This window comes from Choloepus didactylus, chromosome 2, assembly GCF_015220235.1.
Source record: "Choloepus didactylus isolate mChoDid1 chromosome 2, mChoDid1.pri, whole genome shotgun sequence".
NCBI lineage: Eukaryota > Metazoa > Chordata > Mammalia > Pilosa > Megalonychidae > Choloepus > Choloepus didactylus.
In genome coordinates this window covers 211,905,202-212,047,180 of record NC_051308.1, presented here as the reverse complement: position 1 = coordinate 212,047,180, position 141,979 = coordinate 211,905,202, and the positions used below count along the sequence as shown (strand labels likewise).

Sequence of the window (141,979 nt, the reverse complement as noted above, 5' to 3'; positions counted from 1 at the left end):
TTCCACTTTGAGCCTTTATTCAAATGTATCACAAGTTAAACCATTGTAGACTTTGCTTACCACTTCTACTTTAAAGATATTAAATCTTCTGTCATTCATACTGTTTTTACTTAGTTCGTTGTTGAAATGAATCCCTTAAATAACTGAGGGATTCAGGTGACCGCCTTGCAGACCTCCACACTCATTGATTCCTTTGTGATCACCTTTGTTAAGCACAGAATTGCAAAGGGCCAGAATCCTGAGGCCCACTTCGCATTTGACCAACACTGAATTTGTCTGCATTTTTCTTTGGAGCTATCAAGCACGCTACAAGAGAAAGCACGGCTCGCTCGGGGATCTGATAGTCACTCAGCATGGCTGGAGTGTGGAGTGAGCAGCCAGAGATGAAGCTGGAGAAGGGAGCAGGGCCAGGCGAGGAAGGGTCTTGAACCTGTACAAGGGAGTTTCAGACATTATCCTGAAGGCAATGAGGAATCTCAGGGGGGATGGGGGTTAAAATAGGAGACATGGTCAGGATTCCATTTGAGAAAGATCACCCTGTAGCATGGAGAATGGATCATAGGGAGGCAAAAACAGAAGCAGGGAGACCCTTTAGGGTTGAAGTGATGAAGCTGCATCAAGAAGTAGCCAAGAAAATGGAAGGATCCAGACAGTAGAATCAATAAGACTAGGAACTGGGCCATTGGGTGAGGGAGAGGAAGGACAACAAGTCAGGGATGGCATGCGGTATCAGGGAAGGGGTCCCTTTACCAAGAGAGGGACCATGGGAGGAGGAGCAGGTTTGGGGCAGGGAGAATGGGTAGTTGGGTGTTAGGCACGTTGAGTTTGTGGTTCCTGTGGGACATGCAGGGAAGAGTGTCTGTCAGGCCTTTGAACACAGGTTTGGTCTGGAGGGCAATAGAAATATTTTGGCTAGAGACTGAAGCAGAGAATCCTCAATATGACAAAAGTCATTGCAGCCATGGGGTTCATGAGATGGCCAGGAAGGTGGACAGAGAGAGTGAGAGAAGAGGAACTAGACACTTAGGAGATGAACAAACAAGAAGGGGCAGCGAAGAGGCCAGGAAGGTGCGGCCAGCCAGGTAGGGGACACACAAGGGCAGATTGCATCCTGGAAGCCAAGAGAAGAGAACATTCCACGGGGGAGGGAGGCATCAACATGCCAAATGCTGCCGAGCATCACATAAAGAATTCGCAACAAACAGGTTGGTGGCAATCACTGGGGTGGTGGGGTGGAGGGCAGATGGCAGTGGTTGACTAAAGGAAGGTGAGGGAGCAGAAAGAGGACGTACAGTGAGCTCACTCATTCAAGTTGGCTGGGAAGGGGAGGGGCGGACTTGGGGATCAGTCAGAGGGAGCTGCCAGTGGTAGTTCAATCTGCGGGAGTGGGTGGGCATCCCCGGGAGAAGCTGCACAGCATGAGGACAGGGCAGAGGGCAATGCCTACATTTAACAGTAAAGCAGAGAGAGAGGGGTTCAAGAAAGAAGCGGAGATGGAATCATCAAAGAGGTGGGAGGTAACCGAGAGAGAAAGAGAGGACAGTAAGCAAATCAAAAGGGAAGGGATCTGCTGTGCCAAGGGCTGGGTGAGCCCTGAGGCAAATCTATGAGACCTGGCCATTGGGAGATGCTAGGGGAGCCTTGCAAAGGGCAGTTTTGGTAGAATGCTGGGGATGGAAACCAAACTCTGTGGGCTGAGAAGAGAGTGGAAGGGAAGGAGGTGGGGATAACCCCAGGGGAGGGGCAGAGAGTCAGAGAACAGACAGAGAGGAGAGGAGCTGAGAGTGGGGAATGTGACCAGACTCAAAGGCTGAGTACATCGATGGAGTGAAGACCCCGAGGGGACAGGAGGGTCCAGATACAGAGCTCAGCTGGTGGGACTGGCCTTGGTTAGGGGAGAGACCAAAGCCTGAGATCAGGGGCAGGGGACTGAGGGGTGCTGAGTCCATGAGGGATTTGGGGATTCAGGAAGGGAAAAGAGGGCTCAGCAAGGAAGAGCAGGCAGTTACAGGCTGGAGTAAGTTTAACAAGGAAAGGGACACTTGTACATGGAGATAGGAACCCAAGGGTGTGCTCAGTTTAGCAAGGCAAATGATGGGTAGTTAGGGATGAGGAAACAGCTCAGGGTGGGAGCTTGCCATGGAAGATGGGGGTTCAACAATGGGAATGCAGCCTTGAATGGAGTATCCCAAGAGGATAGTGTGTTTCGAGGGACAGGGGCTGCATAATAATTCAAAGGAAAAAAACCAGAGGTTCATTTATTCCCTAGATATTTGTCGTACAACTAACATGTGCCCAGAACTGCTAGGAGTGGGGGATGTGGCGGTAGAGCAGCAAAGACCCACCAGGGTTCATGGAGCAAGGGAAGGCACCCCCAGAGCCAGGAGGCTAGGTGAAGAGGGTGCTCCAGGCAGGCGTAGCAGCAGCAGCCTGTGCAAGGCTCCGAGGTACTGGGTGTCCTAGAGAATCCACAGAATAGAAAATAGGGCTTTATTCTATTGGCAAGAAAGGGGACCACAGAGTGGCTCCAAGAAGGGTAGTAACATGGTCAGATTTACAGTTTTTTAGAAAGTTTCCTCCAGCTTCTGTGCTTGTGGCAGGAGGAGGGGTGCAGGATGGGCAGACTTGGCAGGCTGTGGGCCTGCCTGAGGAGGATGGGTGGGCTCGGTGTGTGTGTATGTGAGGGGGGGGTCACAGGGGATGGGGCCACCTTCCCAACTTCTTCACCTGGCTCTGTCTCCGCCCCCCCCCCCACCTCCACCCCACTGCTCCCAAGCACGCTCTGCTTCCCCTCCATCCCAGCCCACTCCACGGAGCCAGGAAGGTGAGACTGTGCCCTCCGTGACTCCCCTGCCACTTCTATGTCTCCTTCACCCTTGTGTAAAACCCTTTCACCTTGATGTTACAGTGATGGAGAATATGGAGAATGGCTTCTGGCTCACAGTCCACCCCACCCCACCCTCAGCCCCAATTCTGCCTTCACCCCCAGTGCCCTCACTTTTCCCAGATCCCCAACTTCCTCCAGGGATCTTTCTATAAAAAAAGATCAGATGGTGTCACACCCCTGCCTAAAATCCATCAAAGGCCCCCTATCGCCTAGAGATTTAAGACCTACCTCCCTCATCCGGCCTGAAAAGCTGTCATGAGCAGATCCCATCCATTCCTCTTGCACTGAATGATTTTTATTTCTCTGGATACACCACAACACACCTCTGTGCCTTTGCTCAAGCTGGTCCTTCTGCCTGGAACACTCCTTCTGAGTCTGACTAAGTCCTTCAAGCCTCAGACTCAAAATCACCTCCTCCAGGAAGTCTTCCCTGATCTCACCTCCCTAAAAGTCTGGATGGCATGTTGTTGAACTGCCCCCAGTACTTGAATCCACCGTGGTAGACATGATGGATTCATTGTGTGTTATTGTTGGTTACTGCATCTTTTTCTTCCATTAAAGAGAGCTTTGGAGGGCAGCGCCTGTCATTTCTGAACGGGAGCCCAGCAGAGTGGTGAGGCTCCAGAGGGTCACAGGGCTCCCCCGGCATGTAGCATTGAGGATGTGGTGAGTGAGGCAGAGGCTCACTCAGGGTGGTGCTCAACAAGTATCCACTCGTGTGCAGAGTGGGATTGGACAGGCACGGGGGCTCAGACAGGGCTGCACTGGGGTCAGTGCGGGGTGGAGAGGAACCTGCCATGAGCCAGGGAGTGATGACCCTGTTTGGGAGGTGGTGTCTAGCCTCAGAGGCTCTGGATTCAGTAAGAGAGACCTGACTTTAGTTAGCGGGAGCTGGGGGTGGGAGCTGGGGCCTCCAGGATGAGACTGAGGCAGCGGGGTAGGCAGGGCCCTGAGGCCTCACACCCCTCCCAGGAGATGGTCTGTTCCCACAGCTTCCTGGTGCCCAAGCTTGTCTGCTGCACATTCAACAAGCCCCAGGCACAGCCCCGGGGGAAGATCCACGGTTCTCTAACTCCACCACGAGAGCTTAGTTCAGACCTTGAGTGTTTTCTCATCGGGGCCAAAATAAGTCTTTAAACTGGCCTGTTTGCCTTCTGCCTCCAGCCCCCCTCCCCCTCCACCGCCCGCAGCTGGACCATGCCACTCCCCTAATTAAACCGCTCCGAGGCTCCTCCTCACCCACAGATCACGTCAGGTCAGGACCAAACTCCTCGGCCTGGCAAAAGCCAAGGGCTTCACCATCCGGGCTCTGCCCACTACTGTGGCATCATCTCCTTCCCCCTCCCGAGACCATTCTCACAGCCCCGGGCAGCTTTTGCTATTCTATCCTGATGGTTGTAAGGCTTTTTGGTTTTAGCCGCAGAACACTTCTTTTTAATAGAAAAGGCCCCCAATGTATAAAACATAGATGAGCACAGCTGCTCCAGTTAAAACCCCAGGGCTACCCTTAGTTGTACCCCCTTTCATGAACAAACACCCCCACGCCTCCTCCCCACTGCCTGCCTTTGAACCGCACTGCTGCTTTTGCCTGGAATGACTTTTCCCCTCCCCACCCCCTTGTGCCTTGCCTGGAGACCATCTTAAGGAGATCATCCTTAAAAATACAACTCAGCAGTCAGCCCCTCTGGGCTCTCCCAGCCCCCCAGGTTTCCTCCCGTCACAGCATTCACTGCATCGGATGGAAACTGTCCCTTTCCCACACTTGACCGTGGGCTTCTCGAGATTCATGTCTGGAAACCAGGGACAGGGTCTGTACTTTCTCCATGGTCATTTGTTGAATGACCCAAGGAATGAATGAAGATTCGGGAAGGGAAGAGGGATTCTAACGTTGGTCAGTGCAGGGGTGACTGGAGGCTCCTGATGGAGGGTGGGGGCAGAAAGAAGGGACTAAAAGAGGATCCAAGTTTCTGGAGGAGCCGTGCTCAGTGAAGGAATGGGGGCTTCATGGAGGATAGGACTGAGTGAGGGAGCCCAGGAATCTGATAGGAGAAGGGTCTCAGAAGGGGATGGGGGTACTCAGTGCAAGGGATGGTAAGGGAATGAGGGCTCAGTGAGGGGCAGGGAATCCAGACAGGGAAAGGTGTTCACGAGGGGGTGAAGGCTTAGTGAGAAGGGAAGGGGCTTAGCAAGTGGGGAGGGGGCTCAGGGAGGGGATGGATCCTCCATGAGTGGAGAAGGCAGAGGATGCCTTACCAGGGCTCGTCACTTACAGCTAATGCAAAGTTCTTTGCCCAACTTCTTTGAGCAAAGACCTCCATGCAGTAAGACCAGCACTCAGACCCCAAGCTCAGCCATTTTGGGGTTAAAACCTGTCTACAGCTCAGTGTCAGAGCTAAACTGGGTGGCTTCTGGTGGCCCTGCAGACATGCAGTCGCCGGAAGGCTGGACAGAGTCTACAGACCTGAGGTTCACACACACAGCAAGCCCACCTCTGCCCCTAGCCCACCCAGTGCCCTGCTGCACGGTCAGGAGGAGGCCAGAACAGCTACATACAAACGTCTCGGTCCTCCTCCTCCCTGCCCCCACTGTCCCGTAAGCTCTAGGGCACAATGGGTCACATGTTGTTTATTTATAGAGCAATGAGAAGCATCCCGAGATCTATACAGAGCTTGATATTTTACAAAGATTTTAAAACATATCTATCTGTTATCTCATCATATGTCTTAACATAGACCTATACAATTACACTTTCAACTATACAATTATGATTATTGTGCTTATTATTTAGTAAGTATCACCTAACCACATATACTCTGTTCCCTCTCTGAGCTTCATTGCATTTTGGACCTTTACTGTACCCCTGAGTCTCACTATCAACAATGTTTGATGCTCGTATCACTTGATTATAAAAACAGTGGTTTAAAAGTTTTGGTAATGGATGGTGGTAATAGTAACACAATACTGTGGAGATAATTCATGTCACTGAATTGTACACATGACAGTGGTTAAAATGAGAAATTTTGTGTTGTATATGTCACCACAATAAAAATTTAAAAACAAACAAACTGGTTTACAAGCTGCAGAGGCTTTTGGATGTGGCTGTATCCAAAGTGGCCCCATCAAAATTGCTGCACTGGATTGGAAGAAGTGGTGGCCTTGCTGGGACAGGCCCTTTCTGTCATCCAGGCCAGTACTTTTTTTATTCTGCAGCAGCAGCAGCAGTGACCCCAGATATTCTGACCCCCGGTTCAGATGAGTGCAAGGCTCTGCATTTGTGAGTGTAAGTGTGACCACAGGTATGTGTTGCATGAGTGTGATTGGGTCCTCTCAGTTTCTTGCTCTCTCATCTCCGAAATGGAGGCAACTGATTCCAAACCATTAAACTGCATCTGGCTCATGGAGCCCAAAATACTGGCCGCAGCAGAAGAGAACAGAGAAAATCAGGGCCTTGTTGCTGATTAAACCTAACCATCTCTAATTGTTAAGCCAGGGATTTTCAGCTTCGCCAATCCTCTGAGCATCTCTCCCCAGGCTGCGTTCTGGCCTTGGCAGCTCCAGTGGAGACCCAACAAGACCCCACTGCCTCTCCACTGTCACCAGCAGACCTCCGCCTGAAGGGAAAGACCACCAAAGAGAAGCAAGAGGTATTTCAGTTAGACTTGAGGAAGAACTTCCTGCCTGTGCGTGTGAGATCTCTTTACAGCAAGATGAGGTCTTGGGAATCTTGAGCTTCATGTCTGTAGTGCAGGCTCCCACCCCACTCCCCAGCATGGTCCTCTTGCACACACTGGCCAGCCTACAACATAATGGGCAGGTTGGGGAGGTTCTGAATTGCCACCACTGGAGACATTAAGCAGAGGCTAAAGGTCCCCTATTGGGAGAGCCTAGGTCAGGATTCTGTGAGGGTCAGAGAAGGGGGTGGGGACAGATTAATCTTGAACTCTATTAAGCTCGGTTTTCAAGGAAACTGGGCTCAAAGGATTTAGGACACCTGGGTTCCAATACTGACTGTGGGTCCTTGGCCTGTTTCTTCACCTTTCTTAGCTTCAACTTCCCCAACTATATGAGGATAGGATTTAATTTTGTTTAAAGCCGTGAGACTCTTTCTTCCAATGACATCTCACATGGAAGCTCATTGCCAAGAACAAGTAAAAGTGAAGCTGCTCCAGTTTGATGGGGGGTAGGGCCAGACCCTGGCCCATTTGCCTTTGACCTCCCCTGTAGCTCTTGGAGTCTCAGTGGGCCTAGTTTTAAAACCACAGAGTGGACAGCCGCAAGGCCCTCCCTTCTGTGCTGTTGCTGCCCCATGATCTGAGTAAGGGAAGTCCTGTTGCCCTCGGCCAAACTGTGCAGAATCCCAGGCCCAAAGGGCTTGACGGCTGCAGTTCAGCCATCACCAAAAGAATAGGGCCCTGCACCCCATCGCCAGTGAGGAGGGGACGGACCAGGCCAGGGCAGGAGCCAGGGTAGGGAACATCTCCACGGATACCACACAAAGCTGGTGTTACGTCAAAGGTGGTAATCCACAAACTGGAGCCTCACAGGAGAGGGGTTAATCCACAGAGTGGGTAATCTCAACAAATTAACCCACGAACTGGAGAATCCACTGACAGGATAATCCACTGAGTAATCCACAAAACCATAAAAGCTGAAGTAGAAACCTACAACAGTCACCACTGAGAATAAAACGACCCAAGGCCCTCAGGTACCCAGGCAGCCCCCTCCCCCTCCCAAGGCTGGCGCCATTCAGCCCCAGCCATTACTCACTCCGCCGCTGCCTCTTCCCCTTCAGCCCCCGGCTGCCTGCGGCAAGATGCATCCAGCTCAGAACCAGGGCCACCACACACAACCCAAGCCGCATAGTCACTCGCCAGCTCCGGGCCCCTGGGAGGAGGGGTGGTCTCTAGGGGTGGTCAGTGCAGGGCTCTGGCAAACGCCTCCGGGGCTGGGTCAGCAGCAGGAGGCCCAGGCCTGGGATGTGTCCCAGATCCACCATAATCTCAGCTGGGGACAGAAGGGAGGACGTGGGGAGCCCAGTTCTCCATCAGCCATAAGGAGGTCCAGAGAGCTTTCTTCAAAGGCACCTTGGGGTGTCACATGGGAGGACTCTTCATCACTTCAGTGAGGACTACTCCAAAAACCAACCTGTTGGGGGAGGAGAGACAGGAGTTAATGCTATGGTACCATGGGGTCTGCCTCCCCAACATATCTATGCCTCCTACCCTTCCACTGTGGTCCTCTCCCCAGGAGAGTGTGAGAACTGAATGCCTGGATAATACAATACAAGTTACACAACTGGCACCCCTGCAGAGAGAAATCTGCAACCTTTCCTAGTCTGTAGAATCCTCTAACCTGGGACTAGAGCTGCCTACCTGAGCAGTTGAAACATGGTGTATATTCAAACCAAACTTGAGAATTACTGGTAAATTCTTAATGATAGGAACCAGTGGACCCCACCCCTACACAATATGGGCCATCTCTAATTGGAAGACCTTCTTTAAGTCTACCTGACAGACCTCAGGCTGCAGTAAAATGCTGTGTCTTCAGCAAGAGTGCTCTCTGTCCTGTCCAGAGTGACCCCTCAGCTTCCTCTTCCCAGTGCTAAGACACCCCTGCACCTTTCACCTGTCCTGGAGCTAGAGCAGTGGCCCCCAGCAAGCTGGCAGACTGCATGGCCCTGTGGACTTGGTGGGAGAAAAGGAAGTAAGGCTTCCCCGGCCACAGAAACTCTGACACAGCAGGCCTGGCAGGCCGGGCCTTTGTGAGAGGATAAAAGAGGTAGCGAAACCCGCCCAGGCCAGAGAGACAGAGAATGCGGATAATCCCCCAGCCCAGTGAGAGCCAGGTCTCTCTCTGGACCTGCAGGCCGGGGTGACAGGGGCAACGGGAGATGGTCCCCCCACCCCCAACACCCGATGAGAAGTGTCTGGGAAGTTGGATATCTGATCCTCAGAGCCAAAACCCCAGTTCGCACTTAACTGAGTTCACTCTCTGATGCTCCCGATGTACTTTCACAAGCGGCCTGTCCACCCATCGCCCCACGCACTTTCACACCCGCCCACCCGCACCACGCAGGGAGAATGGTGAGACTTCAGGTCTGTAACACAGGATATTTGTAGGTGCCAGGGATGCATTGCCCTCCCATCCACTGGCTATGTGATTTTGGACAAGTCTCTTAACCTCTCTGAACCGCAGTGTCCTAATCTATACAATGGGGATAAATATGCCTATTTCACAGAATTGCTCTGAGGATAGGATGAGTTTGGGCTCCTAACGGGAAATCTGAAATGCTGGAGTAGGGGCATGCCTCCCCCAACCCCTGTCCCAATCCTTTCCCCTCTAGGCTCCCCAGGGCCTGATCCACCCCCTCACCTCCCTGGCAGGCCCCATTAGAGCCCACCTGCATGGGAGATAAATCATTATCCCACAGGGGAGTTCAGCACCTCCTCCTCGGCTGCTCCCACCAGCTTTGAAGGCCAGACACACTCAAGTGGTTAAGCTGCCTGTGAGAAGTGTTTACACGAGGCTGATGGATCCCACCTGGTGCTGCAGTCGGAGCCAGGAGAGATGCCCCCAGCCACCCCCAAATGCCCTGCCAGCTGCCAGCCCCTCCATTCCCCTCCAGTACTCCCTGCCTGACCTGCCATAGCTTTCCCATCCTCCCCACCCCCATCACACACTTGCTTCATCCACAAAGTGTGGAGGTCTGGCTCAGTTTCTCAAACGGGGGTTTTTGGCCCCAGTGATATAGTCTCAGAGGTCTGCTGTATAACATGATGTTTAAGGGCATAAACGTCAGAGTCAGACTGCTTGGCTTCAAATGTTGGGCTCTACTACTTACTAGCTGTGTTGCCTTGGGTTAGGTGCTTCGCTGCTCTGAGCCTGAGTTCCCTTATCTGCAAGAGGGTTGTTGTTTTTGTATAGCATAAATGAGTTAATGCACAAAACTGCTTAGAACAGCCTGGCATATGCTAAGGACTTAATAATATTTACTGTATTTCCCATAAGCAAGACTTCATCTTGTGCCTACTTTCCAATGGTCATCTAAAAAACAATCTAAATGTTTTCTGCATCTTCTAGAGACTAACCTTAATATGGAGAAGTGCTATGCAATTTCCATGTTTGCATTTATCTGCTTGGTTGATTGCCTTGATATCAAAGTAATCACTTAAAATGAAAGGGTTTACCTTTAAATACAGCATTTATCAAAGTGAGATCTGATGACCCCTGGCAGATACATTATCAGGGTTCCTTGAGTCCTGACAGTTGACAAATCACTGGAGGAGAAGACCACGCCAGACAAACCTGGTGTCCAATTCCAGGTCTGTGAGACTTGTGTCTCACTGTGAGATCATTTACCCTGGGGCATTTGGGGAAGAAAAGTTTTCCTGTTCCTCTCTGCATCCCTCGGGCTTGTCTGGCATGGCATCTGGTACATTGGGCTTAGTGCTCAGAAGATGTGAGCTCCCTTCCTTTCCCTCCATTTCCTCTTAAATTCCACCCTCACTTCCCCCAGTTCTCGGCTTTAAGCACTACCCTGGCCACACTCACCCAGCCCTTGCCAGCAAAGACCTTCTGTCCCACTCCCATCTGAATCCCCAGGGAAGCAACAATCTCAGCCGGGAAATGGGGAGGAGGACCTAGATCTGAGGTTCAAGAGAGCAACTGACTTTGGCCTTCCTCACCTCTGTGATGGGAAGAGTATCAAATGCTTTTTAAAGATATATATGTACACAGAATCAACCCTGAAAAGGGGCTAAGGGTTAATTTATACCAGCAGGTACAAGCAACATCTGCAAAGCTGGATGCAGAAGGGGCAAACTGGAGGGCAAATGCCCCAGCTAAAAGGGGGCATGTGTGAGTCAACTTCAGCCTGATTGTTGACAGGCAGAAATCATGGCCTGATGTTGTCAGACAGTCTGATGTTTTTAAAAGAAGAGTTGAAAATTCAGAATTTTATGTGAAATCTGATTTTAAGTGCTGCACAGGTCTAGCACCAAGCCCCAGAGGGCCACAGTTCCCTGCCTTAGAGCCTCCACACATACACTTGGGCTAGGGCTGACAGGGGAGAGGACCTGATGGCTTGTTTCTAAGTGGCCTGCCTCACTTCTATTAGTTACTGTTTTCCTGTGGGCCTCCAGCTCTATGGCACAGGCAGCTCCTCTATTGTGGTCCATCACGCTGCACAGCCAGAGCCAGGAATGGAGGGTGCTGGCTGTGTTCAGGGCCTTGGGCTTCGGTTGGAGTAAGGAAGGGCATCTGTCCACCTTTCCAGCAGTTGGGGGAGAGGGATTCACTTTCATTAGGTGCCTGGCACCATCTGCCATGTGCTCGCTCCTCATTTATCCTCCCTAAAACTCCAGAAGCAAGGCAGAACTATTCCCTTTTTACATAGTGGGAAACCTGGCACTGAGAGGTTAAGGGTCTCCAGATACAGACTTGATCAGTGACCAATGGTTTTACTAAGCAGGACTGGGTGACTGGGAGGGGGGGAGGGGAAGGGGAAGGATGTTGGAGGATGTGGGGCACCACCCGGGTTCGGGAAGCGACCAAGGGAAGTGGGGAAGGGGTTGGGGACCGAAGCAGAGCAGGGGCAGGAGACCAAGGAGAGAAGCCACAGGTGGTAGGTGGTCTGTGCAGGGGGATGCAGCTGGGGGAGGAGCCGAGGGTGGGAATTCAGTCCTAGGACAGAGGTGGAATAACTTTCACCTTCTTGCCTGCAACACTGTCAGGATAAATTGGTACTCTGTCCCGGCCGGATACAGACCCCAAATGTAAACCATCCCGATCATTTCTCATTATCCGTCTCCAGGATCGGCTACAGGCTGGAGAGATTTGGCTGCCAAGCCCGTGCGCAGACAGAAGAATTGCTGGGTGAGGGGCGGGACCAAGTATGTGCCCGCGATCTGTCGGGATTAGCACGTCCGCCAGAGCCAAGCCAGGTGCTGGGGCCGCTATCCCCCCCCCCACTCCCCAATCCGCAGCCCCCCGCCCCAACAACAAGGGCAGCGGAGAAAGGCTCTTTCAACTCCCGCCCCTGACCTCCCCAAAGGCGCAGATTCTTTTCCCCTTATTCCGGAGAGGTCCAGCAGGTTCCAGGGGAGGTTAGGCGGACTTGAAGCCTCTCTAGGTGCCCCCCACCCCCCAAGATCCAGGAGACCCTCCCAGTTCCGAGAGGCCGGTTTTACCGGAGGATCTCTGCCCCCACGCGCCCGCATCCAGAATCCGCCCTTGCCCTCCCACGAGACTAGGCTGGGAGCGAACGCAGCTCCCACCTCTCCCAAACCAAGCAATACCACTATTTCTGCAGCGCCCGAACCCGTGGGCCGGGGAGCCGCGCCACCTCGCCGCGCACCCCGGCCGCAGCGCACGCCGCCTGCCACGTCGGACCCGGGCCGGGCCGGGGCTGCGGGACTGGGGTCGTAGAGTGCCCGGGGCCGTGGGACTGGGAGAAATCCGAGGTTGAGAAACCAGGAATCAAGAGCTTCTAACCGGGAGTTCAGTGGACTTGGGGAATTCAGAGTTGCGAGGAGGGACGGTCACCGGGGGTTGCGGGGTTGGGGAGATCCACGGGAGCAACGGGGAGGGGGCTGTCAGCTGGCTTCAGGGATGACGGAGGAGGCAGAACTAGCAGGAGGGGTCTGTGGTCCGTTTTCCGCCCCCGCTCACCCGAGCGCAGTCGGGACATCTCATATCGCTACCTCACCCCACCCCACCCCACCCCCGCACCCAGCTAGCTCAAACCCTGATGGGAGGGCCCGCGGCGCCCCAGCTCCCGGGTAAGGGGGTTCTAGGGAGAAGGATGGAGGCAATTAAGAGGGGACTCACCTCCGCGCTGCCAGTCGCGGCGGGGGCAGGCCCGGGAGGGGCGAGGACGCGGCCAGCTCAGTCGCCTGCCGCAGGACTGTCCTGGGCGCCCGGCTCGCCTGCGCTCCGCCCGCCCGTTCCCAAGTTGCTCAATCTGCGGGAGGCTCACGCCCTCCGGGGCCGGCGCCCCACCCGGCGCATCGGTCCTTTGGGGCGGCTCTGTCCGGCCCTCGCTCTCAGCCCCACACGAGTCTCAATGCCCTTCTCTGGCTGTCGGGCCCGGGCTCTCCGCCCCACTCTCGTGCTCTCCGTCGCGCCTCGGCTCCGCCAGAGTTCCCAGCCCGGAGAGGGGCTAGTCCTCAGCTCGCACGAGGGAGGGAATTCCCCCCTTCCCAGTCCCACCCCGGAGCCAGCCCCCCTTCCCGGGATCCGCAGCAAAAAACGGACTGGAGCGCCGGGCCCGGGAGTCCGCAGCCCCCTCCCGCACTCCCTTGACCATAGCTGGGGCACTGCGCTTTGGGCGCGTGGCTGGCAGCACAAGTCCTCTGGACACTGGCGCAGGCCCGCTGCCTTAACCCTGCACGCAGCCAGATCAAGGGCTGCAGCTGTGCGCATCTTGGGGTCAGGAAGCACCGGGAACCATCCCGAAACCTCGCTTGCCCCATCAGGAATCTGGAAGGTGACAAGCAAGAGACTCAGCTAGGCCTGGTGGCAATGGCCACGCCCTTCTCCCCTTCATGGTCAAGTCTTCAGCGCGTCTTTCCAGTTCAGGGTAAATACCAAGTATCTAAGATCTGGGCCCCCAGGGAAGGACACCTCTGGTAGCGGCTGGTGCCAGAGAGTAAGGGAGGTTTTGGAATAAAACCTGGATTGGTAATCCCTGCTCCATCACTCACCAGCTGTGTGGGCATGCCTAAGTTACTTAACCTCTCTGAGCCTTAGGATTTCTATCTGTTTTGAGGGTTCAGTGAGATTAAAGGTGCAGATGCCTGTTAAATGGTAGAGGCTCTATGAATGCTCTGAAATGAATCTTGAAGGGTGCAGACACCTGCAGTGACCCAGATGATGTCGAAGTCAAGCCTGAAGAAGGGAGGGAGGGAGTCTCACTTCGTAGGGGGCCAAACAGCTGTTGTGCAGCTTCACTTCAGATTGGATAAAGGAAAACTGTAGTGAGGGGGAGCTAAGTTAGAGCAGGAAAGATGTACTGGTTGTCTTGAGGGGAGCAAATAATCAAGACAGGCTGTGGAATTTCCTTCTCAGGAGAGGAGGGGAGAGCCCTGACTACTGAGACGAGGGCACAGGGTCTTTTCCAGTGACAGAGGAATGGATTAAATGATCCCTGGAGTGTCCTGATGACCAGGGGACAGGGGTGGTGGATGGTCAGAGAAAATGGAACAGTTGGGCCCTAAATAACCAGCGTCTGGGCTCATTCAGCCAGAGGATTGCCAAGTTTGCAGGAGGCAGTCATTTCCGAGTTGGTCCTGGGCCCCCTTCAACCCCCTCCAAAGCCCTCCCCTCTCCCCTCTGCCCCGAGCCTTCCCTGTGTCTCATTGGCCCTTGGCTCTGCTCCATGCCTAATCAAACAGCCTGAAATGCCGAAAACGCAATGTTTATTTTATTTTATTTTTTTACACACTTGCATAACTCCCTGACAAGCCACGCCAGGCATTGGGCTTTTTGTTTGGTTTTGTTTTGTTGCATTTAGGGAAAAAGAGAGAGAGAGAAAAAAAAGAAGGAATAACACAAACCACCCAGCCCTAGAAGCTGTCTTAGGTCAGGCAGTGAGCTCGGGTTTCCAGCCTGAGGAAAAGTCTGTGGGAGTTGGGGGGCCTTGCTACCAGGTTCAGGAATGAGTGAGAGAGAGAAGAAAGCCACCTGGGTCAGAGAGATAATGAATTAGAACCATGTGACAATAAGCATGAATAATAACGCGCATTACTTGTGCACATAAGAGATGCCAAGCACTATGCTACGTGCTTTGTATACATTGTTACTTAGTTTCACAATCATTTTATTCGTTTCTTTATTGCTTTCTTCGTTTTCTTTGTTTTTTTTCCTTTCTGTATAAATGTGAATTCTGAGCCTCAGAGACTGCCAAGTAAATTGCTCAGAGCCTAGCTCTGATTATGCCAAAGTATAACCAGGGAGCCATGTTGCCCTGAGTTTTGCATATTCTGTTCATTCTACCTAGAAATACCTTTTCTCTGCCCTTCTACTAGCCTTCAAATGCCTGCATGAAGCTTTTCCCGGCCACCTCACAGGTCAGCTTTTGGACCTGGTGCCTGCCATCATCTCTCCCACAGTACTGTGAAATTCTTAAGGGCAGGGACTGTGTCCGATTCGTCATTCTGACCCACCACCCAGCGTGCCCTATCCCCAAGAACCCCGGGGGGCCAGCATTGTACCTTTTGTAGGTATAATCAGCTTCCTTAGATGATGTCCCAGCTCACTGTCACTGCTCACCCAGGACCATCATTCTCTTAGAAGCCCAAAGATCAGTGCACCCAGGCCAGGGCAATAACTCAGAGATTAGCAAACTTCTTCATACTTCATGTCACCCTTTACCAGGCAAGAACTATTTACCACCATTGTCACTTTTTCAGGATACTTTCAGCTACAAGTAATGAAAGTCCAACTCAAAATAGCTTAGACAATGAAATGATTTATTATTTCATGTATCAAGAAGGGCTGAGGTAGGAATGAGCTAACAGTTCAACAACCCTGTCAGGAACTAGGTTCTTTTCTATCTTCTCATTCTACCCTCTTCTGTATGTTAGGTACTAACCTCATGAACATGAGGTCGTTGCAGCAGCTCCAGGCACTACATCCTCACCCACAAAGTCCAGCAGCAAGTCCACTTGTCTTTTTTAAAGTGCTAACTAGATCACATGCCCACTAGTGAACCAATCACAGACAAGAGGGATGGTGCCAGTAAGATTAGTTTAGACCAGTCAGGATTGATGTGACTGAATTACCTGGGAGAGGATATTCATGGACAAAAGCAGAACTCTGTCATCACCGAAGAAGGGGAAATGGGCTGTTGGGCTGACAACCAACAGTGTCTCTGATCATCACTGTTATTCTGGGAAAAGGTGATTTTACCAACTAACCAAAGACTTCACTGGAAACCCTAGTCTCCATGACCCTGCTGTCCCCTGGAATCCTGTCATTCTTTTATGGAGGCAAAATAGGTTAATGACAAAGTGCATGGATCCTGGATTAAACTGGCCTGGTTTCAAAGCCCATCCCTACCACCAATTAGCTTAGTGTCCTTGGGCAATTCACTTACTTTTCTGAGCCTCAGTTTCCTCATCTGTAAAATGGGGATAGTAATAATGCCTATCCCACCAAGGTTCTTATGGGGATAATGTAAGATAATGCATTTAAAGAGTTTAGCACAGTGCTAGGAATTAATAGTAAATGCTCAGTACATATTGGCTCATATTATTAGCTATAATTTTGTCCTTCCATTCATTAGATATTAACCAAATGCTACTGTATTCCTGGAATACAGTGCTACTATATCGCAGGAGAAATGAATAACATACTGTCTTCCTAAAGAGCTAGTAGAGGAGACAGGCTCATAAAAGTCTGGTGAGAAGAGGTAGGTGAGTAGAGGGATGGCACGAAGGAAGGAGTGATCTTAGCTCCTTGAGGAAGACAGAGAAGACTTCCCCAAGGAGCAGACGCTTGAGAGATTTATTGGGGTTTTCTAAACACATGAGATGAAAGAGACATTCCAGGCAGAGGGAATGGCACAAGCAAAGGCCCAGAGACCTGAAGGAACATGGTGCCCTTAGAGTTGTCAGCAGCTCTGCTCTGTGGGGATTTAGGATGGGAGAGGTGGGGAGGAGGGCACAGGTGAGGTGGAAAGGCCTTCCGGGGGGATCTCATGGGCCAGGCTAAAGAGCATTACCTTAAAGGCGATGGACAACCCCCGAAGGGCTTACAAGGCAGGTGAGAGGCAGGATTGAGTTGTGCTTTAGAAGGAGCCTCTGGCAGCTCTTAGGAAGGTTGCATTGGAAGGGCAGAGACTGAGAGGGAGAGGAGCCCAGGGAGAGATGATGAGGTGGGTGATTCCCTATGGCAGTGCTCGGCATGGCCCTTGCCGTGTCCCTCAGCCTTCCGTTGTGTCCTCTGGAAGTCAGTGTCACTGCAAGCACACGTGCCTGAATTCCCATCTTGTTGTAAATGAGCTCAGGCTCTGTAAACACACCCGGGACACTGGACCCCTCCAGGCAGACTTGCAAGAACCCTCGTTCTCCTACATGAGCGGGTAGGTCAGCCTTCTTCTCGCCACTCCCCCCACCCCCACCCTGTGACCGCTCCTTCACCATCCTGCAAATGCCCCTGCTCCTTTGTCATTCATGCTAGCCTAAGGGCTTTTCCCCCATTGTGCCTTCTCTGCTCACACGGGACTTGGACATCTGTTTCAAGGTGTCCTCCTTGGCAGGTTCAAGCATCTTCTTTGGGGACCTCTTTCTCCATGTTGATGCCACACCTAACACCTCCTTGACCACCTAGGCGGTGTCAGTATTCTTGTCCACTCCACTTCTGCCTTCCACTCACGCGGCCACCCCCTCTTGGCCATACCCAAACTGCAGTCATAGGCTCTAGGACCTGCAGGCGCCAACCGCCACCTCCTTCTGCTCCGGATCTCCCACCCCCTTCCTCCTCATTCAGTTCTTAGACATTTTGACCTGGATAATGCTTTTTGTAGTGGCCTTGCCTCAACATCTCAATGGCCCTGCAAACCCTCTGCCTTTTCCTGCTGCAAATCCTCAGTCAGCCTCAACTGGGCCTCAGCCACCCATGTGGATGGCCCCTCAAGCTTCCCCTGCCCAACTCTTCAAGGCACCCAGGCCCCACTCTCTGCACCTCATCCCTCATCATCAAGACAGCTGAGACAGCCCAGAGTGCCCTCCTACGATTTCCAGCCCCTGAAACTAGAATTTTGATCCCCACTCCTCAACCCTGCTGGAATCTTTCTCCTTGGTAAACAGTAATGCACCCAAGAAATCAGGAAACAGATCACTTGTCATTCCTCTCTCTTCCTCTCTCTCTCCACACACCTTCCACATCCACTCTATTGGCAATTTCTATTGAATCTGCCTCCAGAACATTTTCCAAATCCAACCCTTGCTCACTTCAGTGCTACCACTTTAAGCCACCTTTCCTGCTTACCTGGACTACTGTAGGAGTGGCCTGACTGACTCCCCTGCTTCGTTCTAGCCCCTACCACACACTTCACACAGTAGCCAGAGTAAACTTTCAAAATTGCAAAGCAGATCCCATCACTCACTCCCCTGCTCAAACCTTCCAGTGATTTTCCACCGCACTTAGCATCAAATCCAAACACCATCCCTTATAAGGCCACATCCCGCCAGCTTCATATATCGCCTCTCTCTCTCAGCTTCAGCCTTCCTGGGATTCTTGCAATTCTTTGATCCCTTCAAACTCTTTCCCATCTCAGGGCCTTTGCACAGGCCCTTTGCTGGCTTGCCCTTCCCTTTGATCTTCACAAGGGCAGCTTCTTTTCTCCCTCCCATTCTCGGTTTAAACATCATTTTGTTAGAATGGCCTTTCCTGACTTCTCCACCTATTCACTATCACAGCTTCTTTTCCGTTTGAGGTGTATGATGTATTTTGTAATGATTTCCTTGCTTGTTGCCTTGTTTGTTGCCAGCTCCCTCACTAGACCCAGCTTCCCAGTGCCCTCATGTACAAGAGCCCTTCTTTCTTCCCACATCCTGCACGATCCACTGCCAAGGTCACCATGAACCTCCTAGTCTCTGTATTCTGTAGTCTCTTTGTCTTCCTTCTTCTCTATCCTCTGCAATTCTCAACATCCCCCTCCTTAGGATTCTTCTCTCCACTCTCCTGGTTCCTGTTCCTTGTCCTTCTGTTACCTTTCCTCCCAGTCCTTACCTGTGGACAATCTCAAAGTTATTCTTGGACCTCTGCCCTACTCTTCAACCATGAGCTAATACAGGACAATCTCAACTAAAAAAAAAAACTCCAAAACTCTTTCCCTAGTAAGATCATTTCTCAAGATCCAAACATGTTGGACCTAAGAATCAGTACAACCAGGTTCAAGTCCCAGGCCTGCCACTTGCTGGCTGAATGACCTTACACAAACCCCTCAGTTTCTCTAAACCTTCTTCTCTCCCAGTCTTTCCCATCTCAATAAACGGCAACTCCATGCAGCTGCTCAAGCTAAAACCCTGAGAGTTATCTGTGGTTGCTGTCTTTCCTCTACTCCCCATGCCCGATCCATCAGCGAGTTGTTTCAGTTCTACCCCCGGAGCATATCCTGGATCCATGCGTCAGGGTCCCCCTCCTCTGGCATTGCCCTCAACCACGCCCCACATCACCTGCCGGGTGACGACTCAGCTTCCTTGATGGTCTCCCAGCTTTCCCTTCTGCCATTGCAATCCTACAATCCACAGCAACAGAGTGATTTTTTAAAAATGTAAACCAGGTCCTGGCCATTTGTATTAGTGTCTATTGTGGCTGTAACAAATGACCACAAACTTAGTAGCTTTAAACAACACAAGCTTATTATTTCACAGTTGTGGAGGTCAGAAATCCAAAATGGGTCATCAGGCCTGTATTCCTTCAGGAGGCTCCAGAGGAAAATCCATCTCCTTGCCTTTTCTAGCTTCTAAAGGCTGCCTTCATTCCTTGGCTTTTGGCCCCTTCCTCCATCCTCAAAGCCAGTGGTGTAGCATTTTTAAAACTCTCTCTGACTCTGACCCTCTGCTTCTGTTGTCACATCTCCTGGCCCCTTCCTACAAAGATCCTTGTTATTACACTGGACCTACCTGGGTAATCTAGGATAGCCTTCTCAGCTAAAGATCCTTAACTTAATTGAATGCCCAAAGTCCCTTTTGCTATGTAAAGTAATGTATTCTTAGGTTCTAGGGATTTGGTTTGGACCTCTTCGGAGAATCGTCATTCTATCTATCACACCACACTTAAAACCTTCCAAGCTTCCAATCCAGCTTGGTTATCTTATCTTTGCACAAGTCAATACTTCAAACTACCTGCAGTATATTTCCAAAATGTATATCCTACCATTTCTTCAAATTTAACTTACATAAACTTAGAAGAAAAGCCAAACATCTCACCTGGCCCCAGTGACCTGCCCCTGCTGGTCCTCTCAACCCATGTGGCCTTGACACTCTTCCTTGAGTGCACCAAAACCAATCCTGCCTTAAAGCCTTTCACTTGCTTTTCCTTCTCCCTCAAATGTTCTTTTCCAATATCTGCATGTACGTGGCCAACTCAGCTCAAATGTCACCTCCTTAGAGAGGACTTCTCTTGTCTAAAGTAGCTCTAAAGTAATTAATTTTGTATTAAACCTGTATAATTAAATTTTGTAATTTTTTGATACAAAAGTGTTTTGTATGAAACTTCGTACAATTTTCCTGTTTAATTATTTATTTGTTTCTTGTCTGTCTCTCCCATATGAGTGTAAGGCACCTCTGAAGCCAGGACTGGAACTCAACTAGTATTTGTTGAATGAGTCAGTGAGTCTCAGTTTCCCCATTTTTCCAATGGGTATAATGATACTTCTTGTCTCATCAGTTTGCTTTCAGGATCAAAGGAGGTAATAGCTATAATTTTTAGTTGCTAATAATAGGCCAGGCGCTGCATTAGGAACTTTATATTCAAGATATGATGTTTGTGTTTTAGTTCAAGAAACCCTCTCAAACTAGCTCTAGGAAAAGGAGGTTCATTGTAAGGATACAATAGAAAATCTAGTAAGCACCTAAGGAGAGGAAACAAAGTACAGGAGGAATGGGCTGCTCCCTGGGGACCAGAAGGGTTCCAGGTCATTGCTCTCCATCTCTCGCTTTCTGGAGTCTGATGGTCCCTTATCACTGCTGTTCTCTGTACAGCTGTGCCTTCTCTACTCTCTGAAGACTGTCTTCTGCTCATACCTTGCCCCTCTTAGCCCAACATGGCCACTGGCCTCAACTCTCTGGGACCTTATGGAATGGTACTCAGTTATCTACTTCAGTCTCCCAGAGTCCCAAGCCCCATTTCAGTGTCAGAGAATCCAGCTGGTCCAGACTGAGTCTGGTGCTGATCCATGGGCAGTCACCTGTGAGGCAGGATGATGAAGTTATGGGGCAGGTGTGGCTGCAGGTATATGGCTTTGGGAGGGCTTGTGGATAGGGGAACAATTCCAAAGATAGGAGTTTGACTGGTCTGGCACCCCAAAGCATGTCTGCTATAATGCAAAGTGTCTAGCACAATCCCTGGCACACGACTTTCTTCTCCATTTCCCAACCACCCTTCCATTCTACAAGTCCATCATTCTCTGGCTCCAAACATGTATATCCAGCTTGGTTCTCTTATCTTCAAACAAGTCAATACTTCCAACTACCTGCGGTATATTTCCAACATGTACATCCCACCATTTCTTCACATTCAACTTATAAAAAGCCACATGACTCTTCCTTCAGGAATGAGCTCATCTCCCTTGTTCTCCTGCCTCAGACACAAGCCCGACCTCTTCCAGGCATCTCCGCTCAGAACCCCTGGATCTTCCATCACCCATCTTGGAGGCCTTAGAAGAGACTCATGCCTCCCTCTTCTCTTCCCCTAAGTGTAGTCTTCTCACTACCTCTTGTATTGATCAACAAAGAGTCACCGAGCATGCTAACCCACAGTGCAGGCCAGCAAAGTGGTTAAGCCCAGAACTTGGGAGTCAGACTAACCTAGGTTCAACTCCCAGCCCTGCCGTTTAATTTTTTGATCTTGGCATGTCTCCTAAACTTGCTAAACCTCAGTTTCCTCATGTGTAAAAATGGTGCTAATTATGATCCCTGCCTTACAAGGTAGTTTTGAGGACTGACATAATGTACATAAAATATGCATACACATAATTTCTCATCTATTTGATTGATTGATGTATTGGTTGGTTGGTTGGTTGATTTAGGTGCCAGCAATGTGCAAGAAAAACAAAAGCTGATAAGACATGGCCCCTGGCTTCAAGAAACCTGAAATTTCTGGACCAATCTGTGTTATTCACTGCAATAGCCTTCTGATGCCCTGCTTCACAAGGTCCCTCTGGCAATACATTAACAATTATATTATACAATATTAATTATCTAACTAGTGCCTAGTTATAAGAGAAATTTACAATTATTTAGAAAACTTTAGTGGGGATAAGAGTCACCCTTAATTCAGTCCTTCTATGTATCTGTATGGGATCACTCATCACATACAGTCTATGTCAATCGTCATTTTGCAAGTGTTTGTCTCTGTCATTAAAGATCCTTTGAAGTACCATTTTGAATGACTTCTATTGGTGATGCAGTGAATATAACAACATATATTTATCCCTTCCTCCATTTTTAGGGACTTGGGTGGTCATTTTTGGACTTCCCCCCATGCTAAATAATGCACAATAAACATCTTTATTCAATAAGCTCTGCCACTGACTGGACACTCACTTTAGACCTGGCTTTTTATACCTGTTGTTTCACTTAGTGCTCACGACAACGCCATGATCTGGATATTATCTCCCTTGCACCAAAAAGGAAATGGATGGCCGGTTCAGCAGCTCACCTGAAGTGGCACAGCCATTAATGTCATACCATTTGGAGCTATTCTGGGTGACCCACTTCCCTGCTCAGCCACATCAGTGCCAGCAACTTTTTTGCATTGCTGCAGCAAATCCTTTAAAGGCCCTTTGTTCATATTGCCAACGAGCTTTCCGGCACCCAGAACAGTGCCCAGCACAAAGTATGTGCCCGACAAATAGTGAATTGATGAATTAAAAAAGGTAGCAGGGTATGAAGTTGCCTTTTTCACTGTGCTATCATCTACATTGAAGCTATCATTGCTTTAATTTTCATTTCTTTGATTATCAATAAGAGGGAATATGTCATACAAATTTCTACTACTAGACATTTATAATTTCTCTTCTATGAATTCTGCATTTCTAGAATTTGCCTTTTAGTCTCCGAGGTCTTTGGGTGTATGTGTATATGTTTTTCTCCTCATGTTGTATAAGCTTGTTAGTTGCTTGCTTGGCATATTCATTTTGCTCATCATCTTCATTGCAATGGCTTCCCCGTTACCTCAGAGTACTTCATTTTGTCCTACAGTGCTCCTAATGCACCCATTCTCCTAGTTAGACCATAAAGCTCAAAAGAGCAGGTAGCAAATGGACCTCAGAATTTTCCTGTTTCTCAGACCCTTGTCAGGGGCCTGAGCACCAGGTAGATTTGTAATAAAGTATTCTTCATGCTCACATGACATTTAGTGTGTTTTGTGGACACCCTCACTTCCGTTTTATCAAAGGCCAGCCCACAGGGAAGGTATTGCCATCTCTATTTTGCTGACAAGGGAACCTAAGCTCAGAAAGGTTAAATGAATTGCCCACAAGCACACCAGTCATAAGTGGCCAAGCCTGGATTTGAAGCCAAATTGACTCTCCATCATGCTGAGTTGTTAGGGAGAAAGCCCAGTGTGCTGGTTTGAATGTATTATGACCCCCAGAAAAAGCCATATTCTTTGATGTACTCTTGCGGGGCAGATATGTTAGTGGGGATTAAGTTGGAATGTTTGGATTAGGTTATTTGCATGGAGATGTGCCCCACCCAGCTGTGGGTGATGACTCTGATTGGATAATTTCCATGGAGGTGTTACCCCACCCATTCAAGGTGGGTCTAAATTAAATCATTGGAGCCATATAAATGAGCTGACAAACAGAAGGAACTCAGTGAAGCTGAGAGTGACATTTTGAAGAGGCTCAACAGCCAAGAGGGACACTTTGAAGAACGCACAGGAGCTGAGAGAGGAGCTGCAGTTTACAGAGACATTTTGGAGATGGCCTTTGAAAGCAGACTTTTGTTCTGGAGAAACTAAGAGAGGGCAAACGCCCCAAGAGCAACTGAGAGTGACATTTTGGAGAGAAGCTGCCGCCTAGAGAGGAACATCCTAGGAGAAAGCCATTTTGAAACCAGAACTCCGGAGCAGATGCCAGCCACGTGCATTCCCAGCTAACAGAGGTTTTCTGGATGCCATTGGCCATCCTCCAGTGAAGGTACCCAATTGTTGATGACTTACAGCCTCAAGACTGTAACTTTGTAACCAAATAAACCCCCTTTATAAAAGCTGATCCATTTCTGTCGTTTTGCATTCCGGCAGCATTAACAAACTAGAACACCCAGCTCAGCAACTGGCAGCTGATATAGGCTCCAGACCCCTTTTCTTGCTGGGCTGGACTCACAGCTTCTGCTGAGCTGTTTCATCCAGTGAGTGTGTGTGTCCGTGTTGCATGTGATGAGTGAATCATTATATGAAGTCAATTAATATTTATTAAAGCACTTGCTATACACCAAGTTCTAAACTAAAACAAAACAAAACTAGAAAACCATGATAAACAAGATAGACTTGCCCCTGCCCTTGAGGGGCAGACGATGAAGGAGAGGAGTGAGGAATGAGGCAATCACAAACACAACCTCCCTTGGGATGTACTAGAGGCAGTGGACGCCCTGAGCTGAGGTGGATGAGCCGTGAAGCTTCTTGGAGACAGTGCTTCTCAGCTGGGACCAGAAGAGTGCAAGTTGGCTGTGCCAATAGTGGGAGGGAAAGGCCTCATGCAGAAGGTAAGAGCATGTGGGAAGTCCTGGAGGTGAAAGATCCATCAGCTTCAGAGACCCAAAGAAAGAAGAGGAGGCGGAGTGTGCACTGCGTGGTGGGAGTCATGGGAAAGGATGCTGGAAAAGCCGGCCTTGAAAGCTGCTTTAAGAAGTTGGTTCTTTATCCTGAGGGCGATTGGGCACTCTCTTTTTTTCATTAGGGGTGTTGCATGGTCAGATGTCTGTGAGAGACAGGTCACCCTCACCACGATGTGGAAGACAGATTAGAGGGGGACACCATGCATGCAGCAGGGAGGAGGCATGTGGTCCTGGGGTCCCCTGAAGGCCAAGCTGGAGTGATGGCCTGGCCTGGCCTGGCCTGGTGTGGGGTTGGCTGGTTCACGTGTATGGCAGCCTCTCCCTCTGTCACCTGCCCCAGACAGGAGTTACACTGAGCTGGCTAAACAGCTAACTGGGTTCTGAGTTTCTGGCCTGCAGACTCTGCGGGGAGGGGGTGGGCCGTGAAGAGCCCCTTCCCTCTACCCCCCCCCCCCCCCAGATTTAGCCCTCTGTTCAGCTTAGTTCAGCCCTATAGCTGACTTCAGGGTCGAGTCCCCTCAACAGCTTGGGTTGGGGAAAGGGGCGCATTGGTGGGGGTGCAGGGTGGATGGGGGAGGGGGAAGAGTGGGACAGGAGCTCTCATGCTGAGGCTGAATCTGTTTTTGTGATGTGTGTCTGTGGATCTGTGTGTGTTTGTCAGTTGTGTGTGTGCCCACCTGCTGTCACTAATATGAGTCTATCCCATGTGGATAGAGCCAATGGTTATGGGTGTATGCGCACATCAGTGCGTGTTCACGTGCCTGTGTATATCTTAGTGTGTCTGTGATGTCATTTAGCTGCTGGGGCTGATGCTTGAGGATTCCCTTCTGGAAGGGGAAGAGGAGGACTGGGATGTGCTAACCAGGAGCTCAAGCATTATTCTCACCCCCACCCCAGGGATCACCAAACTTATCCCCACTCCCAGCAGCCCCCTTTATGATGTACTCCCACCCAGGTGCACGAGGCTGAAAGCCCACCCCTTCTGGCTTCTTTGTCCAGCCTTCCCAAGACCCTGTTTTGTCTGCAAACAGTCAGGCCCTGAGGTGGAGCAGGCCTGGGTCCCTGAGGGAAAAGCAACTCATGCTCACATGCATACACACGCTCCAGCCCACATGCACATGTACAAACACATGTGCACACACACGCACACCCCACAGAGTGCAAATATGTAAACACACATTCAAGTCCTCTGGGCATTGGCCCCAGAGAGACAGAAAACACCAACTAGGGCACAGTGCTCCCCAGACAGGCCTGGGGGCCCTGCCCCATATCCTACATCCTGCATCCCATGTTCTGGCCATATGCAGTGTGTGTCCAGAAAGGCAGGTTTCTGTATGCAGAGTGTACAGGGGTGCTCTCCTTGGTGCATTGGGTCAAAGAACACATGAGAACTTCTCTGTGTGCTCATGTGACTATTGGGGTAATGCACCCCATAATATGACTCTCCCATGTCAGGCACCTCCCAGCATACCCAGAGCAGCTGTGGTCATCCAGGTCTGTTCAAGAGTGCAGTGGACAGAGCAAGGGCTTTACAACCAGGCAGGCCCAGCTCTGCCACTTACTTGGCTGTGCAACCTTGAGGAAGTCACTTAACCTCTCTGAGCCAGGTGAAGATCATGTAACAGGAAGATAATGATAGTACTTATCTCATGGAATTATGATAAGAACTGGGAGTTCAACAATAAACCAAACAGAAAAATCTCTGGCCTCACATAGGTTACATTCTGGCACATAAATACTAACGTGTTGTCCTGATGCAATGCTTGGCACACAATAGGTGCTTAATAAATGGCAACTTCTTACACTCTCCCACCTGCTATTATTTCCTGGGGGAAGGGCATAGTAGGGAGCCCCTCTCTTCTCCCCATCTCCTCCCTTTACAGGTCAGGACTCCAGCCCAAACAACTTGCAGAGAAGCCTCCAGGTCTTCCTTCAATGGTAAGAAAGGGACGGATGCCTAACTACAAAAATTGCACATGTGCAGTAACTAAATGCATAGCAATAGAAAGTGCTGTCCTTGGCCTTGGGGTGGGGAGAGGAAGAAGGGCATATGTCCTGATTGCCCCCCTTGTGGCTTGGAGGAGATCCCCATACAGGGGCACTGGGTGGCTCCAAGCATCACCACCATCACCACTCAGTGGTGCCTGCCCCTCCCCACCAAGGGCCCTGTGGTCAAGGTTGCACAGCCACGTAAGTGGCAGAGCTGGGCCTGCCTGGCTGTAAAGCCCTTGCTCTGTCCACTGCAATCCTGAGCAGACCTGGATGACCAGAGCTGCTCTTCCATCCTGGCTCTTTCAGACCAATCTGGGACCTCTCCTGCCTGGGGCACTCCAGGTGGGCTCAGCTGATCCCTCCACCAGGCCCCTGAGCCCCCAGGTGGATGGGAATAGTGGGGGACCATTGGAGGAGCTGAAAAGCTCCTGATAACCAAAGAGCATCTCTCTCTGCTTCCCCCAAGCACTAGGGACGACTGACCCTTTCGCTTCAGAGCCCCACTCCCTCTGCCCTGGGCTCCCCAAAGCAGTGGGTGAAGGGTTTCTCCTTGTGTTAAATCTGCCCAGAGATAAGCTGCAGATCAGCTGGGGGACCCCCTTCCTTGCTGGACAGCTCAGTGTATATATATATATGGGGGGGGCCTAAGTCAGAGCCCCACGTCCTGGAGCCTCCCCAGTTCCCCAACTCCCCAACCTTCTTCTGCTTGTGCTTTTAGCTTTTAGGAAACCGAGGTCCCCTCTTTCCTCTCTTTTCTGTTCTTGGAGTCAGACAGAATACACGTGAGTTCAGATCTTCTCAGCCGTTTGATTTGCTGTGTGACTCAGGGCAAAATATTTAACCTCTCTGAACTTTGGCTTCCTCCCCTGCAAAATGGGCAGGATATAGGCTTTGTGGTGAGGACCCACTGAAGCAGTGGCCACCAAAGTTCCTGACAGATGGTAGGTGAAACTTTGTTGACTCAGTCCTGGAGCGAGATGGCCTGTCCCCACTCTGGGGTAGACCACAGCCCTTGGGAATTCCCCTTTGGGCCTCTGCTTCAGTGGGAGGGGTCCTAACTGGGTGAGGAGGGGCAGCATCTCTCCCCAAGATCAGGCTCCATCTTCTTGCCTTCCTCAGCTCCTTCAGTTTTCCCATCAAACCCCCTGCCTCCTAAAGACCACAGGTGCCACCAAGGTGCTTCATGCACAAGATTTAGCCAGCACAATAGCCTTGGGGGGCAAGGAAGGTGATTACCCCTTGTTCCGGTTTGCTAATGCTGCCAGAATGCAAAACACCAGAAATGGATTGGCTTTTATAAAAGGGAGTTTATTTGGTTACACAGTTACAGTCTTAAGGCCATAAAGTGTCCAAGGTAACACATCAGCAATCGGGTACCTTCAGTGGAGGATGGCCAATGGTGTCTGGAAAACCTCTGTTAGCTGGGAAGGCACGTGGTTGGCATCTGCTCCAGAGTTCTGGTTTCAAAATGGCTTTCTCCCAAGACGTTCCTCTCTAGGCTGCAGTTCCTCAAAAATGTCACTCTTAGATGCCCTTGGGGCGTTTTTCCTCTCTTAGCTTCTCCGGAGCAAAGTCTGCTTTCAATGGCCATCTTCAAACTGTCTCTCATCTACAGCTCCTCTCTCAGCTATTGTGCGTTCTTCAAAGTGTCTGTCTTGGCTGTAGCAAGCTCACTCCTTCTGTCTGAGCTTAGATAGTGCTCCAGTGAACTCATCAAGGCCCCATGCTGAATGGGTGGGTCCACACCTCCATGGAAACTATCCAATCAGAGTCATCACCCACAGTTGGATGGTTGGCATCTTCATGGAAACACTCAAAGAATTACAATCCAATCAACACCAATACGTCCACCCACACAAGATTGCATCAAAGATAATGGTGTTTTGGGGGACATAATACATTCAAACAGGCACACCTATTTTATAAACAAGGGAACTGAGCTCAGAGAACTCATGCAAGAACAAGTGACTCAGAAGGCTCAGTCTGGACAGGAATCCAGGCCTTGGTCCCAGGCCACCCCCAGCCCTGGGACGCTCACCTGTGGGCCTTCCTCTGCGAGGCTGTTAGGAGGGTGGAGGGGGTGTCAGGTCCTGTGAGGGGCCGGCATCAGGGGACTCCTAGAGGTGGGGGTGTGCACATCAGGTAGAGTGTGCAGATTGGGTGTTTCAGGGGTTTGAGCCCATAGGTAGAGCCATGGTAAGTGAGTGCCCCAGCGCAGGTGTATGCGGACTGAAGGTGAGAGAGGGTGCGAGTGTGGGTGAGGAGACGGAGTGGGTTTTGAGGGTCCGGGGTGCAAGACAGAGAGACAGGAAGTGGACATGTGGGTCAGTGTGCATCTGAGGGAGGGTGTGTGAAATGCATCGAGTTTTCCTTTATTCTTCTCTTCTCTGACTTCAACCAGGAACAGATGTCTGAGCAGGCTGATGAATTGGAAACATCTGAAATGACTGTCCGAGCTGAAGTATAATAAATAGACCTTTCATCACGTTCCCTGGAAGGGGGTCACTGGGGACAGGCTCCAAGGAGTATTTAGAGGGGCTGGGGTTAAGTGTGGCCCAAGGATGGATGGATGGAAGGACAGATAGACTGGCACCCCTGTCTCTCAAGAAAGACAGATTGCTCTGGGAGGATGGGAAAACAGACCTGCTCCAACCCCTCCTACCATCCATGGGCCTCAGTTTTCCTAAATCCATATAGTGGGCTTGGTGTTCACACTGGGCTGTGTGATCAGGCACCCTCAGAAAGATGCATTTTTAGCTTGACAACCGCGGTCGCAGCTAGGGGCGGGCACCCACGGAACCCTCTGCGGTCGGCGTTGCTTGAGGGGTACCGGCGGCGGCTCTTCCCGGAGGCGAGGGCGAGGCGGGGGACTTGGCCGAGTCCCCGGCGGAGGCGCGCAAGGTGTGGAGGGCGGCGAGAAAGAAACGCAAGACACGTTTCCTTTAAGGTGATAAAGCCAAGAGCGTTTATTAGGGGAGAGTACACGTTTATATAGGGCGGTTTAGAGGGCGGGCTAGCTGTAGGGGTTAAAGGCTTGGATTGGTTCTGAGAGGGCGCGGAGGTCGATTGAAAAGGGCGGGAGTTGCTCCGGCAACGGGGAGGGCGGGAGTTGCTCTGGTAACGGGGTGTGGGCGGGCAAGTAAAGGGGGCGGTTTTCTCCGGCAAGCTTCTCCTGACAGTTGTACTTTGGGGTGAGGAAATGGGGCCTGCATCCGGCTCCACTTTCTCAGGCCCGGGGGGCCGTGGAGGATAGTACTGTCCGTGCCCACTATCTTTCCTAGGGGCTGATCAGTTCCCCTGGCCCAGGCCTGCCAAGTCGGAACTCGTTAACAGTGTCCCACATTTCCCCCTTCTTTTCTAATTAGAGGAAGAAGCTTACCGGAGAGATCCGCTAAGGGATGAGGGAAAGGGGAGGTGGGGGAAGGGATAGGGGTAGATGGTAGTTAGAGAGGCTGGAGCTCGACGTTGGTGTGGCGTCCGAGCGCTCGAGAGGGGCCTCGCTGCTTGTGGGATGGACGAGGGCGGTGACGCTGCGGAGGGTTAGTTTCTTTAGTAGAGGCGAGTTGTTGATACTGGACTTGCACAAATGATGAAAAGACAGCATTGGCTTGGTTCTTAGCAAGCTGGACAATTCTGCGGATAATGCAGGGCCCTAGGGTGAGAGCTAGAATAATCATTAGTAGGGGGCCGATGAGAGGGAGGAGGTATGGGAGGAGGGGGGTAAAGATGTGGGACCAATAGTTTGGTGGCTTCACGGTCTCTTTTGCGTTGTTCTAGTCCCTCTCGGACCTTCTTTAGGCTGTCTTCGGCGAGACCTGTGGAATTGGCATATACACAGCACTCTTCTCCTAGGGCGGCGCAAAGGCCTCCTTCTTTGAGGAGAAGAAGGTCGAGACCTCGGCGGTTTTGGAGCACGACCTCAGAGAGGGAGTTAACAGAATTTTTAAGATGGGAAATAGCGTTTTGTAGGTGACGAATGTCCTCGTCGACAGCCGCCCGGAGGTGAGTTAGGGCGGAGCCTTGACTGGCTAGTGCAGCGATTTAGGTGCCAGCGCCTGCAAGACCTAGGAGGGTGGCGACCGTGAGGGCGGTGATGGGCTCTCGCTTTTGCAGAGGGGCAGGAGCTGCAGTTTTTTCTAGGCGGAGGAAGAAGTCTTCCTCGCTGTGGTATAGGACCCTAGGGATAAGGACAATTAGGAGGCAAGTTTCATGAGTTGTATTGAGGGTCTGCACGTTAAGGCAGGGGGTAAGTCCTGTAGAGGAGCAGAGCCATTGGGAGGAGTTGTGAGGAATAAGAAATTTGGCAGAGCTGCTGGGAGATGAGTAGTTGGCACAAGCTGTGAGGTTGGGAGAGTTACTTGAGCGAGGGCGGATGCACTTTCCTGTAAAGGAGACCGAATGAAAGGTTAGGGGGACGGCAGAGGTATTCCAATTGCATTCCGAGGGGCTGTTTTCTGTATTTTCTGAAAAGGAGAGGTTGGAGGCGACGGGCTCGTACAGGGAGGAGGAGGTGGAGAGGCAAAGCCAACAGGAGGAGGTAAGATTGGGGTGGGAGGAATTCACTGAGGTGAAGGCCGCTTGGATAAGGCCAAGGAGGGGAGAGGAGTAATGAGAGGGGGGCAGAAAAGGTTGGGATGGTGGAGTTGGTGATGCGCTGCTTGTAGTTGAGGTGCGGCTGGAGGGCTGTGGATTAAGGGGGTTAAGGACTTGGTTGGGACCGATGCCAGAGGGTGTTCGTTGTGTAGTTCCTTGGCATGGTTGATGTGCTGCCTCTTTTTTTATTAGGATAAGACTCCCTGGGTCCTCTCCGCTCTTATAGATTCTGAATCCCCAGGTTCGACCGAGCAACCAGGAGGGATCAGTGGGAAGCTGCACGGTGAGATTTAAATGCGTGCAGCTTCCCTCCGTGTCCCTGCCGAGCCAATCAACAGTATGGGGTTTGCAGCCAAAAGGGGCCTGTTTTAGTTAGGTAATGATCAGGGGCGTAAGGCTTCCAATTAGTGGCTAATGTTTCACACCCCCAGTATGCACAGTAGTATTGGTTGGGAGCATTGCAATATGGTTTCCCAGGGTTTGAGGATGGGCACATGTAATATTGAGCCTGATTATTGTTTTGGCGTACTCCAGCTCGGCCTCCTCTTCTAGAACTGCCAGAGTCGCTATTGGCGGTGGGAAGGGAGCCTGGGAGGAACAGATCAGTGGCGTTAATACTAAATGAGGGACGCTCTGCAGTGACAAAGCAAAGAATTATTTTGGAATCCTCCCAACGTGCAAGGGTCCATTTCCAAGGCTGGTGGGGGGAGTAGGGCTGGTAGATAGCCTGGGTGGAAGCAGAAAGGGTAAGCATGATTATTAGAAGGGAAGTAATGCTTGGGTGGGGGTTATGGAGGTGGGCTTTTGCCTGTCTGTAAAGGCGCATAATTTGCACGATTTCTTGTCTTTCCTCTTGCGAGTTTTCATGCCTCTCCGGGGGTGCTCTCGGACGGCCTTCCTGGTCCAGGTGCAAGGTTGTCATCTGGTACGTCAGGTTGCGGAGACGGCGGCGTTCTCGTCTTGTCGGCCGTCTGGCTGCTGGTGGCGGGTCGGATTGCTCTCCCCGGGATCCAGATTGGTTGTGATGCATTCTCTGGGAAAACACAAGCAAACCCGCGCCCCTGGGCGAGGAGTGGGGAGGGACCCTTCCAGGCATTACTCTCTGGGTCCTTCCAGTAGACCATCGGGGCCTGGGTGGGCCTATACGAGGGCCCCCAATGTTTATGTAGGGGCGAAAGCCCTTCCTTATTGAATGTGAATAGGTTAAGGTGAATAAGGGCTGCTGTGATAAGGTCCCCTGGAGTTGCCTGGGGGAGCATGGCCCTTTCCTTTTCAATTTGTGTTTTTAAGCGGCGGTGGATTGCTTCTACAATGGCTTGCCCCTGAGGATTATAAGGGATGCCGAAATGATGGGTGATGTTATATAACTGAAGAAAGGCCGTAAAGGAGGCACTGCGATAGGCAGGCCCATTGTCTGTTTTTATGTCCCAGGGGACTCCCATGAAGAGAATTCCTTGTCTCAGGGCCTTGATACAGTGTTTGGCCGTTTCCCCGGCGAGGGGGACTGCATAACACATGGCCGAGAAGGTGTCCATCATTACATGTACATACTTGAGGCGCCCAAAGGACGGAACGTGAGTTACGTCCATTTGCCATCTAGAATTTGGTTTTAGGCCTCGTGGGTTGACTCCCTGAGGTTGCAGGGGGCCAAGCGGCGCGAAGGGCACACAAGTTGCGCAATTGCGGACAAGATGTTTACAGGTGTCTAGGGGGAGGCCACATAGATGATGCAACGATGCAGCTGAAAAGTGAAACCTAGAATGCAATAACTTGGCCTGGTTAACAGCGTCCCCCAGAGGGGCCGCTGTGTGAGTTAGCATCGCTTGGGTATCTTGAGCTGAGACTGCTTGGTCTACTATACTGTTGCCATTAGCCAAGGGCCCCGGAAGGCCTGAGTGACTACGAATGTGGCTAATGAACCAAGAATCCTGTCTATGCTCTAAGATGCTCCTGAGGTCAGAAAGTGCTTTATCGATGGCCGAGTTCCCGGGGAAAAAGGTGGAAAACGCGAGGACTCGGCAGACCTGATAAGTGTAGAGGCTGTCGGTGAAAATGTTTACTGGGTGGTTCCAGTGGGTGTTCAGCGCGTATGACACCACTAGGATTTCCCCCACTTGGACTGAATGAAGGTTGACATAGCTGAATAGGCAGGGTTCTGAGTGGTCCGGGGGATAAGAGAGGAAGGCGAAACGGGTTTTGGAGGCGTCAGTGAAGACGGTAGTGGCACCCGGGATGGGTGCAGAGGAGGGGAAAGGGTGGAAGGGGCTGCGGAAGGGAAGCTTGGTGAGCCCCTGTAACAGTCGATGGCTAGGATAGTGGCAGCTGAATTCCCCATGAAATCCTTCTAAAAGGATTTGCATGTCCGGGTTATCACGTATAAGCAGGCGGGTTTGGCCTGCGTCCAGGGGCCAAACAATTTTTTCCGGCGGCACTCCAAATACATGAACAGCCAGGGTGACTAGATCTGAAGCTAGGCTGATCCAGAGCCGCACCGCGGGGCAGATTTTTCTAAGCCGGCTTTTAGCGGGGTGCGCCCAAAGTAGAGGGCCATTTTGCCACAGGCAGCCCATGGGTGTTTCGGGCATAGGAAGGATGAGTGCCATAAGATTGCCCTCTCTAGTGCTGAACCTGTTGAGACAGCAGGCGGCGAGCGCCTTGTTAATGGCGGCAATGGCCTCCTTTGCCTCCTGGGTGAGCTTAATGCGCCGGGAGACTGCTAGCGGCGGGGCTTCTGGGACATTCAGCAGCATAAAGAGTGGTTGGAGCTGCGCGGTGGTGATTGGCAACGCAGAGCGGAGCCAATTGATTTGACCGCAGAGCTGTTGGAGCTCAGTGATGGTGACCCGATCTGGTATGTCCAGCTGGGGAGCAGATGGGGCAATGGTTTTATCAATGCTAAACCCTAAGAAGGCCAATGGCGGCACAATCTGAACCTTTTCGGGCTGAACCGTAAGGCCGAGGTCAGCTAAATTAGTGGTGAGGTCTCTGAGGATTAGAGGAAGCGCCTCGGCGTCCTCAGAGGCCACCAAGATGTCATCCATGTAATGGATGAGCATGGCCCGCTTTCGCAGGGGGGCCACTGCGTGATTAACATACATTTGGCAGATGGCTGGACTGTTACGCATCCCTTGAGGGAGGACTTTCCATTGGTACCTGCTAGCCGCGCCCGCGTGATTGGGGACGGGGACTGTAAAGGCAAAGCGCGGGCGGTCTCGCTTATGTAGCGGGATGGAAAAGAAACAGTCTTTGATGTCAATGGTGGCTACGTGATAGTGAGCCGGGATGGCCACCGGATGGGGGAGGCCAGGCTGCGGGGAACCCATGGGAAGAATATGCTTATTGATCTCCCGCAGATCATGGAGGAGCCTAAATTTTCCTGTGGCTTTTTTATGAATGACAAACACTGGTGAGTTATAGGGACTAGTAGAAGGTTCTATGTGGCTTGCGTCCAATTGTTCTTGGACAAGGGCTAGGAGAGCAACTAATTTGTGCGTGGGAAGGGGCCACTGCTCCACCCATATAGGTTCCTCAGTATCCCACTGCAGAGGAATGGGCGCTGGAGGTGTTAAACGAGCAGTGGCGCACATTATTGGGGGGGCTGCGTGGTAAGCACTGCCCCAGAGGCGGCGAGGATATCACGGCCCCATAAAATTTGGTCTATGGTGTGGAGGAACAACGGGCGGAAGGTGCCCGAGTGGCCTTCTTCATCCTCCCACTTAATGGGTCCCAAGGCCTGAAGAGAAGTGGAGGTACCGGTGGCTCCCACTACCGAGGGACCATCGAGAACCATGCACATGGTGGCATACTGAGCGGGCATGCAAGAGACTTCTGCCCCTGAATCGAGCGTGCCCGTGTACCATTGTCCCCCTATTTTTAATTTACGGGTAGGCTTTTCCGGAGTGATAGGGACTGTCCAGAGAAGCATTTTATTGCCGGTGAGGTGATTAGTTTTATTAGAACCGGCCGGCACGCTGCCTCTTAGGGGCGGGGCTGAGGCTTGCCCCGCTTGGAGTTTAAAGCTTGCTCAGCGCCTTGGTGCTGATTAACACCGGGGCAGAGGCAGAGGGTTTTGGGGTTGTTTTTGCAATCGCGCGCCCAGTGATAGCCACGCTGACAGCGTGGGCAAGGAGTGGGAGGGGGGCGCCCATTGCGCGGCATGAAAGGTGGGCGGTTGACCTCTGTATTGGGGCACTCCCGGGCAAAATGGCCGCTTTGCCCGCACTTGAAGCAACCGGAGGTGGCGGCTAAGGCGGCCGTGACAGCGCCAGTGACAGCCTGGGCTAGGGACGCGGCAGCTGGGTCAAAGGCGCTGCAGGCAAGCACCCAATCGTGTATGCTCTTTTCCCGCAAGGGAAGGATAGCCTGCTTGCAAGGGGGACTGGCTCCCTCGAGAATGAGTTCTCGAGCGAGGGCTAGTTGGGCCTGGGGATCACTAACCTTTCGCGCACAGGTTTCTTCGACCCTGGAGACAAAGGTGGCGAAAGGCTCACTCGGCTCCTGGAGGAGCTTGGTGAATTTATTAGGTCGACAGGCGGAGCAGTTGGCAAACGCTCGGAAGGCGATTCCCCGAAGGATAGGCCAAAAGGTAGCGGGTGCATTGATATAGGCGGATGCGTGAATAAACGCTCCTGTGCCCACGTAAGCCTCGGGGGGATGAATGGCCCCAGTGGCTGCGTCTTGCTCGCTCTGCCTAGCTGCTTCTGCCTGGAAGTGGGCACACCAATCAACGAACTGGCCGGGGCCAAGGATGGTACGGGCAAGCGAGGCCCAGTCCTGGGGGAGGCAAAGGTTCATGGCGATATCCTGCAGTATTTGGGAAGCGTATGGGCTACCTAATCCGTCCTCCTTGACGGCCCTGCGAAGTTGCTTGATAGTGTCTGCGTTAATGGGATACCAGTCCTACGGTTTTTGCGGTGTGAGGGTAACATTAAGGGGAAAGCAGCGAAAAGCACGAGGGAAAGGAGGACGCGCTTGCAGAGGGCCTGGCACGGGAGTGGGGGCAGGGGCAGTGTTGCCCCAAGGGTTGCCTTGAGGTGTAGAAGGCAGCCAGGGGTTGTTTACTGACGGGACGGGAGGGGCAGCGGCAGCCGCCGGCAGCGGCTCTAAGGGGGAGAGGAAGGCAGGTCGTGAGAGGGGGGTGGGTGTGGGTTGCGGCGGCGCAACCCAAGAGTCCACCGATGAATGCGGAAGCGGGAGGCCCCAAGTGTCGCAAGATGGCGGTGCGGTGGGCGTAGCCAAGGCGTAAGATGGCGGGTTAGCTCCGCCCTGTGGAGGGGCGGGGTAAAGCGCATGCGGTTCCCGGCCTGGCTCAGGGCTGACGTCATCGCTGGAGCACTTCCTCCCTTCGGTGGAAGAAGAAGGAGGAAGTTCGCCATCTTGGCGAGACTCGGTATTGTTTTGTTTTTGGGGGGTGACTTTGAGCGCGTTGTTAATTTGCTCGACTAAGGACTCTGTGTCCGAATCATGGTTCGCATCGGTTTCACTGTCCGAATTTGTCGACTGAGTCGACAGGGCCTCCTTGGATTTAATGGGGCCTCGATCAGGGGGGAGGGAGCCTTGAAGGCAGGAGCGGACGGTTATTAAGGTGGGGATTAAGCCGGGAGGGAAGCGCTTGCTCTCATGTTCCATGGCGTTGGTGACCCGATCAATAAGGCGATCATAAGTGACGGGGTCCCAAAGATGGCAAGTGGTGAGCCATGGGTTAAAGGGCAGCAGGAGGTCCCAGTATATTTGCAGCTGCCGGACAGACACCTTGCAACGATGCGTGTCCAGAAGAACCGCCAGAGCGCGAACTTGAGGCGCTTGGCGTGCGGATAGACGATTACCCATAGCGGAGGGGAAAGAAGGGGGGGGTTGTCTACCGAGCAAGAAGAATGAGGTAAACCGTGGCCGTGAGGCCAAAGGAGACGACGAGAACAGAAAGCAGGACTCTCTGGTAACGGGAACAGTCTGGGGGGGCGGTCACGGCGAGGCACACTGCGCCGAACAAGGAAACGAAGACACAGCGGACTACGCCAAAGTAATGAAGGGGTAGAGAGAGAATGTTAGGAGGGATGGGGGTCATAGAAAGAGAATGTAGCCGGGATAATTTGGCAAGGGAGAGGCGGCTCCGGGCGCAGGGCGGCGAGGGAGAGGCGGCTCCGGGCGCGGGGCGGCGAGGGAGAGGTGGCCCTTACCTTGCACGCAAGGGGAAGGGGAGATGGAGAGGCGTCCGGGCGAGCGGGCGACCTGCTAAACCGTCGTGTGGAGATTGCCTCACACGGGGCACCAGTCGCGGTCGCAGGTAGGGGCGGGCACCCACGGAACCCTCTGCGGTCGGCGTTGCTTGAGGGGTACCGGCGGCGGCTCTTCCCGGAGGCGAGGGCGAGGCGGGGGACTTGGCCGAGTCCCCGGCGGAGGCGCGCAAGGTGTGGAGGGCGGCGAGAAAGAAACGCAAGACACGTTTCCTTCAAGGTGATAAAGCCAAGAGCGTTTATTAGGGGAGAGTACACGTTTATATAGGGCGGTTTAGAGGGCGGGCTAGCTGTAGGGGTTAAAGGCTTGGATTGGTTCTGAGAGGGGCGGAGGTCGATTGAAAAGGGCGGGAGTTGCTCCGGCAACGGGGAGGGCGGGAGTTGCTCTGGTAACGGGGAGTGGGCGGGCAAGGTAAAGGGGGCGGTTTTCTCCGGCAAGCTTCTCCTGACAGTTGTACTTTGGGGTGAGGAAATGGGGCCTGCATCCGGCTCCACTTTCTCAGGCCCGGGGGGCCGTGGAGGATAGTACTGTCCGTGCCCACTACCTTTCCTAGGGGCTGATCAGTTCCCCTGGCCCAGGCCCGCCAAGTCGGAACTCCTTAACAGTGTCCCGCAGACAACAGGCTGACAGTGGGTCTAAGGGCCACGGGTCAGCCCTGAGCAACCCAGCACAGATTCTAGTGCCCTCACCCACTGCCCCTGCCTCTCCTGGGGCCTGGCCTCTGTACTCTCACTCCCCACCCCCAGTAGACACTCGTGAAGCCTTCTTGGCCCCCAGAAGCTCACTTGACTTAAACTTTCCAAAGAAGATGCCTTGAATGCCTTCCTGCCCCCAGATGTGTTGGTTCAAAGGGTCTGGTAAGACAATTGCAGCTGGGGCTGGTGGGAGCAGGTGGGGGCCTGGAGATGGGAGCTCAGCTAGGTGTTGGACATGGGGTGTCCTGGCAGGCCTCACTCCCACCCCTCATCATGGCCTCACCCCAGGTCCCCATCTGCCACAGCTGCAGATGTGCTTTCCTGAGAACAACCGGGGAATAGGGGTTCCCGGAGGGAGAGAAGGGCAGAGGTGGGCCCAGCAAGCCCAGGTCTCCGCTGCAGGCACTCAGGGGGCTGGGTGGGAGGAGGTCAGGCAGCTGAACCACAAGGGTCAGCAAGGGCAAGGGCCTGCCAGAAATTGGGCTCCAGGGATTTTTGAGCTCCGAGACCACAGGGCCTGCAGTTCACAGGGGAGGACCTCAGGGGCTTGGCCCCAGCCTGCCAGGCTACCCCTCACTCTTCGTTCAGGGATCCTTTACAGAAGCAGCAAAGAAACATTCCCTGGAGCCTCCAAAGCCAGATGAAAGAGAAGGCACAGAGTCCTAACTCCACCACTGGCCCACCAGCTGTGTGATCTCAGCCACCTTACGTCAGCAGCTGGGCCTCAGTGTCCCTCTCTGTGCAATGGGGATGTGTTTGCCCCAATCTCACAAGGTTGCTGCAAAGATTCCATGGGATGCAATGTGAGTGCCTGCTGCAGGAGGTTGTAAATGGTCAACATCACACTCAGCAAACATCGACTGAGGGTTTACTCTGTCTCAGGCCCTGGGCTAGACCCTGGGGTTCACCACGATGACCCCGACATCCTGCCTGCCAGGCCTTCACACATGCTGTTCCCTCTGCCGAGAACTTTGTTCCTCCTCCTTTGCACCTGGCCACCCCTACTCACCCCTCAGGTCTCACCTTGAATGTCCCTGCCTCAGGAGGCCATGCTTCTTGACCAGGGGGCATCCTGAACTTTGGACCAGGAGCTGGGTCTCTTGCTGGATGATGTCATAGCAGCTGGGGAGAGCTGGGTGAGATCCTGCCCGGGAAGAAACTGAACAATTAATTGCACTTTCAATGTCCCTTCCAGTGCTGGAACCCTAGAGTTATTTGCATGTAACCCTGCCTGCCTAAGTGTGTCTGCAACAGCATGTCAAGTCATGAGGGCATGTGTCAGTGTGTCTGTGAGTGTGCATATCGACATGTGCATGCCTGAGTGTGTGCCCACAGAAGTGTGTTTTAGTGTGTAAGTGATTCCAAGTGCCTACCTAGGGTGGTTGTCTCTCTGTGTGCCCTTGTGTGTTAGGATATGGTGTTTGTGTGTGTGGCTGGAAGTAGACATCTGTGTGTCTTTGGTGTCTGGGAGAGAGTGCATCTGTGAATGTGTGAGTGTGTGTGTGTACGCGTGCATGTCAGTACTGGAGTGAGGGTCCCACGTGGGTCTCCGTGTGCCTACGTGGCTGAGAAGGGAGTGTTTGTGTGTAGTGGGACATGTCGGAGAGCTCCGGCAGCTTGACATATTCACACCCTGCCTGTCTCTGGCGGCCCCTGCCTCGCCCGGGGCCTGGCTCGGACTCGCAGAGAGGATTTTGGAACGTTCGAGAAGGCAGCATCCCAGCCCCTCGCAGTCACCCAGACAGACCCGTTGGGTGGGGAGGAAACTGGATCCTTCAGAGGCTCCTGTGGGCCTAACTCAGTTACACGCTCATTACACGGCTTCTCCACTGTGAACCCAACACCGCTGGGCCCAAGGTGGGGTGCAGCGTCTCCCCACAACCCCCACCACCCCCCTAGCTCTGCAGCCCATGCTGCCCTGCTGCTGGGAGTGGGGAAAGGCTGAGGGGCTTGGGGGGAGACCTGGTTCTGGAAGTCTGGTCTGAGGGACCCCAGCCCTAGGGGCGCCCAGGGTAGGGGAGAGGCCCCAGCCCTCGGGAGCCCTTGTCAGATGGAAGGTAACTAAACCAGGTTATAGAGCTGGAAGCAGATAAAGGCGCCGTGGCCAGACTGAGCCCTGGCTTCCCCTTCCTCTATAGGATTCCTCTGAGGCTGCCTGCACCTTGCGCCCTCTGGGGTGTCACTTGGTGAGGGCTGGGGGCAGAGCTGTCTCCAGATGGGCTGGGAGTCCGCCTGGGAAGTGAAAGCGGCCCGACTGATCTCCCTCTCACACGAGACGCTCGGTTACTCACACCCCCCGAGCCTTCACAATTACACGTGTGGTTTGCAAAACCCAACGCCAGCCTAATGAGAAGCACATTGTCCCCCAGAAGGAGCTGGGGGGAGAGGAAAGGGCAGCCCAGCCATCGGGCAGCTCCAGGCAGCCTGCCTCCCTAGAGAGGGCCTCCAAGCTCACAGGGTAGGAGGCTGGCCATCCCTCTGCCCTCCCCTCGGTGCCCCACTCTCTCTTCCCCTATGGCAGAGTCCCCAGGCCTTCTCCTTCCCTCCTGGCGGGGGGTGGGGGTGGTCATTTGGGAGCCAGATGTGGAGCTCCAGCCTGCAAAGGAGGGGAGCAGGGGAGAGAGAGGGAAACTGGCCTTTGGAGTCAAACAGATGTAGACATTGGGATTTGGGTTCCACCACTTACACACGAACCGTGTGAGCTTGGGCAAGTTTCCGCACCTTTCTGAGTTTCCTGCCAACAGCTCCAGGACCACGGGTTGCTCCAAGGATTAAAGTAGATCACTGATATGATAGCCGTGGAGCAGTGCCTGACACGTAGTAGGTGCTCCACCCATGGGTGGAAGGAAGAGACAACAGTCAAATTTCTTAGGGCAGAGGAGGAAGAGCCGTGAAGAAGCCCTGAGCGCGGATGGGGAGCCCGCTGCTGGGATCGGAAGCTGGGGGAGTCCCAGCTCTTCCTCTGAGGCGCCCCTGGGATGGTGGGCAGGTCCTGGCCCCCAGGTAGACCACAGAATTAGGCCCTTTCCTCCCGCTCTGCTGGTGGAGAGTGCAGGAGACGCTGCAGGGCTGTCACAAGCTGCCCGGGCTCAGCTCCCAGCTCCACACTTACCGGGTGTGACCTCGGACAAGCCAGCCATGGTTTCCTCCTTTGTAGAATGGAGAGAATATTTGTTCTGCCTACCCCATGTGTGTCTGTGTGCGCGTGCATGTGTGTGTGTGTGTGTGTGTGTGTGTGTGTGTGAGAGAGAGAGAGAGAGAGAGAGAGAGAGAGAGAGAGAGAGATTTAAATGACCTGCAAAGTGCTTTGGACTTTGCCCAGCACATAGAAAGCCTCCAAAGAAATCTCTCTCTCTCTTTGTCTCTCCTTAAGCTATTTAAGATTATTTGATCTTTACTGATCCAATCACTTTATATAAAATATCATTTTAACTCTTAAGAAACCCTGTGAACAGCCCAAATTTCCAAAGACTAGTGAATGGATAAACAACCTGTGGTACATCCATACAATGGAATACTGCTTAGGAAGGAAAAGGACCCAACTTCTGATATATGCCATGACATGGATGAATCCCAAATATGCTGAGTGGGAGAAGCTGGATGCAAAAGACTGTATATTGTATGATTCTATTAAAAGGCAAATCTATACAGGGAGAGAGAGATTAGTGGTTGCCTGTACCGGGGGTGGGAAAGGGGCTTGGCCGCAATGAGCCCAGGGGATCTTTCTGGAGTGATGGGAACATTTTAAAACTGGATTGTGCTGCTGGTTGCCCAACTCTGTAAATTTACTAGAGGTTGCATGCTTAAAAATGGGTAAATTCTGCCCTCCCCCCTCCATGGGACCTGACTCCCAGGGATGTAAATCTCCCTGGCAACACAGGATACGACTCCTGGGGTGAAACTGGACCCGGCATCGTGGGATTGAGAACACCTTCTTGACCAAAAGAGGTATGGAAAATGAAATGAAATAAAGCTTCAGTGGCTGAGAGATTTCAAATGGAGTCGAGAGTTCACTCTGGTGGACATTCTTACACACTATATAGATAATACCTCTTAGGTTTTAACGTACTGGAATATCTAGAAGTAAATACCTGAAACTATCAAACTCCCACCCAGTAGCCTTGACTCTTGAAGACGATTGTATAACAATGTAGCTTACAAGAGGTGACAGCGTGATTGTAAAAAGGTTGTGGATCGCACTCCCTTTATCCAGTGTATAGATGGATGAGTAGAAAAATGGGGACAAAAAATAAATGAAAAATAGGTTGGGATGGGGGGTGTTCCAGTTTGCTAATGCTGCCCGTTATACAAAATACCAAAAATGGATTGGCTTTTATAAAGGGGGTTTATTTGGTTACACAGTTACAGTCTTAAGGCCATAAGGTGTCCAAGGTAATGCATTAACAATCGGCTATCTTCACTGGTGGATGGCCATTGGCATCTGGAAAACCTCTGTTAGCTGGAAAGGCATGTGGCTGGCATCTGTTCCAAAGTTCTGGTTTCAAAATGGCTTTCTCTCAGTACATTCCTCTCTAGGCTGGAGTTCCTCAAAAATGTCACTCATAGTGGCTCTTGGGGTGTTTGTCCTCTCTTAGCTTCTCCAGAGCAAGAGTCTGCTTTCAATGGCCATCTTCAAACTGTCTCTCATCTACAGTCTCTCTCAGCTTCTGTGCATTCTTCAAGTATCCCTCTTGGCTGTAGCAAGCTCGCTCCTTCTGTCTGAGCTTATATAGTACTCCAATAAACTAATCAAGGCCCACGCTGAATGGGCAGGGCCACACCTCCATGGAAATTATCCAATGAAAGATCTCACCAACAGTTGGGTGATCACATCTCCATGGAAACATCCAATCAAAAGTCTCCAACCCAATCAACACCAACGGTTTCCTGCTCACACAAGACTGCATCAAAGATAATGGTGTTTTGGGAGATATACATCCAAACCAGCACAGGGAGGATGATTTGGGTGTTCTTTTTTACTTTTATTTTTTATTCTTATTCTTCCTGGTGTAAGGAAAATGTTCAAAAATAGATTGGGGTTCATGGTCCCCAACATATTACTTTCAGTTAGTTGTGTGAATTGGTGTGTGGCTATCAATCCATATTGAAGGTGGTTATAGGAAACAGTTCTATGAAATTCATAGTTGCATCTATTTTCAGGAGTGTTTAAGGGAGGTTTCTTCATTATATCATAAGCTGTATTTTTATCAAGTACCTCCCAGGAGGTATTTCTGTCTGATCAGAATATTAAAATTGACTGCTTATTTGTACTTTTAAAAAATAAATGATTTTTCTTATGACTGTTATGAAAAAAAAAAAAAAAGATTGGGGTGATGAATGCACAACTATAAGATGGTACTGTGAATAGCTGATTGTACACTATGGACGATTATATGGTATGTGAATATATCTCGATAAAACTGAATTTAATTTTTAAAAATTGGGTGAATCTTACTATTGACTTTTAAGCTTCAAAAAAGCTATTTTTAAGAGCCCTGAGATAAGCATTAGCCCCTCTGCACAGATGAGGAAACTGAGGCACATAGAGGTTAAAAAATTTGTGGTAAATTTCTTGACTCCAATGCCAAGTTTGTTTCCCCCTGAAGTCCATGCTCAAGTCCCTTCATTTGAGAGAGAAGAGAAGTAAAGCAATGTGAGATGGACATTCTGTGGCTCCAGTCTGTTTTTCCACTCAGTAACCAAGAGTTGGCTCACAGAAGTGAGGGGACGGGCAAAGGGTGGTCCCCACAAACAGACGTTCCCCAGGGAAGGGCCCATGGACTCACAGCCCATGGACAGTAGGGGGCTTCCCCAGGCTCTGAGGTCTCTCTGCCCTTGGGCCTCTCTCTCTCTCTCTCTCTCTCTGTATACATGCACATACACACATAACATATATTACATATAAAGCCATGTTTTGAGCACCTATGGAGTTCCAAACTTTTCATTCAGTATTTTACAGACATTATTTCTAACCTTCACAGTGATAGTACAGTAAAAATTTCCATTTTACAAACAAAGAAACTGAGGCTCAAGTAGATGAAGCAGCTTGCCCAGGTGTGGATTTAAATGCAGTTGTAATTTCCAAAGCCTCCATTCTTCCCATGTCAGCAAACTGCCTGAAGCTCTCCTCCATATATGTCTCTTGTCCCTCTGTCTCTGTCTACCTCTTACTGTCTCTGTCTTCCCAGCTCCCTCCCTATCTCCCTCTCTTTCTTTGTCTCTCTTTGCTTGCCTCTGCCTCTCGGCCTCTCTCTCTCTCTGTCTTTCTCTCTCTGTGTGTCTCTGTCTCTGGTTCATTTATTTTTTAATAACCACAGTAATGAGAAAAGCTCCTTCCCGACCCTCCTGGGGAGGGAGACAAAAGGAGGGGAGCCCGGGGGGAAAAGGGGGAGGGATAACCTCCCCTCTTACTCTTGAGAAATTTAATAAAGGGCCTGAGAAAGTGCTGGGCTCCACGGCTGGCCAGTACCCGGGTCTGGGGTCGGGGGAGGGACTGTCTTGGTGCTGAGCCCCCCTTTCCCAGCTCACAGGCTTTATCTCTCCCCTCCCTGCTGGTGGGAGCAATTCCCCCGACTAATCCGCCCCTGAATATGGTCCATACCAGTCTTCCTCCCCTTGACCCAGACCAGAGCTTTCCCATTGGAGCCCCCAGAGGGGAGAATCAATCATAGAATTGTGGCCTCTGGACTCACAGGAGGTCAGGCAGTCTAGCCCCCTGCCTTCTGCTTGTCCAGTCCAGCTCCCCACGAGGCCATACCCAGCCACCTACCAAAATCTGGCCAGAGGAGGCCAGGCCTGCCCACCCCTGTCCTGGCCTGCAGAGCACCTGGTGCCAAAGCACTCAGCTGGCTCCAAGGCCCTCTCCAAACCCACCACCAGCCTGTGACCAGTGACAGCTCAGGATTCCAGGAGGGAGAAGGCTCAGCCCTCCAGCCTCTGCCTCCTTGTCTCAGAAGGGCCTTCAGCCTCTCCTCAGCCTCCAAGGGAGACAGTGGCTCCAGAAGAGCTCAGCAGGTCAGAGCTGAAAGAAGGCCCTTGTCTAACCTGCAGCCAATGGGCTAAGTGCCTGGTGGACAGGTGAGAGGGGGGCTTCCCGGGGAGCAGGAAAAGGCAGGCTCACTACTGCTGTGCAGCCCAAATGGATCAACACTGCGGCACAGTGGGGCTGGTAAGATTGAATCCAACTCATGAGACAGCCATTGAGGCCAAGTCCAGTGGTGCAGGTGGGCAGATCCAGCTACCCACCCAGGAGTGGCTCCAGGTTCCTGTCTGCCCAGAGAGGCTGTGGGCCCTGAGGCTGCCCATGTGTCATCATCCTGCTGTTCCCAAATGTCTGAACAGCCTTTCCCACATCAGGAAACCACACTCTGGCAGTGCTGACAGTGTCACCCACCTGACCAGGAACCGGAGGGAGGGGTGAGAGCCTGGGACTGAGCACTCATTCACTCACTTGTTTGCTGCACTCGGCAGGCCTGGTGCTGAGTGCTAGGAAGACAGGGAGAGTAATAAGGGCAGTTTATTCCTCTGAGGGCTTACAAAGTACCAAATGCTTTGTTAATGCATTATCTCACTAGATCTGCACTTTAAAGAGAATATTAGAGGTAAAGAGAAGTTAAGTCACTTGCGTAAGGTTGCACAGCCAATCAGGGAGGGCCACAATTCAAACCTGGGCATGGCTGACTCTAAGGCCTGGGCAGCGCTGGCCAGCCCAGGGCTAACTCAGACACCCTTCTTGTCTCAAGAAGCTCATAGACCAGAGAAGATGGGAGGCAGAGCTGGGGTTCTGGGGAGGGGATGGGCACAAGGAGTGGAAGTCAAGGGACAGAGGGTTTCAGAGACCAGGCCTGGGCTACGACTTACTTCTGCTTCATTAAAAGCAGGCGGGCAGAATCTCGACAGGTGAACTCGCTGCCCTCCCCCCTACATGGGACCCGACTCCCAGGGGTGTAAATCTCCCGGCAATGCAGAATATGACTCCCAGGGATGAATGTGGACCCGGCATCGTGGGACTGAGAGTATCTTCTTGACCAAAAGGGGGATGCAAAATGAGACGAAATAGTTTCAGTGCCTGAGAGATTTCAAATGGAGTCGAGAGGTCACTCTGGTGGACATTCTTATGCACTATATAGATAACACCTCTTAGGCTTTAATGTATTGGAATAGCTAGAAGTAAATACCTGAAACTGCCAAGCTCCAACCCAGCAGTCTGGACTCCTGAAGACAATTATATGATAATGTAGATTACAAGGGGTGACAGTGTGATTGTGAAGACCTTGTGGATCACACCCCCTTTATCTAGTGTATGGATGAGTGGAGGAATGGGGATAAAAACTAAAGGACAAATGGGGTGGGATGGGGGGATGATTTGGGTGTTCTTTTTTCACTTTTATTTTTTATTCTTGTTCTGGTTCTTTGTGATGTAAGGAAAATGTTCAGAGATAGATTGTGGTGATGAACGCATAACTATGTTATCATACTGTGGACAGTGGATTGTATATCATGGATGATTGTATGGTGTGTGAATGTATTTCAATAAAACTGAATTTAATTAAAAAAAAAAAAAAAAGGCAGGTGGGCAGAACAGTGACCTCACAAACACTGCTGAAGAATCAGCTGCTGACGGGCTCTGCTCAGACTAAATAGAGCTGTCCTCCTGCCCACCCACAAACCCTCATCCCCAGTGCCCAGTGGGCAACGAGAAACAGCCCCCACTCCTGCACACCTGGGCTCCTGGGCTAGCTGTGCCTTTCTCCGGGCCCCGCTTGCCTGAGGCCAGGGGTAAAGGAAGCGAGAAGGGACTGAGAGATGGAATAGGGAGACAGGCACGTTCCCAGCTCCCGGCCTGACTCTGCTCTGGGCCAAGGCTTGCACTGGGGGCTCTGGGGATGTTAGATGATGCCAGCTGCATAGATCCCTGCCCCGCCTTGAAAAGCTGATGATCTGGTGCCTAGAACCTTCTCAGAGAGCTGTGGCAGGAGGAAGTGGAGCGCAGTGGCCACTGCAGCGGAGGCACACAGGCCAACCCCAGACAGACTGGGCTTGCCAAGGCCTCTCTTGGGCAGAGGGCAATGGTGAGGGAAGGCTTTTGCTAAATTTGCAGGAGGGTCAATGGGAAGCAAAGGCCAGAAAAGTATTTCCAAATACCCCCCTCTCCCCAGTTGGCAAAGCACTTTCTGCCTGTTTGAGACCCTACCTTTTTCTGTCACATTTTAGTCACAATTTGGTCCTCTGTCCTTTAAGATAGGGATTAGAAATTTCTATTTTACAATGGAGGCCCAGAGAGGTAAAGAGCTTTGCCTGAAGACACATAGCCAATAAGAAGCAATGTGCAGAAGCTGTCTCTCCTAGCAATTTGTCTGGTGTGTGGAGACTCCTGGTGTATGTTGGATTTGGCAGAACTTGGGGGGAGCTGAGCAGGTTCTGAGCCCTTCCCACCCCCATAGGCAGGTGGGGTGGACAGACGCAGCTCCCACATAGACTTTAGCACCAGTCCCATAGCCCTGGTGGGCAAGCAGAGACTCTTTAGGCCACGTGTTTCCACTTTCACTGGAGCTGGGAAATAATAGCAGAAAAACCTGTGAAGCTGCTAATGGGATAATGGAGAAAGTGTTTATTTTTCAAAAGGAGGCCTGTGAGGAGCTAGGGCAATCCCACTGGGAGGCCACGAGGCCACGGAGGCGGGAGGTCAGCCTGCTGTTAACTGGTTGAGCCAACACCATGGAGTGAGGGGCTTCTGGGGCAAAGGCTGGAGGCTGGGTCTGGCCCAGTGCTCTTACAGTCTGCTCCCCCTGGAAAGAGCAAGTCTGGGCTGGAGAACTCAAGTCTTTTCAAGATGGGGGGCTGGTGTTCATGCTTGGAGCTTTCCTGCCATCCTTGCCCACGGTGCAGGCCCCTGGGAGGCCATGAAATCAGTCTCTTGCCTCCATGCATTCCCATCAGCCTCCTGAGGCCACTGAGGAAAATCTGGGTAACTGTCTCCCTCGTGTGCAGCTTCCGATGGAGGGAGGCAGCTTCTATTGCTCCTTCAGCTGGAACCAGGGCCATCCCCAAGGAGCTAATTCTCTTTGAGAAATGTCTTCTTCATGAGCCAGTTACAATGTATGAACTTCTCCTGTCACCAAAATCTTTCCAGTCAATAGCACAGCCCCTGGACCTCCCAGCATTAACCCATTTAGAAGCCACCATTGAGCTGGATGTGAAGACGTTCCCCAGAGGTCATGGGTCATGCCCATCACCCCTCCCCTACTCTGTGCCGATGAAATAACTCAGGGCCTAGAGAGAAGGGACTTGCTCAAGGTCACACCAGGCTGGCAATTGATTGCAAGTCACCTGCCTCCTGGCCCAGAGCTGATTCCACCACCCTTTGCTGGACTAACCAGCATGACTTCAGGAAAACCAGAGACTAGGAAATAGCCCTTTAGGGAGTGGGATGGTGGGGAGCAGGGTTTGGGTTGCCATCCCTGGGCCCTCGTGAAGCCATCGTTTCATCTCTCTGGGCCCGGCCCAAGGGCTGCGTGGATGAGGCGACAGTGAACACTGGGGTGAGGGCATCAAGGACAGCAGTGGTGCCCCTGCCTTTGGGATTGGCCCAGACTGCAGACAGGACCCTTCCTCCCTGCAGGGAAGCCTCTGCTGGGTCCTGCCTCAGGTTCCAGGGTCTTCAGTGTGTCCAGACCAGAGTGGGTTTCTCTCTCAACCTCAGCCCAGCCCATGGAGGCTGAGGGCTTGGAGACACCCACCCTGACTCTGCTGTCTCCTCCACACTCTGGGGGGAATTCCAGGATTCCTGATGCCCCTGCTGAACTCGGGGAAGGCCTGGCTGTCCATGGCTTGAGAGCTCACTCTTCTTGGTTGCTAACCTCTCCACCAGGAAAGCTGTCTCCACAGACGAGCTCTAAGGGTGTGTCAGACACGGGCCTGCTACGCCAAGCCTCACTCACCACAACTACATTCTATTTCCTCTGGAACATGTGCTTGACATTTGTCAGTTCCACTTCAACCTGCATCCCAAGCCCCATGCACTTTCCTTTTCTGGTTCTGGTGTAGTCTTTCCCTTGCAGGAGCACGTGGGAAGTATTCCGTAAGGACACCATCTGCCTCCATGCTGCCAAACTCTGGGGCAACAGGCTTAAGTTATTCCTGGAGATTTAGGCAGACATTGGGAAGAACTTCCTGACCCACAGGGGCTTAGAAACTGGAACAGGAGCCAGAGGAAGAAGTGAAATCGCTTATCCTGGAGAGGTTCCTTGGGGGCGGGGGTTGGTTGGGGGAGCCTGTAGGGATCATCCAAGGCAGAGGCAGGTTACCTCTTGGAGGCTCCAATCTTGAGCCTTGCCACAGGCCCAAAGTCCATGCTTCATCCCTTTTTTGACAAATATTTGTTGAGTGTCTACTCTGTGCCAGCCTCTTGCTGGGTTCTGGAGAAGAGCAATGAATAAGAGACATGGGGCCTGACTATCCCAGGTCATGAACCAGTAACTGGGCCACTTCCAGATAGTGTGTGTTTTTTGTGCTGGGACAGATAGAGAACCAGGTGCTAAGGACAGGCTACCTGACCCAGGCTAGGAGGAGATTGGGAAAGTCTTCTTGGAGGAAGAGACGTCTCAGTTAAGATGAGAAAATGAGGCAAAGCGGTAAACAGAGGGCACAACTGGGCTCTTAGATCATAGGAAGATGCCACCAGGTCTTGTGCCCACTGAGATGCACCCAGAAGCCCAGCTGGGGTAGGGCCAACCTGCCTTTTTCCCTTCAATGGTGATTTTTTTAAAATGGGTAGCCTAGTGAAGGGAAAAGAAACACACCAGGTCATATGAATGGCCGGGACCCTGGAAAGACGTCCCTGTCAGCTCTAAGTGTTTAGCCCAGTGCTTGACATATGGTGGGACCTCAAAATGTATTTAAATGAACAAAATATTTGATCAGTCTGATACTCAGCCCTCCCACTGGCCCTCTTCTTTCCTCCAAAACTGCAGCCTAACTTGTCTCCACCTAGAACCCTGCCAGGAGAGGATTAGTCTCCCAAACCAGTCCCAAATAATGTATTACCAGGCCTTTCTCCCATAACCATGTCCTACAAAGGAGGGAAAACAATGGCAGCTAACATGGCCTGAGTGCTAACCATGTGTCAGTCACCATTCTAATCATTTCACACGTGTTACCTCACTTAATTTTCACAACCACCATATAAGATGAGCACTTCCCACGATTGAAGCACAGAGAAATTATGTACCTTGCACAAGGTCACACAGCTAGTACAGAGACAGAAAAAAGCACTTTCTGTGTATTTACAGGGTGTCAGGCACTCTTAGAAAAATTCCAAGAAGCAGGTTTCATCCCCTTTTATCAGTGAAGAAACCAAAGCTCAGAGAGTTAAGTGACTTGTCCAGCCTGGAAGCTGCTCCTCTGGAATTCCATTCCCAAAACAGTGCTCTCTCTCCCCTGCACCCCATCACTTCCCTGGGACCTTTCCCAGACTAGGGTGCAAACAGCTGGCCCTTGTGAGCCTGGGGAAGGAAGCAGCTTCAGGAGGAGAGCTGGCCCAGTGACTCGCCAACAAGATTTATGTCCCATTCGGGGCGGACAGTTTGGCTGCTGTATGAAAGGCTGAGCAGAGCTCAAAGATGGAACTTATTCCCATTAAATGATTGCAAATGTCAGGCAGCACAGCCTGGGAGCTCCTTGTGCACGCACCCTGGCAGCTAGAGGCCAGGCCGCCTGTAACGAGCATGCCCGCTGACCTCATGGTTACTCTTAATGCAATTAGAGTCCACGAGAAGACAGACGGTTCCAACCCAGGGCCTGTGCAATGTGCTCTCCAGGGGACACAGTGGCCCCTCCTGCCTGGGAGATGGTGCTGGGACAGACAGTGTTGTTCTAATTAATTGGATGAGATCTGTTCCAATGCAGATGGACAGAGAAATTACCTGCAGATGTGACTATGCACAACCATTTTAACTTTCTGGGCTGTCACGCAGGCTTGGGGAACCAGAGCCTCTGGGAGCAGGGTGCATTCCATCTAGCCCCCTGCCTCCAGGCAGGGGAGATCTGTGCCAGTCCAAGCTGATAAGTGATTGCTACCTCTCTTGGGCCTTGTGCCATCCATGCTTCTTGGGCCTGGGTTGTCCAGAGGCCCAGTGGGACTCCCCAGTGGTCCTGGCTAACATCCTTGTGGAGAGCTTTTATGGAGGTGCCCGGAACCTCTGCAGGGGCACCTTTTAAAAGACAGCCACTGCAGTGGTTCCCACATTGAAGACACAGGATCCATGAGAATACTGATTGATTCTTTCATTCCAGTGCCTGCTGGTTCCAAACTCTGTTCATTGCTGGGGACAGAAGAGTGGATCAGGCCTGATCTCTGTCCTAGAAGAGCTCACAGTCCAGGGAAAGGAGATGGACATATAAAGCAGCCATTTACCATAAAATGTGACCAGTTGTTACAGCAGAGCACATGGAACTATGGGGACTCAGATGAGGGAGGTGAGTCGGCCTGGGTGGTCAGGGAAGACCTCTCAGAGGAGGTGATATTTAAACTGAGCCATGAATGGTGAAGAGAAGCTCTCCAGGTGGATAAGGGGAGAAGGACATGCCCAGGAGGAGAAGCCTCGTGCACAAAGGCACAGAGGTAGAGAACACCTGAGAGGAGCACTGGGAGATGAAGGTGGGAGGACAAGCTGATGAGGGGTCTTGACCACCGTGCTGGAGAGTTCAGGTCTTTTCCAGAGCACTTGGGGAATCTTTGAGAGACTTTCGGGGTAGGAGGGTGGCACAGTTAGAGCTATGTTTTAGAGCAGTGGAGAGAGGTTGGAGGCTGAGACCAGAAGGAAGCTATTGGTTGAGTCCAGGCACCCAGGAAGGGGAAGGAAGGATCAATTTGTGAGAAGATTGGATAGTCCCACCACCTCACAGACTGGGCAGGGAGAGGGGAGAACAGGCAGACAAAAAAGGGGAGTCAAGGACAACCCAAATGTTTCCAGCGTTGAGCCTGGGTGGATGGTGAGAGAGAGGGAACCCATGAGGAAGAGGAGGGAGAGGGTGGGGAGGAGGCTCAGGCTCAGACAGCCCAGTAGACAGTGTTCTGGGAGCCAGAAGCTCTGGGTTCTGAGCCTGGCTGCTTTGGGAAGTTTTGCGAGAGCCTCTCCTCTCAGTGTCTGTTTCCCCACATGAAGTCAGAATTTTAATCCCCACACCCACTTCTACCTGCTTCCTTCCATTATGGAGAAGATAATTGGGAAGCATTTGGGGAAGGTGTGGGGAGCTCTTTGAGGGGAATCACTGTCTCAAACCAGCAGGTTTGGTACTTCCTGAACTCACCAAGTCTACTATGGGTGAAGGGGCAGAAAAGTTCCAAGTCCAGGCTTCCTGTCAAGCCCAGCAGCATGTTAACTTGTGACAGTAGATATTTGATTCTAGTAAAAATGGTGGTTTTCAGTAAGATATCATTTCACTCCCATTAAAATGGCTGTTATTTAAAAAATGGACAATAACAAGTGTTGGAGATGATGTGGAGAAATAGGAACACTCATTCATTGCTGATGGCAATGTGAAATAGAGAAGCAGCTGCTGTGGAAGACAGTTTGGCAATTTTTCAGAAAGCTAAGTATAGAATTACCATATGACCTGGCAATCCCACTACTAGATATGTACCCAAAAGAACTGAAAGCAGGGACTTGAACAGATATTTGCACACCAATGTTCATAGTAGCATTATTCACAATTGCCCAAAGATGGAAGCGCTGTATTTTATGCATGATTTTTCTGAAAAACCCACAACTTTTCTAATAATAATAATAAAAAAAGATGGAAGCAATCCAAGTGTCCATCAAGTGATGAATGGATAAATAAAATGTGATATATACATACAACAGAATATCATTCAGCCATAAAGAGGAATGAAGTCCTGATACATGCAAAAACATGGATGAACCTTGAAGACATCATGTTGAGTGAAATAAGCCAGACACAAAAGGATAAATAGCATATGATCTCACTGATTTGAAACAATTAGAATAAGCAAACTCATAGAGCCAGAATCTATAATATGGGTTATCTGGAGACAGGGTGGGGACAGGGAATGGGAAGTTAAGGCTTAGCATGTTGTGCCAGTTTGTATATATTATGTCCTCCCCAAAAGTCATATCTTTAATGAAAACTTGTAGAGGCAGAGTTATTAATCTTCAGGCAGAGAAAGGCTGGGAGGCTATACAGGTGTGAGATGAGACCAAACCAAGAAAAGGACAACAGCTGCATGCCTTCCCAGCTGACAGGTGTTCCAGATACCATGGGCCATTCTTCCTGGAAGATATCTTCTTGTTGATGCCTTAGTTTGGACACCAGGATGGCCATAGAACTAAATTTGTAACATAATAAATCCACTTTATAAAAGCCAATCCATGTCTGGTATTTTGCAAAAATGGCAGCATTAGCAAACTGGAACAGATTTTGGTAAACAGAGAAGTGGGGTGCTACTGAGTTAGCAAATACCAAACATGTTGGAATGGCTTTTTAAATGGATAAGGGGAAGATTCTGGAAGATTTGTGAGGAGCTTGATAGAAAAGGCCTAGATTGCTTCGAAGAGACTGTTGGTAGAAGTATGGACTCTAAAAATACCTCTAATGAGGCCTTAAACAGAAATGATGAATGTGTTGTTGCCAACTGAAAGAAAGAAGATCCTTGTTTTAAAGTGGCAGAGAATTTGGCAAAATTGATTCTTGGTGTCAGATGGAAGACAGAATTTGAAAGCCATGAGCTGGGATACTTAGCTGAAGAGATCTCCAAGCTAAAAGTTGAAAATGCAGCCTGGCTTCTCCTTGCAACTTATAGCAAAATGTGAGAGGAAATAGACAAGGTGAGAACTGAACTCTTGGGTACAAAGGAACCAGAAATTGATGGTTTGAAAAATTGCAGGCTTCCAGAAAGTGAGACCCCAGAAAGGATTTGTGGAAAGTCCTATTGCCTGATGGTTGGGACCCTGTATGCTTCATGCCAAGCCAACAAACTTTTTGTGAGAGCTATATAAATGGAACCACTGCAAGTCTGGACTGGAGGGGATGGAAAAGGAACAAATTGATGGGAAAATTTCTCCAAAGACAGAACCATGGAAGTTGAGGTCTGGAGTCAAGAAATCTCAGGCAAGGAGAGCAGAGCAACCCATGCACCTGGAAAGGGTGAGTTTGCCCTGGAGGTCAAGGGCGGGCCTTCCACCTCGATGTTCAGGAAGAGTGCTGCCACCCCAGGCCTCAGAGAGGGTGGAGCACATTCCCCGGGGATTGGGGAGAACCTGGCCACCATCCCACTGTTCAGAGAGGGAAGAGCCTTTGCCCTGGAGAAGCAGAGTCCAGGTGGTGCCCCAATGTTTGAGGAAGGTGGGGTTGAGAAGAAGGTGGTCTCCCCAATGCATGGATATATTGGAGTACTCACCCCAACATTTGGAGAGAAATGGGCTGCTGCATAAGCCTTTGGAAAGGGTGGCACAGTCTCTCTCTTAAGCTTTGAGGATAAAACATCATTCTGTAAATGACTCTTAGACTTTGAAATCTAATGAAGTTTGTCCTGCAGGTTTTAGGAATTGTTTTGGTACCATGAACCCTGTTTTCCTTTCAATTTTTCCCTATGGCAATTGGAACGTTTATCCTACGACTGTCCCTTCTTTGTATATTGGCAGCAGATAACTTGTTCTAAGTTTCACAGGTCCATAGCTAGAGGGGAATTTTGGCTTAGGACAGACCACACCTGTAACTAATTTTGATAAGATCTGGTACTTATTGTTACTGAAATGATTTAAGATTTTGTGATATTGTGATGCGATGAATATATTTTGTATTTGGAAAGAATATGTCTTTTTGGGGTCTGGGGGTGGAATGTGCCAGTTTGTATATATTATGGCCCCACAAAAGCCATATTCTTTAATGCAATCTTATGGGGACAGAGTTATTAATCTTTTTGATTAGGGTGTAACCTTTTGATTGATTGTTTCCATGGAGATTTGGCCCCACCCATGCAGCATGGGTCTTGATTAGTTTACTGGAGTCCTTTAAAAGGAGCCATCCTAGGCCCAGCCTGCTGCTGATGCTTTGGAGATGCTAGCCCAGAGTTTACTCTAGAGAAGTTAAGAGCGATAAGCCTAGAGACATTTTGGAGAAAGCCATTTCGAAACCAGAATCCCGGAGCAGACACCAGCCACGTGCCTTCCCAGCTGACAGAGGTGTTCCGGACGCCATCGGCTGTTCTTCAGTGAAGGTATCTTCTTATTGATGCCTTAGTTTGGACACTTTTATGGCCTTAGAACTGTAAATTTATAACCGAATAAACCCTTTTTATAAAAGCCAACCCATTTCTGGTATTTTGCATAATAGCACATTAGCAAACCAGACAGACATATAGGGTTCTTCTTTGGAATGATAGCACAACATTGTGAGTTCAATTAACAGCACTGAAATATATATCTGAATATGATTAAAAAGGGAAATGTTAGAATGTATATATATGGTAAGAATAAAACTTTTTTTAAAAATCCATGGAACTATGCTACACAAAAGTGAACACTAAGCTAAACCATGGACTTTAATTAATAGTACAATTATTAAAATGTGCTACCATCACTTGTAACAAATGTTCCACACTAATGCAAGGTGTTGGTGGTGGGGTGGTATATGGGGATCCTGTATTTTATACATAGATTGTTCTGTAAACCCACAGCTTCTCTAATCAAGAAAAAAAAAACAATAAAAAATTAGAAATGAAACAGTGGTTTTGGCATTTGCAGATTCAGACTGTCAGGGAACATCTATGAATGGCACTTTACTTCCCAACTCACGGGCTCTGACTTAGGATCATCTCTACTACTGGGAAAAGGACAGCGACCTGAAGTTCCCACCCTTCTCAGCCAGAGCAAACACAGTTCTACTCTAGGCTCGACTGAAAAACTAACCAAACCTAGAAGAGCGGAAGTGAACTTGGTGTACCTCCAATCCCATATAGTGCTTTTCTGCAGAATAAAAAAAGACTCCTCTGGTGAACTCGGCCCTGCAGCTGATACCACACACTCCTGTTTCTCACTTACCCTGGGTCCTGACGTGCAACTTCCTTAACTTCCATGTTGAGTTTCCTCTGTGCTTCATGCCCAGCCACTGCCCCACTTCCTTGTTAGCAGACATTCCCACCCCCATCCCCACCCCAGCGCTGCCTCTGGGGTACCCATGACTGTGTAGGATAGAGTGAAATGGTCCAGGTCAGCTTTTTCACCCAGTGTCCTTCAAGCCATCCACCCCACCTGATCCCCCTCTGCAAATGACCTTGCTTCCTCCCTACTATCCAATGCCCTCCACTTCCTACCCTCTTCACACTCCTTCCTCCCCCAGTCCTGAGCCAGCCTCTCCATCTGTGCCCAGGGACTGGGCATTATCAACCATCCCCTTTCATACCCACCATCTTCTTTTCCTCCACCTACAAAAGAGGCTTATGTCTCCTTTATCTTAAAAGACTTTCCCTGCATCTCCTTCAAGCTGCTACCTTCTTCCTTTCCCTCCTGAAAGTTTTTCTATGCACATCATGTCCACAACCTCATCTCTTTTCACCCCCTCAACCCACTGCAAGCTAGCTTCTTCCCCCTCCACCTCCAGGAAACTGTTCTTATTGAGGTTATAGCATGTACAGTTCTGTCCTCACCTTAAGTGACCCCTCTGTCACCCCAGACCCTTCCTTTCTTCTTGAAACTCTCTTTCCTTGGTTCCTGGCCTCCAGTATCTTCTGGTTCTCCTTTGACCTCTCCTTGGGCCTTGTTATAAAAAGGTCAGGATTCCCCAACAAAGCTCCTCAAATACATCTCTTTTCTCCTTGCCCACCATCTCCCAAAGCTTCATCACTTTAACCCTGACTTTGCTAGTGGTCTGCAAACCCCTTGTTCTGGTTTTCTAATGCTGCCAGAATGCAAAACACCAGAGATGGATTGGCTTTTATAAAGGGAGTTTATTTGGTTACACAGTTACAGTCTTAAGGCCATAAAGTGTCCAAGGTAACACATCAACAATTGGGTACCTTCACTGAAGGATGGCCAATGGCATCCAGAAAATCTGTTAGCTGGGAAGGCATGTGGCTGGTGTCTGCTCCAAAGTTCTGGTTTCAAAATGGCTTTCTCCCAGGACGTTCCTCTCTAGGCCACAGCTCCTCTTCAAAATGTCACTCTCAGTTGCTCTTAGCTTCTCTGGAGCAAGAGTCTGCTTTCAACGGCCATCTTCAAACTGTCTCTCATCTGCAGATCCTGTGCTTTCTTCAAAGTGTCCTTCTTGGCTGTAGCAAGCTCGCTTCTTTTGTCTGAGCTTATATAATGCTCCAATAAACTAATCAAGGCCCACACTGAATGGGTGGGGCCACACCTCCATGGAAATTATCCAATGAAAGATCTTACAGTTGAGTGATCACATCTCCATGGAAACATCTAATCAAAATTCTCCAACCCAATCAATACCAAAACATTTCCTCCCACACAAGACTGCATCAAAGATAATGGCATTTTGGGGGACATAATACATTCAAACTGGCACACCCGTCTAACCAGAAAGTGGCTGGATGTCCCCCATCCACAGTGTGGATGGGCACCTCACATTCAACAGGTCCAGAACACTTCCCGTATTCTCTCTCCTATTTTCTATCTGAAAACTAATTCCAGCTTCTCTGTCTCCTTCCTTCGTGAATGACCAGCAACCTGGAGCCATTCTTCCTTACTCCCTACATCCAATTGATCACCAGGTCCTGTTGATTCCACCTTCCAAATCTCTTCATCCCCACTGCCCTTGTCTTGGTTTGGTCCCATCTCACACCTGTACAGCCTCCCAGCCTTCCTCTGCCTGACGTAGTCCTCCCTCAATTTCTGCATGTCTGGTCTCTGCCTCCCCTCCAACAGTTCTTCTCTTGCTCACTGTACTCTAGAGACCCTGATTTGCTGCTGTTTCCTGAACACATCAACTTGGTTTCCAACTCAGGACCTTCTAGAAAACTCTTCTATCAGATCAGCAGTTCTCAAACTTCCTGGTCTCAGGACTCCAATACACCCTTAAAAGCTGAGGACTCAAAAGAGCTTCCATTTGTGTTCATGTAAGTTATAGTTATTGATATTTACCAAAACAGAAATTCAATTTGAAAAAATTTAAAAACATTAGAATACACAAGCACATATGTCATTAGCTGTCAGTGATGATGTCATCACACATCAGGAAGCCTCTGGAAAAACTCCATTATTCACTTGTGAAAGAACAAGTTTTGACTTTGCAGATCCCCTGAAAGAGCCTTGGGGTCCCCAGACAAGACCTTGAGAACTGCTGCACCAGACAGTCATATGTCTCACTCTTTCCCTCCATTTAGGTCTCAGCACAAATGTCACCTCCTCAGAAAGTCTTTTCCATCCCTTTTACCCCACCACCAGTCATTCTATCCCATTACTACTTCTATTTTCATTATAGCACTTAATACCATCTGAAATTATTCCTTTTATTTTCTTGCTTGTTTTTTGTTGTTTGTTTGTTTGTTTGCTCCCCACTAGAGTGAAAGGTCTGTGAGGGCAGGAATTTCGACTGTTTTGTTCACTTGGAGCCCAGAAAAGTGCATGACACACAGACACTCAAAAAAAGATTTTTAAATAAATCAGTGGTATAAAAGCAGTTGTTCTCAGCCTTGGCTGAATGTTAAAATCTCTGTGAGGCTTTTAAAATTCCTGCATCCCAGCCAATTAAACCAAATCTCGGTGGGGGTGGGGGGCGGGACCCAGTCCTCGGTATTTTATAAAATTTCCCAAGTGATTCCAATGTGCAGCCAAGAATGAGAACCACAGATCTAAATTCTTAAATCCTCACTGATGGTGAGGCATTTTATTCCTCGTTTGGTCAGGGCTAGACAGTGTATGAGTGATGGTGGCCCCATGACTCGCCTGTGTCCACTGGACAAGGCAGCCAGGCCCAAGGGTGAACCGAGGGAGGAAGCTGTTAGGCTGGAGTCCTCCCAGGAGGAGAACAACGTCCCCAGTACCCAGCTTTAGATCAAAGAGATGGAGCTGCAGCTCGCACAGGTGGCTCTGGTCATTCTCACAAACACTTCTGCGGGACTTGCTGCACTGGTTGCACTCTCCCCGTGCAGTGATGTGGAATTCTGTGCTTTGGAGACTTGTGGGGAATGATGATGATTTCAGTGGACAGAGACAGAAATGAGGCAGGTCCCTGGATTGCAGCCTTGCCTCGCCTCGCCTCACCTTGCCTCTGAAGTGTCTCCAAGTGTAGCCAGGAAATGTCATACCTCATGTTCCTACCTGGGCAATGCTTCCCTCACTGAGCAGTCACTAGGACCCCTGCCTGCTTCAGAGAACCTCAGGCCTGTGCTGGGAACCACTGTTCTCCCAAAGAGGCTGGAACCAGCCACCCTTCAACCCAAGGCAACTGTGGAAGCTAAGGCACCTAGCAGGAGCTCCTGGCACCCAGAGAGAGGGGGAAATGTGCCCAGCCCTTGGCCAGGTGTCCCCACATATGGCCTCATTTCATCACAGTAATTCCCCGAATGGGGATCACAGTCTCTATAGGACAGGGGAAGAAACTGAAGCACAGAGAAGTTAGGTGGCTTGCCTAAGGACACCTGTCTGTCTTAGCTGTACTGTAGATTGGGTTAAAGTCTCAGATCAGCTATGGGACCTTGGAGAAGTTACCTGACCCTCCTAAATCAGTTTCCTTATCTGTGAAATGGGGAATTAGTACCCACTTCCCAGAGTTGCTGTAATGGATATAAAAGCATTTGGCGTAAGTATGAAGCAGAGAAACTGCTCAATAAATAGTAATTATAATATTGTTCCTATTGATTGCTCCAAACTCCTTCCTCTTTCTCTTACACCCCCCTGCTTCTCTCAGGAAAATTACTTATATTTGCTTAAAATGATTTAAAGTTCTCTTATGTATAATAAGTCTATCTAATTTTTGCATTAGCTCTATTAGGTGGAAATTATTGTCCTACCCACCTGTTTGTTTTTTTGTGTTTTAAGATGAAGACGTGGAGTTTCAGGGAGGTGAAGTCACATGCTCAGGTGGCATGGAGGTGAATGGCAGAGCTGGGTCAGGGACCCAGAAATCCTGCCTCCCTGCCCAGGACCTTCTCCACCACGCAGCTGTAGTCACAGAGGGCCATGGCCTACCCCAGCCTCAAGGAGAGGTTACGCCCTGGATTCTCTGGGAAGGAGAGAGGCAGGGAAGCCCGAGGTGGGAGGGGGTGCTGAAAACAGGGTGGAGCTGGGTCCTTGATGTGGTGGCTGGGCGCAGTCTGGGCTGTCCCCACAATCCTAGGGTTTGGCTAGGACAGCAACCACCATTTCCGCTGGTGTGGCAATGCCGGGTGGATGTGGTCTGCCAGCCTGGCCACGGACCCAAGCCAGGCGGAGTCAGGGAAGGAAGGATGCTCTGTCTAGTCTGGCCTGTGACTTTTTGCCAGTGGGGTAGGGATCTGTTCCTGCCCTCCGCTTCACTTCCATCATCCAGCCCGAATTCTTGGCACAGATAGCCTGGGGCCACACCCTGAGCCCTAGAGATACCTGACAGAGGAGGAAACAGGACTTGGCTCTCAAGTCCTCCTCTAGAGGATGGTGGAGGGAAAGAATAAAATCTATGATGCTTTAAGAACCTACTGTGTGCTGGGTCTTTTCCTCTGGGCTTTGAATGAATTCGTTATTTAATTTTTATAATAGCCCAATGATTAAGCATGATTATCCTCATTCTGGAGATAAAGGGAGTGAAGTCCTATAGTCAAGGTCCCATAGTCCTAGATGGGGGAGCCAGGATGATGTCCAAGCTTGTGATCTTTCCAGAACACCATGGCTTTACAGGAGGCCACAGTAGCCAGTCAGCTCTGCCAAGGATCACACCCCAACCCCTACACTACCACCACCAGATAAGCCAGGGTAGCCTTCTCCAAACCAGGCAGCTGCCAGGGCCTCTGTACCCTGTCTGTCACATGGTTCAACTCCCAGATGTGCTGATCCCTCTTGCTGAGCCTGCAGGGATGTAACGACGGATAAGAAAAAATTAAGTGCTAAAGAAAAATACAAGTAACTTGCTGTGAAAGGATTATTCTGATTAGGGGAATAAGAATAGACATCATGGATTACATGATGTCTGAGCTGGGCTTGGAAAAATAAGAAAGTGAGCCTTCTTTCCTAAAGCAGGGAACACTATCTTGCCTTTGGGGTACAGGTGGGGTTTAAGGATTGTTTTCTCTAGCAGAGAGCCCAGTTCTCCTTAGGAGGAGGCAGCTTCCTCAGAGTGGAAGTTGTTGACTGGAAGTCTTTTCTGGAAGTTGATGAGAAGGGGCCAGGAGCAGGTGACAAGGACTTAGTGAGTTGGGATTGGGAGGTATCTGTTCAGGGCTTTAGAGTACTGTCATGTAATAGGGATGGGCAGTAACCCATCCTGGAAACCTATTCTGTATAGGCTCAGACTTGCACTCAAGAGGATAGAGGGTCTGAGTCCATCCACAGCTTGGGGGCAGCTACATGCACTAGGACTAGAGAAAAGCAGGGCAAGACTGGCTACATAATTTGTGGGGCCCAGTAAAAAATGAAAATGTGGGGGCCCTTGTTCAAAAACTGTTCAGAATTTCAAGAGGGTGACAAGAGTATTAAACCTGGCATGGGGGTCCATGAAGCCAGCCCTCAAGTGGGGTCTAGAGAACATGAGCAAGGCATGAAGCCACATGAAGGCCAGCCCCAGGAGTCTTCTCCTGCCCAAAACAAAGAGAACCTGTTAACATCTAGGTGAATAATTCTGAGGGCACAGCTGGGGCCACACTCAACATTTCCCATACAGACAGCATGTTCCACTCATTTGCAGTATTTGAAAGTAAGCAGCCCACCTCAGTCAACCAGCATCCTCGGAGAGTCAAGATCTTGCCTTATTTGGAGGAGAGAGGGCATTTAAATCTCATCTCTGTTGGGGGAGCTCTAGATGTTGGGAATAGATGTCATGCTTGGAGATCACGTGGGGAAAAGGCCTCTGGAGTTGTTCCTTTAATTTACGGAACTGACAACCAAGGCTAGGGGCCTTTGGCAAGTACAAAGGGTGATGGCCCAGAAAAGAATCAAAGTATTAATAATGGCTTGGTTGGCACTTTTCCTCCAGTTCCCCACCCTGGGCTTCATGTGGCTGGGAAGCCTGATGTCTCTGTTACAGCAGTGGGATCAAAACCAGCTTTCAGAGCAACATAAGCTGGTGGTAATTTTTAGCACAGACATAACTTTCTAGTTCCATTTTCCTACCCTTCATTTTTCAGTTGCCTTTAAAGAAGCCGCAGAGAGCTGAAAAACAAATCCAAGTTTAAAGAGACAAGTGCAAAAATGCAAACTGGGCAAGGGGACAGAGCTGCCAGATGGACAAAATGTTTCTGGAAAACAGCATCCTCTGCTTGGCAGGTGACAGGGATTTATGGTCAAGTTTTGCAGACGTTTCATCACGTTATGAGCCAGCTCAGGAGACCCTCATAAAACTCTGCTTATATGAAAGAACAAACTAGCTGATAAAAGTCAGCTGCTGCCTATAAAATGCACTGTGGGGATTGCAATTGAGAAGTGGATTTATTAGTCTGGGCTCTCCGAGTGAATTTAGAACGACTGCTAGTTTGATTCGGGAAGGAGAACCAGAGCAAAGAGTTGTCTCCTCACTCACAAGATGGCCAATGGGCTAAGCTGACCACCCTTCATTACTCACTCTCCTAGAATCTAGACAGAAGATTCTCCCTGCAAGTAAGGTGCTGCAGAAATATTCTTACATTCCTCCTCCCTGCTCCCCACAAAAACCCACAAAAGAACTAGTCACTCTGTCCATCCACTGCATTCCCTGCCCATCCTCTATGATAGCACTTCTCACAAAGGGCTTACTTCTCTGTCCAGCCTAGTAAACTGGGTGCTTCTCTTATTTATCTTTGTATGGCTGGTAATTACTTCTACGCTGGGCACACAGGAAGGCCTCTGAATGAATATCGATGTGGCAGACTCTAAGGCCCCATATACCTTCATTATTTCTAACCCACTCCAAACAGCATGGAAGAGGTTAGGGTGAGCAGAGCAGAGATGCCTGTAGGAATTGAGGAATAGTTGAGTGGTGGAAAGCAAGAGGGAAGGAGAGGAGCACTGAGGAAGTTATTAAAGCCAGTTTCTTCCCCAGAGAAGGGCACTTTTTGTGGCTTCTCTACCTAGCTATCCCTCTCTATGCTAACTGCTTCTGTCTTTTTCTCAGGATTATGGCTGTTCCTTGAAGACTGACCTTGCAACAGAATCAGGGGTACGTGTTAAGAATGCATATACCTAGGCTCCTCCCCACACGACTGGAATGGAATCTCTGAGGCTGGGGCCCTAATATGCTGTACCAGGTACCAGTCTCAGAAAAATAACTTTCCTTTGCACTATGCAGAAACCAAGAAGGAGCCCTCCAGGAATGATGGGGAGAGAAAGTGCCTGGAAGGGGTCTCCCCTTGTCATTCCTTACGAAGTACTGGCTTTCTCCTCCCAGCCCCTGGCATAAAGGTCAAAAGTGTAAGACTCTGGCAGACAACCTCAGGATTCACTCCAACTTCTTGGCCATGGGATCAGAAGGGAGAGTAACTGGCAAAGTTGCAGCTGCCCTGCAAAAGCCATAGATACCTCATGTGCCACTGCCAAGCCAGATTGGGGTAGGTTTGCACTCACTGCTGTGTTTGGAGGAATTTTGTCCTATGCAGGGTTGGACTAGTCAGAAAACCAAACTCCTGTTACAGCTGAGTAGGGTTAGGGATGTGTTTGCCTCCTATTACAGAGGCAACAGTAGTATAAGGGAAAGACTCTTTTGACCAAAACCAAGAAAATCCTGGTGTCAATTCTGGCAATGTCACCGACAAACCCTGGGCCCTTGGACAAATCACTGTCTCTCTCTGAGCCTTAAGTTTCTTCATCTACCTAATGGAGGTAAGCATACTTGTTTCATGGGCTATTGTTAAGGGTTAAAAAAGATGTGTTAAAGACTGTAGCACAGTACTACACATTAAATAGTTGCCTGGTAAGTTATTAAGTGAATTTCAATCCTTTGAATGTTTATAAATTTACCAAAAGCCTTTATACATCTCCTCTCATTTGAACCTCCAACCTGGTAAGGACATATCATCATTCGCTTTATACAGATGAGGATACTGAGACTTAGAGGGTGAAAATTACTTGCTCAAGATCACAAAAGCTAGTTAAGAAGCTGGGCAGAGACTTGAACCCAGATCTGGGTAACTTGCAATTCAGTAAGCTTTCCCGAGTCAACTGTTTTCAGTTCTCATCAACACACCAGCCCTTTCCCCTCATTCCTGAACCTACTCCTCCAAATGTGCCTTCTCCCTACCTTCTCATCGGTAGAATGAATTACAAACAACCCAATGGTTGAGCAGGTTGGAGAGGATACTTTGCCTCTCTCATCCTGATCAAAGTCAGAGATAATACACCACCAAGTCACCACCAAGGCTGGGCTTGCCCTGGGCGGGGAGGAGTCCTTCTGTTTAGAGCTCAGCTCAACCCCCACCCCACCCCCTGGCTTGGGGTAACCTTTACTTTGCCTGAGAGAAGAGCCTTAAGGTCAATTTCTAAATTTGATAGGGTAGTGACGGGGAAGAAACTCAAATTCTTCATTCATCCCAACAGACTGTGTCTCACTGACAGGGAAGGGAGATCTGACCACCAAGAGAATATTTCCCCAACTGAGCAGAACAGAGAACTCACATTTGATTTCTTTCCCAACCCATAAGCCAGTGACATGCTTAAAGAAAGCTAGAATGATTCCCATTATGGTGACTGAATTAGTCTACAAATTTAATAAGACTCCAGTAAAAATACCAACAGAATTTCTTTTTATCTGGAGGGATTAGCTAAATGGGGGTGGGGGGGCAGGCGGAGAAAAAAAGCACAATGAGCAGGGGTGGGAGCAAAGGGAGGGCTGCTAAAACCTAACAAATATTAAGACTTTGGAAACAACCTAAATGTCCATCTGTTGGGGACTAATCAAATAAATTACACAACAGAAAACTATGCAATTGTTTTTGAAATACATTAAGGAAGTTCATAATGTGTTCATAAAGAATGATCTCCAAGATAAAAGATACAGTAAGTGGAAGAAGTAAGGTGAAAAACTGGTATATAGTATGTTACTATTTGTACAGTAAATGAGGGAGAAATACATAAGCATATTTACTAGTTGCATCAGTTATCTATTGCTGCACAGCAAATTATCCCAAAACCTAGTGGCTTAAAACAACAAATATTTATTACCTCAGTTTCTGTGGGTCAGGAATCTGGGCACAGCTCAGCTGGCACCGCTTAGCTGGCTCAGGTCTCTCCTGAGGTTGCAGTCATGCTGTCAGCTAGGGCTGTGGTTCCATCTGAAGGCTCAACCAGGGATGGACATGGGGAGAAGATCTGCTTCAAAGCTCACTCACATGACTATTGGCAGGCATCAGTCTCTCACCACATGAGTCTCCTACAGGGCTGCCTCATTGCATAACAGCTGACTTCCCCCAGGGCAAGTGGCCCAAAAGACAGTGAAAGATAGTGCCCAAAATGTAGGCTGCAGTCTTTTACTTACATCTATTTTCGGAAGTGACATTCTGTCACTTCTACTGTATTCTCTTCATTAGAACCAAGTCCAGCCCACATTGAAGGGGAGTGAATGAATAGTAGAGACAGGATCACTGGGAGCCATTCTACTAAAAGATGCCTACCATACTTACATAGGCAAAGAATATTTCTGCAAGGGTACACTAGAAATATTTCACAGTGGTGGCCTCCAGAGAAGGGAATTGGGTAACTATGGGAGGAGATTTTTTCTACTAAGTATGTTTTTGTACCCTTTGAATTTTGTAAAATGTGAATGTATCACATTAAAAAATAAATCACATTTAATTTAAATTTTAAAAGAGCAATTAAGAGGATTTCATTTTAATAGCAGAAGCTAAGAGGGAACAAAGTAAAAACAATTATACTTAAATGATACATGGTTACTGTGCCAATTTGAAACTGTTATGTACCCCAGGAGAGGTGATGTTCTTTTAATCCAGTCTTGTGGATGCAGACTTATTGTGGGTGGGACCTTTTGATTAGGTTGTTTAGGTTGTTTCCATGGAGTTGTGACCACCCAACTGTGGGTGAGAACTTTTGATTAGATTATTTCCATGAAAGTGTGACCCTGCCCATTCTGGGTGGGTCTTAATTAGATCACTGGAGTCCTCAAGAGAGCTGAAAGCCCACACAGACCCAGAAGCTTGGAGATGCTTGAGATGCAGACAGAAGGATGTTTGGAGATGTTAAGCTGAGAGATGAAGCCCAGAGTTTGCCCTGGAGAAGCTGAGAGGCCCCCCAGACACTTAGAGAGAAACACCCCAAGAGAACAAGCAAGGATGCACAGAAGCTGACAGAGAGAAGCTAAGAGAGACAGAAGCTCAAAGACATTTTGGAGAAAGCCATTTTGGAACCACAGCTTGGGAGCAAAGGACCAGCAGATGCCAGCCTCATGCCTTCCCAGCTGACAGAGGTGTTCCAGACACCACTGGCCTTCCTTCGTGAAGGTATCCTCTTGTTGATGCCTTAGATTGGACACATTTATGGCCTTAGAACTGTAAATTTGTAACCTAATAAATCCTCTTTATAAAAGCCAATCCATTTCTGGTATTTTGCATAATGGCAGCTTTAGCAAACCGTAACAATTACTATTAAGCACCATAAACATTTTATCTATGTATAGTCAAGATTATTGTTTTCAATGAGGAAAGTTTTAAAAGCTCTTTATTATAACATACACAGGCAGAAACACACAAACACATGCACAAACACACGCAAACAAGCAACTCCCATTTGTAGAACAAAATACCAAACTCTTGAGCCAGGCATTCAGGGCTCTTCACAATTTGGTCCCAGGCCATCTTTACGGACCCATTTCTTGCCATTCTTCATAACTCTATGAACTCTAGGGACTTGGTAAACTGAACTACTAATATTTGCCAGTTCTAGGGGGTGAAAGCATCAAGCACAATGCCTAACCACCCCAAACCTTCAATAAGCATTAGCTTCCATCCTTCTCAAACACTCTTTCCTTATGCTGACCACTTTCCCTCCTAGCTCCAAGTAAGTTCCCCTCAGATGTCAATTTCTCCAGGAAGTGTTCCTCTGTTCTCCCACAGCACTCTGTTTTTACCTCAAGTACTACAATACTTTTAATATTATATTCCGAATTAAATCTCTGCAACTCAAATCAGCTTCATTACCTGGGAGCTTGTTAGTAATGCAGAATCTGGGTCCCACCTCAGATCTACAGAACAAGAACCTAAATTTTAACAAGATGCCAGTGATTTATATGCACATTAAAGTTTGAGAAACACTGCTTTAAATCTTTCCCTGGTCAAACTGTAAACCCTTCTAGGGCTCTCTTTCATCTCTGTCCCCAGAGCCCATCATAAGACCCAATACTGAAATGTCTTTTCAGTTAACTTTCATTTATAATAATTACATATACGATAGATTAAAAAAAATTCCTTAAAGAATGTACACCATATGTTAATAATGATTATTTGCAGGTGGACAATGGTACATTTTCACTTTCAGTAATATTCCAATTTCTCACAATCAGAATGTATTACCTTTGTAAGAAGAAAAACATGAGGAATTGGAAAAATACATTTAAAATGTAAGATACATAAGATACAATGCATTCACAAAATGGTTATATAAATAGTAAATAATTATGTCAAGCTATATTTACTGATATGAAGAGATGACCAAACTATATTAAGTTAAAAGAATTTATTTAAATAACAGTATTTATCAATGATACCATATTTGTTTGAAAAAAGAAAGCTTGGAATAGATACTAAAAGGATACATATCAAAATATATCTGCTTGAGTTTGTTTTATATATTTCTACATTTTAAGATTTTTCCACATTTTCTATAATTCTACAATTTTCAAAAATGCATATATCACTTTTGTTATAAGAAAAAAACAAGGCCACTTCCATTTTGAAAAATGTATAGACTCTTTATTAAGCCCCCTTACATCCAATGACCCAGATTTTTACAACAATCTCGGGAAGCTGACAGGGCATCCATTTCACAGATGAAAGCACTGAGCCTCAGAAATGTAACCCTGAGTGCCTGACTGAGCTGGTATTCTCTCACCCACTCAGCTACTCCAAGCTCAGAGGAACGTGGCAAGTCAGTTGCCAGCTTTGGGCAAAAAAAAAAAATTGTCAGCTCAGGAGTTCCACTATCCTAGTTTAAAACCACAGGCTGAAAGAAAAGCCTTCTTTCTCAGTAATATGACCCTAGTTACTTACTCTCAGATAAATAACAGCAATAGGCAAACACTCTTCAAAAACAAAGCATACAGAATAATTCATGCTGTGTCATCTCCCCCTGGTGGTAAGCTCTGGAAACTGAAATTGGCCTAATAAGGAGCTACTACAATAGGTAAAAAAATATTTGTTTTCTATCGACATCACCCTTATTTCTTTAAATCACCAAAACCTCTTTGTCTTTCTTCAAGGAGTCAGGTATTGACACAAATAGATGAATGAAACCGGGACCTGGTGCCATCCAGGTTCAGTGCTCTGGATGATGCTAAGGGTGATCCCAACTCTGCAGTCCCACTGTTTATCTCCCGGCCTTCCCTTCTCCACCACTTCTGCTGCTGTTGCTTCTGCACTGGGATTCTTCAGCATTGTCTTTTGTGCTTTTTCTCTGCCTCCATCTACTTCTCTGAGTCTCAGGAAAGGGTAAGGGGTGGCCCATGTACTCTCAGCCATGATCTGGCATGGAGAAGCCCCAACATCAGAAACACATAGTACCAATCCTTCCAAGAGCCAGTCCTTCAATTCTAGGCATTGATTTTCCAAATATATTAGGTTGCAATACTGACATTCCTTCAGGAATATCAGAGTTCAGCACTGTCAGTCTTCAACTGTGATCTCCAGATAGACACACAGCTTCCTCACTCTTCCAGGAAGAAGGAAACATTCAACAGTATATCTGGATTAGGAAGAGATGAAAATCTGGGTTGTGGCACTGATCACCTCATCAAAGGACACGAACTATCAGGTTTATAAAAGATACTGAGACACTGTGCAGGCATCTCCATAATACTTCAAAGAGGTGAGACACAGGGGAAAAGAGGAGGAGAGGGGAGATCAAGAGATTAAAAAAGAAAAACAAAAAACAAAAGCCAGTACCTTGTACAAGGTCTTGGTGCTCATCTTCTGAAATTCGGTCCCAGGCCTTGGGCAAAGTTTGGATGTTTGCCAAGTTTCCCCACTGGATTGAGGTGAAGAGATACTTTCTCTTCAGGTAACTTCCTGGAAGTTAAGGACTACTCAAAAAGAGAATGAAATATGCTGAAGAAAAAAATTACCCTTCTGAGGGTTTAAGGAGCTATAAATGTGAAAATGCAGCTATCATTACATTTTACCAGTTGGGGAGGATTCACTTATGCTACAAATATTTTCTGACACCTCTTTACTCACATGGTTCAGTGCTACAGGGAAAGGGGAATGAAATATTGTCCCTGCAATCCAGGATCTCATGATAATAAGGGAAAAAGGAAACTGAAAAGAAAGAATCTAAGTTGCATGAAAAATAAAGCCTAATGGAAGTTCAGAAGATGAATACATCAGTTTTAGGGTGTAGCAGTTTGGCTGGCATGGCTCAGTGTGTAGAGAGTAACAGGAAAGGAAGGTTGAGACAGAAGACAAAGAGCACTGAAATGCTAGGGATCTAGCTAGGGATTCTAAACTTTATCCTATTAGCAACAAAAGCTACTGAGAATTTCCATACAAGGAACATGATCAGAGCTATAACTTCTGAAGATCTATGGATTGAGGGCATTAAACTGGGGATAGGAAGATGGCTTAAAGGAAAAGAAGCCAGAGATAGGGACACCTGTCAAAAGGCTACCTGGGATTATAAGACCAAGTATGCAGTAAGAGACTATGAAAGTGGCTGAGGAGATAGAAAGGAAGGAAAACACAAGAAGCACCTGGGAAAGAGACTCAAAGGACTTGATAGGTTATCTGTGTAAACATTCTTAGAATACTGCCTGGCACAGAATAAGTGCTCAGTAATGTTCGCTGCAGACACTGCTCCTTCTGCCCCTGCCACTGCTCCTACTATTACTACTGCTGCTGCAATTAAAAAAGGAAACAGAGAGGGGAAAGGGTAAGATGATCCTTATGCTTCCAGACGGGGGACTAGAAAGGTTAATTCTACAACTAAAGGAAAAGGGAGTTGAATTTGAGGGCCAGATTGAGGAATTCAAGATTAAATTTAGGCTGGCAGTTCCATGAGTGATGCAGTTGGAGGTATCTACAGGAAACTGAAAATAGACTACAAGAATAAAGGCTGGGGCTTGGAAGTCACTCACATAAAGGTACAAACTGAAGCAAGAGGGTGGATGAGGGTTCTTCCAGAGAACCTTCCTCTTTCCAATGAGAATAGCACACTCACCGTTCAGACTGTAATACCCTCCTAAGCGATCCTCCTGCTTCCACCCTTGCCCACTACCACCTAAACGCTGTCCTCAAAATACAGCCAGGGTGATATTGTTAAAAATATAAGACTGATCACATTGCTCTTCTACTCAAAACTTTCTAATGACTTTCTGTCTCACTAAATAAAAGCCAAAATCCTTTCAATAGCCTCTGAGGCCCTACATGGTCTAGCTCCTTGCCTCTCTGACTTTTTCTCCTAATAGGCTTCCCCTCATCACTCTGCTCTGGCCACACTGGCCTCCTTGCTATTTCTAAACATACCAAGCATGTTCCCACCTCAGGGCTTTCGTACTTGATGTTCCCGCTGCCAAGAACTCTTCCCCCACACATCCACTACCCTCCCTCACCTTCTTCAGGTCGTTGCTCAAATGGCACTTTCTCAGTGAAGCCTGCCCTGACAACCCTATTAAAAACTGCAACCCCACCCTCACCCCCCACCTTCCCCTTTCTCTGCTTTATTTTTCTCTGCTTTACCACTATCTATCACCTTTCCCCATCTGACATACTATGTATTTTACTATTTTGTATAATGCTTGTCTCCCAGCACTTAGAACAGTGCCTAGCAGGTAGAAGGCACTCAAGAAATTATTTGACGAATGACTGTAAAAAGGAAGGCAGGGGGAAGCCAAGTTCAGGAACCAACTGATCCAAACTACAGAGTTTTCTAATCTTGTGAAAACTGAAATTGAGAAGACTTCTTGGAACAGCTCTGGACACTATCTGAAACATATGCAAAGGATAAGAATTTCGATAATGTCTCTCAATATCATGCAACCATTCCAACATGTCAGCCAGAGAGGGACTCACAACTGAAGGCTGCAGGACAGCATCAATGCCAATTGTGTCTGCATGCTGCTCATAGACCTGAAACACTCGCTCCACGTGGCTACTGACTGTGTCGCGCACCTTGAGGAGGGTGGCTCTGTGGGGAAAGAGTCTGATGTTAATTAGGCAGTATCATGAGAAAGACTTAAGGCAAGATTTCTCAACCTCGGTACTACTGACATTTTGGACAAGATAATTCTTTGCTGTGGAGGACTATCCTGTGCATTATAGGCTATTTAGCAGCATCCCTTCTGTCCACTAGATGTCAGAAGCAAACCACCCCCTTCCCCAATTGTGACAATCAAAATGTCTGCAAACATTGTCAAATGCCCCCTGATGGGAAAAATCATCCCCAATTGAGACCAACTGATAAAAGATTAGAAACAGCGCCTTGGAAGTAGGATTGGCTCTGGAATCAAGAAATGACATGAGATGGTGTTATATGGCTCTCAAAACTCTGTGATAAGCCCAAGTACAAAGTAAAGACCAAGGGACCTTTCTGGAGCTGCCATCAAACTATGTAAGAAGGAGAGCAAATGCTTACTCATAGCCTTGTGCCATGTATGTAAAAAGGGGATAAAGAAGATAAGGAAGCAACAAAGCAAGATTATCCACATGGTACCTGGCCCTATCCTAGTAAATTCTGGAAGATACTATACATGAGGGGCTGCTTGTGAGGGGCTGTACAAGCTTCCTTTCTTGAGAAAGATGGCATACTTTGGTAGTTAAGGAGTTTAGTCCTTGGATGCACACAAACTACTATGGGTTTTAGGAAAACTACTCATCCATCCTCATGTATCAGAAGGGTCTGCTTGCTCACTGCATACCCTAAGCACCTAGAACAGAGACTGGCACATGGAACAATAAGCACTTGCTCAATGAATGAATAAATGCAAAGGGTTGTTGTGATGATTAAATGCCAATCATGCATATAAAGTGGTTAGGGCAGCACTTATCTTATGGTAAATCGTTATTCCACCTAGACTTCAAGGGACCCAGTCACCAACCGAAGGCTAAAACTTCCTAATGGACAAGGCATTCTCTAGCCTAGAGGTGTGGCTTTCAAAAATATTTGACCATGATTCTTGATAAAAGAATACACTGAAAATAACAACCCAATAGCCATATACAAATACATAATCAATTGAAATAAAAGTTCACAAAACAATATTTGACCCCTTGAAACAGTTTTTCATACTGTGAGTTCTGCTCATTTGTTGGGATTTTAAAAAAATTAAAAAGGGAACAAAATATCAGACTGTATCATGTATGGTATTGTTTTGTAAAACATTTATTTCAGCTATATGTGTGTATGTGTGCATACAGATTGTGATATAAAATGTATTTCTCCATGTAGGTCTAGGTTAAAAGTTTGAAGGCTGATGGCCTAGAAGAAACCTGATGCTTCTTGGGAGAGAGGCTTTCACAGGGGGTTCTTTTCTAATTGAGATAAAATTCAACCTTTTAAAGTGTGCCATTCAGTAGCTTTTCATATATTCACAAAGTTGTGTAAACATCACACTAATTCCAAAACATTTTCATCACCCTAAAAAGAAATCCCATTAGCATTTATCTCCTATTCCCTTCTCCTTCCAGCTCCTGGAAACCATTGATTTACTTTCTGTCTCTATGGATCTGCCTATATTGCACATTTCACAGGAATGGAATCAAAACAATATATGGCCTTTTGTGTCTGGTTTCTTTCACTTAGCACAATGCTTTCAAAGTTCATCCGAGGTGTAGTATATTCAGCACTTTATTTCTCTTTATGAATATACCACATTTTGTTTATCCATTTATCAGCTGAAAGGACATTTGGTATGTTTCCATTTCTTGGCTATTATGAATAATGCTGATTCCCAAAAAGTTATTAAACAACTACTCTGATTTAAGAAGCTGACCCACATAGAAACTGTGTCTATGACCAAGCAGGAGGTTCTTGGGGATTTTTGCCCACATACCTCACTAAAGTCCCCTTGACCCAGAAGCAAAAGAAATATATTATCTAGGGACCACAGATTCCTTGACATAGCTTACATGTCCCTTCATAAACTGGCTCACCTCCTCAACCACCTCCTACCACCTCCTTCTGTACAGTCATACTATTTTTTTATGCAACAACATTAATACCCACCTCTTGACCCTGTAAATACCTGCTCATCCTTCATAACTTGGACATCACTTCCTCCCAGAAGATTTCCCTCTCCTTACAGGCTGGGTTAAGTACCTCTTCTCTATGTCTCTACAATTCCCTGCACTTACCACTGTCTTAGAAGGTACCATGATATAATTTAATTACCTGATTGTCTATCTCTACTACTCAACTGTGAACTCCCAGAGAACAGAAACTGAGTCTGGTTCATTCTTGTATTCCCCGCACCTTGTGCTTAGCATGCCATAAGTGTTCAAAAAAGTATTTTGAAATAAACCCATACGTCTATGGCCACTTGATTTTTAACAAGGGTGTCAAGCCCACTCTTGAGGAATAGGGAAAGAGTAGTCTCTTTAACAAACAGTTCTGGGAAAAATGGATAACCACATGCAAAAGAATGAAATTGGACTCTTACATGACACCATATACAAAATTTAACTCAAAATGGATCAAAAATCTCAACAGAATATCTAAAACTACAAAACTCCTAGAAGAAAACATAGGGAAATGTCTTCAGGACCTCATGTTACGCAGTGGTTTCTTAGACTTTATACAAAAAACACAAGCAACAAAGGAAAAAAACAGATAAATGGGACCTCATCAAAATTTAAAACTTTTGTATATCAAAGGACTTTATCAAGAAAGTAAAAAGTCAACCTACAGAATGGGAGAAAATATTTGGACACCACCTATCTGATAATATCTAGAATACACAAAGAATTCCTATAACTCAACAACAAAAAGACAAAACACAATTTAAAAATGGGCAAAAGATTTGAATAGATGTTTCCCCAAAGAAGATATACAAATGGCCAAAAAGCACATAATGCTCAACATCATTAGTCACCAAAGAAATGTAAATCAAAACCACAGTAAGAGACCATTTCACACCCCCTAGAATGGCTACTATTAAAAGAACGGAAGATTTCAAGTGCTGGAGGGGATGTGGTAGAAATGTAAAATGGTACAGCTGCTGTGGAAGACAGTTCAGCGGTTCCTTAGAAAGTGAAGTATAGAATTACCATATAACCTGACAATCCCACTTCTATTGGGATTGAAAGCAGGGACCTGAACAGGTATTTGCACACTGATGTTCATGGTGACATTATTCACAATTGCCAAAAGAGGGAAGCAATCCAAGATGAATAGACAAAATGTGGTATATATACACAATGGAATATTACTCTGCTGTAAAAAGAAATGAAATTCTGATACATGGTACAACATGGATGAACTTTGAAGATGTGTAGAGTGAAATACGCCAGACACTAAAGGACAAATATTGTATGTTCTCACTCATGTGAAAAAATTAGAAGAAGCAAATCTAGAGTCAAAAACTAGATTATAGGTTACTTGGGGCCAGGGTAGGGGCAGGGAAGGTGCTTTATTGGCACAAAGTTTCTTTTTGGGGTGATGGAAAAGTTTTGATCATGGATGGTAGTGATGGTAGCACAACATTGTGAACTCAATTAATAATATTGAATTATATACTTGAATGTGATTTAAAAGGGAAATTATAGGTTATATATAGGTTACAAGAAAAAAATTAAAAAAAAAAAAATAGGACCATATGATGCAAACAGTGAACCTAGTGTAAACCTTGGACAATTTAATAATAGTACAATTATAAATATGTTCTGTTATCAATGTGACAAATGTACCTCACTACTGCAAGGTGTTAATAATAGGGCAGTATAGCGAAACTGATTTTTCTGTAAACCTACAACTTCTCTAATAAAAAAGAAAACAAAATATAAAACAAACAAAACAAACCTTAGCTGTGGCTCCTACTAGGTTTACAATATAGTTCCTCATTGCTTCTCACCAAACCAAACTACAGAGGAGTGCTGACAAGCTTTCTTCACTCCTTTGTTTCCAGCTTTCTTATTCTGCTTTTCTGACCTCCAGGTCCACCACTACCATGTTAGCCTCTGACAAAGGAAACGTCAAAAAATGGCTTTTCAACAAAGGTCCCACTGCAACAGATGGAACAAGAGGGAGAAGAGACATCTCCAAGTGTCATGCTCTCGTGCAAGGAGAGAAACACCCTCTGACAACTGCAGGCTACTTATCAAACACCCAGATTTAAACTCTTTCTGTGAAGAAAGAGCTCCTTAGAGCCTCTTACATCTTCTCCCCTAGCTTGTCCAGGGCAGTGTCACCAGCCTCCAGCTGCTTGCGCCTCAGCCGCTCCTTCAAGTCTGGGAAGGCCCGAAGTGAGGGCACATCGTTAAATCGCAGATTCTGAGCCGCTTGCAGTTGCTCTGCCAAGTTGCTAAGGGAAGCCAGGAGGGGCTGGCAGTCCCTCAGCGTGCTTTGCCACAAGCCATGCTGCTCCTCCACCACGGGAAAGCACTTCTTCAGGGCCTCCTGCACAGCAAGAGATGGCCGGTCTTGAGTCATCTTCTGTTGAAAACAAAAGCAAAAACAGAAACAAACAACAACAACAACAACAAACAGCGTTAGGGTCCCAAGTCAGAAGCGGAAGAACTGAGTTAATGGTGGGAGTTATTTTCGTTTTCTTATGAGGTCAAACTTTTGGCTTCCACCCTCCAACCAGGACTTCCTCAGGTAGGCCTGGCAATCCCTTCAGACAGGAGCTCCCGGCGCGAGGCGTTGTCTTACCTTCAGAAAGGGCTCTCGGACGGAAGGGCCCTTGTTTGTCACCTCGGGAAGGGTTTCTAGACTACCCTCCGAGGTGGCTCCTCCGGAGTAAGTCAATCTCCTGCTTCAGACTGCGGATTCCCGAGGCCGAACCTCTGTATCCCCCTCAGACCCGTACTCCCGGAGCCGGAATCCTATCTTCCCTCCTTGAACCCTCGCTTTCCCTAAACCAGCCGGAAACCTAAAACTAAGGCAACCAAAAATACAGCTACCAACGAGACCCACCACAATACACCCGCAATGTGCGCATGCCCCAAAGCGACCGCCCCTAAAGCGCAACCTCAGGCCACTCTGTCTACTGAGTCGCGAAATAACGTCGTTCCACCGCAATGACTTCTGGGTGTTGTAGTCCCACGTGCGGACTGGAGACCTGATAGTGGAGCTTCCTTGTGATTGGATGTTGTGTGCCCTTTCTAAGACGGAGACTTCTCATTCGTCAGCCTGTGGCAGTTGAGTTTGAATTTGGTAGCGGCGGTCGTATGTCCGGTTCGCTGCAGAGCCAGTCTGTCTCAGCTGGAACAGCCAGGTTTATCACTACCCTCGTTTTGGGACTCGCAGGTATGTACGTTGCACTTTAAGCCCGGGCCAGAAAGGGACTCCTTTGGGACCCCATCCGGCCTCCTCATCCCTTCGCTGCCCCCTTACTCCCCCTCTCCCTACTCCGCCGCTGACCCCTTGTGGCTCGGTCCCCGCTCCCCGCAGCCTCCACCGAAATTCCATGGCTCCAGCTAGGAAAGGCGGCAGTCGGACGACTAAGACCAATTCTTTGCGGAGCCGGAAGCTCGCCTCCTTTCTCAAGGACTTCGACCGCGAGGGTAAGGGGTGGAGCCAGGTGGTCGCGGCTTGCCGGGGCGGTGGCTGGGCCCTCGTAGATTGGGGCTCAGGGAGCACGATTCCAGGCTCCTTTCACCCGCCGCGTGACCCGTATCCTGTCGACTCTGCCCTCTCGCAGTGCAAATCCGATCCAAGCAAATTCAGTCAGACAGGCAGAATCTCCTCAAGGAGATGGATAACCTGTACAATATCGAGATCCTGCGGCTCCCCAGGGCGCTGCGCGAGATGAACTGGCTGGACTACTTCGGTAAGAGCTTCTGGAATTTCCCTAGACCTCGGCCTGGATCCCCTTGTGGTTACCGTGACAGGCTTTAAAAGGAACTAGCTCAGATGCACCTTCTTAGTGAAGACTTTCATGACCGCTGTTGAGAACTGCAGTTCTACTGCCCTCGCCGCTTCGTTGTTTTTCACCATAGCACTTATTACCATCTAACAAATGGGTATTCAAACTTTTCCCATAAAGAGCCAGATAGTAAATATTTTAGACTTTGTGGGCCAGAGGGTTCTCTGTAGAAACTACTTAACTTTGCTATTTTTAGCTCCAAAGCAGCTGTAAGGAATGGGCATGGCTGTGATCCAGTAAAAAATTGTTTATGGACACTGAAATTTGAGTGTCATATAATTTTCAGGTGTCATGAAATATTATTATTCTTTCGATATTTTTGCCAACCATTTAAAAACGTAAAAATGCAAAAAGCATTCTCAGCTTGCAGTCCATACCAAAATAGACGGGAGCAGTTTGTTGACCCCAGATCTAACCTAATGTATATTTTCCCTATTTGTTGGTTACATGTCCTTTCACTCTTCAACCAGGATTGTAAGTTCCATAAGGGCAGAGCAAGAACTGTATCTGTTTCATCTGTAGCCAGAACAGTACCTGAGAAGTACTAAGTGCTCAATTAATATTTGTTAGATGAATAACATGAAAAACTTGGTATGTTACTAGAGCCCAGATGGAGGGGTAACCCCCTAGGCAGTGCTTTCTGCAGATTATGAAAGCTGCCAATTAAAAAACGGCCAAATCATATTCTGTAGGACAAGAACCTGAGAGTTCCTGGCCAGAGAAAAATCTGTCTTTTCCCCCACTGCCTTGTTAAAAGTCCAAGGAAATACAGGAGGCTGCCCTTTCTGCTGAGTTACCCTTAATTTTCCTTTTCCTTAATTATTAATTACCCAGTAGGTAGCCTCCTTGGATAGAAATACCTGTATGTGTATGCAGTAGACATTTAACAATCCTTTTGACTTACGCTTTTATTCGTTTGCTCATTTTTACGGATATTCATTGAACGTATGTCTGTCAAAATGCTAGGTGCTAAAAGTGCATTGAGGGATAAAACAGACATTGTCCCTGCCATTGAAACGTACATGGCAGTGGAGTACGGTCGTTTTAAAGTTTATACACAGTTATATAATTAAAATAGAGTAGCAGTCAATAAGCACGTAAGTATCACGCTTCCTGTGCCAGACAGGCATTATGCCAAATGTTTTACATGTTTGCTAACTTTATCCTCATAATAAGCTTATTAATTATAAGCCTATTATTATACACCTAATAATTATTAATTATTATTATATCTTTTAAGGCACAGAGAGACTAGTTACTTTTCTTAAGGTCTCATAAGCTAGTTAGTGGTGGAGTATTTGAACCCAGACATTCTGATTGCAAAGCCTGAGTTCTTCAGTGTAATACAGGAAGAATACTATGAGAGTGTCTAGCAGGAGCACCTATCCTAACTTTTTATTCTATGTCTAAATCTTGCAAAGACCTCTTGGTTCAGCAAACATTTGCTACACACTTAAAGGATTCCAGATTTTTGCCAGATGCTATGGATATTATCTTTGTCCTCAGGGAATTCACAGTCCAAGGCAAGGATGGACACTGAAACTGCTTCAAATACTTGTTGTATAGGAAAAGGGTGAGCAACTAACTTAGCACTTTAGCAACCTGCTATATAGAAACATAAGCTAAGATCTGGGGAAAAGGCAGATCTGAGTTCAGATTTCAACTGTTTCATATACCAGCTCTGTGATCTCAGTCAAGTTACTTAAGCTCTTTAGCCTCAGTTTCCCTATCTGTAGAGTAGGGATTGTGAGATTGAGTAAGGTATGGTAGGTGATTTGTTTGATACATAGGACTCCTTTCTGAGGAAGTGATGTTTGAGTTGAATTTTGAAGGATGAATTAGGAGTTTGTTGGGTACAGAGAAGTATTGCTGGCAGAGGAAATAAGTACCAGGGCACTAAGTCATGAAAGACAGTGGCATGTTTGGGAATTGAGAAGATTGGTGTGGTGGAACATAGAGTAGGTCATGAGGAAGAGGAGGGGAAGTCAATGTTGGAGAAAGATTAGGTTGTGAAGGTTCTTGAATGCTGGCCCAAGGATTTAATCTGGTCCAAGATAACTGGTAGTATTAAGGAAGGTGGGTTATTGTTAAAATCTGATAGTAACTAAATAAAATGTTCTGTTTAAAGCCCTTGGAGGAAACAAGCAGGCCTTGGAAGAGGTAGCAACGGTAAGTGACCTGTCCTGTTTTTGAACTGTTGGTTAGTTTTAAGTTTAGTCCAGTCATAAAATCCAACCAAAGGGTGCTTACTGTAGAATAGTTCCATAGGGAACATTATTTGTTCATGTCAGCTGAAAAATTGTAATGGTGTCAAATGCTGAGTACCTGAAGTCCAAATAAGTCTGAGTCCTGCTAATCCAGAGATGAAACCTGTGTCATTCCTACTATAACTACTATTCTGATATTTGTATGTGCCCTATGAGGAAAGGACTTTGAATCGTGCCTGCTTTTGGCTGTGCCCTTACATACAGGTAGTTACCATTGTGAGAAAAATTTAGTTAGAATGACCACTGGAAGCCTTTTTGAAGGGCCCAGGAGCATGACAGAAAACCTAATTGAGATCCCTGAGACTTGCAAAAAGTGAGAAGTCTGACGTAGGACCAAGTATTGTAGAGGACGTGGATCATTAGGATCTTGTATTGATTGCTGATGGAATGTAAACAAGGGCAACCACTTTGGAAAACAAGTTGGCATAATATCAAGGCTGAACACTTGTATAATCTACAACCCTATAATGCTCTATCCTTAAGTATACAGCCAAGAGAAAACCTGAATGTGTGTATCAGAGACATGTATAGGACAGTTCAAAGTAGCAGTATATATATTAGCAAAAAACTATCAATGTGAGAATGGATAAATCCATTGTGATATAGTAACACAGTGGACTATTATATGGCTGTGAAAACAAATTAACTAGAACTACAAACAGCAGTCAAAAACAAGCAAAGTAAACAAAATAATGTTGATGCACACATTTGGAAAAAACGTTAAGTGCATATATATATGTGTGCATATATACATAAATACTCATGCACATATGCACCTGCATATATGTTATTTTTGAAGCAAATGGAATGATAGTCGTTACTTCTAAGAAACGACAAGGTTAGGAGGGTGGTCACCTTCATTGGACAGAGAAAGAAGCAGAACAGGGAAGGAAGCTAGAAGCAAGTCATTGGCAATGTTCTAGGTCTTGGGTTGGATGGTGGATTTGTAGAAAACTGATACTGTGTTATACCATGTAACAGCCTTTTGTATGTATAAAATAATATGTTTTTAAAATTGTTTTTAATCTTAAAATATTATTCCTCTCACTTGATGAACGTGGTGTTTTCTGGTTGTCTTCATCACAGGCTGACCTAGATATCACAGAAATAAACAAACTAACTGCAGAAGCTATTCAGACTCCCCTGAAATCTGCCAAAAGTAAGTACTTTTTAAAACCCGATGGAGAACTGAGAGAGCTGAGGTCAAGCACTGGCTAGTTGGCTGCTCAGGCAGGGCCTCATTAGTGGAGCCTCTTCCCTCTAATGCCTGATTGTCAGTCCTGAAAATATAGAAAATTGACTTAGGCAATTTCAATTGGTTTATTGTTTGCAGGACTGATACTAATCAAACTCCTAAGAGACTGATGTGTGAGCTAAAGAAAAAGCAGAAGGGAAAAAAAGGCTATGCTGGAAATCTAACATTGCAGCCTGCCTGTTTCCCCTGATTTAAAAACCAAGGTTAGCAAGATTTAGGGAGGTGTTAAAGACATGGTAATGCCAAACAGAGAGTCTTTCTGATGTAATCAGAAGAGTTGAAAGAGAATTGAAAGAAATACCTTTCTTAGTATGTAATTCCATGTTCAAGTTAGTGACCTGTCTATGTGAAAACATCTCACCTACATGTCCTTCACTCTGAGAAACACTGTCTTACAGGAAAAGTTATATGGAAAGCCATGTTTGTAATCAGAGGTTTCTCAGTAAGCAAGGAATCAGGCCAGGATGAGCTGTGACATGGCCTTAAGGTGGCTGTCATTGAACTGTGGTAGCCTTGTGAAGACAGACCTGACCCAAGGCCTGGGTTTTTGGATGCCTCACCAGGGCATATCCACGAGGCGGGGCCAGAAACAGTGTCCAGTTCTTGTTCTGACTTGGCTTCCGTCTTCTGCCTTGTAAAGTAAAGGAAGCATGAAGCTTCACTTTCCTAATGTCATATTCCCATCCTGCCTCCCTGAGGTTATGACCTAACTGGACTTGGGTGTTCCCAGAGTTCCTCGGCCGCATATTTATCTCTTAGGTTACTTTGAGTCATTTCTACACTTAGGTAGTCTCGTCAGTTTCTCTTCTGAATTCCATTAGTTTTGCTTATTTAGGGCATTGTGGTTGGGGTGTGGGTTCTGATTTCATCTCTGGGAATTGATTACACCAGGACCAATGTCAACCAACAGTTAAAATAGTTTTTGTGCCCTCTTGACCACTGGACTTGAACTACATTGTAAGTTAATAATAATAATAAAAATAATAATAAAGTACTTTCTTACTTAATGCATCAGAGTTGCAGCTGAAAAAAAAAAAAAAACCTAGAAGTCATTTATAGTCCAATCTTTCCTCCCATGATTAAATGCATGAATTTTCTTTGCGGAATCCCTTCTCAGGATTGTCTAGATTCTGGCTGCACTATTTAGCAGTAGACACAACTTTTCATCACTAAGCAATTCTGACTGTTAGAAAATCCTTCTCAATTTTGAGCCAAGGTCTCCTTGTGGTATCTATATATTGACACTAGTTCTCTCCTTTGGTGTCCCATAGAACCGCTGTAACCACTTTTCCTTATGACAAGCTCTTAAATATTAAAAATTATCCTTATTTCTTCTGGAATCATCCATCTTAAACATCTCTCATACTCCACCTCCTAAGATGACATTTGTAATACTATATTACCATTATTATAACATTGAGAATGCTTCCTTTACATTCACTCATTCCACAAATATTTAATGACAGCTTATTATGTGTGAGGCACAGTTCTGGGGTTTGCGTATACAGGAGTAAAGATAACAAAGATGCTGTTCTTGTGGCGCTCATATTCCAAACCTCACAATTTCTCTGTAAAGTGGTTATTCCCTTTTATAGATGAGGAAACCGAAGCATAGAGCAATTAAAGCCATGTGACCTAGTAAATGGTAGTGCCATGACTCAAGCTTGAGTCTTTTGGACTCCAGAATCTGTGTTTTTAATCAGAATGCTGGACTGCTCTATCAGGCATCATTTGGGGTCTCTCTGATTAGTTTCTTTTGTCCAAAGGAAAGTGTTCCAATTTTCTAGAGCTGCCATTACACAAAATACCAGAAATGGATTGGCTTTTATAAAGGGGGTTTATTTGGCTACAAATTCACAGTTCTACAGCCATAAAAGTGTCCAAACTAAGGTATCAACAAGAGATACCTTCACTGAAGAATGGCTGATGGCGTCTGGAACTCTGTCAGCTGGGAAGGCATGTGGCTGGCATCTGGTCCCGGGTTGCGTTTCAGCTGCTCTCTCAGCTCCTGTGCATCCTTGCTTCCTTCTCCCAGGGCTTTTCTCTCTAAGCGTCTGGGAGTCCTCTCTTAGCTTCTCCGGGGCAAACTCTGGACTTCATTTCTTAGTTTAGCATCTCCAAATGTTCTTCTGTCTACAACTCCAAGAATCTCTAAAAATCTCTGTCAGCTCCAGCTCTGCTTCTCTCTCTCTCTTCCTCTTAAAAGAATTCCAGTGATCTAATGAAGACCTACCCTGAGTGGGCAGGGTCATATCTCCATGGAAACATTCAGTCAAGAGGTCACACCCTAATAAAAAAGATTAATAAGTCTGCCCCCACAGGACTGCATTAAAGAACATGATTTTCTGCGGGACATAATATATCCAAACTGGTACAGAAAGTCATCTTTCTTTTGGGGTGTATTTCTTGTTTACAGCCTAAGATTGCATACATTTTTTTTCCTTATAAGAAACATGAATGCATGAAAGTTTATTCCCATCACAAATATCATGCTGTTAAAACTGTTTCTTATAGCACGAAAAGCAATACAAGTGGATGAAATGATAGTAGAAGAAGAAGAAGAAAATAAAAATACGAATCCTCAAACTGCAAGAGTAAGTAGGCACTCAGGTTGGGAGCTGGGAGCTGGCAGTGGGTAAGGAAACACAAAGACACATAAAATACAGTTGTTAGCCTCCCAGAGTTTAGTAAAAAATATCCCACTTTAAATGGATAAAACATGAAATAGAGGTATGTACAAAGAATATAAAACGTAGAAGAGGGAGGCAGGGCAAGATGGCGGAGCGGTGAGGTGTACGTTTTAGTTACTCCTCCAGGGCAGTAGGTAGAAAGCCAGGAACTGCGTGGACTGGACACCGCAAAGCAATTTGACTTTGGGCATACTTCATACAACACTCATGAACATGTGGAACCGCTGAGATCAGCGAAATCTGTACGTTTTCGCAGCCAGGGGACCGGTGTCCCTCCCTCCCAGGCTCAGTCCCATGGGAGGACGGGCCGTCAGTGCTGGGAATGAGGAGGGAGAACTGCAGTTGATCCAAACTCCAAACATAGATAGACCAAGACCAGACACCAGAGAATCCGGGAACAGCCAGCCTAGCAGAGAGGAGATAGGGATAGCAAAAACAGCAAGGAAAACCCAAAAATAAAAGCAGAGACTTTTTGGAGTTCTGGTGAACATAGAACGGTGAAGGGCAGAACTCTGGCAGAGTCAGGCTCATATGCAAATCCAGAAGGTGAGTTTCTTTGTCTGAAAAGCTGCTCCCTGGATCCTTCCTTAATGGCCCTAATCTCCTTGTCTCTTAGCATTTCAGTAGCCCATTAGATCTGCAAGGAGGGCCCTTCCCTTTTTTTTTATCTTTTTCTCAAACAATTACTCTAAGAAGCCCATTACAGAAAACCTCAAAGATTTGCAATTTGGGCCCAGACAAGAGCAGAGCTAAGAGAGCTCTGAGACACAAGGCAATAAGTCCAGTGGCTGAGAAAATTCGCTAAACACAACTTCCCAAGAAAAGGGGGGCATCCCCTCACAGCCGTCTTCCCAGTGGGCAGGGAACACTTCTGCCAGGCGCTGGCTCCACAGCCCAGAGCTGCCCCAGACAACCCAGTGTGATGAGGAGCGTTTCCAACAACACATGCACATACCGCAAAATCAGGCGTGGACATTATCCTTTCCTGCACCCTCAGCTGGTTGTCCCAGAGTTGGGAAGGCAGAGCTGTGTGAATTAATGCACCACATTCAGCCATCCTTTCAGCAGGCTGGGAACACCCCTACACAGCCCTGCAGCCCAGAACCGCCCTTGGGGGACGGCACTCACCTGTGACATAGCACAGTCATCCCTCAACAGGGGACCTGGGGGTGCACGGCTTGGAAGAGGGATGCACTCGCAAATCCCAGGGGCCATACTCCAATACCAAGGACTTGTGAGTCAGTGGCAGAGACAAACTGTGGTGGGACTGAACTGAAGGATTAGACTATTGTAGCAGCTTTAAATCTCCAGGAACACCAGGGAGATTTGATTGTTAGAGCTGCCCCCACTCCCCGACTGCTCACATGCCCCATATACAGGGCAGGCAACACCAATTACACACACAAGCCTGGTGCACCAATTGGACCCCACAAGACTCACACCCCCACTCACCACAAAGACAAAGTGGCGGAGAACTGGCTTGAGGGGAATAGGTGGCTCGCGGACACCACTTGCTGGTTAGTTAGAGAAAGTGTTCTCCACAAAGCTGTAGATCTGACAAACTAGAGATAAGGGTTTTAATTGGTCTACAAATCCTAAAAGAACCCTATTAAGTTAAGCAAATGCCAAGAAGCCAAAAACAACAGAAAATTTTAAAACATAAAAACAAGAGACAATATGGATAACCCAAGCCCAAGCACTGAAATCAAAAGATCAGACGAGACACAGTACTTGGAGCAATTAATCAAAGAACTAAAGATGAACAACGAGACCATGGCACAGGATATAAAGGACATCAAGAAGACCCTAGAAGAGCATAAAGAAGAAATTGCAAGGATAAATTAAAAAATAGATGATCTTATGGAAATAAAAGAAACTGTTGACCAAATAAAACATAGAAGAGGAAGCTGGCAATTCTTACCTACCTCATTAGGATACAACCAGGGCTTAAAATGTGAGTGAGATTTCACTAGCTGGAGAAGGAGGGGAAGGGAATTCCAGGAGGAGGGGTAAAAGTATACTGTCCGCTTACAAAACAGGAAGCAATTTGGTATGGCTGGGGATAAGCTGTGAGGATAATGTGGGTCGAGTAGAAGCTGGATAAAGAATGCCTTATATGCCAAGCTTGGAAAGTTTGAATTTCATTAGGTAGATAATGGTAGGTGACATGATCAGATTTGTATTTCAGAACAACAGCTTTCAGGATAGGTGGGAGAGGGGGGAACCTGGAGATAAGGAAATTGTTGTTTTCTATTATACTTCCTGACACTGTAGAAAGAGAAATAATAGTGTTACGAAAGGAGAATAGGCAGGACTGGTGGAGGAGAGGAGGAACCAGAGATGACTAAATGTTTTCTAGCTTAGGCAACTGTCATCTAGTGAAATATGGGATCTAGGAGGAAGAAGCGTGTTGTTTTGGGGTTACAGGAGGAATGAATATAGAAAGGGGATCCAAAGAGGGACAGCCAGAGAAGTAGGAAAGATAGATCTGAGAAGACAAAGGAGGAGAGAATTGCTGGAAAGTAAGAAGTCAGGAAGGGTGAGGCAAGACTGCAGAGGGTCTTTTGGATTGGGACCCAGGATACCTTTCCAACCTCCACTTTATATGAAGTGGTAGGGGAGAAGCCAGGCTTTGATAAGGTCGAAAGAGTCTTACCTTTACTCTTGACCCAAATCCTATATTGTGAAGCTCTAGCCAGTATAAATCTTAAGTTGGTCAGTTATGTTCTGTATTATTTAAACAGCTAAATTCTATAAGGTAGACTTTCTTATGTTCAGTATTAATTTTCTTTTTAGAATTAGAGCTGGCTGTCCTTAGTCTCCACCCCCCACCCTTTCTCTTAACCCTTCCTTACCATTCCCCTTTGCTGCGATTTATGTAACATTAGTTTCATTTGATTGTGACTTCAGGTCAGAAGGTGTCCTCCAGCCAAGAAGAGAACCCAGTCCATACAAGGAAAAGGCAAAAACAAAAGGTAATGGGTTTTCCAAATTTGGAAATATGTTTTTGATTTTATTGAAGAGCCACATACATCAAGGTAGAAATAGGAGGTGAAAAGAGCTTTTGTGCTGGAGTTCAAATAGAGCTTAAAATCATCGACTCCTGAGCCAGAGGGTCCTCTAGAAATGGTCCAACCCAACACCTTTTCAATTCTTCTGCCTAAGTTCACTGTCCTACCTCACTTTTTTCTTTTTAAATGCACAAGGAGAGTAAGGCCCAGAAAAATAGAGGAAGCACTGCATAATGTGTTTATTTGCCTGGCAATCCATGTGCAGAGCTACCCCACAGTCAGTCACACAGTGGCTCTGACCTACCTGTAGTTAGCTTCTTGTCATGTCCTCCTGGTCCTAGTAACTAAAGAATTACCGTGGGCTTGAATTGATTTATACCAGACTCTGCTAAACCATTTGAGGAGGTAGATACCGCATCTCAAACAAGTGCAGGAAAGGAGTCACTGGGATGTGAGTCTGTGAAGGAGTAGACTCCTCCCATTGCTCCCGGAGTATGACAGCAGGACATTAGCTGGCTATCTGGCAAGAAGCCAGGAACTCCAGCACCAGGGAGCCTTTGCATTGAGAAGCTCTCTCCATCTTCTTGTTCTGCTAGCTTGGTTGAGAAGTTGGATTCTGGAGGCAGACTGCCTTGGTTCAAATTCTGGCTCCATCCTAATTAGCCATGTGATCTTGGACAAGTTATTTAAAACATATATGTCTAAGTTTCCTCATCTGACAATAATGGTGCCTACCTCATAGATTTACATAAGTTAATCTATGGAAGGTGCTCAGAACAGTGTCTGACACATAGTCAGTGCTCTCCATGTGTGAGCAGCCGCTGCTATGGCTGTTTTGGACCTGGGAGCTGGCTTACCTAATGGCTGTTTCTGCCTGTAGGTCAAGCCGCTGGAACACTGTTACCCCAGCTGTGGGCCGACTGGAGTTGTCTATGGTGAAACCAACTCCAGGCCTGACACCCAGGTTTGATTCAAGGTGAGTGGTGAGAGCAGCCCTTGGATTTGGGCAGGAAGCCAACATTTAACATTAGTCAGAGAAGAAGGAGTATTTAAGAAAGTACTTCTGATCCCTTGGCCTGAGAAGCCCTTTCAGAGAAGGGTAGCCATCTGGGCTTCCCAATGTTTGCTTCTCCCCTGAGGGCTGATTCACATTCTCACCTGTTTTCAGAAGCAAAATTATTCCTTAGTGGATCAGAGGGAGAACATTTTGCCTCTTATGACTAGGAGGCTTCTATGTAACTTTTTTCACCTCTGCTGATTCTGATCGGAAGTTTTCTGGAAAGTGTATCAACACTCTCCTCTCCTCTTAGTAGGAGTGAAAACTGATACCACCTTTTTTGGAGGGCCACATGAACAAAGATGTTATTGCAGAGTAAGTTGATGCCTTTCACAGGGGCAGATTGAATAAACTGGGAATGCTATAGGGCCATAAAAAAAGAAGTGGATCTGTATGTGCTGGTGGGGAAAGATCTTCGTGATCATTGAGCATCTCCAGGCAAGTTGCCAAACAGTGTGTGCTATATGTTCCCGTTTACTTTTTTAGAAAGTATCTGGACAGATATATAAGGAATTAACAGTGATTACCTCTGGGAAGTGAGGAAAGAAGTGGACATCTCTGGGGTGGGAAGGTGTGAGGAAGATTTACTTTCTACTTTTATTTCTCACTCTTCTTTAATGTCTAATTTTCACCTAGGCATAGAATAAGGATATTTAGGGAATTTTAGGTAGCAGTCTTTTAACTGTTTTGAGAAAGATAGTTTTGGGATGAATATAATGATGTAATCTGTAAATCATCCTTCTTTGACACTGGAAGATTCCTGTTGATGGAAGCACTTAGCCACTCTTGGAAATACATTAACCAGAGTTTATTTCTGGTCTTGTGGATGGCTGACTGGCTGGCTAGCATCCATACAGAACTTACAGACCTAAAATTTACATGAGTGAGAACTGACTTTTGCTAGATATATGTTTTATAATTACAGCCTCCCTTCTCCAGCTGTGTGTAGACATTACTGCTTAAAAAAAATTTTCCCCCAAATTTAGAACTCGCCTTGTTAGAAATATGTGATTTGAAAACTGCAGCTTGATGCCAGATGGGGGTTGGAAGGGTTCATAGTGCCTGGCGTGCTTCAGCATGCCAAACCATCTTCACAGAGATTTTCCCACTTTGTAGGGTCTTCAAGACTCCAGGCCTGCGCACGCCAGCAGCCAGAGAGCGTATTTACAATATCTCAATGAATGGCAGCCCCCTCGCCAACAGCAAAGAGATTTTCCTTACTGTGCCAGTGGGCGGCGGAGAGGTAAAGTATTTCAGAGGGAAGCAATCCACAGTGCTGCTCAGTCAAGCATTTCTTTTTCCTGGTCCATAACCCACTTGTCTCCCTCCACATCCTTTTGGTTGCATGGGTCCTGATCTCTACACTCAGTAGGACTCAGACCTCAGTTTTCTTTTCCAGGTTAGAGGCCTAGACTGGGAAGATCCTTGCCCTAGCTCTGGGATTCATTTGCTTATCAGCTGACATTTGCTCATCTGCCTTGTAGCAGGCCCAAGATGAAGAAGACATGGTTCCTGCTCTTTAGAAGCAGTTCAGCAGCCAAGATAAATAGCTTCACAGTGAACTATAACATCATGTGATAGATGGGGTAATAGAGCTATTAAGAGGAGTACAGAGGAAATCACCTTCAGCATGTATGCTTAGTCTAAAAAGGGGAGCATGAGCTGTGTATTCAATTTCATATAATTTCAAGGGGTTCTAAAGCAGGCTGAACCCAGCCAGTTCCTTTAAGCTGAGTAAAGCAAGTTGCAACCTCAACTCCTGTAAGAAAAAGACAGTTTATCTCAAATGTGGTCTGTAGGGGATTGCTAAGCTAATGTGCACGCCTTTGTACCCAGATGATCCAGCCACTGACCCAATGATAAGCATAGATGTCATCTCAGAGCTAACACCCCTCCTGCCTGCCTCGCCACTTTCCCATCCCGGCCATTCCCTGCCCACCGTGGGGACCCCCTGGGGCACATTGGGCTGCTGGTTGGAGGTTCCAGCCATAAGGGACATGCCAATTTAACCCAGTCTCCTCTCCATGCAGAGTGTGCGATTATTGGCCAGTGACTTGCAGAGAATCGATATCGCACAGCTCGATCCAGAGGCCTTGGGAAGTATTAAGAAGCTCTCCGTAAGTGTTATTTATTCGTCTCTACATATAGGATGTGTCCAACAACTTTCTAGGGTTAGCCTTACTTAGGATTTAAGAATTTAGTAATTGTGTTGCCTTATTTCCAGGAGATTTTGACTGTTATCCCACTTTCATAGCAGCAGCTTATGTTGAGTTTGGGTCCATCCCAGAGGGCCTACCACAGAAGTTCCACTACAGAATTAAAATCCTGCCTCATTCAGGCAGTTTGTGCCAGGGTATCTTAGGACACAATTGACTTCCAGGAACTGAAACTTATTCATAGTAGTTCAGGAAGGGGGACAGGGAACTGTTCTGAGGAATCTCACAGATTGAAAGAACGAGCTGAACAGCCAGGCCTCCAGAGTGGCAGGGCCCAGTGGCAGCAGGAGTCTATAATCCTTCATTCTGGTGCACCAGCTCCTTTCATCTCTGTCTTTGGGGCCCATGCACTCATTTCTTTTGCACATCTCTCTCAGCAGATAACCTTTTCTACAAGATTCTGGTTCTGCTCTCCTTTACCATTGGTGTGCATGTGGCCTTGGGTAGCCACGCCTCCAACTCGAACATTATTGCTTCAGTGCCTAACACTGGCTGTACAGTTTCTTGTCTTAGTTTCAGTTCTCAGGAGGAAGAATTTAATTGGCTCTGTCAGATGAACTTCTCTGCTCCATTCAGCCGTGGTCTTAGGTAGTAGATAGAGCACTTAGTGCAAATATGGCTGCCTGAGCCAGCCCTTCTGTGGGTTCCATGAGGAGTACATCCAAGGCAAGGGACAGAGCTGGCTTCCCAAACATGTCCTACTGAGCACAGGCCCAGTGCTAAGATCCTGCATGCACCTAGCCACCCAAAGCTTGGGACAGTCATCATCTGGCTGGACTAGTGCCATTACTGTTCCCAAATTATACCTTCACTATCTCAATTGATGTTCTTTTATTCCTTTGTTTAGATGAGAAACAGGTTCAAAAAGGTTACTTTAGTTTGTGATTTAAATAGAGAATGGAGGGGCTGAGATTCACTCTCAGACCTGTCTGACTCCAAATCCAGTGCTACCTGGGTAGCCTGTAAGTAGCTAACTGGACAAGCATGCCAGATGTGATAGTGGACTGCAGGTGAGATGGGATGCTTCTTACATGTAAATCTCAGAACAGTTTCTATTTCAACCACCCCAGAGTAGTTGTGTTTCTACAAAGGACATTCTTCAAACCACCCCATGCCCCAAATCAGGTCTTTTTCTTCAACCTCCTACAGTCTTTCCCCGTGTTCTCTAAATTATTTATCTCCTTTTCTTTTTAGAGCCGTCTTGCCCAGATCTGCAGCAGCATACAGACTCACAAATGAGGCTACCATTCCATGAAGCCAAACCTGATAGGATGGACTTTCAACGGGTACTTCTTGGGCCCTGAAGAGACTTCTTCCCTTCAGGCTTATTGTTTGTTTGGGTGTGAAGTTCGACAGCAGGGGCAGGGTTCCCAGGATTCTTCTTGGAAAATTCAGAAAGGGGGAAGGGAAGGCACACTAGTTCCCCCATCAGTTAAAGCTTTGCCACTGCTTCTAGCCTCATATCTCCCAACCCAGGTGACCCTAGACACTGCCTGTTGCAACTTCCTATCGTTCTCTCAGCCAAATTCTCCTTCTTGCTCTCAGAGCTGCCTTCCGCCTCCTGTAACTCATCGTCCTGTTTGCCCTGCCCCACCTCCAGTCGAGGTGGTGTGGAAGCACTGCATGTTCTTGGGAGGACTGCCTGCTCACTCTCATCAGAGAACCCTCTGCACCTAGCGCTGCTGTGCATGCTTGAGGCTGGGAGGCTTAGGCCTGAAGTGAGAGCTGTGGGCCTTGAGAGGGCAGCTGGGAGGAGCTGCACAAATCAGGCCAGGGCAGAATAGAAAGTATCGCAGCAGTGACCCCAGTAGTACGCCTCCCCCTTCCTACGCCCCTCCCCTCTTTCTATGTTGGATACTAAATGGTGCTATGGAATCTTTAACATGTCATGCCCAGTAGTTCTTTTAAAGCTGGCCTGTGGGACAGTGTTTTGTTTTCATCCGTGTTTACCAAAGCCCAAAAATTAGTTTGGAGGTAGCTTCCATGTTTTGCTCCTCTACCTCTGTGGTTAGTGGGAATTTGCATCAGGGAATTTCAGGGCTTAATTAGTCTAGAGTTTTTATGTGATTAGCTGCAGAGTATTTCTAAACTATCCATGGTCCAGTGGTCCTTGACACCAGAGAGAACACCTCTCTTCTGGGGCTTATTGGGGGAGTAGGTGTAACTTGTCTGGTGCCCTCATTCCATGTATTCTGCCAGTGCTCTGAGCATGGACTAGTTACACAGCAGTCAGCAATGAGGTTCATGCTCCAGCCGACATCTCCTTCCCAAAGAATAATTGGATGTGTTCCAAGAATATGGGAACTGAGAGCCCCCTACGCCCAGGCTTGTGGGTACATAGTTTTCTCATTGTTGTGTTTTATATTGTTTTGCTAAGTGACCATTCTAGTAATCCAGTCCTGTTCAAGTTGTTTCAAACTGTTTTATTCTCCCTTTCCCGAGACTTTTGTACATATTGCTTTTCTGAATAATGGTATCTTTAAGCTTGATTGGTTTTAATCAGAGCTACTGAAAGATACCTGTTTTCAATAAATTTTGGGGTTTTATCAAGATTCACTCTGTGTGTCATTTCCAAGCTGTGAGACAGTTTTGGAACTGAAGCCATTGGGGTCTTTAACGGCTCCTTTCCTCGGTAGATGTGAAAACCTTCACTTCAGGCAGAATCTCTCGGACATCTGAAGGGGAAAGCCCTTGCCCCAGGATGCAGGGCATAGGTAACCTCAGCCTCCAAGCCAGTTTCCCTGCCACCTTCATTCCATGAGCTAGAAATTTATATCTGGGAGGACAAAATCTAGAGTATCTGTAGTTTACCTGTATAGACAAGTTTCATTGGCCAAGAACAAAGCAGGGATAAAGGTAATTCAACCATCATGTTGCTCACTTCCCAAATTTCCTGGAGTTCTGGCAGATCTGCCTTTCCAGAATCATTTCTGCACTGAAAATGATCGGCATGGTGGAGGAGGGATCTGCCTGAAGGACTCAGCTAGGTCATCTGACGCTGACAGATTATGAAGAAGGAGCCCCTTGTCAGTGACAGCATTTGGAATAAAGGTTCCTCACTTTGAGTAAGTAATCCAGTCTACAACAGTCACCAAACCTGAGGCTTCTGCCCTCCTTGTCTGGTGCAGTATTAAGAACCTGACATCAGGGGAATACATAGGGTCCACACACTTCACCTAGAGCCAGGCTCACCGTATTTCACTCCATTTGCACCACTGCTTAATGAACCCCATTGTAGTAAATGAATAGTATGTAGAAGTTGCCTAATAAATGCCTGTCAAGTGACTGAGCTAAAGCAGTCCTTCATTCAATATAAGGGGTTGCCTTGACATGTAATGGGTTTTTAAGGATGGGCTGAACTCATGGGGCTGGGATGCTGCAAAGGAAATTTAAATCTTACTGCCATCCCACAGGCCAACCAGGGCCTGCAGACGCTTTCAACCTAACTTTTTTTCTTTTTCTTAATTTCAAATTAGTTGCTAACAAGTTGAAAATTAGGAGATATTGCACAAAAATCCAGACTACTATCCTCCAAAGAGCGACATAGGCCCAGAGGCAACTGGAGCTGAGTAGCAGCTTTCCTCAGCCCTTCAACAGTCCTCTTTCAGTTCAAACAATCGCTACCAGATTACATCTTCCCTTTATATTGCCTACCCAATCGTAGGCAATTTAGTTTGTACTTCCTGCTGTGTATATCAAGCAAATAAAAACAGAACTGTTCTAGTTAAAAGGAGGATGGGGGCCTGGAGACCTCCCCTTCACCAGGATCCCTGAGGCAGTTTCAAGGATCCCTAGAGCTCCAATAAATGGTGGATTCATTCTTTGCCCTTCAGGGCTCCTGGACTTTCCAAAGGCCCATACTTGGAGCATCCACTGAAAGAATTCCAAGAGTTAGGATAAATTACTAATATGAAGAGCTAGTTCTTAATGCTTACGTATGAGAGAAAGAGAGAATGGACATCACCTAAGCATCTTTTTTACACAGCATCAGACATATCTTTTTGCATGAATGAATATCCCCATTTCCACCAATGGCAGGGCTTACCATCACAATGTGTTCCATCACCACTGAAAAAACAAAGGCTATTGCAATGGCTACATGTGCACAAGCTGTGATAAGTGCTTTCCTTTTCTAAATTTATATAAGCTAACAATTGTTGACTCGTACTTAAAATGCAGCATGGCACACAGGTGCTCAAGATTTTAATAGATAATTCATGTGGCTTCCGAAATAAGAGAGAGACACTATGGAGGGAGCGTTCAGTCAGAATTGGGGGGACATATTGAGCTCTCAATGAGAATCTGAGAGCCAATTTTCTTTGACTAAGGTACCATCTCCCTTTCTTCTCCAAGGTTATGCATTTTCCCAGCCCTTTAGCACCCCTGCCTGTATCACCTTACCTATCCAACAAGTTCCCCCTGTCCCCACTCAGGTAACCTGCATTTCTTGTCTTCTATATATTTTTTTTTCTTTTTACACAGAATATTTTTAATTCCATCATATACACTAAAAACAACTTTAACAACAGAAAATGTGACTAAGGTACACACAATAAAATATCAAATCAAGTACCTATCCATAGAAAAATTACACCAATTAAGTATCTTCATTACTATTAGTAGAATGCTTCTTTGCCATCATCTTTCCCTTAGTTGATATTAGGGTCTATGTAGTTGGCGTTTTCTGATCCTTGGGTGCTGGATACGGTGGAGGGCATAAACATACCTGTGGCACCAAGATACCCAAGAGAAGCCAAGCTCCATCTGCACATTTTCAGTGCCCATAAGCACACGCTATGTCACAATATACCAAAAACCCTCATGATGGAGACAGATGACCTCCAAGGATACATTTCTTCAAATCAGATGCAAAGGTCACATTGGCAAACCTACCCCTCTGGGTTTTCTTAACAACACTGTAGCAGATTGTCAAGAATGAGGGTTTTACGGTGGAGGGAAGAGAAGGGAGCAAGATGAAGCCTAAATTGGAAGGAGAGTTAAAGTATTTGCAACAGGGAAAGAAGTTTAGTTTGGGTTTTGGTTTTTTAGTTTTTCTCTTAAGTAAACTTACACAAGCACTTGAGATAGCTATAGTCTGCTCCCAAGATTCTAGTGGGCCACTGAGGCCATCCAGGAACCAAAATAGTTTCTGACTCACCTCTGTTGCACTTAGACCCCCCCTGGGGCGGGGCGGGGGGGGGGGGCACAGGGACACAGCTACTAAAATGGGTAAGGGGGTATTCTGAGAAGTATAGCAAGCATTTTATAGTTTCTCAAGACACTGGCAGACACTTCAATATAAATGGCAAAAGGTTAAGAGATTTAAAGAGTGAGTGCTGGATGGTGAGGAATTTTACTTACATCCTGAGTGATGTAATGGGGGTGATATTAGGAGCTAAGATGCCCTCCTCTGAAGTCCAGAACCCGGACACTGATAATTAAGGGTGCCTTCTCACACCTCCCCAGGGCTGGGTCAGGCCAGAGCCTCCACTGGAGTCCAGAGAACTTATCCCTATTGCCATGGCTTCATGCTTTTTACCTGACCGACTCCATCACTAGGCAGTGAGATCTTAAGGTCTCAGTGCCTCCACTTAGTAGGTGCTTGGTACATGTGTGCTGAATGAGCAAATACCTCATCAAACCAGAATACTGGCAGCATCACTGCCTAGTGTTCAATACCCAACCATACTTTGTACATCTACCTGGTGCCCCATACCTTGCTAATAACATTCAATGGGCACTTACCGTGTGCCAGGTATGGGTTAAGTGTCAGTGGGGGATCCTCCATTCCCTGACTGCAGGCCTTTGCCAGGGTGGATACTCCTAACATCTCTAACCCACTCTCTCACTCCTCCCCCATGAGGAGGAAGTGCCTGGCCTAATGGAATTGTGGGACAGAAGGAAAACCCTCCTTGAATCGGTGCCATCTGGCATGTTTCATGGAGCTACCTGCTCACGAGAGTGCTCCCCATCATGAAGGAAGCCAAGTCCAGATCAGCATGGGACTAGATGGGTCTAATGCAGGGAAATAAAAGGACACACACTTTGCCCTTGACACTCCACGATTCATTTATCAAAGATTTACATTTTACACATTTTAACATCTCTGAAATTGGGATGCATCTTCTGATCCGATGGCATAACAGCCTCATTGGTTGCAATTTTGCTTTCTTAGTGAAACATCTTATATTCAATAACATCTTAGATTTGAAGAAGCATGGTAAGTAACCATGCTCCAGTCAGCCTTATCAAAGAGCTGGCATTTTGATCTCCATCTGTCTCCAGCGAGTTAGTACTCAACTGGTTTTGAGCATGGGAGGGGAAGAAGGAGGTGTTATTTACTGCTACCCCCACAATCCAATCCTGGGTGCCAAGCACTTCCCATGACCTGGAGGTGGCAGTTGAGTAAGACACTTTGCCCGCTCCCTGACCATGAAAGGCCCACTACCAAGCCGAGGGAGAAAAGTGGGGGACGCCCAGTTTGTCCCACACCTCACTCCATCCCCCCGTCTTTGTCTTATCTCACTCTTCCTTTCGTCACAGCCACATTCCTCAAACGATTCCCAGCCTCACTCCTCAATCTTCTCATGTGGCTTCTGCTGCCCACTGTTAAGGTCACTGAGGGCATCCATCCTGACGGCCACTCATCTGTCCTCCTCCCACTGAGCTCCTCTGTATTTAACACCAAAACTCACACTGCCTTTGGCTTCGATGGCATGACCTTACTGGCTTTGTTCCTCCACTGTTCTTCGGATTATGACTCCTGCTCTTCTTCATGATGGAGTTTCCCGGGCCTCCACCCTCCTCTTCTCACTCCCCACCCTGGGTGCAGATGACCCCCAATATTCTGTCTCCAGCCCACATCTGTCTTTCCAGACCAAGAGCCTCCTAGGGGCCCCCCAAAACTGAACTCAGTATTTCCTGCCCTCCCCCCACATCCCTACCCCACCTTCTCTTCCTGCGCTGTCTCTCTCAGGGAATGACACCACTATCCAGGTATTGCCTCCTCTGGGAAGCTTTCCTTGATTTACTCCTCCCAAGGCTGAGTAACATACTTCTCTACACTCCCAGGGAACCCAGTGCTCAACCCCCGGTAGCCCTGACCACACTGTCCTATCATGTTACCTAAATGCACCCCCCAATCGACTGGGAACTCTTTAGGGCAGGGGCAGTGTTCCACTGTCTCTTTGCAGAGATATCTCAGACACATGCTGTTTGAACCTCCTAACCCAGAGAGTGTGGGCAGAAACCCTCCAACACAAGCTGCTTAAAGGTTAAGCAACTGTCCCTGAGAGAGGCAACAAATCACAGACAAGTTTTTATTATTTTCTCCTGTATATAGAACCCAAGAAATATAAAAACATCTCCAGAATTAGCCAAAGGAACCACCTCCCCAACCAGCCCCTCCCTCCCTGTGTGGGCTCAGATGGGACGATGGAGGGTTGCAGGCCACCTCCCTCCGTCCAGTGAACAAGTTCCATATAAAAATAGATCTGTAAGGGCTCCCAGAGAGCCATCGCCCCACATCAGCTGGCACCTGCGCAGGGCTGAGGCCTAGGGCCCGTCGTGATTCTGGGACCTCACGCCTCAATGGAGGGGAGATCTACCCTGGACACCGAAGTCTGGCCAACACACCAGGGCCTCTGCAGAAATGCTGGGGCGAGAGGGAGGGGATTGGGGACCGTAAGAGAGTGACTGATGTGGCTGGAGATGGGAGTGAGGCTCCCTCCACCCAAGATGGGGATGCTGGCCCCCATGCTGTGCCCTTTCCAGACTCCCCTGGGGTGGGGGGAGGAGAACCTGGAGAACACCTGGCAGGGGACTCCCCAACCCTGTAAAACAGCGAAGCAATATCTGTGTTCCTCCAGTACCCCCAAAGTAACTGAGCTGGAGCAGGGGCTCAGTAGGGGGAGCAGGGAGGACGGGGGACTCTGAAGAGAGGCAAGGGGCTGAAGGCACTGCTGTGAGTCACCATCCCCCTCCAAGGGGTGCTCCCCAAGGATGTGCTGCACCTTCCAGACTCTGTTCTCTCTCACATGCCGGCCCCTTTGCTTGGACGCCTCTTGCCCTGGGCCCTCCATTTGGTCTGCTGAAAAGTCCACCCACTGTATGGAAAGAACCCCCTACAACTCCACCCACCCTAAGGAAAGACCCCACACACACCTTCAAGGCCTAGTTCAACTTACACCTCAGCCAAGAAGCTTTTCCAGACAGGCCCCCACAACACACACACACACACACACACACACACACACATACCTTCCAAGAGCAAACATTGCCCCTCCAGCGCCACCTCCCACAGACCCACTAGGTCTCCCTGGGCCCCTGGGGTCCTGTTTGAAGGTGGCCTTCTATTAATTCTTGGTGCCTGGTCCTATCTCCCCACCTGGTTTGAGCCCTGCGAGGGCAGGCTCTGTGTTGTACTTACTCCAGTCCTCCGTCCCTCGTCTCTCCTTCCCACCCCGTCCCACCCACCCCCACAGAGCCAAACCCAGAACAAGCATCTCTCAGGAATGACTGGATTAACTCAGTCCCCACGGCCCTATCCAGGCCCAGCTGCCTCCTGCTGTCCATGGAAAGTCCTGGCTCATGAGGGCCTCCGCTTCCAGTGGGCCCTTCTGGAAAAGGGAACTTCAGGGTCAGCTCGGCGAGGCTGTTTGTACCAGAGCTCTGCAGAAGCCAGAGGGAGCAGGCACCCAGTTAGAGACCGGGAGGTACCCAGCGCTGGAGCTAGCACAAAGGTCACCTCCAGAGCATCCCTGGGCTGTCTGCAGGAAGAGCGCTGGAACCACAGGGCATGCCCAGGGGCTTGCTCTCCAGGGCAGCCTCATCCCCGGGTGGTGACTTTGGCAGCCTGGGTTTAACCCCAGCTCTGGGGCAATGGCACCTCACTGGGCCTCGTTTTTCCCAACTGTCTAGTGGGGGCTTGGACCAGTCTATCAGAGAAAGACGTTCCACCTCTGTGAATCTTTTCTTCACCATCTCCCAAGTCTCTCCTCATCTCTTCCCAGGATGCCCTGGCCAGTGCATTTATAGAAGAAATGCAAATGGGAGGCCTGGTGGGGCCCCTGGTGAGCTGCAGGCCTTAAGTAGCCTAGCTGAGACCCTTGTCTTCACTCTGTCAACCCAAAGTAGTGGTGATGATGGGGGTGGGGAGTGATGTTTAGAAATCAGCTCCTGTATCTATGGCCCTTGGAGTCCAGCCCCTGAGCTTGGCACCACCTCTGCCCACCTGGGCTTTAGGGACCAGTGTCCAAGTGGGCCCCAGCCCAGGCACAGGAAGCTGAGGACCCTCCCCCTCAGGCCAGTCTCAAGCCTGGGCCACCAAGCAATGGTGGTCACTGCCAGGCCTAATGGGAGCCCCATGGGCCAATGGGTCTGTGGGGAAAAGGGGCATCCATTGGGGTGTGGAACACAGAAGAGCATGAGCTGGACAATTTAAACTCATCTTTTCTCCCTATCCCTGCCCCACCTCTGTCTCTCAGACCTGGATCTCCCCTGCTATGATCTCAGGGATACTCTCCAGGGATTAGAATCATTATTCCAGAGGTGCTCAGACTGGGGAGAATGGGAGGAGCTGGGAGTGAAACAGGGGGCGGGGTGGGGAGAGCTGTGGCCCCAAACCAGCCGTGTGTTCAAGGAGAGGAAGCGAACGCTCACTCCCACGTGGGTGAAGCACAGCTTGCCAGGGTCCTTGGGCAGGCCTGGGAGTCTGGACCCCCATCCGGGTCCTGGCACGGTGGACCAGGGCCTGCTCACACCTGTACCCCCTGGCCCTGCAGCTGGAGCACTCGTGCCCGCAGGGCGCTGATCCCACTCAGCAGGGCCTCTTGGTGTTCAGCCGACGTGACGCCCAGGCTCACCAGGTCCCTGAAAACAAGGGCTGCTCAGACCCAGCTGCCTCGGACCCACCTTCTGCTCCTCCCGGGAGGGCCTCTGGCACGAGCTCTCCCTCTTCTCCAGACGGGGAGGGGCACAGAAGGAGGACACAGGAAGTGCTGGGTCCATACGGGGTTTCTCACATAGGCAGGGGCAGGGCTTCTGGGTTCCTTAGACTCACTGGGCAGTCATGGTGGCCACAGCCTCCAGGCTCCTGTAGTCGGCTGCAGCAAAGCTGTCCTTGTAGCGGCCCAGGTCCAGGGCCTCCAGCCATGCACCCACGGAGCCAAAGGAAGGGAAGGTGGAGAAGGCTCGATCTGCCAGGGGCGTGGGGGGCCTGGGGAGCAGAGGAGCTGTGCTCAGACGACAGCAGGGATCTGGTCCCTGACCTGGCAGCTCTCCTGAGGAAAGGCCAGCTTAGAAAGAATAGGAGAAGGGGAGGGCAACCACAGCTCAGGGAAACCCCTGGCTCACACGGGGTGCTAGGCATTCTCAGAACAGGTGAGGGTTTCAAAGTAGCCAGGCAGATGAAGAGTGCCTGAGGCAGCTAATGTGAGGCAGCGAAAGATACTGGGAATATTTGGGAAGGTCTGGGGGTAGGACATACCTAGGACAGGTGGGAGGGTGACCCATAATTTGGACAACTAATATTAATTTCACTTATTTTATTTATTAGAAGTACAAATTGGTTAGGACTACTACTACATATATTTTTCTAGCTGTGGTCATTTGTACCCTGTGTGTGGGACAATAGCCAGGACAAGCAAAAGAGACTAGGATGGATGAGAGCCTGAATGTACCTAAGGCAGCTGGGAGTATTAGATCTACCTGGGGCAATTAGGTAAGCAGTTAAACTTGGACAGGTGGAGTAGTGGCATCTGGGACAGGTGGGGCAGCCATTCATGGTCAGGTGAGAGGTGGGCTGTATCCGGTTTGGTTTGGCTTGATGGGAATGTACCTGGGACAAGTGAGGGGTCAGGTGTACCTGGGACAGGTGGTCGTGGCACACTTTGGGGGTTCCGGGTCCTGCACCATCTTGCTCAGGATGCTGTGGATCTGGGAGAACCTGGGCCGCTCACCTGGGTCCTTCTGCCAGCAGTCAAGCATCAGTCGGTGCAGAGGAGAGGGGCAATTCCTGGGAGGGGGCAGCCGGAAGCCGTCCTCCACGGCCTTGATCACCTGGGGAGCAGGCAGGAGGCTTTAGGTCCTCCACCAGCACCCACGCACACACATCCCAACCCAAGGAAGACTCAGGTGGTGTCTGGGCAGGAGGCAGCGGCTAGTGTAGGGGAAGCTGGAGGACAGAGAAGAGAGGCCTGAAGCTAAGAGGTTAAGGGCCAGTGGGCAGAGGACAGCAAGCCAGGGCCTGACATCAGAAGGCAAGAGGATCAGAAGGCAAGAAGCTGGAGTCCTAGATCACTCACGTCCTGGCCAGACATGTCCCAGTAGGGCCGCTCCCCAAAGGCCATCACCTCCCACATGACGACACCAAAGCTCCACACATCACTGGCAGAGCTGAAGTGGCCAAACTGAAGAGTCTCAGGGGCAGCCCATAGTGCTGGGCTCCGGCCACTCTGTGGACAGGCAGGAAGGAACTGAGTCACACCCAGGTTTCCTGACCCCACAGAGCCCTAGATCCAACCTCACCTGCCCCCCTCCCAGGCAATTCCTTCCGGGTCCCCCAGCCTGCACCTTCACATTGGGAAAGGGGCACAAGCTGACCATAAGTTGGTGGCCACACCGGCATTTATTCCAGCCCAACTGGGTGGAGGGGCAGGGTGGGGGGCAGTGATGCTGACTCAGCAGGGAGGGCCAGGCAGGCTTGACTGGAGGGAGGGGTCCTCACCATGGTGGTGTAGACAGCCTCCGCTCTGTCCCGGGGACCCCGCCCAAAGCCAGAGATCTTGCAGGCGAGGTCATTGCTGACCAGCATGCGGCGGGCTGCCAGGCCCCGGTGAACGTAGCCCATCTCCGACAGGTACTTCATGGCCGACGCCAGCCCGGGCAGAAGACCCATCAGCTGCCCGGCCACCAGCTGCCCCTCGTGCCGCTGTGGGGAAGGAGGAGCCTAAGGCCTGGGCTGTGCACTCAGATGCCCTTGGTGCTGTACAACCCCAGGGAGTCACTTCACTCTCCCTGGGCTTCAGACTACCCCTGTGACCCACCAGGTCAGCCTGGTCAGTGGGCACCTTCTTAAGCAATGATGCCAACTGCAAGCCCCACCAAAGACGAAAGCGAGGGAGCAGGGATAGCATGGTCATCAGTACCCCGCCCACACACACCCCACCCCAGGGCCCAGGCCACTCACCCTGAGGAAGCCATCCAGGGCCCCATGGCTCATGTACTCGGTGACAATCATCAAGGTGCTTCCTGTGCTCAGGCAAGGGGAACACACATACACTGAGCTGTCTGCTCATGCACACGTGTTCCCACCCAGACCCCAGGCTGGGCAAGACAGCCAGAACCAAGGCCACAAGCTTCCCTATTCTTATCACCCGTCCACCCCTACCTGGTCCAGTGTCCTCTATGCCAAGGAGGACAAAGGCCAAGGTCAGGAACTGTAACAAGTTTGCTAAGAAAGGTCAGCCAAAGTCAGTGATCTTCCATCCCCATCAGATGTCACCACAAGTCAGAAAGCTCATGCAGGGTCAGAGTGGCCACTCCAGGCCAGAAGGGCCACCCTGAATCAGCAAAAGAAAGTTGAGGCCTCTGCGCAGGAATCCATGCTGGGCCGCTGAGGGTCTCCCTCCCATGGCTGAGAGAAGGCGCAAGAGCACCCCAGCTCCCACCCCGCCATGTCCCGGACTGGGCAGTGGGAGTGGAGCACTAGACCCCACCTCGGGTGACAACGCCCTCCAGCCGCACGATGTGGCTGTGGTCAAACTGGCCCAGGGTGAGGGCTTCGGCCAGGAAGCTGAGCCTCTGCGAGTCGGAGCAGTCGTGCCTCAGCGTGTGCACCGCCACGGAGAGCTCCTGGCGGCCGGGGAGCTGCAGGCAGCCACAGCACAGCTCCCCAAACCGCCCTGTGGGGAAACAGCACCTCAGCAACCTCCCTGGAGGCTCCCAGCCTGGCCGAGAGGAGCAGGATGAGTAGAGGAAAAAGCAGCTCCTGGATCATGGGCTGGTTCTGGCCTGGGACTCGGAGCGCCTGGGTTCAAATCCCAGTAAGCTGAGGACCAGCAGTGGGAGCTTGGACTTCCCTCTCTTTCCCTCTCTCTGCCTGGACTTCCTCCTCTGAAATGCCATTCAAAATGCCTCTGTGAAACTGCTCCCTGCCTCACAGGGAAGTCTCAAAGCCTCAAAGAGAGGACGGTGCATGTGCCAGCACTTCAAAAGCCATTAAATCCAGTGTCAGCAGGGGGTTGACCTTGACAGCCACTGTGCCACCAGCCCGTTTCTGGCTTCTGTCCAGCAGGTCCTTTGGCAGGCTCGTGGCAACAGTGCCTGACTTCTCTGAGCTCGGGGGCTGAGGGCTGATAGACAGGAAGAAAGGAAGGCAGAGAACTGGCCCTGTGCTGCGGGGAGGTGGGGACACACTGCGAAGCCCCCACATCTGCCCTGTGTGAGGCAGATGTCATGCCCCTTTTACAGAGGAGAGATGGAGGCTCAGAGCCCACACAGGTCAGCTCTGGCCACACAGCTGTCAGTAGTCGAGTCGGGACAGTTTAGCCCGGGGTTGTCTAGTCTCCGGACCTGGCAATGGGCCGGCCCCAAGCCCCAGAAAGGCAGGGGACTAAACTGCCAGTGGCAGTGCACAGGGGCCAACTCTGAAAGGAGCGGTGTGGGAGCCACCCTGCAGAGAGGGAGAACATAGGAAGGTAGGACCACAGAACCTCTGCCCCCATTCCCCTCCTTCCCTGCAGGGCAACGTAGAGCCTGGGCTTGGTGCAGAGGCTGGACAGGGACGAGGACTTGCGGTGGGGGCGGGGCCTCGGGAGTGGGCGGGGCCTTGGGAGGCGGGGCTTCTCGAATCGGGCTACAGCGTCCAGGATGCCCAGCTTGCCTGTGCCGAGGCTTCTCTCCAGCGTAACGTTTTTCGCATCCAGCTCCTTGGCGAACAGATGCACAGCCTGGAGCGGGTCGCCGCAGCTCTGGGGATCCACGAATGTGCGGCGCGTCGGGACTTTGACTGAGAACGCAGTGGGGAGAGACGGGCTTGAGGGAAGGGGCATCCACCGTGGGTGGGGCTAGCGCAACAGCAGAGAGGAAAAGACCCGGAGCAAGATAGGGTGGGGGGCCTGCCCTGCTCCTAGCCAGGCCTAGGCGACTCACAGTGGAAATACAGCTCCTCCTCATCGTGGGCGTCCCGACGTCCTTTGCCATAGCTGCAGGGCCTGGGGGGAGGCACAGTCACTCTTTAAGCCAGGCCTCCAGCCCTTCCCGTTTCACCAACACTGAGCCTGGCACCTCTTGGCTCAAAAGGACGAGTTCTGTGTCTTAGGTGACCGGCCTTCTTGTCCGGCTCTTTTGAAAGCTTCTCAGTGGTTTGACCATCCCCTCCCTGTAACACATATATAACCCCAGCCCCAGCCCTAACCTCTCACCCCTACCAACATTCCTAGTTCTTTTCACTTCAAGACACAGTGAACATTCTTGCCACTCCAGAGGCATCCAAATCCGCACCCCTGGCTTTAAGCCTCAAGCTACTGCCCCCTGCCTACAGGCTGGTGAAACTGCATGAGACCAGAAAACCCTGTGTTCCAGTAGCTTCCAGTCTAGCCTGGAAAAAAGCTCTGACAGTTAACCACAAGCCCATTCACAGGTGAAAGGCAAGGGAGAAGAGCGGTGCACTGTGGGAACCTGACCTGGCCAGGCGATCAAGGAAGGCTTCTCGAGACAGAGGCAGCCATGCAACAGAATCATACAGCCACAGACTGGCACACAGGGATGGGGTTGGGGAGTGTGGGTGCTGAGGCAGAGCCTTGCTGGCCTGAGATAAGAAAACTTTGGCTTTTATTCTAGGAGCAGAGGAGCGCCCCCGGGGGGGTTTAAGCGGGAGACTGCCGCGATTCAATTTGCATTTTAGAAAGATCAAGGCTACCAAGTAGAGGCTGCTGCTGCTGTCCCTGCAGGGGATGGTGGTGGCTCAGGCTTCCGAGGCAACCACCTACATGGAAAGGACAGGACTTGGAGACCGCTGACAGGCACAAGAGAGAGGGAGAAGTTAGGATTGACCACTGGACTCCGGATGGCCCAACAGAGTTTATGATGGTGCCATTCACCAAGCGGGGAGAAGCTGGTTTGGTTCACATTGTGACATTTGAGTTTGTAGGGCCTCTGGGATAAGCAGGGAGGATACATAAGAAAGAGTTAGCTGCATCTGTCAAGCCTGGAAGAGAGCTCTGCTCTGAAGTTACAAATTTGGGAGCCATAAGCCTGTCCAGGGAGAGGATGGAGCCCGAGAAGAGGGTCTGGGAACTAGTCCAAGGAACTAGAGGAGAAAGAAGCCATGGAAGAGACTATGCAAAAACTGCCAAGGAGTAGATGGGAGTGGCACTGACAAAGGAAACAAGGAAAGGGAGAGGGAAGAGGGGAGGGGGCATGTTAAGGCTCAAAGAGGAGGACTTCAGGGAGCAGTTTTCCAAAGATGGAAGAGGCATGATCATATTTAGATACCAACCAGGAAGGGGTCGAAGGGCCAGAAAGACCGTGGATGAGCTCTGGAGTCCAATTGCATGCACTTGCTTCCCAGCTCTCCACTTGGTAGCTGTGAGACTCTTTACTGTAAATAAAGACAGCCCCGCCTGGTACCATTGTTGCAACGAGCTTAATAAGTACTCAGTAAATATAAGCTCTTATGTCCGAGAGAAGGGGATATCCTAAGTAATCATGAGATGCTAAGAAGAGGAGGGATTCATGTCATCCCCATGGAAGGGCTGATCTTGGCTCCACCTCTATAGAAAAAGGAGGGAGTGGATGGTCACAGGGGCAGGCAAGTCTGCAGATTTGGTGCTGAGAAGTTGAGGGGCCCATGGACTTAAAAGGTTGAAGAGCAGGTGTCACATGTGGCTGAGAGAGGAAGCTGGAAGGACAGAGCTTGCAGGCCAAGAGTAAAAGAGTTGGATTAGGTATTTTAGAGGTCTGGGGCAATGGCCAGGATATGGGAGAGGGAGGCTAAGGTAGAACAGAAAAGAAGGTCCATGGGGATGAGGAAGTCAAAGAATCCAAAGGCCAAGAGTGGGATATGTTATCCATTGAACACTGAAGCCACCCGGGGTGATGGCAGGACTTCTGTGGACATCCAGGAGTTAGGCTGTGATGACGGGGGTAGGCTGAGTGAATGGAGGAGTGACAGAGGGCGCACGGGTAAAAGAAGATGAAGCTTCCACTGGGCAACACCTTCTAATGAGAAGTGAGGTGAACCAGGATGGACTGGAGAGGGGACTTGGAGGTGAGGAGACCATGGCACATCAGATATCACAGAAACTTGGAGAGGAGGGGATGGGTGGGAAAGATACTATAGAGTCTGCAAAGTTGGGACACACATGCTGGAGTATGTCTGGCACTAGATTGGGCTGATTCTCCCCACATCAGTACAGGCTGGTTTTGAGCAAGTTCTGGAATCCCAGCGCTGGCTTACTCTGTCTGCTCCAGCCCGTGTGCTTCTGAGCATTCCTGGGAAGCTGCTCCTGTCCTGCAGAGTGTCGTGCTCCTGCCCGCTGAAGACTGACCCACAGGGAAGAGATGCTCCTTGCTTACTAGTCTCCCCTGTCCCTCTGCCTCCCAGAGTCCCCAGGCTTGAAGCCAACACAAGCTGCTCTTGGCTCCTGTCTGCTCCAACAGGTCCAGTATATAGACCTTTAAGCCCCATGAAAAAGGGAGTCCTCACTCTTGTCCTGCCTTCCTCACTCACCTGCTATGGTGGCTTGGAGTTATATACCCCAGAAAAATGTTCTTAATCTTAATCCACTCCTGTGGCGGTAACCCATGGTAAATAGGAACTTTTGATGATGTTATTTCCGTTAAGGTACAGCTCAGTTTAATCAGGAGGGGTCTTAATTCCTATTACCGGAGGCCTTATAGACAAGGCCACAGAGAGAGAAACCACAGGGAGCATCCAGAGCTGAAAGTCAACAGAACACCAGAAGAGAAAGGAGAAGATATCGCCATTTGCATTGCCATACGATGGAAAAGCCAATGTACCCCAAAGATTGCTGGCCAGCCAGAAGAAAGCGACTGACCCCGGCAGGAAGCAAGCCTTCTAGCTTCTGAGGCCGTGAGCCACTAAATTCCTGTTGTTAAGCCAACCCACTGTATGGTATTTGTTTCAGCAGCCAAGAAACTAAGACACCTGCTCTAAGCACAGCTGGCTCCTGGCTGCCTGGACAAGGTCCTCTCCCCCTCAGTTCCTTTCAGTGCCTCACTCAAGGCCAAGCAAACAGTCAGTGTTAAACGAACACTCACAGCCCCTCCAGCCCACAGGCAGTTCCAGGATCCTGAGATGTGGCTCTGCAGCCAGCCCATGTCTCCCCTGGCTCCCCCCACTAAAGCTCCCAGCCCCTATTATGCAGACCTGCCAACCTCCCCAGACTGCTGACCTCAGAGCTCAGCCTGGTACCCACCTGGGCTGCGTCTGCATGTAGCAGAGGGAGGCCCCTGGGGAGAAGGCGGAAACAAGACCACGAGGATGTTAAAGGCTCTGCTGTATGCAAAAAGCCTGGAACCCTCTCAGAGTCAAACCCAGGCTCTATTATCTTTCTCCATCCTCCTACCCCCTTTCTCTGCCCACTCTCCTGCCAGTTTCTTTCTGCTGAGGGAGAGGGGTCCTGGCTTATGAATTCCCCTCCCTGTCCTCCTCACTCCCACACACATTCACGGGCACAATTTCTGCCTTTCTTCTCTTTGCCTGTGTTCAAGGGTCTCAAGATCCCTTGGGGGCAGGGGCTGGGGGGCTCTGGGCACTGCAGGAAAATCCTAATCACGCTGGAGCAGCTGGAGCTTGATTCAATCCTCAGTGATGCCTTCTGACATTTAATGAATTAAGGAGCTAAATCCCCTTCATCCCGGGTTGGCTGAGCTAGCTGCAGTGCTGGCTGCTGCCTGAGCAGTAAGTGGGTGCAGGGGCGGGGACGAGCCACGCTTGTATCTCAACAGCAGTGTGCCTGCATGTGCAAACCTATATATATGCAAATGCATGTGCTCAGGGACATAACCCACTAGGTGACTAGGGGTCACATACCTCCTCCAAATGGCCAGTACGCTTATCACAGAACCCAGGACGAGGAGGGCCGAGATGGTCACCACAGTGATGACGACCGCGGGGCTCTGGTTCCTGGACCCGGAAGCAGCTGGGAGGAAAACCATGAGGTTGAGGTAGGCAGAGGACCGGGCTCCAGAAGAAGATCCAGGACAGACTCTTGTCCTCACCCCACCGCAGGAGTCCCAGCAGCAGACAGAGCAAGGCAGGCCCCACCAACCCACAGGAGCACCTGGAGTCCCCCATCAGCACACTCCCACTGCAGCCCAGCTCTGAGAAAGAGGAGCAGGGGTCCAGGCAGGCAGGGCCAGGCCTCTCTTTTGGCCTTTTAGATGGGCGAGAAGAGGTTTGACATGGCTCTGCGGGGGGAGTGGGCTCTGGTCTGAGCCCCCACCCCAACCCAGACTGTGCACCAATAACAATAAGAGCTAACATTTAATGCACAGTTACTCTATTCAAGACACTACTATGTGCCTTAAATATACGATCTTGTTTCATCATCACAACAATCCAATAAGGTATTCTTGTGTTCATTTTACAGCTGAGGAAAAGGAGACAGAGAAAAGTTAGGTAATGTGCCCAAGGTCACATAACTAATAAGTGGTGAACCCAAGATTTGAACCTGACCCCACAGAGAGAGGCCCAGAGGACTCTGGGCTCTCAGCACCAGCCAGCCAGTTGTCCATCTGTCCATCCGTCCATCTGTCCATACACCCAATATGTTAATGGATGTATGTCCACCACGGTGCTAGTGCAAGGGAGACAGTGATGAGACAACTAGAGTCCCTGCCCAGGAAGAGTGCACAGAGCAGTGAGGAAGACAGAGACACAAATCATAACTGTAGAGCGAAAAGAGAAACAGGGAAATGAGCAGAGCTGAGCCAAGGCATGACATTTCTTCTTAAAGCCAGTAAGGAAGGCTTCACAGAAGAGGTACCTGGAATTGAACAGGTTTTTTGATGATTCCTGACACACATGCTGGGTCTGGAAAATGGCAAGTCAACCCACATGGCCAGAAGGCAGATTATACAGAGGCAGAGAGGGGCAAGCTGTGAAGCTGGAGAGTGGGAGAAGGAAGGGAGGGTCCTGGGAAGGACACAGAACCTGGAGGGCCTTGAATGCTAGCTAAGGAATATAAACTTTATCCTGAGGGCAACAGAGGACCAGGGAGCAATGGAGGGAGTTCCTGCCAAGAAGAAAAGGAAGGAGGGTATCTGTTGAGTCGGAGGTTGGGGCTGGGGCCGGAGGGGAAGGTGCTTGAGAGAAATGAAAATTTGGAGTAACTACTGAGAACAGGAAAGTCCTGAGCAGCCCTGAAGACTGAACTGAGATTGACAAAATGCACTTCTCCAAGTACTATTCAGCCTGAGCAGGGGATAGGGGAAGGAGAACGGCCCAAGTTTGGGCACTGGCAATGGTGGGCGCAGCAAGATATCTAGGGAGTGAGGGCTGGCAGAGCTGGAGAGTATTTCTGCAGTGAGAATCTGTGGCTGGGTAGAGATGGGTGTGGGGCCAGCGGGGGCTGAGGGTCTGGGAGATGAGGTAGGGCCCAGAGGGCTAAACTTCTAGAATGTCACAGAACAAGTGAAGAAGAACAGAAGAGGGAGGGGCAGTGGAGGCCAATGAGGCTAGGGTCAAAGAGGGGATTTCCGTGGCCAAGGCTCCAGCGGTAGAGAACAGGGTCCACGCTATGGCCGGTGCAGAGGAGAGAAGAGGTGCCAAGAACTGTCTGAAATGAGGTGTCCACGTGGACTTAGAAATGGTGAGTGGAGACAGAAGTGGCTGAGGTAGGCAGCCCCTGGTACAGCCCTCCTGGATCCCCACCTCCTGGCAGTCACTCCCCTCGAGTGTGGGGTGGCCCTAGTGACTCACATCTAATGCACAGAATGTGGCAAAAGCAATGGGACTGTGACTAAAGGCACCTCCTTCTTCACCATCACCAAGATGAGGTTGTAAAAAGACTGTGGCTTCTCTCTTGGGCAACATCTCACTCTCTCACTAGCTCATGTCTCTGAAAGAATCTAGTTGCCGTGTTATGAGCCCCCCATGGAGAGGCCCACAGAGTATTTCTCCACAAACAGCCAGTGACGACTGAGGAGGAAGCAGATCCTATCCCAGCTAAGTCTCGAGATGAATGCAGCCTAGAAGATACCCTGATGGCAGCCTGCGAGAGACCCTGAGTCAGAGGCACCCAGCTAAACTGCACCCAGACTCCTGACCCACAGAAACCATGAGATAATAAGTATTTGTTGTTTTAAGCTGCTAAGTTTTGGAATCACTGGTTATACAGCAATGGATAATGAACATAGCAGCAAAGCATGATCCTTCATTATGATCCTGATTTGGGGCCACTGCTCACTGGGAGACCCATTCCCCCATAGCCAGGGCCACAGCAAAGGAGGCTGGCGGTCTGAGCAGTCACTACTAACTGAGAAGCACCAAACAAATGGAAATCATCAGCCCTTTTCAGCCAACAGCTCCTGTCCCCACCCCCACACACACTTGCTCCAGCCAAACCCATGAGCCTTTGTTCGAATGGCTTCCTCTACGGAAAATGCCTTCCCTACCCATCACCACATACTCAAATGTTCCCCTCATCCTTCAAGACATAGCTCTAATCTCCTCTTTCCAGCACCTAGCCAAGGTCTGGCACAAGACAGGCATTCAAGCAAGAAGTGCTGTCTTCCTTCCCAGAACTCAAACTCCCTCCACATTTTATCTTCGCCTCCCTTTGGGCTCAGAGCTCTTCCTATCTTGGATTAGAGTCATGTAGCAGGTCAGAAAGAATTATTATCTTGACAGCTGGTGCCAGAATGCCTCTTAGGGGGAACTGCCTTTGTTCAGGAAAATACTTTCATGAGCTGCTCACAGTAGATAGAGGTGAGATCCTGAGGGCTGGGTTAGCAGCAGGCAGAACAACAAAAGAGACAGCAAAACTGTTCTGCACACAGCATGAAAGGGAACTTGGGGGTGGAAGGAGGATAAGAAGAACCAGGGGAAGAAAGTGATGTGGGGGGTGGTGGGTGCAGCCCAATACCGTGGAGAGGCCAAAGATGTTTAAGATCAGAATATCTAATGTTCAGCTTTCGTTCTGTTTTGTTTTTATAACAGCTTTACTGAAAATATAAGTCACGTACCATGCAATTCACCCATTTCAGGTGTGCAGTTCTCATTTTGTTCTGTTTTGTTAGAACAACCCTTGCTTATGTCCCCCAACCTGCTGCTTCACACTCTGAGGCCTTGTGGGAAAAGGGACTGGGTCTCTTGTTTGGGTCTATATCATGGCAGAGAGAAAGAAGCAGGATGAGAACAAGAAGTTAGCAGGCAGGGCCAGAGGTGATCATGAGGCCATAACCCCCTCCCAAGGAAGTGGCAGGAATCTTGAAGAGGGCACAGATGTTTCCACAAGGCCTGGGCTAGGTTCTAAGAGGCAGGAAGAAGACCGAGCTGACACACGAGCTAGGGTGGTTCATGAGCACTGCTCCCCGGCCCCCAGGAGCTCCTCCAGGACAGATACCCAATCTAATTCAGTGGATTCCAAATTAACTAATTGATCAGGTTGTAATTAAACTGTCTTGCAGGTTCCCTTAATCAGACCATGCACAGATAATTCCCCGTCTCTATTTGTCTCCCCGCCCACCCCATCTTGGGTTCTCTCTACCCAGGTCTCTCTCCACTTGCACACGTGACTTACCCTCCCCTGGGGTCTGCACTTCAATGCTGGGGTGGAAGCTCTGGGCCTCCCAGGAGGGCCCTGGGGAAGCTGCCCGGATCTGAAAGACGTAGCGGGTAGCCGGCTTCAGGTTGGTGACGGTGACTGCAGGGGCTCCTGTCTTCACCATGGAGTAAGTCTGCTCACTCTGACCCTGGGGAGGGATTGAAAGATGAGGCCCAGACCCAGGGCCAGACACACTCTTCTGGGAGACCACCAGGGGGAAAAGGAGCAGGGAGATGGGAGAAGTATCCTTAGGTGGACATGGGTTGGGCAGGAGATCCTGGTTCCTATTATCTTCCAATGGATCTCCACCCTTCTCTCCGCAAACTCCAGCCTCCTCCCCACATTTGGTGGTGCTTGTAGCCGAGAAGGACCCACCTCCAGAAGTGAGCTGCCCAGTGTCCTGGTGGGCCTGATGCCACAAAGGAAAGGATGAGAAAACGAGCCCCAACTTGCCCAGCCCCTGATGTCTCAAGACTTCCCCATCCCCTTGTCATCTGATTTTTCTAATTGTCTTGCAGGCCATGGAAGACAGAAAGTAGTATCATGTTTGTTTGTCTGTTCCGTTTAATAGATAAGGAAACTGAGCTCAGAGAGGTGAAGAGGCTCCAAGGTCCCCAGCTGAAAAGTGGTAACTCATTGTTAGCTGCTACACAAGACCCTTTATGAGCCCACCTCTTTCAATCCTCACAACAGCCCAAGGGACTCAGTATTTTTATCCCTCTTTTATAGGTGAGGTTCAGAGAAGTGAAGCAACTTACCCAAAGTCACACATCAGGGAAGTGTCAGGGTGATACCTTTTGAATTCCTTCCAGTCTAGCTTTTCCTCTACATCATGCTGCACCCCGCCCCCCAGCTTCACCCCAACACACCTGATACTGGCATGTACTAGAGATGTCCTCATCATTACTTCTTTGCCTACACCCTGTTTTTAGAGCCCTTGCCTTCTCCAAAGCCCCAAGAAAAGCAGCCCCCATATCCTGGGGCCCCAGTTCTCTGGCCATGGTATTCAGGAATACAAGCAGACTTTGGACCAAACTGGGCCAATCAGAATCTCCCCTCAGGGCACTGGAACAAGCCACCGGAAGACTGACAATGACTGCAAGACCTATGATGTGGGGTAGATTGGGGTGGTAGGGAGGAAGGAGCAAGGCTGTCAACCTGGGGCAGCCATGATGTGCTATGAGCAAGCTGCTCTGCAAAGGAGAATGGAGCTGCTATGCAGGCAGACATGGAGATGAGAAGCTCTGTGGCTCCACAGCGGAGCTGCCTGACATCTCTCCAGGCCTGGGTGACCCATTGGGTCCCATGAGATGTCCCTGAAGCCTTTCAAATATAACCCCTTTTGTACTTGCTCCTCTTTGGGAAGATTTTTGTTCCTGCAAATCCATGCTCTCTAAGGGCCTGGTGGTCTACACCTGGAAAAAGAAGGCAAGGGTGACAGATGAGGATGCAATGTGTCCGGGCACTGGAACAGCCACCCAGCTCAGCCTTGGGGTTCTCTGATCCCCAAGTGTCAGTTCCGTGGGCAGTTTCAAAGCACCTACTGCATACCTAACTTAAGCTCCTTCCCAATGTCCTTCGCTGTCACCTCCTAAACATCCGGGCTCCTCAGGGCTCTTTCCTGGCCACTCTTTTTACTCACATTCCCCTCCTAGGTCATCTCCTTCAGCGCCCTGGCTTCAGCTACCATTTCTAACCTGGTCCCACCTCACCCCTCTCTCTGTACCCTCCCTCACTCTTTTTCTCTAGTCCAAATCTCTCCCTCAAGTTCCAGACCTGTGAGTCCACTTGGATGTCCCCCAGGCTCCCTGAATGCTACAGGAACAAAACCCAGTTCACCATCTTCCCCTAAACCTGCTCTTCCTCCTCAATGGTTCTCCATCTCAGCTGGTGGCACCACCAGCCTGTAAGTCACCCAAGTTATTCTGTCAGCAGGGGCTCAGGAGTCCCTCCCCTTTCCTGTTCACCCCCTGCACACTTCTCCACTCACAGACTCAGTAGACTTCTAGGAGTCAAGAACTATTATCTGATTCAGCAAAGAAGTCCCACATGTCATTAAGGAATGAGTGAAGTTCTGACACATGTAATGTTGAAGCTGAAAGAGGTTTCACTTTAATTAATATAATCTGCACCAAGGTGAGAAATAGTTTAACTATCAGGTTACATGTCAGATTTAAAGACAATAAATTTATGGGGAAATGAGTTAGTAGAATGGGATGTAACTCCATTTGTCAAATCATAGTTGAATTGTAACCATAGATTAACTGTGTATATAAGAGATCAGCAAAAGTTAACAAAAGTATTCAAGGAAAATCAATTGGCTCTATGGAGTTTACAATAAAGATTACTGTATATTTTATTATTATTTATAAATTGCATGCTATACATCCTTTATATCGGTAAGGTTTATAATAATTCATACATTTATTTTTCTGGAGAGCTTGTTGTTAAACATTTAGCACCAGCACACCACTGAGCCCCAATACACCATGGACATAGCAATGTGTTCACATTCATATGTTTTTGTAAAATTCAAAAAAAAATAAGATATTTTTGTATTCTTTTCCTTAAGGGAGGTTCTACAAATTGTATATATAAGATTCACCTACACCAAACCTAGATCAGCCCCAGAGAAAGCTCTTTGCCAACTGTACACTAGGCAAAGGTGGTGAAAATGGAGATGCTGATTGTTGGAAGGAAACTTGAGGGGAGAAGAGGAAGAGTGAGTGGATACGATGGCGTGGAAAGGACAGCAAGAAGGAGAAACGCAAGCCTGGGAGGGCCACTTAGGAGCCTGGTGCGTGCATTCAGAAAAATAGAAAGCAGGACTTTTGCGGGCAGGAGCGCGTGAAGAAGAGAAAGCTTCCAGAGGTGGACTCACCTTCTCGTAGTAGCGGATCTCATACTCCGTGCCATTGGCCCCAGGGGCTCCAGGGAGGATGGGCTCTCGCCATGAGAGGGACACACTCTGCGGCTCCACTCGGTCTCTGCGGATCTCATCCTCTTCCCAGGGTGCTGAGAGTAAGTAGTATGGGATTCTGGTCCTGGTCCCGACTGTGGGGCAGGCCCAGGGGAGCGGGAAGGGTGGGGCATGCAGGGACTAAGGGTGGGGCTAGGGAAGCCTCGGGGCGGGGCTAAGGTCTATGGGCGGAGCAAGAGGAACCCGAGGGGCGGGCCTACGGGACTGAGGGGCGGGGCCTCTGGGAGTGAGGGACACAGTCTTCCTGAGACCGGAGCGAAGGGAGGCCCCTCTCCCGCGGCTCTCTCCTTCCGTGACTCCTACGGGGAAGAGCGCCAGGCCTCCTGCTACGTGCCCACCCTGTACGCCCCAGCTTCTCTCCTGGTCGTTGGTTCTAATCCTCCAGGTTTTTCCCCACTCGCGTTCTGTGGTCTGGTTGAAATCAGGGCGCATTTAGATGCTGGGACACCAGCTATTTGACAATTATAATGGTCTGGTCAAGAGGTGATAATGCCTGAACTAAGGCACAGACTCCCAGGTTACTGGGAGTGAAGACTGTGATTTCGGATGTGAGTTAGGAGGGTTTCCAATTAAAGAAGCCTGAAAGGTGGGTGGTTAAGGGTTCCCGAGCTTCACTGGGAGAGAGATGGAGAATTGGGGAGCCAGCAGAAGGTGACTGGATAATACTGCCAGGGAAGGCCACATAGAAGGGGAGTGGAAAAGCTTTTAGGAAATAAGCCCAAGAAATAACAACATTGAAGATACAGGCAAAGGAAGAGAAGCCTGAAAAGGAGGAGCCAGAGAAGCAAAAGGTAAATCAGGGGCAAACCCAGTCATAGAAGCCCAGGGAAGAGAACATTTAGGGGGATCCCGTCAGGGGTTTCCTCTCTCAGGCTCAGTTTCCTCATGTGTAAAACAGAAACAGTGATGACATCTCTTAGGCTTGCCATAAGGCTCTGATGACATAATGTATATGAAGAGCTTAGCACAATAACTGAACACAGAGCAAGTGCTTGATGTAAGTCTACCAACAAGAAGAGGCATATGCTAAGGGACAGGGCAAGACAATGGTTCAAAGTGCCCACTGGTTTGAACAATATGGAGGTTCCCGGTGACTTCAGGGGATTGATGGCAGTGGGTCAAGAAAATGGAGACAGGACATATAGAGTTTACTCTTTAAAAAATATGTGAATGAGAGGCTTCCAGTTTTAAATGGTTCTACCTAGCAGCTCCCCTCCTCCAGTCTCCTAAATTCCAGTTAAAGCATAAAGATACAGACATATCACCATAAACTAGTCCTGACAGCTGATTGCCAGAATGGAGGGCAGGGAGGATATTTCTACCTATGATGAGGCCAGTGGAACTAGTGTGAAAGTGCTATTGTATGAACTCCCGGGCTATGTAGCTCACAGAGTGACCTGCCTCCCAGCCTAAAAATAACTTAAAAGATCCTTTATCCCGCCCCCACTTTCTGGCCCTGAAAAAAAGCAAGGTCTTTGTCAACTGGACAATGCACAGCCATCATTCTGTCGCATAGCTGCTTTTTGAGGCCAAGTGCTCCTCCCTCTCCCTGGGAATGTCTCAGCCTAAATCCACTCAGAGATAGCAGCTCCCAGGAAAGACCTGAACCCAAAGGGGAGATGACTGACGAGCCCCTGGGAGGTGGTGCAGTCTCTGTAGATACTGATGGGGGCAGAAATAGAAAGAGGCCTGGACTGTCCTTTTTTTTTTTTTCTTTCTTTCTTTTTTTTTCATTTTTCTTGAACTTCACTCATTGAAAGCATCACAAGATAGAGAGATAGGAGAAGGTTCCATTTCAGCCTGGCAGAGATACATTAGGTGAATGCCTGATAAATCTTGAGAATGGAACTAAAAACTGAGCTCAAGCACCTGTTCTCCAGCTGTATGATGGTGATGAGAATCAGCCAGCAACCAAGTAAGGCCAAGAGTGCAGCAGACACTATTGGAAACCTACCCAACACCCATGCCCCCCTTCCCTGTTGGTTGAAGGCCTACTCTCTCCCTCAGATGACTCAGGTAAATTCTGATTGTTCTAAGACATTTCTGTGCACTCATTCCCTTTGCCAGTAATTGGTTTATGACCAACAAAAGAAGTCTGCTGAGGGAAGAGGAGTTCTGAGAAAGGATTCTTGTGCTCAAAAAGATACCTACAGAGAAGAAGAGTTTTTTTCTGCTTCTAGATGGTAAGGATGTGATGTCTGGAGCTGCTGCAGCCACCTTGCCACCATGAGGGAGTTACCTAAGGATGGCAGAGTGGAAAGACAGAGAACCTGGGTTGTGATGAGCTGCTGAATTAACCAAGCGCCACTTCTAGTCTTCTTATTTGAGCTAAATAATCCTTTTAGTTAAAGCCAGTTAGACTGGGATTTATTGTTACTTGTAGCTGAAAGCTTCACAACCAACCCTAAGGGCAATCCACACATCTTGTTTTTTGGCAGACACATAAGTTATCTCCTTGTTCAAGAACAAGTAAACAGAAAAGACCAAGAAAGAGGGCAAATGAAAAAATATTTCAGAATGAGGGAACAGGTATTTTAATTGAAAACTCAGGAGGAACAAATATTTAAAAGTGATCTAGTATGATAGAGCAACAAGTGAGGAGACTGTTTGGCATCTTCATGAGATAATGGAAAACATGGCCTCCACAAAATAGGATCAGAGGCCGTGAAGAGAGAGCAGGTAGAGAAGAAAAAGAAACAAGATGAGATGAGATAAAATGGAGAAGGTGAGAAAGGCTTCTAGGGACACTAAAAGTACATTTGCAAAATTGAAATATTTAAAAGAAAATTCATTACAAATTGTGGTGGTTTGGAGCTATATATACAGAAAAACATGTTCTTAAATTTAATCCATTCCTGTGGTTATGAACCCATTGTAAGTAAGAACTTTTGATGAAGTTACCTCAGTTAAGGTGTGACCCAACTCAGTCAGGATGGGTCTTAATCCTATTACTGGATCCTTTATAAGCAAATAAAACTTGGACAGAGAGAAAGCCAAAGGAAGCAGGAAAGTGAAGGTTAAAGGAATCAAGAAGAGAAGGGGGAGGCCAGGAGAGGCCGCCATTTGCATTGCCATGTGACAGGAGCCCCGGACCAAGAATCACCAGCAGCCAGCCCCAGAACACCCCTCTTCAGGAAGAAAGCATCACCTGATGACACCTTGATTTGGACTTTTTTCTCACCTCAAAACCATGAGCCATTCAATTCCCATTGTTGAAGCTAACACATGTCATGATTATTTGTTTGAGCAGCCAGGGAAACTAAAACACAAATACAAGGAATTTTAACAAAACAAACAAGTAGAATGGTAGGCTTAACTATTTCAGTCTTTGGAACACTGAGTATACAGAAAAAAAGAAATGGAAGAATCGAATAATATAATTTATATATAGATACAGATATAAGGATAGATGTAGAGAGATAGAGAACTAAACTACAAAAGTAATAAAACAAATAATAAAATAAAAACAAAAATTGTTTTAAAGGAGCCATGGAACATTTCAAATGTTTACCATATCTTAGACCTACAAAGGAAACCTCAATACTTACCAAAAAAGTAAAAATTGTACAGACCTCTTTCTCTAACCATAGGATGGTAAAATCAGAAAAATAAAGAAAAACAACCTAAAAACAAGTCATCTGGAAATGAAACCACATCCTCTAAAATAATATGAGCCCAAACTACAATTCTAGAAGAACACACAGGTTTATAACCTTGGATTAGACAATGGTTTCTTGGATATGACACCAAAAGTACAAGCAATGAAAGAAAATATATATAAATTGGACTTCATCAAAATTAAAACATTTGTGCTTGGATATGATATCAAAAGCACAAGCAATAAAAGAAAGAATATATAAGTTGAACTTCATCAAAATTAAAAATTTGTACTTCAAAGGAAACTCTCAAGAAAGTGAAAACACAACCCAAGGATGGGAGGAAATATCTGCAAATCATATATCTGATAAGGATTTAGTATTCAGAATTTATAAAGATTCCTACAATTCAACAATAAAAAGACAAATAACTCATTTTTTTAAATGAGCAAAGGACCCAAATAGACATTTTTCTACAGAAGATATACAAATGTCCAGAAGCACATAAAACGATGGTCTCCATCATTAGTCATTAGGAAAATGCAAATCAAAACCACCATGAGGTACCACTTCACACCCACTTGGATAGCTATAATAAAAAACAAAACAAAACAGACAATAATAAGATGTGGAGAAACAAGCATTGCTGATCAAATTGTAAAATGGTGCAGGAGTGTTTTTAATAGTTTGGCAATTCCTCAAAAATAAAAAAATTTTCCATATGACCCAGATATTCCACTCCTAGGTACATACCCAAGAAGAATGAAAACATGTTCATGTAAAAACTTGTACATGAATGTGACAGAAGCATTATTCATAATAGCCAAAAAAAATGGAAACAACATAAGGTCTATCAACTAACAAATGGATAAACAAAATGTGGTATATACAAACAATGATATATTACTCAGTCATAAAAAGGAATTGTTTTAGTTTCCTGGCTGCTAAGCAAAGAATACCATGCAATGGGTTGGTTTAAACAATGGGAATTTAATGGCTCATGGTTTTGAGGCTAGGAGAAATCCAACTGAGGCATCAGCAAGGTGATGCTTTTTCCCTGAAGACCAGGTGCTCTGGGGCTCACTGTCAGTGAATCTTGGTCCTTGGTCTTTCTGTCACACGGCAATGCATTTGGCAGCGTTTCCTGGCTTCTTGGTTTCACTGACTTCTGGTTTCTGGATGCTCCCTCTGTTTTATTCTGTCTGACTTTCCACTTTGCTTATAAAGGACTCCAGTAATCTAGATCAAAGGCCAACCTGATTCATTTGGGCCACACGTTAATTGAAATAACACCCTGCAGAGATCTTATTTACAGTAGGCCACACCCACAGGAATGGATTAAGTTTAAGAACATGTTTTTCTGTAGTACATAGCTCTAAGTCACCACAGTCCACCATCTGCACTCCAAAAAGACATGTTCTTCCCACATGCAAAATACACTCATTCCACCACAACATCAGCCTTATGTCATTTCAATAAAAATGCTAAATACAAAGTCTCATTAAAATCTGTCATATAGATGTGGTTTGTCCTGGGCACAATTCCCTTCTGCCTGTGGACCTGTGAAACCTAGAAAACAAGTGTGCTGGTTTGTATATATTATGTCCCCCAGAAAAAGCCATATTCTTTAATGCAGTCTTGTAGGGGCAAACGTTATTAGTGTGGGTTAGATTAGAACTTTTTGGTTCAGCATTTCCATGGAGGTGTGGCCACGACCATTCAGCGCGGGCCTTGATTAGTTTACTAGAGCCTTATATAAGCTCAGACAGAAGGAGCTCACTGCTGTAGCTCAGACAGACATTTTGAAGATGGCTGTTGGAAGCTGACACAGACATTTTGGAGAATGCCATTTTGAAATGCCACCTGGGAGCTAGCAGATGCTAGCCACGTGCCTTCCTAGCTCACAGAGGTTTTCCGGATGCCGATGACCTTTCTCCAGTGAAGGCACCCTTTGTTGATGGACACCTTATGGCCTTAAGACTGTAACTGTGTAACCAAATAAACCCCCTTTATAAAAGCCGATCCATTTCTGGTGTTCTGCGAAAAGGCAGCATTAGCAAACCGGAACAAAAAGTTATCTACATCTAATATACAGTGGTGGAACAGGCATAGGAAAGACACTCTTATTCCAGAAGGGAGAAACTGAGAAGAAAACAGGGGTCACGGGTCCCAAACAATTTCAAAACCCAGCAGGCAAACTCCATTGATTTCAAGGTCTGAGAGTCATCTATGGATCGATACTTTGTCCTCCAGGCCTGATGGAGGGGCACAATAGCCCCCTTCCAAGTGCTTGCATAATAGCCATGTTCTCCCCAAACACTGGGATGAAGGCCCCATCCTCTCCAAGCATCAGGACAGATACCAGTCTCTCCACTAATGTGAGAACACAGGTCCCACCCACTCGGGGCACTTGGGTGGCAGACATGCTCTCCAGAAACACTGGACACAGGCCCCATCATCCCTGAGCACTGGAGTGGCAGCACTCTCCCTGAAAAACAGGGCATAAGCCCCACCCTCTCCAAATGCCAGGGTGAACCTGCCCTTTCCACACACATGGGTGGGTCCACTCTCTTGGCCCAGGGAGATCTCTTCTGTCCAGACCTCCTCGGCTTCCCTTGTTCTGCACTTAAAGTCATTCTTCCTTCAATCTGCTCCTTCTCTGTCCTTTTCAGTCCAGGCTGACAGTGGTTCTGCTCATACATATTTCTCAAAAACCTTCTCAGCTTTGCGTGCAGTTCACAGGGGTCCAAGACATCAGACAGAAGGACTTTCCATAGATCCTTCCTGCATAACTGTATATCCAATCCTGACTTCCACTAACATGGTTGGCTGGACCCATGTTCCGTTAGACCCTCACATGGAGCCCTGTCCTCCAGGGACACACTTCCTGAAAGCTCAGGGAGGTCCCTACTCCAGCCGCTTCTGTCCCTAGCCTCAGTGGACACTATCTGGAAAGGCTCAGAATTTTCCAAACCATCAATTGCTGGTTTTTCTGTGATTAAGAGTTTAGTTCTCAGCTTATCACTTTCCTCTTGCATTTTACTGTAAGCTGCAAGAAGAAACTAGGCTACAATTTCCACACTTAGCTTGGAAATCTCCTCAGTTAAATATTCAAATTCATCACCTTCTAGTTTTACTTCCATCCAAAATCAGAACTCAATTTTGCCAAATTCTCTGCCACTTTGTAACAAGGATTGCCTTTTGTGCTGGTTTGGATATATTATGTCCCTCCAAAAGACATGTTTTAATCCAATCTTGTGGGATATCTGGATTAGGTTGTTTCCACGGAGATGTGACTCACCCAAATATAGGTGATAATTTTGATTAGATTATTTCCATGGAGCTGTGGGCCCCCCCATTCAGTGTGGCTATTGATTGGTTTACTGGAGCCCTATAAGAGCTCAGACAGAAGGAGTTCAGTGCTCCAGCTAAGAGAGACATCATGGAGACAGCCATTGAAAGCAGACTTCTGATGCTTTAGAGATGCCAGCCCAGAGTTTGCTCCGGAGAAGCTAAAAAAGGACAGAACACCCTGTGCCAGTTTATACATATTATGTCCCCCAGAAAAAGCCATATTCTTTAATGTATTCTTATAGGGGCAGACATATTAGTGGTATTTTTTTATTTTTTTTATTTTTTTTACATTTTATTTTGAAATAAATTCAAAGTTATAGGAACAGTTGCAAAAACAATACAAACCCCATACACAGAACTCCAGCATTCCCTGACCTCCCCCCCAATACCCCGATCCACTAACTTTAACATGTTGTCACACCGCTATTTCTTTCCCTCCCTCCCTCCCTCCCTATCATCCATCATCTATTGCTCTGTCTTCTGAACATATGAGAGCTAGCTGCACACATCCTTGAACAAACACTATAATTCACATATACAATTACATGAACAAGAACATTCTTTTATGCAATCCCATTAAGCGCAGCTAAGAAGTACAAGAGATTCAACAATGATACAAAGCTTACATTCTGTATTTCCTTTTCCTTATGTCTCAACTGTGTCCCTTTGAGCCTCCTGTCCTCCATCCTCAGATCCCATCCAGGGTCATCCTTGATATTCAATTGTCATCTATTTAGACTGTCTTTTTTTTTTTTTTCCTCAATTGTGGAAACATACATACAGCCTAAATCTTCCCATTCCACCCCTTCCCTAGCATCCCATTAGTGGGATTAATCACATTTAGAATGTTGTAATGCTATCACCTTCCCACCATCCATTACTAGAAATTTCCCTTCACCTCAAACAGCAACCCTACACTCATTTCTTAACTCCCCGTTGCCCCTTCCCCCATTTCTCTTAACCCATACTCTACTTTTCATCTCTATGGTCAAATTCTCTGATAATTTCTTTGTGTTTACTGTGGGGCTTAAAATTAAACTCTTAAATCCGTAACAACCTTGTTTTTCTTTGATACCAACTTAATTTCAATAGGACACATAAACTATGTACCTATACTTCTCCATTCCCCCACCTTTATATAGTTCTTGTCAAAAATTACATATTTTACATTGAGTTCAAAACCACTGATTTGTCATTAGAGTTTGTGTATTTTATATCATGTAGGAAGTAAATAGTGGAGTTACAATTCAAAAATTATTGACTTCCACTTGTATTCCATTGCGGTCAGAGACTGTGCTTTGAATATGTTCAATTGTTTTTTTGTTTTGTTTTGTTTCTTAATTTATTGAGGCTTGTTTTATGTCCCAGCATATGGTCCATTCTGGAGAAAGATCTGTGATCACTAGAGAAAAATGAGTGTCCTGGTGATTTGGGATGTAAGGGTCTACATATGTCTGTTAAAATTCTCTATATCTCTTTCTCCTTTCTTTGTTTCTCTATCGGTAGGGCTCCCTTTAATATCTGAAGTAGGGCAGGTCTTTTATTGGCAAACTCTCTCAGCATTTGTTTGTCTGTGAAAAATTTAAGCTCTCCCTCAAATTTGAAGGAGAGTCTTGCTGGATAAAGTATTCTTGGTTGGAAATTTTTCTCTCTCAGAGTTTTAAATATGTCATGCCACTGCCTTCTCGCCTCCATGGTGGCCACTGAGTAGTCACAACTTAATCTTATGTTGTTTCCTTTGTATGTGGTGAATTGCTTTTCTCTTGCTGCTTTCAGAACTTGCTCCTTCTCTTCAGTATTTGAGAGTCTGATCAGAATACGTCTTGGAGTGGGTTTATTTGGATTTATTCTATTTGGAGTTCACTGGGCATTTATGCTTTGTATATTTATACTGTGTAGAGGATTTGGGAAGTTTTCCCCAACAATTTATCTGAATACTCTTTCTGGACCTTCACCCTTTTCTTCCCCTTCTGGGACACCAATGAGTCTTAAATTTGGACGTTTTATTTTATCTATCATATCGCTGAGATCCTTTTCAATTTTTTCAATTTTTTTCTCCATTCTTTCTTTTGTTCTTTCATTTTCTGTTCTTTGGACCTCTAGGACACTGAGTCATTGTTCAGCTTCCTCTAATCTTGTATTATGAGTATGCAGAGTCTTTTAAATTTGGCCAACAGTTTCTTTTATTTCCATAAGATCTTCTATTTTTTTATTTAATCTTGCAATTTCTTCTTTATGCTCTGCTAAGGTCTTCTTTATGTCCCTTTTATCCTGCTGCATGGTCTTCTTCATGTCTTTTATATCCTGTGCCATGTTTTCATTCCTCAATTGTAACTGTTTGATTAACTGTGCCAAGTACTGTGTCTCTTTTGATATTCTGATTTGGGTGTTTGGGATTGTGTTCTCCATATCGTCTTGTTTTATCATATGCATTAAAATTTTCTGTTGTTTTTGCCCCCTTGGCATTTGCTTTGCTTGACAGAGTTCTTTCAAGTTGTAAAAAAAAAAAAAAATACCAATCTAATTTTTCAGAATACAAGTTGATGGCATACATTTCTCCAACTAACCAGCAGGTGGCATCTGTGAGTCACCTATACCCCTCAAGTCAGTTCTCCCCAACTCTGTGGTTTGTGGGGAAATGATTTTTATGGGGTTCCATTGGTGAACTCAGTTTGGGTTTGTTGTTGGAGCTGTCTGCCCTGAACGGGGTGCGTATGGGTGGTCAGGGAGGCAGTGTCACTTTAATATTCAAACCTCTCAGGTGTTCCCGGAGATTCAAGGCCGCTGCAAGAGTCTAAGCCTTCATTTCAGTTCTGCCCCAGACCCTCTCTGTTGCTGACCCACAAACCACCAGCAATTATGTAGCATCCCTGGGTTTTCTGAGCGGGCCCCCCTTTTCAGCTGTGATCTTCCAGGACCTCTGCTGAGGGAAGGCTGTGCTATGTCACTAGTGTGTGTCGTCCCTCAAGGGAAGCCCCGGGCCATCGGGCACTCTCTGCCTGATGCAAAGATTAGCCTATAATTCTTGACTGGTGTAAGTTCTGAACGAAAGGCAGGTAGTAAAGCTGGGCCCCACCCCTTTTCTCTTAGAGAAGATAGACGCCTTAGGGGGAGGTCATTAGCATTTCAATGGTCTCTCTCTGCCTGTGCCACACCCCTGTCTGGGTCACAGAACTGGGAACTGAGAATGGCTGAGGCTTTCTCCAGTGAGTCGAAAAAGGAACAGAGCTAGTCCGAGGCGACCCTTCGGCTCTCCAAGGTCAGTCATCACCCAAAGCCTCTGTCTATTTGTTGGGGACTTGCACCTCGTAGGGAGCAGTTTGCACTCGCTAATTAAAACCCCAGCTGGAGCTCAGCTGAGCTATATTCGCTTGCTAGGAGAAAGCTTCTCTCTGGCACCATGAGGCTTTGCAGCTCAGGCTGTGGGGGAGGGGTCTCCTGATTTGGATCCGCAGTTCTTACTTACAGGTTTTATGCTGTGATCTCGGGCAGTCCTCCCAATTCAGGTTAGTGTATGATGAGTGGACGGTCACGTTTGTCCCCCTGCAGTTATTCCGGATTATGTACTAGTTGTTTCTGGTTTTTTTTTTAGCTGTTCCAGGGGGACTACTTAGCTTCCACTTCTCTCTATGCTGCCATCTTGGATCCTCCCAAACTCCATATTAGTGTTATTAAGTTGGAAACTTTGGATTAGGTTGTGTCCATGGAGATGTGATCCACCCAACTGCAGGTGATAACTCTGATTGGGTAATTTCCATGGAGGTGTGGCCCTGCCCACTCAGCATGGGCCTTGGTTAGTTTGCTGCAGCTCTATAAAAGCTCAGACAGAAGGAGCTCACAGCTAGCTGGAGCTGAGACAGACATTTTGGAGATGGCCATTGGAAGCTGATGCAGACATCTTGGAGAATGCCATTTTGAACGCAACCTGAGAGTGAGCAGACACCAGCCATGTGCCTTCCCGGCTAACAGAGGTTTTCTGGATGCCAATGGCCTTTCTCCAGTGAAGGTACCCTTTGTTGATGGACACTTTATAGCCTTAAGACTGTAACTGTGCAACCAAATAAACCCCCTTTTATAAAAGCCGATCCATTCTAGTGTTTTGCATTCTAGCAGCATTAGCAAACTAGAACACACCCCAAGAGCAACATTTTGATGAATGTACAGGAGCTGAGAGAGGAGCTAGAACAAAACCCAGGATCAGCAGACACCAGCCACATGCCTTCCCAACTAACAGAGGTTTTCCAGACACCATTGGCCTTCCTTTGGTGAAGGTATACTAGTGTTGATGCCTTAATTTGGACATTTTCATGGCCTTCAGACTGCAAATTTGTAACCAAATAAACCCCCTTTACAAAGCCAATCCATTTCTAGTATTTTGCATGCCAGCAGCATTAGCAAACCAGAACACCTTTCTTCCAGTTTCCAATAACACATTCATCATTTCCTTCTAAGGCCTTGTTAGAAGTACCCTTAACATCTATATTTCTACCACCAGTCTCTTCAAAGCAATCTAGGATTTTTCTATCAAGCACCTCACAATTCTTCCAGCCCCTACTCATTACCCAATTCCAAAGCCATTTCACATTTTACATATTTGTAATAACAGCACCTTACTGCTCAGTAGCAAAAGCAGTCTCAGTTTCCTGGCTGCTAAACACAAATACCATGCAATTGGTTGGCTCAAACAACAGGAATTAATTGGCTCACAGATTTGAGGCAAGAGAAGTCCAAAACTGAGGCATCAGCAAGGCGATGCTTTCTCCCTGAAGACCGTGGCATTCTGGGGCTGGCTGTCTGGTCCCTGGCTTTTCTGTCACATGGCAATGCACATGGCAACCACTTCTGGCTTCCGGATTCCACTGACTTCTGGATTCGATTCTGGATGCTCCCTCTGGCTTTTTTTCTGTCTGACTTTCATTCTGCTTATAAAGGACTCCAGTAATCCCGATTAAAGCCCAACCTGATTCATTTGGGCCACACCATAATTGAAGTAACATCTTGAAGAGATCTTATTTACAATGGGTCCACACCCACAGAAATGGATTAAGTTTAAGAACATGTTTTTCTGGGGTACACAGCTCCAAGCCACCACAGGAATGAAGTACTAATACATGCTACAACATGCATGGACCTTGAAACATTATATCCAGTGAAAGGTGTCAGACACAAAAGTCCACATTTACTGCAGTTCCATTTTTATGAAATGCCCAGTACAGGCAAATCCATACAGGCAGAAAGCAGCTTAGTGGTTGCCAAAGGCAGAAGGTAGTGTGTGTGTGGGGTGTGTGTGTGTGTGTATGTGTGTGACTACTAATGGGAATAGGGTTTCTTTTGGAGGTGATAAAAATGTTCTGGAATTAGACAGTAGTGATGGCTGCACAACCATGTGAATATATGAAAAACCACTGAATCATACACTTTGAAAGGGTGAATTTTATGATATGTGAATTATAGCTCAAGAAAACCCTGCAATACTAACAACAGTGATAATATTATATATAAAAACTTATTGGATGTGGCCAAAACTGTACTCAGAGGAAAATACATAGATTTTAAAAAGTAACATAAAAAATAAGCACTGAGTTCATCTAGGAAAAGACTTAAGGAAAACAGGAAGATGATATCAATCAAGATAAAACTATAAAGTAAGTGACAAAAGTAAAGAGCAGTGGAATTGATACACTTAAGAGCTGATTCTTTGTCATAACCCATATAATAAACAAACTTCCCACAAGGATAATTGAGAAAAAAGGAGAAAAATCGTAAGCACCCAATATCAGAAAAGAGAAAGTAGAGTTAACTCCCGATATTGAAGAAAGCATTAAAAAATACATTTCTGGGATAAAAAATTAGAAAAAGATGATTGAAAGATTTTCTATAAAAGTACAAACTAATAAATCTTACTTGAGAAGAAGTATGATTATGGAAAAATTGTGTAAATCATCCAACTCCCCCTCTTCCCCTAAAAAAGGTTTTTCATACCTTCAAAGAATATACAATACTGCTAATTAAACTATTTCAGAACAGAGAAAAAGAGATTTTTCCTGATGCTTTTTACAAAGTCAGCATTACCATAGCATCAAAATTTAACAAGAACACACTAAAAAGCATTAGACCAATCTCACTGATGAATGTAGATGGAAAAAATCTTAAACAAAACATAAACAAATGAATTCAGCTAAATATTAAAGGAATAATGCATTCATCTCCAGGAGGATATATTCCAGGAATGCAGAGATAGTTAGCACTGAAAATTCACTAATGGAATTCATCATACTGCTAGGTCAAAGGAGAAAAAATATGTGGTCATCTTGAAAGATGCTTAAGAAGCTTCCATAAAATTAACCTCCATTCCTGATTTAAAAAAAAAAGTTCGGTAAAAACTGGAAGTAGTACATGGCCTAGGGATTAAAAGCACAAGGCTTTGGTGGCAGACAGACCTTCATTCAAAGACTGGCCTTTCTACTTAGTAAGTGACATGGGACAATTCACTTGACCTCTCAGACCTCAGTTTCATCATTTGAAAGATTAATATCATTCCATTTAAATGAACTAATGTAGAAAATCATACTGCACAGTGCCTTAGACAAAGCAGTAGTCAATCAGTGGAAGCTTAGTATTTTTATTAATAAAATGGAAATAGGAGATTATTTCTTTTACATAATATTAAAATCCATCTATATCAGAACAACAGTTAAGATTGTTAATAGGAAATATCAGATAATTATTTGTATGATATATTTTATACAAAAAGGATCTTATAGTACACAGTGTGCTGGTTTGGAGCTGTTATGTACCTCTCAAAAGGCCATGTTCTTTTAATTCATCCCTGTGGGGGCAGACCTATTGTGGGCGGGACTTTTTTTGGTTCAATTGAGATGTGACCCAGTCCATTCAGAGTGGGTCTTAATCCCTTTACTGGGGTCCTTTTTGAGGACAAGAGAGAGAAAAATGCCCACAGAAGCCCAGAGACATTTTGGAGAGAGCTAATGAAACCAGAACCCAGGAAAGAAGGACCAGCAGATGTCACCATGTGCTTACCCATGTGACAGAGGAACCCCGGATGTCAGCTGCCCTTCCTCAGAGAAGGTATTTTCCTCTTGATGCCTTAAATTGGACATTTCCATGGCCTTTGAACTGTAAATCTGTAACTTAATAAATCCCCATTGAGATTTTCTAGTATATTGCATCCCAGTAGTGTTCCTGTTTGCTAATGCTGCTGGAATGCAAAACACCAGAGATGGGCTGGCTTTTATAAAAGGGGATTCATTTGGTTACACAGTTACAGTCTTAAGGCCATAAAGTGTCCAAGGTAACACATCAGCAATTGGGTACCTTAACTGGAGGATGGCCAATGGTGTCCGTAAAACCTCTGTTAGCTGGGAAAGCACATGGCTGGTGTCTACTCCAAAGTTCTGGTTTCAAAATGGCTTTCTCCCAGGACATTCCTCTCTAGGCTGCCTTTCCTCAAAAATATCACTCTTAGTTGCTCTTGGGGTGTTTGTCCTCTCTTAGCTTCTCCAGAGCAAGAGTCTACTTTCAACAGCCATCTTCAAACTGTCTCTCATCTGCAGCTACTCTCTCAGCTCCTGTGCATTCTTCAAAGTGTTCCTCTTGGCTGTAGCAAGCTCACTCCTTCTGTCTGAGCTTCTACAGTGCTCCAGTAAACTAATCAAGGCCCATGCTGAATTGACAGGGCCACACCTCCATGGGAATTATCCAAAGAAAGATCTCGCCCTCAATTGAGTGATCACATCTCCACAGAAACATCCAATCAAAAGTCTCCAACCCACTCAACACCAACGGTTTCCTGCCCACACAAGACTGCATCAAAGATAATGACGTTTTGGGGGACATAATACATCCAAACCAGCACAAGTAGCTTTAGCAAATCAAAACAAATACAGATAAGGCTACAGAGATAGGCAGAAAAACGTCTGGACAAGCATACTCTAAGAAATCAATAGTTTATCTCTGGGTAATAGGATTATGGATGCTTTTCTCTTTTTTTATACTGAATTTTTTAAACGTAAATGCAATAGCAATGTTAAATCTTAAGAGAGATTTTGGAGCAATCAGAAGTCCTAATCAAAGCAATACCTGAAGAAGGCTTTTTCCTGGATAAGAAAAAGTTATACAGATCTAAAGGTGCACTGTGACCCCAAAAAAATTCACTGAAAAGAGATCCAAATTGGTTAAAACTTTGATTTGCACAGAATTATCCAAAGATACATTAAAAAAAAAAAAAAAAAAGCTCCTTACAAAAGAATGAAAATGACCCTGAGCTCAGACTTGTCTGGAAAACAAACTGCCAGCAGACAAGGAAGTAGGATCACAGATCAATTTATCTTCCCTGTGTGTTAGCAAGGGAGGGTCTGCTTAGATATGGAAAGACTTAGAACCCATACCACTCACCATTCTTGAAAATATTACTTCAGAGTACCCCAGCTGAGTGAGAGACACATCAAAAGTTAATTCCAAGAACCAAGAAGCTGTAGTATAAAAGGGTTGTAGGTCTGCACTTACTTATTTCAATCCTAGATTCGGAAATTTGACAGTTAGGTGCTGAAAAATGGATTGTACTGCCACTATAGCCTGCCCCTACGTGCTTCCTTACACTTTCCCAGGACCAGGAAAGAGGGTGACCTTTGCACCAAAATCCTTGTGGAGGCCGAGGCATGGAGTTAGGGCCACACGCCAGGACCTTTCTTTTCTGAGACAGAAGAGAAGGTGTGACTCTGCTTCCTACTGAAATTTTTGAAAGAGGGTGGTGGTGGTGGCAAAAGATTAAGGCACTTCTCATCACTATTTCCTTGGGAAATTAGAGACCATGCAAACTCAGGGTTGGGGATGAGACAAAGGCTTTCTGCGACAAGGTCCGGAAAAGGCGCAGCGCCCACTGGCTCCTGTCAACTCACTGAAACGCTCACATCCTCTCTTCGGCGGAGGGGCAAGGAGTCACCAAAGCGCCCAGTCGCTCCCTAGTGGACTGCGGGAAGGAGGCTGACCCTCGGTGTACGCCACCAGGGTCAGGAATTTCGATGTTCACTCCTTCTACTGGCGAGACGCTAGGAGCTTGTTTCGAGGCGGGACGGCATTTGCACTAATTGTACTTTACTTGGGGTGGCTGCGGGGGGCGGGCATGCTCCCTGCAGGACGGACAGAGGCTGCGCGGGGACGGTGCGGAGTGTGGAAGGCAGGGAGTGACTCGCGGAAGGGATGGGGAGTATGCTCCCGGCGCGCTGGGCAGCCTTACCCCCGGGCCCGGTGGAGACGGTGACCTGCGCGTAGGTGGCTCCCGCGGCGGCCGCCGGGCCCGAGACGCCGTTGAGCGCGGCCACGCGCACGGTGTAGCGCGCCCCGGGCCGCAGGTGGAGCAGCGTGGCGGCGCGCTCGCGCAGCCCGGCCTGGCGCGGCACGAAGGCCACGCGCGGCCCGCACGGCTCACACGCGCCCGCCGGGCCCTCGCGGCCGCAGCGCAGGCACAGCAGCGAGTAGGTGACGTCCGAGCGTCCGCCCGAGTCGGCCGGCGGCAGCCAGCGGAGCCGCAGCGCCAGCGGCGAGCGGCTCAGGCTGTACTGCAGGTCCCGCGGCGCCGACGGCGGCCCTGGGGCGGCACAAGGGGCGTGGACCCAGGCGCGGTGAGTCGGGCGAGCGGGGAGAGGGCTGGGGGTGGGGGCCAGTGAGGGGGTGGGAGGCGGTCAGCGATGGGGGCTGGAACAGAGGGGCGGGAGCTGGGGGGTGGGGTGAGGCGAGGGCGGGGACGCCCTACTCGGTGATCCGTCGAGAATCCTAACCTCGTCCCCTCATCTGGACTTTCCCAGCTGTCCTGGTTCTTCCAATCCGGGGTCCCGACCTCCATCCCCACCCAGAAGTCCCCTGCCCCACCCAGCCCCGCTCACCGCCGTCGGGTCGTTTGTCGCCAGGCCCGCCCGCACCACGCCCTCACCTCAACCTCCTCCTCTTCCTCACGGACCTACCCCTCCCCCAGCCCCCGGAATCCAGCCAGGAGCGGGACTCACGCGTGCAGGACGCCGAGGGCGGGTCGGTGGGCGAGCGCGCATAGCTGTCCTGGCACACGCAGAACGTGGAGGCGTTTTCCAGGGCCCGGCTGTGCTCTGGGCACGGCGAGCAGAGGGGCCGCCGCGGGGACACCTTGTAAAACCCTGGGGGACAGGCTGCGGGGAGGGGCCGCGTGAGAAGGAGGGGGCTCCCTCCAAGTTTCTCTCTCCCCTACTTTCCTTCCTGCCCTCCTTAGAGCGGGGTTCATCTTCTCGAATTCTGGTGGGGAGAGTCGGGGGACTCAGCTACTCCAGGACTACCCCGTGGGGTGGCATCTCCTGACTGAACAACCCAGCCCTTCGTAGGCACATAATGTGTGCCAGCGACATCGGAGCGTTTTACTTCTATTAAGTCACTTAATCCTCACACCAATCCATGAGGTATGAACTTTACCCCATTTTTAAAATGATGAAACTAAGGCTCAGAGAGGCTAAGTACCCTGTCCAATGTCCCACAGCTGAAATTGGAACCCAACAGTGAGATTCGAACCCAAGCAGACTGGCTTCAGAGTCCACACTCTTCACCACACCATACTGCCCTAATACCCTTTGGAGGAAAATGAGCCCAGCTCACCCCTGCCCTGATCCCGAACTTTCCAGGATGATAGAGGTGCCTCCAAAGATTGTTCCACGGTTTCCCGGGGACACTCTAAGAGAGAGACACACACGCATTGTTGTCAAAGCTCACCATCCCACCACCACCACCTTTTGAGGGTTAATGTGCCATAAATTCCCAACTCACACCCTTGGTTTCAGTTTGAAAGTGAAGCCAGCCCAGTGAAATGGAAAAGATGGAGAGAGGAGAGTGAAAGTTCTCTGGCCCGTGAGTCAGACCTGCTTCTAGTCTTGACACCTGCTCAGGAACTTTGCCTTGCTCTGTTCCCTCTCCCCACCCAAAACATGAGCCCTGGCCCAGTTGGTAAGAGCACAGCTTTTCTGTCTCAGTGACACCTGTTTGCTGTGTGGCCTGTGGCAAGTTGGTTGATCTCTCTGAGTCTTGTGTAGAACACTTACCTCAAAGATTGCTGGAAGATTAACTGAGATAAAACGCACAAGCTGCTTAGCCCAGTAGAGACCACATATACAAAATAATGATAGTAATTATTGTTCCTCCCTCACAGGCCTGAAGTGGAAACTGCTAAACACCCACTTAATTTTTTTTTTTTTCACCAGCTGGGCCCAGGACGGAGGCAGTGGCTGCTGATTCCTCCTCTCAAAGCTTGGATAGTTCTCACCTTGTTCCCTGGCCCCTGCCGGAGTTCCTCTGTCCTCCCTTCTAGCTTAGCTGTTGATGGAATGGTGGCTGCTCTCCAGTATGGTGTACAACAAAAGGGATGCATGCTGGACTGCAGGAAGAACTTCCAACTTGTCTGGGAGATGAGGGGAGAGGACTAAGGATTTCCACTGTCTGCAAAGCTTGGGAGGGTCCATCTTGCCTAGAGTCTTGGGCAACACAATTTGGGGGAGGCCCTCGGCACCTAGGAGCCTTCAGAAGTCTCTGCCTTCAGAACAAAGCATAGAGCCAGCAGACATCATGGTCTGGTAGGCAGCTGGGACTCAGAAGGCCTGGGTTCCAGTGTTAGCTCTGCCACTCTTTGTACCTCTCTGGCTTCAAGGAACCACCAGTCAAATGGGCGTAATAACCAGGGCCTGCCCACGTCTGTTGTGAAGAAAGAGCTCTGTTCGCAGGGCCTCACAGGAGTAGGGAAAGAATGCTAGACTGCCCTCCCCTGCATGCATGTGGGGTGGTCCACTGTCCTAGAGATGAGTGGTCCCTGATGGGACCTGCAGTGGTTATCTCTACTTTTAGAGGCTCTTTTTAAAGTGGTTTGTGTTGGGGAACAGACTCCAGAAATGACTCCTGACTGCAGCCCCCTATGTCTCTTCCTCAAGGTCAAAATCAGTCTTTCAGAGGTCATCTAGTTCAACTCCTACAGGCCAGGACCTCATGCAACTTTCCTAGCAGTAGCCATACAGTCTTTGCTAGTGTTCTTTGTTTTTAATGGGGCACTCACCCTCCAGTGGCTGGGAGAGGAGAAATGGAAGATTGGCTCACTAAATAGGGGAACAAGAAGGGGAAAAGAAAATCTTAGTTCGTATCCCCTTGTCCACATCCAACTACCTTTAAAGAGGGGTCTGTCTGTTCTTAGCTGGAGAAGGCATATTGAAGGCCTCAACTTCGTAAAGACAAATATGACCATTTCACTTCCTAAAACCCTCCAGCAGCTCCCCACTGCCACTCACCCTACCCATGCCATGTTGAACTCTTCCTTTTATACCCCTGGGTCTTGTCCATTACCCTTTCTCTCTTAGCAAACTCCTATACTTTCTTCAAACCCCAATCCAAATTATACCTCCCCTATGATGCTTCATGGCATCTTCCCCAGCTCACCAATCCCCAAGGCAGAGTTGATGCCACTATAAGTGTCTTTTGTCCCATCTCAGCCCTGGGGCAGGGAGGTCAGCACAGCTGAGAAGTGGATCTCATTTCCCAGTGTGGATCCAAGCCTTCTCTTCCAGTCTCTGATCCTTTGTTCTACAAATACTAGATCTGCTTTAAGCCAAGTGACATTCTAGGCATTAGAGATTCAGCAGTGAATAAGATGGAGAGCGATCCTTCTGTCTAATGGTACAGATGCCCTCCCTCCAATGTCACTGGGGGAAAAGAGGCCATCAGTTGCTGATTCCCTCAACATCTGGTCATCAAACCCATAAAACACCTCCACCCACATCCATCTTCCCTCAACTTCTTCCCTCCAGACCTAGAGGAAGGGATGAGCCACCCCCTGTTGAAGGCCAGCTTCTGTACCTTCATTCTGTATCCCTCCCCTTCACCTCCTTAAATGCTAAATTCCATCAGTCATGGTTCCTCCTGTATCTTAACACCCTACCTTCTCTACTGGCTCTTTCTGGTGATGTATCAAGGGGGTGGAGCAGGAAAAGCAGTAAAAGTGGTCCCTTTCAGGTGGAGAAAATAAAGCAGTGCACTGTTTATAGAGTATTTAAAAACAATAATAAAATTGCCTTAAAAGTTGGCTTGCTTTTTATTAGCAACATGTGCCAGCAATTTTAATGGACATCAGTGACAAAATACTTCTTCCCACTAGTGTAGACTGCTTCCACCACCTCTCACTTGGTATCCCACAGATTCTTTCACTTCAGCATGTAAAGAAATCTCTCCAAGCTACAATAATCGTCTTTAATCCAATGTGCTTTTCAAGTTATCAATCTTTTCTTCCCCTTGAAATGCAGATTTCTAGAAAGTTGTTTACATTCCCTAACTCTAGCCCCTCAACTTCTCTCATCCCTCAATCTTCTGAAACTGCTCTCACCAAGGCCACCAACTGGACATTCTCCAGTCCTCACTTAACTGATGGCTCACCAGCACTCCAGGCCATTTCCTTCTGGATGCCTCCATCTCCCTTGACTGTCAGGACATCACATGCACCTGTTTCTCCTCGCAACTCTGGCCACTCCCTCTGTGTTTTTCATGGGCTCCTTTTCTTCTGATTTTTCCTTATATCTTGCTGTTTTTGCTGTTCTATGAGTCTTCGTTGTTGACCCTCTTTCTTCATACTTCTCACACTCTCCCTGGACTGTACCAACCACATCCACAGCTTCAAGTATCATATGTGTCGCTGGTTACCAAACCACCAGGCCAGACCCGTTTCCTGAGCTCCAGATCCACTTTCTAGCTACCTCCACTTGAAGACACACTGAACACCATAAATACACCCATGTCCTGTGTTCTCTACCCCAGCGAATGGCTCCTCTGTTTATTCAATCCCCACGAAGCATATGAGTCAAAGGGGATGCCTTTCCCCTCTCACATCACATGGTCACCAAGTTCTATGGATTCTATCTTATTAGCATCCTCATTTCCCAATGATCTCTTACTTCAGACCTTCTGGACTGTTGCACCATCTTAATCCCTTATCTCCTGGCCCCTAATCCTTCCCCCTCCAGTCCTTTCATTGCAGTGGCAGCTCAAGTGATCTTTCGAAAATACAAATCTGAACATGTCAGATCCCTGCTTCAAATCCTCCTCACTGGTCTAAAGCATAAAGTTCAAGCTCTTTATTCAAATATTCAAGGCCCTTCATGATTTGCCCCCGCCCCTTTTCAGCCCTGTCACTCTTCACACCTCCATGTCACACTGACTTACTTACTGAGCCCCAACTACGTTATGTTCCCTCTTGTCTCCATGCTTCTGTGCACATTCCCTTAGCTCAGGATACTCTCAACTTCCTGGGATAAAGTTCTTCTCACCATCTCTGGGAAGCCCTCTCCGTGCTTAGAATGGGTTCTCTTTAGGCCCTCTTATCTCTGTTCACACTTACCCCACCCTATGGTAACCACCACTCACCCAATACATCTCTGCTGAGCATCTACCATATACCAGATCCTGTCATAAGCACTGGGGCTACAGAGACTAAGACCTGGTGCCTGAGCTCAAGAAATTCCTACTCTAGTGGTAGAAACACACATAAGTATATCAGTGCAATACTAGGAGGTAAGTGCAGAAATAAAGATTGCAGCAGGTGCTGGAGAGCACAGAGGTGGATCCTAACTCTACCTGGAGAGCTTAGGAAGGTTCATGCCTCTGAGTGCCTTACTAAACTGCAGGTCTCCTCAAGGAAGAGATGGTGACATTTGTCTGTATAAATAAAACAATCCCTCAGTAAATACATGTGGGATGTTTTTAATTCATATTGAAGGAATGATTTGAGTAAAGGAATGAGAGCAAGTTTAGTTACTTCCTCCTCCGTCTTCCACCACTCTGTTTATTCCTCTGTTATATCATATATCACCCTCTTGTGACTTAAATTTTTACAACCTTTCCATCTGGACTGTGAGCTTCTCAAGAGCTGGGACTATGTCTGATTCTTTCATTGCCCTGGCACCCAGAAAATGACTGGCTTAGAGAAAGCTTCACTTGATCATTAAGTGCACACATCCAAGACCCAACCCTTGCCCTCAATCCCCAGGGCCACAGATAGGGAAGAGAACGTTCCTGGAGCCCCACAGACCTGAGAACCCAACAGCATGGAGGGTCTCCTCCAGGGGGCATGATGACTCCGGTTCAATCAGGGTTGAGTGATCTTATTAGTCATCTAGTGCAGTCTCTCTGGAGCTCAAAAATCCTCTCTTCCTGCCTCTTACGTGGATATTGTCAGTGATAGGGGGCTCATTAACTAAAATGCAGTCAGCATTTATGCAACCAATCCCACCAGCCCATGGCTGGTGTCCAGATCTTATGCATAGGAAAAGCAGCACTGTATTGTAGAACTTGAGAGTTGGGCAAATCTGTAATCAACTCCTGGCTCCCACGTCCTATCTTTGCAGGTGAGGTATTAACTTCTCTGAGCCTCTGTTTCTCATCTGTGAAACAGAAATAATAACTCGCTTTATTGCTGTGAAAATAACGAGAAGGCCCGTGGGAGGTGTCTATCCAGTGCCTGAAATATAGGTCCCTAATACCTTCCTATATAGAGCCAAATTCATCTCCTACTAACTTCACTCATTGATCCTGGCTCTGGGAAGCTCTATAAAAGGTCAGGACGCTGGGCTCCAGATCCCACAGCTTCTCTGCTCCCCCTTCTCCCTCTTTCATCTGCATCACAATCTGCCAGCTGCCACTTGCGCTACACTCCCACCTCAGAACCCTCCAGTCCGCTTGATACCTTCACAGATGTTGCCGCGCTCCTGGAATCCCGCACTGCACCTGCAGCGGCCCACTGGCACCAGCCACTCGCCGTCAGCGCCGCAATGCATGCGCGGGGGGCTGCCCGGCTCCCCTTCCGAATGTGCCACGCACGTTCCGGTCACCTCCACCAGGGTGGAGAAGGCGCCCTCGGCCGCGGTGGCTGGGAACGCCGCCAGACCCCGCACGGTGGCGCGGCACTGCTTGTAGTAGACGCGCACGGAGACCAGCGCCACGCATGCGCCCACGTCCTGAAAAGCCAGGTGGAAACCCCGCCGACTGAGCGGGCCGATCTCGCGCACCTCAGTATTCAGCTTCATTTTGCGCTCTCCCAGATCACCCTGCGTGAAGCTCTCGTCCGCCGCGATAGTGTCGATCTTGCGGGGTCGGCTGCCGCCGGAGCGGAGACGTCCGCGGCCCAGGTCGGCCTCGGTTTCCAGGTAGTAGACGTTGAAGGTCTCCTTGCAAGTGCCCGCGGCGCCGGGGATGCTGCTGCAGTCGCGCAGTGTAAACTGCAGCTCCACGAAGATGCGTTGCCCGCGGCCTCGGCTGATCCAACCAGTCTGTAACCAGTTGTCCTGGTTGGGCTCCAGCACGTTGCACACCTGGTATGTGCGGATGGGCCGGTCACGTTCGTCCACACCGCTGATCTCCTCCCACTGGGGAGAAGAGCAAAGATGTGGCCAGCTCAGAACCAAGGGGTCCCCAGGAGGTCGAGCCCTGGCAGTGACTTGGAATGAAAACCCCCTCTCCCATCATTTCGCTTCTGCTACCGCCTCCCTATTATATACATCCCCCTGAAATGATAAGATAGTAAACTGAGAAAGACTTTGGAGACCACTGAACCCAATCCTTAATGTTATAGATGGGGAAACTGAGGCTCCAGAGAAAGAGAGAGAGAGAGAGAGGAGGAGGAGGAGGAGGAGGGGGAAAGGGAGGGAGAGAGGAAGGGAGACTTGATTAGGTATGCGTACAAAATAAGTGGCAGAGCTAGGAATGGTGCCTGGAGTCCCTGACTCTCCACCCAGTGCTCTTTCTACTACTCTAAGCTGCTGTCACACAGCCCCCATCACCCTACCCACACCCCAAGTTCTCAAGCCTTTTAGGACTCCAAGTCTTGCTGCTTCTGCCAATCTATTAATCAACTGCTTGGAGGATCTACTGTGCACAGGGCACTGTCTAGCATTGGCTCCATCCAGATGCCACATTTCTGTTCTAGACTCAGTCAGTTCTTGTTTGTTCTTTTTTTATTTTGGACTGGCTGACTGGCTGAAGATTCAACGTTTTTAATAGGCCACTCCAGCTTGAAACCAAGGCTGCTGGAGGCCACACACTCTGAGGAAGTCCTTTTTCTGATGTGACCATGGGGAGCAAAAGGGCTGAGTCCTTGAACACCAGAGGATCCCTCAGACAGGGAGGGGAAGATTTTCACCTACCCCATCACTTGGCAGTGCAGTCCAGCCCAGTTCAGCTTGAGAAGCTTTGGAATCCAGGAGGATTACTAGAGAGAGGGAAGAAAGCCAGACTGTCAGTTTAGCAGGCAAGTGAGATCATTTGGTGAGGTCACTGCAAATTTGCTAACTACGAGGATGGAAATCCTGGTGAAGAACACAGACAAGTTTTTACAACTCCATAAATCCCCTGGAAGGAGTCTGAGTAGCTCAAGGCCATAGAGAGGTCACCACAACCATTAGGGGAGGAGTCTGTATTAGTTTCCTGTGGCTGTTTTAGCAAATTATCATAAACTTAAAATAAAAATTTATTCTCTTACAGTTATTGAGGTCAGAATTCTGAAATCAGTTTTACTGGGCTAAAGTCAAGGTGTTGGCCAGACTGGATCTTTCTGGAGGCTATGAGAGGAGAATCCATTTTCTTGCCTTCTTCAGCTTCTAGTGGCCACCTGTATTCCTTGGCTTGAGGCCCCTTCCTTTATCTTCAAGGTGCATCACTCCAATCTCTGCTTCCATCATCAAATCACCTTCTCCTCTGACTCCTCCATCTTTCTATAAGGACCATTATGTTTCCATCAGGCCCACCTGGATAACACAGGATAATCTCCCTATGTCAAGATCCTTAACCTAATCACATCAGTAAAATTCTTTTTGCCATATAAGGTAACATTTACAGGTTCCAGGGGAAATGGACATAGACATATTGGGGGCAGGGGGCATTATTCAGTTTCCTACACGGCCCACAGCAAATTTCCTAAGGCTGGTTCTAAAATTGAGTGGTCTGTAACTCCCTCTTTTGAGTGTCAAGAAGAGGGAGAATATGAATATATCAGGGAATGCCTTATCTATACCCACAAATTCTCTCAGACTCAGGGACCTTTCTGAGTCTTGGGTCAACAGGGATAGAGGAGGCTTGAACCTTTTTAGTTTGACTTCCAGGGTCTCTGGGGGAAATGAAGTGGAGAGACCCTACCAGCAACCAGAGAAATAAAAAGAAGTTATCTCCTTGCTAGTTCCTTTCCCAGGGACTGTCACCTCCACTGCCTTTGAAAGAATGTCAGGGGCCCTTTTATATGCAAACACATGACCCCTCCTACACCAGAGAGGCTAGGAGTCACTTCCTTCCTCCAGGAGGCATCAGATCAGTAGTCTGCAACCTGCTCTCAGTATCTTCACAGAGAAGCACTGGTTTGGACAGAACAGCTGGCAGCCCAGAGACAGGAGGCTGAGCCATCCCCAAATCTTGGAGGATTACTCATTTGGAGCTTAAGCAAAGAGGTGGACTGCCAAAGTGAGGCTCTCTAAGAGGGGTTTGGCTTCAGAGGTGTCAGCGATAGCAGCCAGGACCGCAGACAGCGTTGCGATTTCAGCACAACTGACTGCATATCCGAACTGCATATTGCATGGCATCAGAGATCCAGCACCCGGACCAACTCGGTGGTCAACGGCTCAGATTCCAGTTCCTCAGGATTTAGCTCTGAGAACTGCACCTGGATATGACGCCTTTGGATTCAGTTGAGCATGCAGCTTCCCCAAATCCAGTATTAGAGGGAAGGGGCGGGCTCGGGTACCGCGGGCAACCCCAAACCTGGCACTACGGACCGCACCGGATATTAACGCGCTTCGGCTTCAGCACTGCGGACAGCGCCCCTACCAGCTCTCACGCAGCATGGGGACCCAGCCATCCCGACCCTATCTCCCGCTACTCAGACTCCTTTCCGTACCCTCATACTTCGATTTTACCTCTGCATCTCCCTGTCTCCTCCGCTCTCATCTCCCAGCCCCCACACCTCCCACTTCCAATCATTCAGCCTGTCCGTCTCTCCGGCCCCCGAACTGCTGCCTCTGGCTCTCGCGGTTCTTGGTCTGTTTCTTCCCCAGTCTCTCAGGTCTTCAACCCCCAGGCTTCCCTACGTCCCCCTTCCCTTTGCTTGACCACCTTTTTCTCTCCAGTTCTTTGCTTCCTGCTTGCTTCAAACCCTATCAATAGATACCCAGTCTCACCAACGACTCCTTCCCCCAGCACTCCAGATCCCCGTTCCTCCAGCCCCCTATCTTTTGGTATCCCAGGCTTCAAGCACAGCCACCAGTCTCCTCACCTTCCTCGGCGGTCCCGGGCAGCCCGGGTCCCCAAAGCAGCGCAAGACAGAGCGGGATCAGACAGAGGAACAGGCGTAGCGGGTGTGGGCCGCTGCGGGTCTCCATGGTCCGCACACGGAGCTGTCAGTGCGGTGGCGGCTCAAGCCGCGCCAGCCCCAGCACCGCTGAGCAGTGCCCCCAGATCCCAGAGCCGGCTGGGGGGCGGGGTCTCACCAGTCACCATCATCCATGGGGACCAATCACTGGGCACCGCCGCGGGAGGTTCGCCAATCCCCGCCAGCAGAGGGTGGAGAGGTGGAGTCTCATAGGCCAGGGGTGGAACACTGAACTGGAGAGGGGCAAGGAAGGGGTCCCGCCAGTCTTCAAACGGTGGGGGTGGGGCAGCGTTGAGTGCTCATAGGGCCCCTGGGAAGGAGGATGTGCTAGTGTCAGTGGCCCAGAGCGCTAAACCTCAGCTCCCCATTCCCGAGAAGTAGGCTACGTGGGCGTGGCTTGAAGAGGGGCGAACCTCGCGGAGGCAGCGACACTTTCAGCCTCTGAGCTAGCCGGGAAGCTCCCTTGTCCCCAGGAGGGAGTCGTCGAACTTGTGGGGGCTTTCTAAGCCCGTGGTCCTGACACCAAGCTCTGGGGAGCGCCTCTATTTTCCAGCCCTTGGCCCCTTCCTGTGCCTTACACGTTCCTGGAGGCTCATGGCTCGATCCCGCCCCCTTCTCTCCCCGCCCTCGCCACGCGCGCGCGCGCGCACACACACACACACACACACACACACACACACACACACACACAGCTGCAGGAGGGCGGGGCCGAGCCCGACCCGGGAGCTGCTCGAGAAGGGAGAGAGAAGTGGGAGACCAAGTCCCACCCTACTAGCATCGTCTCGGAGACTGGGAAACTGCCGGGATGGGGACGGTGGTAGATGTTTCATGAACGATCTTTTCCTCGGGTTCTTGCTCCTGCTGCCAGGACACAGGCAGCATTCCCCACACCCGCCCCTTCCCCAGTCTTCTCAGAGTCTGGGGTTCCCCCTTGGTCACCTCACTTCACCCACCCCCGGAGACTGTTCAGGAGAGCGGTGAAGCCGGAACTCCGAGGCCTCTGCCAGAGGGTTGGAGCAATCCTAGCAGAGTTCAGCCGGCTCTGAGGAAGCTGCAAGGAAATATG

The 141,979-nt window shown here is 48.4% G+C and overlaps 4 protein-coding genes across 7 annotated transcripts in view; 1 reads left to right on the top strand and 3 right to left on the bottom strand.

The window, feature by feature from the left end:
* RSPO1 (R-spondin 1) overlaps window positions 1-12,874 on the bottom strand; it is a 19,481-nt gene extending 6,607 nt beyond the window's left edge. The window contains exons 1-2 of the mRNA XM_037817602.1: window positions 12,716-12,874; window positions 7,655-8,032 (exon numbers count right to left, since the gene is read on the bottom strand). Of these exons, the coding sequence (XP_037673530.1) occupies window positions 7,655-7,748 (94 nt within the window). The 5' untranslated portion in view covers window positions 7,749-8,032; window positions 12,716-12,874. The remainder of the gene's footprint in view (window positions 1-7,654; window positions 8,033-12,715) is intronic.
* Window positions 12,875-67,711: 54,837 nt separating this feature from the next.
* C2H1orf109 (chromosome 2 C1orf109 homolog) lies at window positions 67,712-76,368 on the bottom strand. Of its 4 annotated transcripts, none has more exons than XM_037827681.1 (5): window positions 76,067-76,368; window positions 75,570-75,847; window positions 71,207-71,386; window positions 69,151-69,269; window positions 67,712-68,950 (listed from the first exon to the last, which is right to left on the bottom strand). In XM_037827681.1, exons 2-5 carry the CDS (start codon window positions 75,842-75,844, stop codon window positions 68,913-68,915), a joined length of 612 nt encoding a protein of 203 aa, XP_037683609.1. In that variant the 5' UTR covers window positions 75,845-75,847; window positions 76,067-76,368; the 3' UTR covers window positions 67,712-68,912. The 4 variants fall into 4 exon arrangements, with proteins under 4 accessions (XP_037683609.1, XP_037683610.1, XP_037683612.1 ...); XM_037827682.1 differs by having other exon boundaries at window positions 75,570-75,844; XM_037827684.1 differs by having other exon boundaries at window positions 68,920-68,950; window positions 69,151-69,287; window positions 71,272-71,386.
* A 192-nt stretch (window positions 76,369-76,560) lies between these two features.
* CDCA8 (cell division cycle associated 8) lies at window positions 76,561-92,937 on the top strand. Its single transcript, XM_037817595.1, has 11 exons — window positions 76,561-76,663; window positions 76,808-76,920; window positions 77,058-77,186; window positions 79,411-79,451; window positions 80,636-80,708; window positions 83,319-83,398; window positions 86,405-86,469; window positions 87,386-87,481; window positions 88,679-88,805; window positions 89,593-89,679; window positions 90,973-92,937. Exons 2-11 carry the CDS (start codon window positions 76,824-76,826, stop codon window positions 91,015-91,017), a joined length of 840 nt encoding a protein of 279 aa, XP_037673523.1. The 5' UTR covers window positions 76,561-76,663; window positions 76,808-76,823; the 3' UTR covers window positions 91,018-92,937.
* A 5,334-nt stretch (window positions 92,938-98,271) lies between these two features.
* Window positions 98,272-140,971, bottom strand: EPHA10 (EPH receptor A10). The gene is made up of 17 exons (XM_037827680.1): window positions 140,818-140,971; window positions 138,704-138,768; window positions 137,248-137,926; window positions 131,525-131,680; window positions 130,759-131,109; window positions 114,454-114,587; window positions 111,549-111,720; window positions 107,837-107,945; window positions 103,930-103,991; window positions 103,661-103,786; window positions 102,495-102,680; window positions 101,966-102,027; window positions 101,504-101,707; window positions 101,082-101,231; window positions 100,643-100,836; window positions 99,839-99,994; window positions 98,272-99,648 (listed from the first exon to the last, which is right to left on the bottom strand). Exons 1-17 carry the CDS (start codon window positions 140,921-140,923, stop codon window positions 99,534-99,536), a joined length of 3,027 nt encoding a protein of 1,008 aa, XP_037683608.1. The 5' UTR covers window positions 140,924-140,971; the 3' UTR covers window positions 98,272-99,533.
* Between the last annotated feature and the right edge of the window lie 1,008 nt (window positions 140,972-141,979).

What these genes read in the sequence shown, in the direction of transcription:
- EPHA10 (XM_037827680.1), bottom strand. Translation starts at nt 140,923, where the DNA reads ATGGAGACCCGCAGCGGCCCACACCCGCTACGCCTGTTCCTCTGTCTG. An exon ending in AGATCCGCTACTACGAGAAG is followed by an intron (nt 111,721 to 114,453) that starts GTGAGTCCACCT and finishes ATCCCTCCCCAG; the next exon opens with GGTCAGAGTGAGCAGACTTA. An exon ending in GCCACGACCACCTGTCCCAG is followed by an intron (nt 99,995 to 100,642) that starts GTACACCTGACC and finishes TCTGCTCCCCAG; the next exon opens with GCCCCCCACGCCCCTGGCAG.
- CDCA8 (XM_037817595.1), top strand. Translation starts at nt 76,824, where the DNA reads ATGGCTCCAGCTAGGAAAGGCGGCAGTCGGACGACTAAGACCAATTCT. An exon ending in GGAAAAGGCAAAAACAAAAG is followed by an intron (nt 86,470 to 87,385) that starts GTAATGGGTTTT and finishes TTCTGCCTGTAG; the next exon opens with GTCAAGCCGCTGGAACACTG. An exon ending in TGCCAGTGGGCGGCGGAGAG is followed by an intron (nt 88,806 to 89,592) that starts GTAAAGTATTTC and finishes CTCTCCATGCAG; the next exon opens with AGTGTGCGATTATTGGCCAG.
- C2H1orf109 (XM_037827681.1), bottom strand. Translation starts at nt 75,844, where the DNA reads ATGACTCAAGACCGGCCATCTCTTGCTGTGCAGGAGGCCCTGAAGAAG. An exon ending in GACAAGCTAGGGGAGAAGAT is followed by an intron (nt 71,387 to 75,569) that starts GTAAGAGGCTCT and finishes CTTTCCCCACAG; the next exon opens with AGCCACCCTCCTCAAGGTGC. An exon ending in GAGAGACATTATCGAAATTC is followed by an intron (nt 69,270 to 71,206) that starts TTATCCTTTGCA and finishes ACTTCCAGGAAG; the next exon opens with TTACCTGAAGAGAAAGTATC.